The sequence below is a fragment of the Lissotriton vulgaris genome, chromosome 8 (assembly GCF_964263255.1).
Source record: "Lissotriton vulgaris chromosome 8, aLisVul1.2, whole genome shotgun sequence".
NCBI classification, from domain to species: Eukaryota; Metazoa; Chordata; class Amphibia; order Caudata; family Salamandridae; genus Lissotriton; species Lissotriton vulgaris.
This window is the reverse complement of record NC_141696.1, coordinates 1,292,530,720-1,292,674,898: the sequence shown is the minus strand read 5'-3', so window position 1 is coordinate 1,292,674,898 and position 144,179 is coordinate 1,292,530,720.

The following is a 144,179-nucleotide window of genomic DNA, read 5'->3' as shown; positions in this document are numbered from 1 at the left end:
TTACTCCAGCTAAAAATAGAAACTGAACCAGAATCAGGACAGCCCCCTCTCTTCTCCAACACTGTTTCCTGTTCTCTGAGTTGGATATACCATGGGGATTGTTGAAACATCTTAAACTCAACCCCACTCTCCTCCCCCAACTATATTTGCTAAGCCACGCCCCTGCAGGCACAAGGCACTACAGGAAATAACGTCAAAATACCTAATAAGGAAACTTCAGGTCTCTGCAGGACAAGGAAAACTGAGGAGCTCAGAAACCCTCTTTCTCTCAGTTCCAGCAACGAAGAAGTCTGAAACATTAAAACGAGGCTACTCAGGAAGCGCTTCGAGAATTTGAAACTCCATCTCTCAGCACGTTAACACCCTATTTAGGATTTGAAATTAAACTGAAATAAATATAATCCATCCGTCACTTCCGCCTCGAGTGCGCACACTAATCTTGTAACTTTAGCAACCCAGCAGCTAGTAACGAATTCAGAGTCACATTTCCCAATAAGTGTCCCAGAATCTGTAAACCTACACAGCCGAATCTGAAAGTATTATCCGGTGTAAGCTGTATAACCCTCACCATGGAATGGAAGATTCATGATCTCCAGCCCCCTTTTACATACTATAGTCTATTTTATGCATAATTGTTTTCTGATCAACCTATACAGGTTATTTTGTGGAAATAACACTTTTGTTTTCTAACTAAAGTATGCATGTGGAGAAGTGTGACTCACTGGTTAGAGGAGGCAGACCTGGAACCAGAGGTCAGCCCGGGACCAGGGTTCAATTCCCAGCTCGGTGGGGTCTTGAGTCCTAAAAATGTCCGTGGACTCGACAATTCTCGCTCCGGTGCCTACTCTATTCACGGGTTCACACTCTGCGACTCTGGGCAATAGCTTGCTTAATCTCCACAAAGGCCCCTCGTGGCAGGATGCATGGCTTTCACCTTGCGGATACCCTGCCGGGGTTATCTCACAGGGGAATACCAGGACGGGTTCCCTAAGCAAGCGCTTAGAAACCGCTCGGTGATTTGCGCTATATAAATTCCTGTACATTTACATTTACATTAATTCTTGGTACTGCATGATTCCTTGCAATCTATTGTTAACTTCACCTTCTAGGAGCTAAAGTTCTCACTCGCCCTCGAATCTTGCCGATGCTTTAAAAAGCTCTATTAAATAACATTTGCAAACTAAAAAAAACGTTCTGGAATACTATGTTTGCAAAAATAACTCCAAGCCATCTTGGATTTCAGAGGGATTTAAATAACTGGCTTATTCTGGGCACTTGATGATTTAAAGATGGTCTGGTCTACACATAAGAAAATATTGCTGCAACATGTTTGCAACACAACCTCCAACCTCACACACTACCCCAATGCTTGTTTTATAGGCCACTCCCACATTAGCGCCCTTCCAAGTAGCTTTGAAAATCGCTTCCCAGTTAGCCGATCTCCCTCAAAGCTCTTTTAAGCTTTGACCTGGGTATGTATGAAGCTCTACAAATATTGCAATAGACATAGGGGTGGTGTCGGGGGTGGGGTAAAATGTACAAAAATCATTTTAAGCAAAAAAATGTCAGCAGAAAATAATAAAGGAATGTGTATTTTTACAAAACCTAGACCTGGTTAATGTGCGCTAATGTACAAACTACACATGCCCAGGGTTAGGGACATATGTGTCAATAATCTGTCCTTAAGAAAAACTTACATATGCATAGTTTACGATTTTACTTTGATTTCTGTAAATATCCCAACAGTAGGAATTGCACATTGTTGAAGTGAATTATATCCTAATCATATTGAAGAAATTTAACGTGTTGTTTGAAAAAGCAGTGTTTGCTACATTGCCCCTCATTAGTTTGTGCCAATGTCATTTCCACATAACGTAACCCTGCACAGCCTAACTGGAACTTCAGCTGCAGGAGTTCGTACGGCCATTTATTTCTACGTACCAACCATCCAGCCAGGACAAACGACAGAAACTGCAAATAATGTCTTATTTATCAATACGATATGGACTCCTCAACGATTCAGTACATATGTATATCCAAGAAAATATATTACACTTGTGCTTCAGAATACTATGAACGAGCCATGAAGGAAGAATAATACTTCTTTGGGGAGAATCGGAAAGAACTATTTCAAGAACCTGAATGAGAGGCTACCATGGCAGTTTACATCTCAGCACCAGGCAATGTTCTCTTTTTTCTGATGGGATAGGCTGAACATTTGCATAGTAAAATTCTTACATTTATTCATTTCTGTCACTGAATCACTAACTATTGTACAGATAAATAAATGAAGCGAGTGCTTGCAGATAACAACAGAGAGGTTCCTGTGTTTAAATATTATTTTGATTTTTGATCATAATTAGACAAGACCATACAAAAAAGAGCATTGGAAAGAGGTACAAGTAATTTATAGCTTGATATTCATTGAATTATCTAATAGTTATAAAGCAGCTTAATAGTATGTAGGAAACCTTTAAGTACGAATAAATACAATTGAATACAATTGAATAATACACAAAAAAAGAGAGATAAATGGAACAAATGGTGGGAACCATAATATGAGCACTAAATAATCAATAGACTATGAATAGTTATAACTTTAAAGCTATGTAATAATCAATTGGTTTCCAAAATAAATGATGATTAGAAGCTTTATCGGTAACACCTGTAGGAGATAAATTGGCTCCTCCTTTGGAGAAAATTATCCATGCCCACCATGTATTTACTGACAGTAATGAAGCATTTTTTCAATAGCAGTAATACATTTCAATGCAGCTGAAATTAAAAATTCTAAAAGCTTGCCATTAAGATCAGTCAATTTGTTGTAATAGAAACTGATTTACAAATCAATATAGCATAAGACAAATTATCTGTGATATTCAACATTTTTGTTACAAGATTCCAAACATACTTCCAAAACGTACCAATAATAGGACAGTCAAAAAGCATGATTCTCCACTATCCTTCTTGTTGAGAACAATTCCAACATATACATCAATTCAATGATTTTGCTGTATATAATCTAAAAGGAGTCCACAAGCAATTGAATAAAATAAATGCATTAGTTTGATATAGTGAAACAGGTAACCATCCTGAGATGTTATTCAGCCAGTTTTTCCTCCAAAGATCTAGGGAAAATGAGATATCTAACTCTTTATTCCAAAAAGAAGTTAGAAAACTGATATTATCACCTGCACATCCATTCAATTTTTGATAAAAGAATGATACATCATGAGAGGAGGCCATGGTTTGGATGTACACTGCTGAGTCAGAGGTCACATTCTGAGGACAATTAAAAGGAAAAGAGTCAAGTATTGAATTACACAAAAGTTCATATTTAAAGCTATCTGCAGAATTCAACTCAAACAATTGTTGCAATTCATAAAAGGATAAAAAAGCATTCTCTTGATAGATATCTTTCAAATAAAAAATACCAGCTTTAATCCAGGAATCCCCAAATTTTTGGGTTCGATTTAGTCTAAGTCTAGGATTATACCATAATGATGAATGTAATGTAAGTGACATAGGAGACTGAAAAAATTGAATCAAAAGCATGCAATATTAATTTTGTAGATTTCACAATTACTGATTTCTGAAGCAAACTCATTGAATTAGACAAAGTGACTAATGCATGCAGCAAAAATGGGGCAACCAAATTTTGTTTAATATGGAGTGAGGCAGAAGTATTGTTAGATGTCGTAGAATGAAACCATAATATACTTTGCTTCAAAATGAACGCTTTATGATAATTTAAAAAGTCAGGTAAACCTAATCTGCCATTGTTCTTAATAAACTTCAATTTCTTATAGCTTACACGAGGAGGTTTGTTATTCCAAATAAATTGTGTAATGATTTTATCCATATTTTTATAGAATTTAAGAGCAATAACCATTTTAACAGCATATATCTTCCCCCACCAAGTTGAATGAAGTACAGAACATTTTTTTTAATTTTCTTTGAAATAATCTAAAATGCAATCAGAATTTAAGGAAATCGATTGTTTTATGTTATGTGAAAATAATATACAGAGGTATTTGATTTTATCCTTGGCCCAAATAATTTCTTTGTTTGGAACCATAACAGGTAAACAGGGAAGATTTAAAAGAAAAAATCCAGTTTTTTTTGTATTTAGTGATTAACCTGAAAATTGAGAATAAGTGTTCATTATACTTAATAATGGAGGAATGGGCGAGGCCGGATCACCAATATAGAGAAGTACGTCATCAGCATAAGCTGAGATTTTAAGAGGAACATTATTGATAGTAAGACCTTCAATGTCCATAGAATTTCTAATGGCAAGTAACATAGGTTCAATTGCAAGTAAAAAGAGTAAAGGCAATAAAGGGCACCCTTGTCTAGTACCTCTGTAAAGTAAAAATGCATTAGATATCTGACCATCAATAAAAAAGTAGAGCAGACGGACCGGATTATAAAGCTAAAATCATACGAATAAATGAGGAGCCCAAATTAAATGTAGTCAAGGTATGGAAAAGATATTGCCAATGCACTTTATCGAAAGCCTTTTCTGCCTCCAAAGCTAGGAGACCAGCTGGTTGAGTTAATGATGCACCACTTTCAATTGCATGAAATAATAATCTAACATTATTTACCGAATGTCTGTTTTCCATGAAACCAGATTGATCAATATGTACAATGGAGTGAAGTACAGAAGCCAATCTAGTTGCGTAAAGTTTACAATCCTGGTTAATCAAGGAGTTAGGATGATAATTTGAAACAATAGAGGGGACTTTATCTGGTTTTGGAAGGACTATAATCAAAGCTTCCAAAAAGGACCCTGACGTTGCCTCTGTAATACTAAAATTAGTAAATAATTGGAATATATGTGGTGACAAGAGAGGAGGAAATCCTTTATATAATTCTGCTGGGATACTATCCAGACCTGGAGATTTGCACAACTTAAGTGATTTAATAGCTGAATGTACTTAATCTATAGAAATTGGCATGTATAATTTTCTGCTAGTTGACTGTGAAATTTGAGGTAAACCACACTTTTCTAACAAATTATCAATAAGTAATAAATCATAAGAAGGAGGCTTATTATATAACCTTGAATAACAATTCATAAATTCATTCACTATTTCTGTATGGGATATAGCAGTTTGCCCATCAGATTTGCAGATAGCATTGATTTAAGTTTTATCTTTCTTAATACAAAGATAGTTGACTAAAAATCTTCCAGATCTATTAGTATTAAAACAAAATGTAGCTTTAGAATTAGAGATTTGTATGCTTGCTCTAGTGCTTAATTTAGAGTTCAATTTATAACGCAGTTTTTGTAGGTGTATTTTGTATTTTATGTGATTAGATGTAATGAAAAGATGTTCATACTTGGCAATTTGCTTGTCTATTTTTTTGAATTTGTGCATTAAATGTCTTATTATTATGATCCATAATCAAAATTGTGATCCCCATTATATACTCCTTAAAATCATTGTATTGGTTTACAATTGATGTAGAACACTCCTGATTAAAAGAAAAATACTCATAAATTGATGATAACATTTTAGGTTTGTTGTCGTTGTTAAGATCAAGATTTGTGTTCATGCGCCATCTTCCTCAAGACCGTTGACAAACAGTAGGATGTAAAATGCATGAGACTAGTGCATGATACAAAATATCAATATTTTGGATAGTAAGATCAGAAATAGAGGGAATTTAATGACGGGATATTAATACAAAATCTAATTGAATATGAATTGTGAGGATTAGAAAAAAAGTAAATTTTCTATCCTCCTCCACTAATTTAGTTGATCTAAAAAAGGATTTAAGAGCAAAATATGCTTTTGGAGGACGATATTTGATTTGAGAGCATCTATCCAATAAAGGATCACTTATAAGATTAAAATCATCTTCAATATTAAGTGGGACATTACACAATTTTAGAACTTCTGACTTAAAAAGAGACCAAAAATCAGGGTCATCCTTCATGGGCCCATATATATTACTCAAGTGTAGGGCCATGACATCAATTTTTATTTTAGTTATAAGAAAATGACCATTAGAGTCAGGATATTTGTGTAAAATTTGAAGATGTAGGTTTTTGCAAATAAAATAGCAACTCCATTTTTCATTATTGGGTTTTTAATTTACCAAGCAACCCCCCCCCCAAGTCAGACAAGTTCAACAGGGAATACTTCACATAAAAACACAGAGAAATTAGGAAATTTGGATTCATAACTCATACATTAATGGCTAAATAAGTTAATCAAACAGCCAAAACATGTCCCTTCTATTTGGGGAGATATAAGCAACATCTGAGTGATTATAGATTTCAAACAATTTACAACCATAACAAATTACAATTTAACAGTTTTTAAATCACGCTGGTTATGGCCTTATGTTACAGGGAATTACCTTGGGATTGGGACCACTCTATTAAGGAATTCCAGATTTTCAATCCCCTAGCCCTCCGTCTTCTACCTTTTCTTTTAAATATAGCCATTTCCAAGTTAAATATAGCTAACAGTCTAGAGAACCACTGTTGAAAAGATGGTGGGTTAGGGTCCTGCCAGGCGGAGGCGAAATAGATTCTTAAGACCGCCATGGCAATAAATACTAGTTCATGTCCAGGGGATAGTTCTGCAAGATTATTTGCCCCAAGCAAAATCATTTCATTGGAGAGGACTATTTCGGTTTTTAGGACATTAGTTAAAAACCGGTCAATGCTCAGTTTTAAGGAGGATAGGTTTGCACAGGAGGAAAATATGTGTACGCTATCTGCATTAGATAATGTACATCTAAAACAGCATGTACCCCTCCCACTCCCCAATTTAGCAATTCTATCAGGAGTATAGTACATAAAAAAGCAGGTTTTATAGAACTGTGTTTGCAGTTTGGTTGACATAAGGATAGTTTGGGATAGATCATAGGCATAATTAAATTCTTCTGTGGTGATTGCTAATTTTCCGTGCCACTTCTGTGCTGTTTTCTCAAGATTGTCCAGAAGGAGGGATAACAAGAGAGAGTATATCTCACCAATTGTGAATTTCTTGTTTTTTTTAAGGTTTCTGCTGTCAGTATTTTATCAACTGAGGTATTTTCCCTAATCCTTCGTGTTAAAAAGTCTCTGTTTGCAGATATTTTAAAAAATCCCTCCACTCCAATTGATATATTTCCCTCAAGGTTTCAAAAGAGTGTAACCCTTCATTTGAGAAAAGACATCCAAGATGTGTAATTCCTGCCGTAGTTCATCTATCAATACAGGCTCCTCCAAAGATTTCAGGGGGAACCGGATTGTTGCCTTGAGGAGAGTAGAGCAACAGTCGTCCTATGCCCAGTAATTTCCTCACAGCTTTCCACGCTTTAAACCCCCCCCAGTAAGGTATTTAGGCAGACCTTTTTGTGGTAGCTATCATAGAGAAATCGCCATAGATAGCCTTTGCTCTTATTGCCTAGTACCAGCTGATGAATTGATGGTTGGTCTTCCCCTGAGACTGCCTCTTTGTTATCTAATAGAAAAAAGAGTTCATGATTATATGAAAGCATACATGCCCAATAATATCACTTAAGGTTAGGGAGGGCTAAGCCTCCTTTTTCTTTGGGAAGAGTCAAGAGCTTGTAGGCTCTTCGGGGTTGTGAATAGGACCAAATAAAACCAGAAAAAGTGCGCTCCATCAGTTTGAACCAATATTTGGAAATTTCCAGATTAATTGCTCTGAACATATAGAGCAGTTTAGGGAAGTAAACCATTTTTAATGCATTTACACGACCAATCAAGGATAAGTGTAGGTTATTCATACAGCGAAGATCTTTCTGCATTTTATCTAGCAGGGGGCTCAGATTTAATTCGACCACTTTATCGAGTTTGGAGGAGATACATACCCTTAGGTAGGTCACTTTTGTTGTCACACAAGGATCTACTATAGTGCATTTATCGTTTAGGACCACTTGGGTTTTACTCTGGTTGAGAGCGTAGCCGGCCACATTACCAAAGTTTTTAGCCTCAGTTTCAATTATAGGTAAGGCTAATGCCGGATCTGTTGTTACTATGGCGATATCCTTGGCATAGGCAAGCGTTTTTGTCATATAGCCTTGGGTCAGTATAGGAATAATACCAGCATTAGATTCCAGACTGTGAATAAAGGGATCAATGTAGATAGCAAACAGCAATGGGCAGCATGGGCATCCCTGTCGAGTTCCCCTTGATATTATTAGTTCTTTGGAAAGATTGCCATTTACCATCACTACAGCTTTAGGGTCGGTGTATAGTTTTTGTACCGCCTGAATGAATCCTTGTTCAAAGCCCGGATGACCCATTGCCAGCCACAGAAATGACCAGGAGACCCGGTCAAAGGCCTTTTTGGCGTCTAGGAGAATAAGCCCCATTGGGTCTCCCGTCACCTCTGTACTGTCAAATAGGGTGATCACTATGTGAATGTGATCTGTGGTTCCTCTTCCAGGTACAAACCCGTGCTGGGAATTTGAAACAAATTTGTGGATTAATGGTGCCATACGATTCGCTATTAATTTGGAATATATTTTTGAATCTACGTTGATTAAGATGATGGGGCGATAGGAGCCCATCTGATCCGGAGGTTTATCTTTCTTCAGGAACACTACTATTTTGGCTTTTGACCATGACCTTGGTGGTTGTCCCCCGTTACATATGTGCACACATAAATCTAAGGAAATCTCTTTGATTTGATCTAAAAATGTGATATAAAACTCTAGAGGGATAGAGTCCAGGCCAGTTGCCTTTCCTCTAAGCAAAACCTTCACTGTCTCTAGAATTTCTTCCAGGACTGCTGTCTCCTCTAAATCATCTCGATCTTCTTCAGCAAGTCTACTGGGTGTTCCTTGATTTAGGTATTCTCTCATACTGTCTGTATCAGCCCCTCCTTCCTCTGAATATAAAGTGCTGTAGAAGTGCCAGAATGCCTCTCTAATTTTATTGCTTTCTGAGATTAAGCCTTCCACTGGGTCTGATATTTCCCGTATGAGGTTCTGAGATGTTTGTTGCCTCAGGCGTATAGCCAATTAATGGCCAACTAATTTGCTTACTTCGTAAATTTTCTCGCTATGAGCAGTGGCTTTTTTAACCGCTTTGGTGGTAAATGTATGCATCATAGCAGCCTTTTCAATTGCCCCCTGATATTGAATTTTGGTGAGCTCTTCTACCGTTAAAGAGTCATGAGTTGCCCTGATGAGTTCTTCTTCCGAACCCTGTAATTTTTCCGATAGCGATTCATACAGGTCTCTGGCCAATTTATTAACCCTCATTTAATATTGTGTGGTTTCCCCTCGGATTCCTGCTTTTAGAGTGTCCCACACTATCTCTATAGAGGTGTTCGATACATTATTTTCTAGGAAATTGGGAATCCATGCTCGCATGTGATTACAATAATCTTCTTCAAGGAGCAGGGATTTCTCGAAGGTCCAATTTCTTGGCTTCTGGCCCATTTGTGTTAGCTCTAGGGTGCATACTAAAGGGTTGTGGTCAGAGAGTACTCGGGGCAATTTTTCTATTTGTGTGATAGAGTTTAATGTCTGTGCTAGAAGAAAATAATCAAGCCTAGCATGAACCCTGTCTGGATTTGAAAAAAAGTGTAACCAGAATCCTCAGAATTAGAGATCTGCCACCCATCCAGAAGTCCGTGCATATGACATAGATGTTTTAAGGCCTTAAACACTTTAAGTTTCCTCCCATGATACACCCAATTATCATTCATTGACCAATCGGAGGGTAAATTAATATTGAGATCCCCACAGATGAGTACTGGTAGTGGCCAATGTGCAAGTTCACTAGAAACCTCGTTAATCAGGGTGGGATTGTCACAATTGCTCCCATAAATTGAGCAGATGGTAACTAACTGTGATTGTTCAAACTGGCCGAATTTATCTGATTTGCATCGGTTGCAGCTAAAACCTCCGCCTCTAGCTGAGATTGCCACCCCCCTAACACGAGCTCCCTGAGTGGTAGCGCAGATTAATTTGTACCCCAATGTTTTTAAAAGGTGTAGCTGAGAGCCCTCGATATGCGTCTCCTGCATACATACTATGTTGGGGCCTGAAGTTTGTAGACCCACCGCAACTGCTTGTCTCTTCTTAATATCCTTTAGGCCGCAGATATTAGGTGACATAATCTTCAGTGCCCCCATTTGTTTGTACTGTTCTTAGAGAGAAACTCTCCCATAGGTAAAGCGTTAGCTATAACTTTATAATTTCCTTTTTCTCTGTAGATTTTAAAGTTCCTGTCTGACCTTCCCCCTAGCCCCCCCCCACCCACCCAAGGATCTCACCCCCCCCACCCACCACCACCACTAGAGGTTACCTGGCCCTGGAGGAGCCAGGGACGTGACATCTGTCGAGACCGCTCCAGCAGCTCCGCCGAGCATCCGCCCGAAACCAACATAAAAATAAGAAAGTGTATAATTTAAATACCTAAGAAAAAAAATTCCCTAAACGCTATGTCATTAGTACAATCCATACATCTTAGAGAAGCCTCTCTATCAGCATGAAGTCTGAAAATATCCCTTACAGCATTGTCTTGTGAGAATTCTATAATTATGATCTTAAGCAGTCTTTCATGGAGCAGAAATAGAGCAGAGTAGGGAAAGGAAAACAATCTGGTAAATGGAAACAATATATTCTATCAACTTTACCCAACGATTTATAAGCCTACCTAAAGAAAGAGAAAGGAGCATAATAAAGAAAAATAGATAAAGAAGAGCGCAGCCATATGTTATCTCTCTATCCTATGCCTTATGCATTGGTCGTTCCAGTCTACATTCATAGGCTTTCTTTATGTCCTGAGATCTCGTCCAGATAGTTTTTAGCTTGAATCTCAGAGACAAAGCTACGAGTACGGCCTTGGTAGACAATCTTTAAACTTGCCGGATTCTGAAGAAACACTAAGGCTCCTAATTTTTGGAAGGGGTCAAACAGTTGCCTCAACCGCCATCTCCTCTCAACAGTTGCATGAGCAAAGTCTGGCCTAGTGAAAAAAGTTGCCCCTTCAAATGTTCTCTTGCTGGTGGGTCAGGCTAAGTCATAGAGAACTTGTCGAAGTAGGAAATTTCCAAAGAATAAAAGCATGGCTCTAGGATGTTGTTGAGGTGATGCTTTATGAGTTTTGATCATTAAGGGAAACCTATGAGCCCGTGGAACCTCTTTCTCCCAGTCTAAGGATTGAAATTCCGGAAAAGAGCTTTTGAGGAGGGCAATCATATATTTCCTTGCATCATCTTTTTCAACCCCTTCGGGTATACCAAGGAAGAGGAGATTGTTCCATCGTTGCCGATTTTCCTGCTCCTCGAGTTTCCACATAATATCCTTGACGGCCTCCTCATGTTCCTCAGATTTGGCCTGGAGTGATGTGACATTTTTCTCAAGCTGCTCCGTACTCCCCTCCACTGCCGCCATCCGATCTACAATCTCAGCACAAGTTCTGCCCACCTTCCTCACAGCCCCTTGAGGTTTCTTTGCTGCCATGCGGGATCTCCGGCTGTCTGCTTTGGCTTCAGCTTGAAAGCTTTTGATGGGCCCCAGGATATCTGCCAGGGCGGGCTCTCTATCCTGTTTCCCTTGCGCATCCTCTGTATCAATGTTGGCATCAATGATGGTCTGGTTCCCCCCAGACAGGTCCGCAGAATTTGAGTGCACCAACAGAGGTGGGGTTCCAGTATAATACCATTTTAATTCAGGGATGGCTTCTTTTTCAGAGGAGTCTGGTTCTTTGCTGTGGCGCATCCTTTCCCTTTTCTTCTTAAAAAGATTTTTATGGGATGCATGCTGTTCCTGCTGCTCTAAATTCGAGCTTTTATACCAGTTTCCACCCTCCTCTTCCTCTTCACTGGATAAGGAGATGCTCAGGTCTGACATGACAGAATCATCGGTAAGGCAGTAGTAAAGATCGGTATTGTCTGGTGTGTTCATCAACCCTCCTTACAGCTCTCCCCCCACCGCCTTGGATAGTTGCCGAGGGATAGCCCCTTCAGCTCTTGGGGATGTGTCTAGAGGAGGTATGGCTCTCTGGATGCTGGACGGCAAGGGCTTTGCCGGTATAGCTGGGCAGGAGGGTGCAGCAGTATTGACTCCCTGTGGGGTTGAAGTTGCCGTAATCTGTTTTGGTGTGTTAGTTACTGTCCCCTCGGTCAATTTGTCCTGTCTTGCTGCAGCCACCTCGCCACTCACCGCCTCGAAGCTGGCAGTGATTAGAGGCTGGCAGCCGATAGGTTTTTTCAGTAAGGGTACGATAGGGGCTGAGGAGCCTTCCACGGGGAATCTGGCTGCTGTAATATCCTTTTTTAGGATTTTATCTGTGCCTGCTCTGCCTTTGGTAATTGGAGCCTCTGGTTTTGAGACATCCTGCCGGAGTGGCGTGTGCAGAAAGCTGTAGTTAAATGTTACGGTGCAGGTAAGAGCCACAGACACCTTTGCCTTCCGTTGTGGTCCCCGCATGCCTTCCTAGGCTGTAATCGCTCCTCAGAGATGCGTTTTGAGCTGGTTTACCGGGTAAATGTTCATGAGTTTAAGGAATGCTCGGTGGAGCATCGCTGCCGTGCGACTAGCTGGACGCCATCTTCCTCCTTTATTAGTCCAGCAACTCCATTTTTCTTATTAAGAGCAGGTGAAGAGATAATATTACCAACCCATTTTTTGTTCATGTAGGATAGAAAAGTGTCATCAACATGAGTCTCCTGCAATAAGCAAATATCAGCCTTATGCCTAGCCAAATAATCTAAAACTTTAGTGTGTGTAACAGGACGCCGTAAGCCTTTGACATTGAAAGAAACAAGTTCAATACTATGAATATTAGACTCATTGTGAAAAACTGAGAAGAGAGAAGAACCAAGAATCAAAATAAATGACAGAATATGGGTAGCTCTGTTAAATGAAAGAAAATGAAAAGAAAGAAATGGACCAACATAGAAAAAGGACAACATTTAGACATAAATAAAATTCTTGAATCGCACACACGCATAACAAGAATAACCGATCCAACATGCCCATTAAAGAAGTACATCAATTTAGGCTAACTAAAAGAGAGTGACAAGCCTAGATCTCAAGTGACATTCTAATAGGTTTCCATGGCGAGCTGCGAGTGCTGATCTAAGTATAGACGAAGATCATCCAGATGTTGGAAAGACTTTGAGGACCCATCTTTCCATATTTGCATTGTAGACGGGTCAAACAGGCCGTATTTGAAGCCACATTGTCTCAATCTTGGACGAAGATCAGCAAATTCTTTGCAAATTGTTACAGTCTGCCTGGCAAAATCTAGATGTTAAAAATTGTATTTCTGTTGACCATTAAAGATGGAATTTCTCTTGATGCTTTCCGTATTAACACAAGATAGTGATGACGCAACACCTTAACCCCTTCCATGCTCATGACGAGCTCAGCTCGTCATGAGGCACACTGGAGCTGTGCTTATGACGAGCTGAGCTCGTCATGAGGCACACTGGAGCTGTGCTTATGACGAGCTGAGCTCGTCATGAAATGCTGCCTTTCGAGGTTTTTCTTTTTTGCGAAAAACAATGGTCCTTGACACAGGGATAGAAGGGTACAATAATTATAGGCCACAATGTGCGCTACAATAGCAAAAAAAGTTCAGCCGGACTTGCAAAATTTATTCAATAATTCATATAACCAGTTGAAAAGAAGCAATAAAACAGTGGGACACAGTCCTGTATCCACAAAGCTTACACAGACTTAAAGACAGTACAAACATATACAAATACATCAGGCATGTAAACGAAAAATGGAGCAAGAAGGGGACTCTGTGATATACTTGCTTCACATATGTGGGGAACAAAACATATTATGCACATAATAGTGAACTAGTATTTCGAGGTTTTTCAGCACAGGACGGGAAAAGCCATAGCAGCCAAGGTGTTAAATATCATTCGACGAACTTTAGTATGAAGAATTCTATGAGCCTTGTCAATGTTGAATTTTAAACGTAAAAGGTCAGGCAATAGGTTTTCTAAGTACATCCTGCAGTCTTTACCTTCCGCATCTTCTGGCAAATAAAAAATTCCTAAATTGTACCGCTGATTATGATTTTCCAAATTCAGCAATAATTTGTTCATTGGAACTTTTTTCGCTGTGACAGGAATAAGAGCATCTAATTTGGTTTTGTTGTCTTAAATTTTAATTACATTGCCCGAAATTTTCATTGAAATACTTAGAACGTTTAGCCTGCATTTCATCAAACAATTCAGCTAAGAAAAGTTTACTAGAGTCCCAATTTAGATTTGACTGGTAGAGGTGAAGTGGTATTTTTTACGCTTGCTGCGTACTAAAGGTGTATTTTTACTTTCCATAATTGAGAATTAAATATTTAAGATGATATTCAATTCAAGTTGTAATTTCCAATCACTTAGAACAGGAACAGTACAATTGACTACTGTGCAGCAGCTAAAATCAGCTGTGGGAGTGACCAGGCCACAGCCGCACCCTTTCCTGCCTGTGGTTCTACTCTCCTGACAGATAAAATCAGCAGTACCTGAATAGAAGCACTGCTGAAAGGTGCTTTCCAAAAACTCTGTCCCACTCGCAGGAAAGTCAGAAAAGAAACGCCCCACCACGGAAGTTGCTGCTTTCAGAAGTCACTGAATACCATTTGGAGGTAAATGCAGCCTAATTAGTGGAAGAATTGTCATTGATAATGGGCTGATTTCACGGTGCTCCTTCCATGACGTCCATCTTGATTTTCGTGCTCATGCGACTCCCACAGCAGAGAGGTTCTACACAACACATGTCAAACACTTAGCATAACATAAAGATAAAGATAAAGATGAACCAACCTTTTCAGGTTAGCCCAAGACAGAGATTGTTGTGTGATATGGTGGAAAGCCAAGACAGCAGGATTTGTGCTAACGGGGGTGAAGGACCCAAATTGCTACACATATTTTGCCACTCTGACGGAAAGCAGCTCCTCCAGTGTTTACTATGTGTATGCTTGTATAGTGCAGGTGCCTCATTCATTTAAAACCTAATCATATAACTTTATGTTTTTTTCTAACTTTCAAGTGACATTAATGCTTTTTGCATGAGGCATTTTTGGGATCTCTTTATGGTCCGTTAGGTAACCCCTCTTTTATATTCTCTTAATTAAGGTACTGGCTTGAGGCACTTTTCATTGTCCAGGAGCATGCAGTTAAAATTCATTTCTACCTAGCCAAGGGAAATTGTGTGGAGTTGTTACCAGGTGTCGCCCGATCTGTGTAGTGCGGTTTTACTCCAGTGGTACTACAAAGTCCATGTGAGCGAGAGATTCTAGACCCCTGATATGTTACTTTCACATGGGCCTCTGCCACATGCTATTTTTTTAGAAGAGCACAGGTTCTCACATATTTCTTGGTATTTCCATCTGGCATTCAAAGCACTGCTCACAAGTCCTCATATTGATACCATCCACCATCCAGATGTATGATCCGCAGCAACCACAGCATCGAAACTGCCCTCATCGCCGCCACCGATGACATCAGGACCCTGCTTGACAACGAAGAAACCGCGGCCCTCAACCTCCTGGACCAGTCTGCCGCCTTCGATACGGTCTGCCACCACACACTACGAGCACTACTCTACGATGCCAGAATCCAAGAGAAGGCCCTGGACTGGACCACCTCCTTCCTCTCCGGCAGAACACAAAGCGCCTGCCTCCCCCCTTCTGCTCCAAACCCACCAAGATCATCGGTGGCGAACCCCAAGGCTCATCCCTCAGCCCAACGTTATTCAACGTCTACATGGCACCACTCGTACGGGTCGCACAACAACATGACCATAACATCATCTCCTACGACGACGACACCCAGCTGATCCTCTCCCTCACCAAAGACCCCCTCACTGCCAAAACCAACCTCCACGAAGGAATGAAGACCGTCGCCGACTGGATGAGAAACAGCCGACTGAAGCTGAACTCGGACAAGATGGAGGTCCTCATCCTCGGATCCACCCCCTCGGCCTGGGACGACTCCTGGTGGCCCACTGCACTAGGAGCACCCCCTACACCCACCAACCACACTCGCAACCTAGGGGTCATCCTCGACTCCACTCTCTCCATGACGAAGCAGGTCAACGCCTTCTCCTCCTCCTACTTCAACACCCTCCGCTTGCTTCGCAGGATCTTCAAGTGGATCCCCACTGAAACAAGGACGGTCACCCTAGCCCTCGTCAGCAGTAGACTGGACTACGGAATCGCCCTCTAGGCTGGAGCCCCTGCCAAACTCCTGAAACGACTCCAACACAGCCAGAACGCCTCTGCACGCCTGATCCGCAACATCCCCGCCACAGCCATATCACACCCCACCTGAGAGACCTGCACTTGCTCCCCATCAACAAGAGGATAACCTTCAAAATCCTCACCCATGCACACAAGGCACTCCACAACACCGGTCCAGTGTACCTCAACAGTCGTCTCAGCCTCTACACCCCCAACCGCCAGCTCCGCTCTGCAGACCTCGCCCTCGCCAACGGCCCCTCGCATCCGAAGAGTGACCACCGGTGGCAGATCATTCTCCCACCTCGCCGCCAAGACATGGAACACCCTCCCCCTCCACCTGCTGCAGACCGAAGACCTCCTAACCTTCAAGAGACTTCTCAAGACCTGGCTCTTTGAACAGTAACAGCGCCCCCTACCTACCCCCAGAGCCTTGAGACCCTCATGGGTATGTAGCGTGCTCTATAAATGCTATGATTGATTGATTGATAGATGATCTCCATACATGTTCTGGACTGCTGGCTATGCACCCTTTATGGTAGACTGCATTTGCAATGCATTTTACAAACGTTTTATCATTCAGACTGAAAATGTTTTCTGACTTTCTCCAAATTTCTATCTATACTCACGCTGTGTAAAAATTGACTACGATTTTTAATCCACTCACGCTGTGTTGAAATTATTTAATAATTTTAAACCACTCACCCACCGTGTACCCACGCTCATTCCCGGAGCTGCCAGGGGCATTGGGGCTCATTTCCGAAGTCTGTGCTCGGTGTTTCAGCCTGTCCGCCCCGGTCCGACTCGGTATCCAATACCGTAGAGAGGAGGGCGGGACAGGTAAGAGCCAGACACGCCCAGACACTCCCAGACAGTCGAGCGGTTAGCGCTCTAGCCTTACAGCTCAAAGGGCTATTTAGGCTGCGAGGAGGCGTTGGCTGATTGCGGTAAGGAAACGACGGTGGCAGTGTCTCCCGACCCCGCTTGGCGCCAGTTAACATTTTCAGAGCGGAACACTCTGTATGGTATTGTGGATCTTGTTGCAAAACTTAAATGTTACTCATTTAAAATTGATTACTAATTTTAATTCACTCACGCTGTGTAAAAATTGACTACGATTTTTAAACCACTCACGCTGTGTTGAAATTGATTAATAATTTTAAACCACTCACCCACCGTGTACCCACGCTCATTCCCGGAGCTGTCAGGGGCATTGGGGCTCATTTCCGAAGTCTGTGCTCGGTGTTTCAGCCTGCCCACCCTGGTCCGACTCGGTATCCAATACCGTAGAGCGGAGGGCAGGACAGGTAAGAGCCAGACATGCCCAGACACTCCCAGACAGTCGAGCGGTTAGCGCTCTAGCCTTACAGCTCAAAGGGCTATTTAGGCTAAGAGGAGGCGTTGGCTGATTGCAGTAAGGGAACGACGGTGGCAGTGTCTCCCGACCCCGCTTGGCGCCAGTTAACATTTTCGGAGCTGAACACTCTGTATGGTATTGTGGATCTTGTTGTAAAACTTAAATGTTACTCTTTTAAAATTGATCACTAATTTTAATTCACTCACGCTGTGTAAAAATTTACTACGGTTTTTAATCCACTCACGCTGTGTTGAAATTGATTAATAATTTTAAACCACTCACCCACCGTGTACCCACGCTCATTCCCGGAGCTGCCAGGGGCATTGGGGCTCATTTCCGAAGTCTGTGCTTGGTGTTTCAGCCTGCCCGGCCCGGTCCGACTCGGTATCCAATACCGTAGAGCGGAGGGCAGGATAGGTAAGAGCCAGACACGCCCAGACACTCCCAGACAGTCGAGCGGTTAGCGCTCTAGCCTTACAGCTCAAAGGGCTATTTAGGGTGCGAGGAGGGGTTGGCTGATTGCGGTAAGGGAACGACGGTGGCAGTGTCTCCCGACCCCGCTTGGCGCCAGTTAACATTTTCAGAGCGGAACACTCTGTATGGTATTGTGGATCTTGTTGCAAAACTTAAATGTTAGTCTTTTAAAATTGATTACTAATTTTAATTCACTCACGCTGTGTAAAAATTGACTACGATTTTTAATCCACTCACGCTGTGTTGAAATTGATTAATAATTTTAAACCACTCACCCACCGTGTACCCACGCTCACTCCCGGAGCTGCCAGGGGCATTTCCGAAGTCTGTGCTCGGTGTTTCAGCCTGCCCGCCCCGGTCCGACTCGGTATCCAATACCGTAGAGCGGAGGGCGGGACAGGTAAGAGCCAGACACGCCCAGACAGTCAAGTGGTTAGCGCTCTAGCCTTACAGCTCAAAGGGCTATTTAGCCACTCGTCGGCACTAGCGCAGAGCGGTTGCGCGCAGTGGGGCGCCTAAGCTTGCGCCTAAGACGAGCCAAAGACCAGCCCGTCTGCGCCCGTCCGCGACTGGACGGGGCCAGGGGCTATAGGGGCTACATCTGCAAATCTGGGAGCTCACTCTACCAGTCGGATATCCTATTCCCCTCAGCTACTCACAAAATTATGGGAGAAACCGTTACAGGGAAGTATAGGCGGAAACATTTTTCTTCTAGAAGGGCCTTTTTCCTGCCGCCATTGCCAAACCCAGTTTAACACGCTTAAGGAGGAAGGTGGCCTTACTGGTCGCATTGATAGGTACCACCCTAACCCTATCAGTAATGAAAATGATAATGCTTCTTTAGAGAACAAGAATCTGCTCTGTAACGTTAGATCATTATCGAAACACACAGCTGAGGTATGGGATCTAATCTCTTCGAAAGAACCTGATTTGTGCTTCCTTACAGAAACATGGCTAAAACCCCACTCGGTTCCTGCCATAACCTTAGGAATCCCGACTGGGTATAAAATAGTTAGATTAGATCGCCCCACCAAGATAGGGGGAGAGATTGCGGTTGTTCACAAACAGGAAATTGATATTTCCATATTAGAGGAACTAAGCACACCAGAACTAGAATTGCTGATCTATAAAATTAGCTTCACACCCAAGGGAAGCCGAATGGGAGCTTTGGTGTACCGCCCTCCTGGACCGTGCACAAACCTCTCTAACATACTGGTTGAAACACTTGCCTCATATATGAATAATGACAGTGACTTTTTACTAGTAGGGGATTTTAATGTGCACAGTGAATTAGGAGATTGCAGTGAGGCACAATATTTACTGACGGACCTATCCCTACTGGGCTTAATACAAAGAAATTTCAGACCCACACATCAGGCAGGTCACACCCTGGATTTGATCCTATCCAATTCTCCTTTGGTCACTTGCCTTCCCCCAATGCAAGTAAATTGGACTGACCATTTTATCATTGAATTTCATACTCCCCACATTAAACCCACCCCCTCAGGCCCGGTCCCTTTGCCCAGCAAACGAAGACAGTGGCACAAAATTAATCAAGCTTCATTCAAAGAAAGGTTTGTAGAACCCACTATCACTCCTTTAGAGAATATCGAAACAGCTCTAAAGAAATTCGAAGGGGCAACTAAGGCAGCTATAAATGATATAGCCCCTCTGAAACTGTTCAAACCACGCCCAGCCCATAAACAAGAAGTCTGGTTTTCAAAGCATTTAAGGACACTGAAACAAGCCGCCAGAAAACTTGAAAAGAGGTGGAGAACATCCCATTTGGCGGATGACAAGAACCGCTACTGGGACTCCCTATCAATTTATCACAAAGCCATTCGCACAGCATGCAAAACACACATCGCGTCCCAAATCACAGCTGCAGGAAATTCTCCAAGGGTTTTGTACCAAGTCCTACAATCTTTTGTCAAACCTGTAGCGTGTGAAAGTTCTGAGTTGCCATCACAGCTGCTATGTGATGAAATTTCCCAGTTCTTCACTAATAAAATAGACACAATTTATGAGAAAATTGTTAATTCTAATATGGCATTTAGTACAGACAAATCACTCCCTCAGATTAAGGATGAACCTAATTCTATCACCCACACCCTTGACATGTTCCCCCCTATCACTGCAGAGGAGGTATTATCTTTAACCTCACAGATAAAGAGTGGAAGTCCGGATGACACGATTCCAGCTAGAATAATGCCCATGCTTGCTGAAGAATTATGCCCTGTGATCCAGAGGCTCGTGAATCTCTCACTAAGCTCAGGTGACGTCCCCAGGGAATAGAAACGGGCCTTGGTAAGACCGATCAGGAAAAATACCGCCATACCATGGACCGAATTATCCAATCTTAGGCCCATATCCCTGCTACCATTCTTAGGGAAACTGACAGAAACACATGTCAATCGTCATCTGTCAAACTACATTGAACATGCAGGGTGGTTGGACTATTCGCAATCAGGGTTCAGGCCGAAGCACAGCATGGAGTCAACCCTTCTGTCAGTCACAGACGACTTGCATATGTATCAGGACAAAGGCTACGCCGTGATCCTGGTACTATTAGATCTGTCGTCAGCGTTCAACACCGTGTCACATACAATCCTGACTGACCGGTTGGTGAACATTGGACTAAAGGACAAAGCCCTTGCCTGGCTAAGGGGTTTCTTATCCAATCGCACCCAGAGTGTCACCATGGGTGCATATCGCTTAGTGAAGATAGAGATTTCGAACGGGGTGCAACAGGGCTCTTGTTTGAGTCCAACCCTCTTTAACATCTACGTGGCACCCCTGGCAAGAGCAATGCACACGTATGGCTTCATCCCAGTGTCATATGCGGATGAAACGCAGCTCCTCTTTCCTTTCAAAACTCTCTCCACTGAAGTATAGAACTCCTTCTCATTAGGCATGAAGGCTGTAGCACAATGGATGTCCTCTAACTGCCTTCAGTGCAATGTCAGCAAAACAGAAGTCATGCTGTTCAGGGAGGCTAAAATGCTATGGACTCCTGATTGGTGGCCACACGACCTGGGAGCAGTTCCTGAACCAAAGCAGGTCGTTAAAAATCTGGGGATCCGTTTAGATCAAGAATTTTTGCCGAAACAGCACAGCAACTATGTCATAGGCTCATGTTTCCACACTATCAGCCTGTTGCGCAAAGTTTTTCCCCTGCTCCCAGATTCCTTCAGGAGAACTCTGGTACAGGCTCTTGTTCTAAGTCGGATCTACTACTGTAACGGCTTGCTACTCTCTGCAAACGAGGGAGTGCTGGCCAAGCTCCAAGTAATCCAGAACACGGCAGCCCGCCTGGTCCTGAATGTCCCTCCGAGAACTGCGTCCAAACCTCTTCTGGACCAATTACACTGGCTCTCAATCCGGCAGAGAACAAAGTTTAAAATATGCTGTTTAATACATAAAAGCTTAAACGGACAAGGGCCCGTCTACCTGGAAAACAAATTCATTCCATATGTCCCTACCCGATCTCTCAGATCCAGCAACCACCTTCTCTTGGTGGTGCCCCGTGCAAGAAAGGCCAGACACGGAGGCAAAGCTCTATCTGTAACTGGACCATCACTGTGGAACAAGCTCCCTCTGTCTCTCAGACAATGTTCAGAACATCTAAAATTCAGAAGGCAGCTCAAAACCCTGCTGTTTAGAAACCAGATCTAGATCCATCTGATGCTACTTTTGCTCTGTCTTTGTTTCCTTGCTCCCAGGCGCAGAGATACTCCTCCGGGAGTTTATTCAAGCACGTTACAAACCCGCAAATAAATAAATAAATAGCACATGGAACTAAGATTTCTTCTCTGTTATCTGTGCAGCAATGGATATCTTTGCCTGGATCCCTCCTACTCAACAATGTGAACATTTACACCTGTATGCCCCAGCACATTCCGGTGACAATACAATAGTAATTGTAAAGTCATCTCTTTCGCCTTTCATTCTCTGGCATGCTACTTTGATCACTTTTGAAACTACACTATTTTCTTTGTTTAAACCAAGTTAAGTCTAATTCCTCTACTGGTAAAAATCTGAATTCTCACTTTTAAGAATCCTATATAAAATTCTCAAAACACTGAGGTATCTAAAATCACAGTGGCTAATGGTTCTTGCTCTTATGCGCCTATCTTCCTGACTTTTTCAAAACTTATCACCAGGGTCTTATCTATCCACTGATCACAAATCAGAAACTACACTAACGTCTCCCTATCTTGCACCATTCGCGTTTACTCTTCAATCTTTCTCACGTGTATTGGGGTCAAAGGCTATTTCTTTTAAACCATTTGTACTCATACATGTAATTGTGATTTCTCTACAGCCTTGAAAAAGCCCTGGCGCAATTCGCCACAGGGGCTAAACACGTGTCGGCTGTTTATGCTTTTATCGAAATAAATAAAGAGCAACTTTTCTATAAAATAAGGATTTCTGACTCTGATTATACAAGCAAGGATTGAGCCTAAGGACATTAAGATTGGACACCAAACACACTCATTACCCTCTTCAAAACAGAAATAGTTGAATGTGCAGTTGGACTAGGTTTGATGCCTTATTTATGAGGCTGTCACAAGGGAAGCTCCTGTACATTCATCTGCATTACAGGTTCCGGTTAATGCGCTGCTTCTGTGTGCTACTGACGTCATGCTGCTGTCTCTTGCGAAGCATTTAGTGCGGGATCCGAATTGGTTGCATTATGGAAAGCCACTGAGCTCATTTTACCCGCTACTAACTGACCCCTTTCACCGCCGGCACACACCACAGTCAGTACCCTGGTAGTCACCGAGGGCTCTGCTAATATCTAGGTGCCGAACAAATGTGTTTTTCAGCATGAATTCTTTCACAAATATGCAAGTTGGCATATGCTGAAAGTGGCATGGAGGCGAATCTGGAAGGGTCCTCGCCTCCCCTTCAGGGTGTGCTGCACCAACCTTCTGTAGCCCTGCTGGGTCACACCTCGTCTATTGCACGTGCCAAACCCCATATCGAAGGGGTGCAGTTTGTTATGTAATGAGGTGTCTTCCGGAGGCGGTATATTAGTTTTTGTGCTGCTGTGTAAGATACTTCTGTTCAGGACCACACTGATCAGATTACAATAGCACGATTATATATGTGCAGATAAACACACACACATGCACGCACGCACACACACACACCACAGAGATTTCACATGTCTTTAAAAGACCATTCGCATGTTAAAGAGGCTTTGTTCACCTCTTAGCGCCCCTTGAACCCCACTCTGACTATAACAGGAATCGCCCGGTCCCCACAGAGCTGAAGTCTGAGTCACGCTGCCGCAGGGGTGTTTCCTGACACTCTTAAAAAAAAAAATGTAAAACACAGGTACAATTTCTGCAAGGTCCGAGGGCCACCAGGAAAGGCTTGCCGGGCCGCTGGCGGCCCGCGGACCGTACTATGAGTATCCCTGCTATAGACCCATATCGCTGATTGATTCAGCGGTTAAGATTCTTGGAAAAGTGGTCTTAGCTAAGATTTCAGACTGGATAAATGATAACAAGATTTTATCAAATCTGCAATATGGCTTCAGGCATGGAAAAGGTACTATGGACCAGTTCCTCAACTTACATCTATTAATTGGCAAGTATACTGTGGCCAAAGAGGGCACATTGAACATGGCTTTCATGGACTTATCCTCAGCCTTTGACCTGGTTAGCAGGCCTAGGCTGTAGAGTATACTGCTAGAAATTGGCCTGGAGCCGTGTCTAGTTCTCTTCCTAGCCGATCTTCATCGGGACCTGTACGCAGCAGTTAGGATTTCTCAGGACGGCAGATGTACCAGATCCTTTAAATCAGATTGGGGCGTTCGCCAAGGGTCTATATTGGCAGCATCGGATTGGGAAGGTGGGCAGTCGGGCATCGGCCGATGGGCCGGTGCATAGGGGTCATCTGTGTGCCGGTTTTTGTTAGGTCAATCAACCGGCCCACTGTGTCTTACTGCCTCTTCCCAGCCCAGCCACTGTAATATGGAGCAAGCATCAGAGGGGTAGGTTGCAGCAACGTCGCTCGGTCAGTATTCTCGCCCCTGCAGACTTTTGCTTGGCCCCCGTGGGGCCTGGACAGATGCTCACTTCCCTGCTGTGCAGGTTATGCGGCCGGGGGGGCCATTATCACCTCAGCTCCCTGGAGCAGCAGGAGCTTTGTACTTTACTTTACCCCTCCCTGCTATGTCATCACCCTGAGGCTATACTTGGCTGGGGAGGTTGAAGGATAAGTGAAGGGCACTACTGGGGGCCTATTGTTGGCACCTTAGTGCCAGAGTCTTTCAGGTCTTGGTAGACAGATGGGTGTATGTTTGGATAGGCCTCGCTTTGAGGCATATTTCAGCGAGAAAAATTAAGAGGATTTAATGTTAGGGTCAGCGCTGCTGAATTTGGAAATAGGTTCCAGTCCGAGCCCCACGCAACATTATGACTGGTGCTCATATAATCACTGCCCTCGGGCTAAGTTTATTCTAAAATTACAATAGGAAATAATCTTCTGTTTGCCAAGTTTTAAGAGTCTGCATCAGGAGTTCTGGGGTTTGTGCCACTTTATTTTACCTCACTCTACCAGCCAAAAGGTAGTGCTTCTAGCTTTCATCAATGTATTCGGCTCTATGAGCTTTAAAATATGTAAGTTATCAAACATTTCCTAAAAATGAGCCCAATGAGACTAGCCAAATGCTGTTTTGTAAAAGGGTGAAATCCGCGAATGTGGGCCACTTTTTTAAAGGGTACCCGGGCCGAATTGTGATCCCAATCCGACCCTGTATATTGGCACCTTTATTGTTCACTCTTTACATTAACGCTCTTGACAAATCCATGAGGGAGGCCAGTCTGGACATCCCGCATGTAGGAGAATATTTAATATCTGTTCTCCTGTACGCGGATGATGCCGTCCTTACAGCGCGCACTGCTTCGGGTCTCCAGAACCTTCTGGATGCTTTTGGGTCCTATATGCAGTCCTTAGATCTGGTTGTGAACATCAGGAAGTCGCACACAATGTCTATTGGTAAAAATACAAGGAAAATGAAGTCATTCTTTTGTAATGGTGAGGAAGTGTCCAGGCTTACTTCTTTTACTTATCTTGGAGTATTATTCATTGATAAAGGCTCATGGGTCCCCCAAGATAAAGTAAAGAGACTGGCTGTTAGAAGGTCAACAACAGCCTTATCAGGGTTTGTTCAGCGCTTGGGGGCCAAGCCATTTGCGGCAATTTTGAAAATCTATAGTTCAAAGTGCCTGGGTATTGCCGAATGCGGTTCCTCCAATTGGGGTTTTAAACAACAGATAGGGATCTAGACAGTCGAAAATAGATTCATTCGAACCTTCTGTCTGTTCCTCAATCAACACCCACTTACGCATTTCATCAGGAATTGTGGCAGGGCTATGTCTCGGATATTTTGAGCTTAGCTCCACTTCTGTGTTGGGCCAAAACATGGCTTAACCCAGAATTGATATTGAATCAGTTGATTCTTTGATATATTACCAATCTGGATAAAGCCAATAAAATTAAGTGGCTGACATACGTTAAAAATATGTTTCTTAAATTAGGCCGGCCAGAACTATTTGAATTTCCTGATAGGACTTGTATGGAGGATTTGAAGTGGGTCAAAATAATTTTTTTTTAAATGGTAATGATGGAAAGGGAAGAGCGGGAGTTACGGAAACCTTTAGCAAGGGCGCATTGTTTGACTAAAACCACCATGTCAATTGAACTTTACCTGATAACGGTATCTAAACCTTTTCACAGTTGGCTGCTGACAAGATTCCATTTCAATCTGATCCACTTAGTTTTGGGTGATTTCCAGGGGTGGTGTAAGCCAGAGGAGGATGAACCCTGTCATTGTGATTTTTCTATTCAGAATACATTAAATTTTATGATGCTCTGTGATTATTACAATGCTATTAGGAGGAGGTTCATAATGCCATTATCGATGGGTAAGGGTTTTGTACAAGTCAGACCGGCCTTACTCTATCTCCAAATGTTGAGCAACCCCGGGGATACCTTTAATGTTGCTTGTTTTCTTATTGCTGCTGTCCGTTTGAGGAAAAAGAGATATCCCGGTTCAAACAGTGTATAATTCGCAATGGTAACGTTTTATGGATTAACAACACGGATATTCGCCCTTTTTACATTTTTATAGATTTAGTGTACCTTGTGATGATTTTATTGTTTTTTAAAGGACGTGTTGTTGTCTTTGTATTTGTTTGTATGTACTTTGATGATTTTAACAAAAATTGATTGATTGATTGGTGTATGAAATTTTAGATAACATTGACATCTCGTACGACAAGGCAGCCAACACCAGCTTTAAACCCAGATCCACTTTCCTACCCAACATGCCACATAACCACATTGATACTTTTCAAGATAAGGTCAGCACACAGCTACTCAAATTCAGACAGAAGTATTGGTTTAAAAAGATGAGCAGGTTCAGACACAATCTCACACTCACCCAAAAGAATGCCATCAAAGATCTGGCTTGCGACAGTATCATCATTATTAGACCGACAGACAAGGGTGGCAACATCCTCAACAGAGCCATGTATATCAACAAAGCAATGTGCCAGCTCAATGACCTCTGTTCCTATATGATTACGCAAAGGTCGCATATAACAACAGCATCATTGACATATGGGCAGACTTGTTGATTGGTAAGATAGAGGCCTTTTAGAGTGGGAAGAATATTGCTTCCTCAAGAAAGACTGACACTTTCGGGTAATGTTCGCGCTATATAAAATCACATTAAATAAAATTAAAAAAAATATATACTTCCGATTCTATATCTCCTACCAAAGGTCCACAAGACCAATCCCTTGGGTCAACCCATTGTGTCTTCCAGAGGTAGTGCTCTCGAAAACATCTCCCGATATGTTGATCACTTCCTTAGGGATCACGTCGTGACCATACCCTCCTATGTCAGGGACACAAAAGATTTTCTCATGAAGATCAGCAACCTCAAATGGTGTGAAAATGACCTCCTTATAACCATGGATGTGAACTCCTTATACACAATCATTGAACATGAACCGGGGCTGACAGCATGTGTCAAGTATCTGTTCAGGAGACCCATCTGGCATATGGAGCATACACAGATGCTCTTAGACATGATCAAGTTTTGCCTACACAATAACTATTTTTTGTTCAATGACAACATATACAGACAGACCCTGAGCACCACCATGGGATCTTGTTTTGCACTGAGTTTTTCAAACCTGTTTCTGGGTGCCTGGGAGGAGGAAATCAGGACGGACAGTACCTATGTGAGTGACTTCGCAAAGGTAGTTCTTTGGCTCAGATACATTGACAACATGGTTGTTGTCTGGGAAGGCAAGGAACAGGACACCCATGATTTCCTGCAAAGACTCAATTCTAATTCACACAACCTGACACTGACCAGTATTTTGAGCAACAAGGAGGTGAAGTATTTGGACACCAAGATAGGAATCATTGCGAATGAAATCCACACCAGCCTCTTCAGGAAGAGCACCGCAGGTAACACACTGCTACCCGCCATGAGCATCATCCGGACAATCTGAAGTTAAGTATCCCCTACGGGGAATTCCTTAGCACAAACGCAACTGCAGCTCTGACACTGCCTTTGAGGAAGAACAAATGACGATGATTGCCAGATTTACATAAAGAGGGTACCCCAACTGGGTCTTGAAAAGAGCAGTAAGCAATGCGAGAGGGGTCAGAAAAAGGGAGATACTGGAGAACGACACCAAAGAGACAAAACCCGTTAGCAATGACAACGAAACCAGAATGATATTGACTTGCAATGGGAACTCCAACGATATCCGCAGAATCATATCCAAGAATTGGGGTATGCTTCCCAACGATCCCATTATAGGCAATATCATCGCAGACAGGCCTAGAATCACCTAGAGAAGGGACTACAATGTCCGGGACCTTCTAGTACACAGCGACATCACCACAACAGACAAGAGCAGAGGCATCAATCTGCAGGGCTTCTTTCCCTGCAGACACTGCGTAGCATGTGGCAGTAGCCGCTTGAAGAAAGAGTATCATAACACAAGCAGCGACACGATGGTTGTGATCAAACAAATCCTCACCTGTAGTACCACCTCTTTGGTATATGTTTTGGAATGCCCTGAAAACTCAGATATGTGGGCAGCACCACACACATGGCCAAGAAGAGAATTTTAGAGCACATGAAGGCCATCACAAACAAAGATCAGCATTACCCCATTGCAAGCCACTTCGAAACCCATAATTTCTCTGACAGCACCAAACTGAGCTAATATGCCATTGAACAAGTGTACACCAAGGCCAGAGGGTGCAACAGGGTACTCCAACTTAGGAAAAGGGAGTCTAGCCATATCATCAGCCTACGTACCTGATATCCAGAAGGTCACAGTATGGATGAGGAGATGGCAGTACACTTACAAGAGGAATAGGGCATGGGTGTCATCAATTTTCTCTTGACTTCTTGACTTCTCTGTTTCCTTTCTTTTAACCTTACCCTCTCCCTCCCTCTTTTCCCAACACCCCACCTCTTTTCCATTTTTTCCTCTCCTTGTCTTTCCATCTTTTTCTTCTCTTTCTTCCTTTTTCATTTTCTTTTCTTTTTCCTCTCTCATGTTTCCGACATGTAATTCCATTGCTGGATTCACTGATTTTTGCTCTGCATATGAGTACTGCAACAAGATAGTAATATCTCTGTCTTGTCTGTCTCCTGCAGGAGGAAAGGAAGGGATCCGAGACCGAAACAGGGGGCGGTAGTGGGTTCCCTACTCTTTTCTTTATGACATCCTCATGATGCATCATATATTTCAGATAAGACAATCTCACATTTTTATATTGTTATTACACTGTGAGCACTGTGTGTGGGTTTGTGGCGGGACAAGTATAGAGTAGTGCTGTCTCATAGTCTTATCAAATGTTTTCCTGCTGCTGATTTAGGTCTGGGGTAACATTGCAACCATCAGGCAGTTGCCGAGCACACCTTCATGCACCAGGTTGCTTTCAACGAGTTTTAAACATGTCCATTTAGTTTGAGACACTACAACACATGGGGCCACTTGATAATTGCACAGTTAGGTTTTAAATTCCCTTTTATATTGTGCATTCATACATTTTATATAAGTTAGCATTAGGTGGCTAAATAGACCCCATTTGTATTGATACTATGAAACCCACTGCATTATCCTTAGGGCATGCAGGCTTTAGTTGGCCTGTGTGCCATCATCTTGAAAATGCTCGACTACTAGAAGTCTATTTATGCAGCATTCACACTAGTCCTCATATGTTTTTATCTTGCTTCATCAAAACTGTAAAATTGTGCACCATTATTATTTCTCCTCTGCTCTCCAAGGTTGAAGTCTGATCTGCTAATAAATAGATGTTCTTTTCCTACATTCCTTTCTGTATGTGTAGTTCTGCTCCCACGTTAGGAGACGTTGAGGCCCAGCATCTTGGTCTTGGAGCATTGATAACGCACCCATCTGGCAGGTGTTAGTTCATCTCTCTGTACCTTCTTTGTTCATGCTCGGCTCATGCCGGTACTTTTCCATAGTAGGAGTGGCTCAGGTCTCGAGGAAGCTTTATCCTGTATTAGCGCGCCTTGGGGAGTCAGTCCCTCTCGGCAACCATCATATGGTGAAGGCCTGACCAGGGGCTCCTCTGCAGAGCATATTATCAATAAAGTAAGTTTGTATTCTCTACGTACTGACTGACTCTTCATTTGGGAAGACATAGCAGGTGGTTGTGGAAATAACCAGAGGGGCCCTTAGATGACCACTTCCTTCATTTGGCGCCCATGCAGGGACCCTGCGAAAGGGCCCCCTCACCCGTAACCGGGTTGCAGCGACCGGGGTGGGGTCTGGTCGGTCGGTCGGATCGGGCCCCTCACATTCAAGACCAAGCTTGGTTCTTGCAGCTGCTCCGCCCTCCCGGCTGGATGGATCCTCGGCTGGTGGCCCTTGGCCAGGGTCCTGAAGGCAAAACTCTGTGATTTACCGTTTGGTCCGGAGAGTAGGCAGTGGAGAATAGCTTGCTTGACCTGTGTGCACCAGGTGAGTGTTTTGATTCTTGGAAAAAGGCGCTTTGCTTGCATGACACAAGCCTACTGGCCATGCCTGGTACAGTCTGCGGACTGTCTTGTCTTGGACTTGGTGGGTCTGCGGACCCTTGAGGGACACAGAGCGCTTGCGAGCAGTCTACCGGGCCAACTGGTAATTGGCCTCTTTGTGAAAAGGTCCGGGACTGTTCACAAGTAATCTGCTAGACAACTGGTAATTGGCTTCGCTTTTGAAACGGTCTGGGGCTGAAGGCTTGTCCTCTTGTATTGGTACGGTCTTTGAGCTGTCTTGGGTGCAGTTTGCAGACTGCCTTGCTTGCACGACAACGGCCTGCGGGTGGTGCCTTGATACAGTCTATGGACTGTCTTGGAAGACACCAGCTGATGAGCTGTGTCTTGGCACGGTCTTTTGGGCCATCTTGGTTTGTACTTGATGGGTTTGTGGACCCATTGAAAAGGCACATAATTGTTCATAATTCATGAACAATTTCCATGGCCAACTAGTAATTCGGCACATAAAACAACAACCTAGGCACACATAATAGTATGTAAACAGTATGTAAGTAAGTACAAGAACTACAGTATAGTAGCCATATATGAGAGAAATATCTTGAGATATGTTGGATAATGTTCTTTTAATTTTTCTTTAGTTTAGAGCCAACGAACAGAAGAAAACCAGCCAACAGGTGTTTCGTCGTGTTTGGAAAATAATTCTGCGACATCCTCAGGGCTGGGAAGGATAAAAGGAATAGGGATGATGCATACATCATGGCTCAACATCAAATTATCTGCATAAAAGTAGCTTAATTTGTGGAAACCAACACCACCATACTGTGACAATACGTATAAAGGATGCAAAACTGAATGTATGCGGCAAGTGCTGATATCAGTGATATATACACAGTCTAAAGGAGTGACTTTTGACATGCCCTATGAATGAGAGTAAGACTAGCCAAGGGCCATGCATGAGAGGAAATGGAAAAGAGAGGAAAAAGGCAGTGAGGAAAATGCCCGGGGAGTAAACATAAAGATAGTAAAAGACGAAAGTATAAAGTAGGTCTATAACAGACCGGTGCTCGTGGAGACTGTGCATAAGAAAGAATGAGAGGGAAGAGAAAAGAAGGAGAGTGAAGCGAGATTATAGAAATTGTAGAGGGAAAATAACGATGAGCTTACCGCTCAGCCGGTGATAATTCCAACCCTGCTGGGCTAAATATTCAAGTAGACTTGGGTCGCTCTATAGGTAATGGTTAGAGGAAAAGAAAAGGGGTTTAAAAACCATATTGTGCCATCAGGTGTGACAAGCATCTAAGTGTTTCCGGTCATTCTGTAATTATCAAGAGTCTAAGAATGTAAAAGAAGAAGGAATTGCTCACCAGACGTGCCGTAAAAAGAAACATCTGGCACACTCTGACACAGATCTGGATCGGTGGACCACAGTTTATTAGTCACTAATGTGCAGAAATCAATAATAGACAAGCTGTAAATAGATTAATCAGAGGCCTGTCATCAGGGCATTGGGTCTCATTGCGGTGCATTATTAGGATATGATGACGGTAAAAAGTAGAAAATTTACCAGGGTATCTGTAGCCTGCGTAGCGGGCGCCGTGAGGGAGATTCTGTTAAGGAACTGATAATTCCAAAGACGTGGGAGATCTGAAAAGCAGATCAATTGCACCTCAGTTGGGTAACCATTATCAAGATTACAGATTAAGGGTGGACACCATTTGAAAAAGGGGCAAAGGCGCTGTAAGTCTTACCTTAGGCCAGTAAGCCAGGGAACACTCACTCATTTGACCGATGCCCGGTGGATCTACCTGATAACTGAAGAGGAGATGGACCGAGGATTCCCCTTTGGCAGTCACCTACCCAGGCGGACCTTGGACAAACTTTCCCTTCGTCTCTCCGCTGTACCTATACACTACCCCTTTTGCCCTCACCCCCTTTCCATTCCTCACCCTATTTTACTTTTCTTCTATTCTCCTAAAACGTTTTTTCTGGTATCTTTTGTAACTATTTTCCCCTCGTCTCTACGTCCTGTCTTCCTCCTACCCCTTTACCCTAACCCCTTACCCTTCCTGCTCCATTCACCTTGTTCCCCTATGTTCTTTAAATGCTTTTGTTGATACTTATGTAACTTTTAACTGATGTAATTTGCAACATTATTGTCCCTCAAGTAAAGCGCTCTGATTCCATTGGGTCTAGCCAGCACTATATAAAAACTCATTAATTAAATGTGTTCCCGTTTAGTACTCTTTCTCCCTTTGCCTACCTCCCTAGCTCCTATCCTGTCTCCCCTGAATCTCTTACCTTACCTTCTAGTCTGCCTAGCACCCTGTCCTTTGTGCCCTTTGACTAAGCACTCCTTCTCCCCTTGTTGGGGAAAGATCCAATATTTATACTCTGGAGTCTCAGCGTATACCCACTGAGAGAGTCCACTGCGCCAAGGGAGCCACTCACAGCTGAGGTATGGTATGGCACCCCTTGCCAAAGGACTCCTGCTCCCCTTTTTGGGGAAGGATCCATTATGTAGGCCTGGAGTCTCAGAGACCCCTCTGAGAGAGTTCACTGCATAAAGGGAGCCTCCCGAAACAGAGATAGGGAAGTGATACCACTTCCCCTGGGATCACAGCTTTACTGGACTTTGGACTTTGCTTTGATTCATCTACCGGTTTGTGTCCCGTCACCCTTCCCCTCCTCTTTCCTTGTGATGTCCTTCACCCTCCTCTCCTCTTTCCCACCTTTTTACCTATCTACTTCCCCAGCTCCTTCCCCCCTCCCCTGAACCTTTCCCTTTGCTTTCTTTTTCCCTTTCGTATTTGTGCTTATTGTTTATCTTGACCTTACAAGTAACTATGTTGCCATGCTCTAATAACTGCGTAACCTTTGTAACGATGTAACCTGTAACTATGATCTGATGCTCATGTAAAGCGCTCTGATACCTCCTGGTCTAGCCAGCACTATATAAAACCTTTAAAATAAATAAAAAATGAATAACTGTGTTCCAGGTTGTGGACACGTGATCTGTAGGCCGGAAGTAGAATATAAGCTTCCGACGGGCCACCACAATAAAACAAGCATTGGTGTAGCCAATAGGTCTCGCCTTTGGGATCGTATTAGTATTTAGCCATACAGCCAATTAGCCTGGGTGCTGCACACCTACTGTTACTTCACGTGCCACTTATGGACAATCACACACACTCAAGGATGAGATTCCTTCTGTGCTATTTAATGAAAAAGTGCATTTATTTAAAATAGAAGTTTGACACCAACAGGCACAGTACCCTAGAGCAACCGGAAATTATATATTTAGGGGCAAGAAAAGAAGTGAGAACCAGCCTTGGTCTCAAATGATCAGGCATTCAAACCCTAACAGTAGCAATTGGCAGGAAAATCCAGTAGCACCTTCAGCATCTCTCCAGATGCGCCATACCAGTTTAAAGCTCTTGCCCAAACACCAACAGAATACAGATACCCCCAGTTGCGCAACAATTCGCTTAGAGAGTACCAATGCAACATCAACAACCTCATCCTTGGTGGTCAACCCACCACTGTAAACACACCACACCAGAACATTAGCTCAAAACGTTCCACAATACCACCTCCCAGAAGACACTGCTGAATAAAGGGTGTTCAAGTGTAATAGCAGACCTATTTATTCACGCTGATATTGAAATAAACTTGTGAAACAACTTCCAAATACTCTACACAAAAATCAGGGTAGCATTAAGAGTGAATGAAGCAAATGTAAGGATGGAAACATTAAAGGCAATGTAAACAAACAGGCATAGTACGAGCGGTGGTCGTTATTGGTTGTTAAAAGCCATGTGTGCCTGTGTCTTTGTGAAAGCTTGCAAAGGAATTTATCACACAGGCTCACCTTAACAAAACCAAAGAAAGAGCCGCTTTACTAACAGGTTTGCACGCCTCCACCGAAATGCCAAGAATTCGAGTTACTTTGTACGGACAAAGAGGGAAACAATAAAACTGCAGAAATGGGGATAATGTGTGGCCTTGAAAGAGGGCATTCGCCTCTATAAGGCCAAGAAGACATCACCTAACAAAAGCACATGCTGTATTTCCAGTGAATTTTGATATCTACGGTGGAGAAGGGAGGGTGGCACATATTGTTCTTGTAGTGGCCTTGCACTGTTACCTCAGACCACTATCGTGATGTCATAGTCTGCTCTCGGGGCCTTCAGTGATGTCACAGACTAACATCTGCTGGTGTGATGTCACATTTGGAGGAGCCTCACGTTCCTGTAGTGATGTTACAGTCTGATGCCAGGTTACTGGTGTGATGCCACAGTATCTTGTCACTTTAGTGTAGTGATGCAGGGAAGGAATAAGCGTTATGTTCATTGAGCAACGTCACCATGTGACATCAGTTCTGTAAATTATGTCACTGTCTGATATCAAATTCTGAACCCTGGCAGGCTAAACCACAGTTTCATAAAAAATAAAAATAAACTACCCCCTAAAATACGCAAAGAAAAGTGAACTAGTGAAATACGCAGTTCCAAAATATCCAGGAAAGGAGAACTATCTAAGACGTGAATCGGGCCATTAATGTCGTCTAGGCTCGATCTGTTGACCCTCATGACAAAACGGGCACGCAAACTCCCTCCAAGCCGCAGTATAAGACCTCCTTTTAATGCCGGGGAGGCAAAAATAGCGCTATCTATACACCCGAGGATGATTTTTAGTACGGAGATGAACGACAGCGGAAAGAGCCAAAACTTTATTATTAGCAAATTAATACATCACCCCCACCCACCCGCTATTTACGTCTCCTGGAGAAACCATTACAACTCAGAAATGTAATTTTATTCATGCCTATTGGGTGACATAGACGGTCACCTGAGATAAAAGAATAACAACATGGCGGCCCCTACTCTCGCCTGAAGAGAGAGCTTAAAGAACCAGAATGTATAGTCAGTGAGGAGCTGTGGTGCAGAGAGGCTGTAAGAGGGCACACTCAGGCCATGGGCCGCATGGACACACACTTTGAGGAGCCGGGGGTACAGAGAGGGGATGGCATGTTCCCGCTCACCCTAGTACAGTCGCCTGTACTCGGGTGAGCAGGAGCATATTGAAAGGGGAAGACCTTACGAAAGAAGCAGGTGGCGGCGTGCCACTAAGGAGGGGAACATAATCGGTGGATCACGGAAAAACTGGGACTGTTTTGGCATCATTTGGAATAGGAGCTTGTGACAGCGGCCCATAATCTACTGCCCGATTTTTATGAAGTTGGAAGAAACAAACACAGGCGCCTTTTTGGATTGGTCGGAGTAACCTTCAGAATAAAGTATTGATTGAAGAAAAGGAAATTTACTACGGAGGTACCAAGGAGTAACATAAGGATTGAGCCCTGATGAAGCCGGTTGGTTTGTGTAAACATCGACGAAAGGGGATTGGAGTTTGAAAGAAAAACGACAAGAAAGAATTCTACAAGAGCCCAATTAACTGTCCTATGTTATTTTGCGAAATGAGTATTATTGTTGTGATAAGTGGTGTGCTGCGATCATTGTCGCACGGGCACACATGATGAGGAGCCTGGGGCACACTGAATGTGAAGAGCTGGGGAACAAGACCGTGAGGGCACATGACGGTGAAGTTTGAGATGCTCAGGGCACAATACAGCGAAAGCCTGTGATGAATTGGGGACAGTAAGATCGTGTGTGAGGGTGGAGTTATAGGAAGATTGCATGAGGCGACATGTAGGAAAGCACTGTGAGGTGCTGGAGTCACACATAGGCTCTAAATAAGTGTCGGAGGAGATAAGGACACTTAGCATGAGGAGGTCACAAGGACAGACAGAGATGAAGTGAAAAGTACAGACAAGGCGAGGAGCTGAAGGTCCCTGGACAGCCTTTGAAGGGATTAAATTAATGCCTGCTAGTGGTGCGTGTGCGTGCAGACAAACTCCCTGAACTGGTGTTTGGCAAAAATGGCTGAGTTAACTGAGTTCCTTTAATGTAAAGAGGTGAATGTATTAAGAGTATGGTGTAAAAATCTTTTTTAGGTGTACTGGGGAACTTGTTTTGTCTATGGCAGGACGAAAATCTTTAATACTTAAACGTAATTAGATGTAAAGAATGATGAATCCTTGTGGGCAAGAAAACAAGCATTGGCGGCCGCGAAATGAAATTTAACAAACAAAAACACGAGTGTGATGCAAGTGATGCGCACGCGCGTCACTGCAAGTGCTACCTTGCTGGCGATCAGCTTGCTATAATATGCATGTACGCGTGCGCTCTTGTGCGCGTTCTAGCAAGCTGATCGCCGGCAAAGTAGCATTTCCCAAAGCCCTACTAAATGTCTCGGCTGAGACCAGCACACGCGCTGGACCAGGCCGAGACCTAAATAGGGTTAGAACATAAACCCCATTTGTTACGCTAGTTAGGGTGGAAGTTTGGAAGAAAGACTAATCTCTGCCGTTGGGTTTGGTGTTGATGAAATAAAGTTTATCTAAATTGTGGTTTCAATATTTCAGCGTATACTCAGTAACGCTCATTATTTGATGTTGATGATCTGCAGTGTAGCCATATTGCGGTTTTAATATTTCATCCTATATGGGGACAAGAAAAGTCAAGGTGGTTGGTATGAGGAAATCAAAGTTTATGGAAAACCTTCATACCATAACACTGCCGGGGGGTCAGACGTGATATCTCAAGTTTAGGTGAAAGAGTAGTAAGGACTGTGAGGAGTAGAGTATAGTCACCACGTTGTACTGGAGTCATTGTGAACTAATCCATGCTCGAGTGATTTGCCAAAACATTATGTGCTGTTCGCATTGAAAGTACGTTCCAATGTGCGCCTGTTGATGAGAACACATCAGGCATCGAAAAACATATGTGGTACTGCCCCACAGTCAAAGATACGAAACAAAAGAATTGTTAACAATTAATACGTGATTGTTGGAATAAAAGACATGACAGAGTTGGAAACGAAGATAAGTCAGGGAACTAAAAAGACAATTACACAATCACAAGATCAACAGGTCCCATACAATTTTGTTGGTTCCAGTGATGGTGTACACGAATATAGACATAGTCCAACATAACAGTAGTGATGAAAAAGAATAGACAAAATACAATTATGCAATCATAGGGTCAGGTTAACCTTTGCCACCTCGTTAGTCTAAATGGAAATATACTGAACATATATGGATTTCTAAAGCAATAGATAAAAACACAATCATAAAGTTATCACTCTTAGGTTATAGCGTCAGTCTAAAAAGCAGTATACAGAGAAAAGACATATGCGAGAGGACATGGATAACCGTTACACTTGTGCTATTCGTTCGGGGCACGAGCTGTTGCATCATTAGTTCAGTGTATTGAAGTAGTGAAAAGATATCAAGATGTTAAAACACAGGAACATATCAAAATAGACCTAGACCTCTCTTACATTGGTGCTGAAATAGTTCCTCTCAAATATTGAGAAAAAGGAAACATCAAAGGTACATGTTGGAGCAATGCATGCAAATGAGAGCCAGTGGGTAAACTCGACTAGCTACGGTACCTATACTATTTACCTAGGAAATATTGCATCTCATGGTCACAGATAAGACCTAGTTCCACTGTAAGCAATCGCATGATCCACATAGCCTCAGTGTGTCTAAGTCTGAGTTCCCTATTTCCACCCGTACGTTAGGCTCCATCACATCAATTCCAAGGAAAAGAACATTCTTGTCTGCTCCCTGTGATGGAGATGCAGCTGCGTGTAACCCCACAGGGTATCTAGGGTCTTGTTTGTAAATGGCCCTGATGTGTTCAGTGATTCTATCCTTCAAGGGTCTGATGGTGCTACCAACATAGATTTTTCTACACATACATTCTATGATGTATATAACGAACCTTGTGTTGCAGTTGATGTTCACCTGAATGTCGTACCTTTTTCTGTCAAGGCTCGAGAATTTACTAATGCCATGCTTAGCCCACCTGCATACCCCACAACAGCCACACTTGTTGTTACCCAGGGTTTGTGGTCGAAGCCAGGTTGTTTCTGTGGTGCTACGGGGTATAGTTGGGCTCAATCTGTTCTTTAATGTCTTGCCCCTTCTGAATGTAATCTGAGGGTGATTCGTAATGTGGTCTTGAATTGATTTATCAGCTTGTAAAATACCCCATTGTCTCGTGAAGCTTCTCCTGATTGAGATCATTCAAATCCGTGATCATTCGCACTGGTTGTTTCAGATGTTGTGTGTGAGTATGGGTCCTTAGTGTGTCTTCCCTTTCTACATTAGCCATTTTATTCTCAGCCTTCCTTAGGGTTTTAGAAGAGTAGCCCTTTTTTAAAAACCTCTGTTTTATGTCAGTGAAACATGTCTGAAATTCAGTATCTTCTCTGCAATTCCTCCTGGCCCTCAAAAACTCCCCATAAGGCATTGCTTGGATCTGGTGTGGAGGGTGTGAAGTATCTGCATGCAGAACTGTATTGCATGCGGTTTTCTTTCGAAAGAGCTTGCTGTGAAGTTGGTCATACTTAACATACAGGTCAACATCTAGGAATTCTATTCTCGTAGTGCTTGATTTTATGGTAAATTGCATCTCCCATGTGTTGGTGTTCAGATGTGTGAAAAACTCTTTCAACTGGTCTTGTGTGCCTGACCACAGTAGGAGACAATCATTAATGTATCAACCCCAAAAGATAATGGAGTCGAACCATTGAGCCACTTTGGTTCCCCAAATCAAATCTGCTTCTAAAGTACCCATAAATAGATTCGCAAAGGATGGCGAAAACTTCAATCCCATGGCCACTCCCCTCGTGGAATCATGGAATCAAGCACTACGTACTGTACTAAAATCAATATCTGTAACAATAACTACTGGATGGGAAAAGATTAACCACATTAGTACCAGTTTAGAACTTAAATTCAACAATCAGCAACTCTACAGTGCCAAATTAAACTTTAGAGAGAACATGCCAGTGCCCCTCACCACGCTTTTTTTTGTTTGAGATACAATGTGTTGTAATCTAAGGTTATGCAGAACATTGCTGATTATGTGTCATGTTTGTGAAATACATAGTCCAGTCTAAAATCTTAAAGGCTTCAAGAGCATATAATTCCATAGTTACTTTTTTTCCACAGCCAGCATATTGCTCTTGTCTCCCCACCCCCCTATACCCATATAACCTATTTCCCATTTTCTGATTCTCCAGAGCCGCAAGGTCATATGAATAGAAAAAGCACTATGCAAATATCATCACTCCACTATATATAGAAAACAAAATTAAAAACCATTGTCAATTCTAACACCAAGAGCTTTAATTTTCAAAAATTGCGAGACCTATTGCATTGGAAATGCTTGTTATTTTTCAGCTCACATATGACTGGGTAGGTAACCTGGTGCTCTTTAAGTTCATCATCTACTATTTACTGTGCTTTGAAAGTTGATATCATTAAATATGTAATGAAAAATGTGCTTTAAAATGCACCATTTTGGTCTGTCTTTTTTCAAAAATTTTTGGGGGGAGAATGCCCCGAACCCCCCTAGTAGTAGTCGGGCTCGCTCGCTACTCTCGCTCGCTACTCTCGCTCGCGACACGCTGGACAGGGGTTGATCTGGGGAAATTTGCCAGGGCTGCTTTCAGTTCCCAGTCCGGCCCTGGATATGGGGAGGAAGGTGGTGTAGCCCCAGCCTGGTTTCTAAGAACCCTTATGAATATTAATTCATACAGTGTGATTCTATTGATGGAGTAATAGGACTCTATTGTTCAGGAGAAACCCTCCTTCTGCACCCAGGACTAGAACTAGGTAGAAGTTCAATCCTAAGAGGCTTCTTACAGCGTAGTATAGAGGAGGTAATGTAGGTGAAGTGGAACGATGTTACCCGGGCCTAAATTAGGGTACCTATATGAAACATAACACAGCTAAATAGATAGATATCCTCAATAAAATATACAAATGATAAAGTGATGTTATAGTTAGATTAAAATATCAGTTAAAATGTAAGATTTTAAACTAAAAAAAGACTCAAAATCACCAGTTGTAATTTATTGAACTAACTAGAACTTGTGCCCCCACCATGCTGAGTGTCGTCATCACTGATGTCACTGATGTCATCAATTATATAAATAATGGTGTGATTGAACATGCCATGAGAGATGCTGTCTGTGAGAGTTTAAGCAGGGCACACATTCTAGTTAACTCACTAAACTACACTGGTGAAATTCAGTGTTTTGGGGGGGTTTGTTTTAATTGACATTTTAAACTAACTTAGGGGCTCATTAGGATTGCGGATAATCCGCATCCTCCGGGCTGGCGGAAGCCACCGCCAGCCCGGAGGATGCGGATTATCCGCTGCAGACTGTAAAATGACCCCCTGCCAGATTAGGATGGCTGGGGGATCTATTTTCCGTCCGCCGCTTTTCCGCCGCGGTCGCCTTCCGACCGCAGCGGAAAAGCTCCAACATGGCTGGCGGTGTCTATCAGACACCGCCAGCCATATTACGATAGCTGCGGTCATATGCCTTTCCACAGCGGCATTTCTGCCGTGAAAAGGCATACGTGTTGTCTTCGGGGGCCCGTTGCGGGCCCCCAGGGGTGAAGGGGGTGTGGGGGGTGCACATGGGGGGTACCTATGGTACCCCCCTGCCTTTGCGTGCACGAAGCGGCAGGCACCACGCGGTGCCGGCAGCTTCGTGCACCCAAAGGTAAACATTTTTTTTTAACATTGCGGTGTGTGCTGCTTCAAGCAGCACCCGCTGCAATGTTAAAAATACGGGATGTGACCGCCAGGGTGGCGGTCACATCCTAATTAGCATGGAGGGACCGCCACTGCCCCTGCGGACGGTCCCTCCTCCTCTGGGGTGTCGGACAGACGCAGGTCCGTCCGCCATCTTAATAGGCCCCTAAAAGTCACTTTACCCTTTTTTGTGTGAATATTGCAGTTTTTTTATGTAAAGTAAAATGTTATTACCATACATAACTAAAATGTAACTTTAACCTTATTTCTATGTATTTCTAGTGTTTTTTAAACATAAAGTAAGATCTTATTGTCATAACCAACCCTGTGGGCATCCAAGCCTGCAACCATCCCCCCAGTCAACAGCTATTTTTGGACCCCTTGGGTTAGGCCCAGGTCCTGGTCTGCAGCCAGACCAAGTGCCAAACTTCCCCCTCCGGGAGAGCCAACCACCATGGACACCACCACACAAAGTTTGTCATCGCAATTCATTTTTTCGGTCCACTCAGGAGTCCCTCGGGACTCCGTCTGGACTTCCTTGCTCCCTTGGGACTTCCTCGAGAATCTCATGTGAGTTCCACAGGCTAGCAACACACCCTAAAAAGGTTTTTAGGGGTGGGGCTCCTATGGAGCCCTATGACAAAGGCCAGACCCCTGATATGGTATTTTTATAAACATTTTCAAGCGGAGAGACCTAGTCCCCGAGTCCTGTAATGGCTGCTACAATATTTCTGTTCATGTTTTGGCCAGTACTTTCGAGTGCTTCCTCCAAACAAAAACCCTCAGTCAATCAGAAGGCTTGAGTTTTTGAATTCCAGTTCAATTACCAATAAAGCTAAACATTTTAAACCTCAGTTTCTCCAAAACTGCTGAACAGATTTGCACCAAATCACAAAAAGCTGTTTCTGGTTAAAGATCTAGCCTCCTGCCAAATTTGGTGTAGTTCTGTTCAGCCCATTTGGCTGTAGCACTGTCTAAATGTTCACAAGTAAATTGCATAGGGAAATTTAATTTTGGTACCTCTCCCTTTTCTCTGCCCTTGCTTAATGCACCTCTCTGAAACTTTCCTGGAAAGAACTGGGGCGGGTGAACTTTTTTGGGCCATTTTGTGAGGTTCATCTAACAGCACCCAAGTTATTAGGCAAACAAAGAATGTTCTATGTATAAATATATAATAATGCATGGGAGGGCAGGGGGAACATTGGAGATATAAACCATCAATCTACCCCCTACAGGGGCAGAAAGACTGCTGGAGATCGTGTTGCATCTGGAGAGTAATTGCCCATGCCGGTGGGGCTGCTCCACCTATCTGCAATCTAACTGGTGGTCCAGTAGGTTCCCTGCCCAAGTGTAGAGCAGTGATGTTTACATTCTCCACGCTACAGAAGTAGAGTGAGGGATGTGAATGTCACATCCCATGCATTTAAAATGCTAAATTAGTCCTGCTTCTTCACAAGAACTTTAGCAGAACATATGAAGCCCAGTTTATAGTGTTCAAAAATGTGTACGAAAATAGTTCAAAGTCCCTTTCCTAATCACACACAACTCCATGATACGTCTCTGAGGGCCAAAACATCCATTCCCAAGTCTTAGATATCTAGAGACACTGACGCCAGAAAACATCCATTCGGTGAGGTCTGGCTGCACTGACATTGTACAAATTAACTAGCAGGTATACCAAGCACCACGAAGGACATTACACCTCAAATCAAAGATGACCATCCTCAATCTAGACGCACAAGAATCCACAGGCTTTAGGAAATATATTTCACAGCCTTGTGCAGTGGTTTCCAAAGTTTTAATCCTGTCAGTGATCCCACGATGTACTCACCGCAAGCCTTTCTGGAAGGCCCCAGCATGGAGGAACAGCAGTCACTCCTTTCAGTCACATAAACCTAATATAACGGTTACCAGGAATCCAGCCCTGCATCCTGACGGAGGTACTTAAAAGAGAGTTCACCACTTTACATCTAAGTACCTGAATTCTACACTACCGCAGTACAGTCACAGGCCATTGGCAACCTTACAGTCTGTCCTTGTGTACATTATGGCTTATTTTGTGCATTACTTCAGAAGGTCAGGGCATCCTCCTGATGTCAGCAACAAAGATTAAGCATCAAAAGCTCTCGTGCACACCCTTAGTTTACCTTTAGTATAGATAAAATACACCCTTAGTTTACCTTTAGTATAGATAAAAGAAAGGGTCCATCAGCCTGAGAGGCAAGTTGATGAAATGCAAAGATTGTTATCCAACTCCAGTGACAGATTACATAGTGCATCTCTGTGGGATTCCATGGGGTTTCGTCCTGTTTGTGTGAAGACAACTTTTCTTGTAAGAACATGTTTTGAACTGTGATTGTAAACACTTTGGGCCAAATGTGCAAAGCATTTTTGTTTCTCTGTTTGCAAGATCAGAAATGCTTTGTGCAATGTACAAAACACATTTTGCGATTTGGTAAACTATTACTAAATTGAGAAATGGCTAAAGAAAGGCATAACAAAACTTTATTTGAAATAAATGTGTTTGGGGCACGCCTTAAAAACCCCCCAATTCATTCTGGTACGAATCAATCGGACACCCTTCTCCCTCGCATACTCCGAAGCAGATCTGGCGATCATGCCTTTTCCTTCCTTTCTCCTGAAGCCTGGAACAGCCTCCCGTGTGCATCAGAGCCAGGGCCGGACTGGCCATAGCGAGAACCGGGTGTTTCGCCGGTAGGCCGCTAGGTTGGGACCTATTTTGGGCCCCTGGGGGCCGTTTTTGTTACCTGGTCAGCAATATCGGCCCCCTGTAACAAAATCGTCCGAAACCGGCACTCACAAACTGCTCAGCTGTATTCCCCCTCACCCCAGGGGGGGAGTGGGGGTCAGCTGAGCAGTTTTCCAGGGCCGGTTTCTGTTCCCAGTCCGGCCCTGATCAGAACTGTCTCCTCAGTTCTTGTATTCCACATAAAACTGAAGACTGTGGTCTTCACCTAGCCAGGCCCTGGCTCAGCCCATTTAGATCCTTCTTCAGTGCCAAGATACCCTCCTGGGTGAGTCGTGTGCCATACAAATACACATAACGTAGCATACCATTAATGTTTTGCAACCAAAATCCGATCACAAAACATAGAAATTTTACAGACTTCCATCAGGGCTTGACTGAGAAGACAAACCAGTCCTGGCAATTCCACTCGACCGGCCCGGAGAGGGATGGGAGGGTTGTAGCAATGAGAAGCTCTAGCTTTTATTTCATTACAAGGGGCCGATATTGCAACACTGCCAATCTTCCCTGAGTGACAAAACTGGCCCCCACTGCCGCAAAACTGGCCCCCACCCCTCCGGCCCACCAGGGAAACGCCTGGTGCCCGCTACAGCCAGTCCAGCCCTGACTCCCATCTTTGGATGGTAAGCCATTTGCAAAAGTAAAGGTGCTCCTTTGGGAAAGTAAAAATAAGTTTGTTGGGAGAAGTCAGTGGTGCAGGGGACCGCTGCCTACTCTCAAACAAACCATTAAAAAGAATTAAACTTTTTTAAAAACTCAGCACAGTTTCCTTTAAGCAAAACGGGATGCTTTTAGAAAAAAAATAGGCCACCAGGAGGCCACCATGCCTGTGATGGCCACCGATTGAAGTGAGTCGTAATTGTAACGTACCTCATAAAAATATTGATAAGCATGTCAATTTGTGACCCATTACGATTTTGAATTTTTTGAACTGACCTATTTGTTAATAAATCATTTTGTGTAATTCCACATTGGTTGCAAACAAAACTGATCGCAATTTGCAGACAGTATATTGCAAATTTGTCCACTGACAGTCCTGCCTATCACAAAGCCATTGTGCAAGGAGTACGGAAGAAATCCTCACACTTAAAAAATCCAGGGCCTTATTTATGAGGCCTTGCGTCACTTTTACACCACTGGTGCATCACTTTTTGTGACACACCAGCAGGGTAAAAAAATGTGCCATGTTGCGTCATATCTACAAAGTGACGCATCTAGGTAGATGCACCACTTTGTAAACCCCTGCTCTACATTATACCTGCATCAAGTATAATGTATGCAGAGGGGGGTGTTCTGACGCAAGGAAGCCTCGTAGAAGTGACGCAGTGAAATCTCCTAGATTTCACTGGGTCACTTCTAGGATGCAAATGCATCAATATCATACGCCTGCCTCACAGCAGGCGTAAGACTGCCGCAGGCACATTTAACATGGGACTTGCCAGAAATGACCTATTGATGGAGTTGCGTCACTTTCGTGACACACTCCCGCAATGCGTCATTATTGCGCCTACAGATACATCAGAAATACTGATGTATCTGTAACTCTATGCGACATGATGCGTCATACTGTAAATATGACACATCCATCATGTCGCAAGGAGGGCGCAATGAAAAGTGACGCATTGCTGTTTTCACGCAGCAATGCGTCACTTTTCATAAATGAGGTCCCCAGTATTACATTAGGCATTAATGCAATTGCTGCTTTACAATAGGGCAGGCATATACTTTGGGGTATGCCAGTCAGCATCTACCGTCACCTCTTTCAGTGACCCAAAAAAACTAGTCACAATCAGCTATCATTCCGATGGTATTTTAATTACAAAGACTGACCCTTCGCCAGCATTCATCCTTAGCACTGTCGACATGCCATTTCATTGTAAAGATGATTGAACACCGGAGAGGAACGAGTGAGGGTGCTATAGCGTGCAACATTCTGACTGACATCTATCTACCTGTTTCCATGACATACAGTGCGAAGAATCTGCCCAGTAGCTGCTTGATGTGCCTCGTGATGTGTTGTTTACGGGGGTCCTAGTGAGTGAAGGCCACTAACAAGAGATGGGTTTGCCAGTGTTTTTCTGTCAGGGGACAACAGACCGTGTCGCTATGGAGAACGTGTTAAAGGCTTTCACTCAAACATGGCCGCTCGTGCACGATAAGATGCCAACATGGTGACGGCAATGACAGAAATAAGAGGTGGGCCATCTACAAGCTCTGTCCAACTTGAATAACAAAGGACCCGGCACCAGCACTGCCTGCTCACAGGTAAGACAGACCTTGATATGCAGAAACCGTTTACAAAGCTTCCTGAAATCTAAAGTATAATATATGCACTAAATCACGCACTTTTTAAAAATCAGAATGCAGCAACATTCAGTCTCAAACGTGCCTGTTTCTGGTTGCTTTATTCGGCAAAACAAGGTGTGATGATCTAATAGTCAAAAGGCGCACTTGTCCCTTAAATAAAAGTGTCTTAGTCTATGTAAGAACAGCCTAATTCACAATACTTGGAATGCAACTGCAATAAGTCAGGGCCTTCTATAGAGACTGGCAGATGGGATGGTCTGTATCAAACAAGGGGGGTAAAACAAAGTAAAACATCTGCCAAACCCTAAGTCAGGTTCCCAATTAGTTTGGAGCGTTATTGCAGAGGCAGCTAAATCTTTGCCTTTGAGCAGCCTGCACAGGAAGGGATAATTGCGTTTTCCCCATAATGTACTATTTGAAGTGGGACCTCAACATAGAAGCGTTGAGTTTATACAGAAGAGGCTAGGATTGGATCCATCTAATTACCATCTGCTCTCTGTGACCAGTCCTCCGGATACATTTTTTGAGAGGATATTAATGTAGAATTTAACTGTTGGCATTGACCTTTTTCTCCTACACAATTCAATGGCTTTGCACTGCTAGCCAATTCGAATCTTGACTGAAAACACCTAATTACTAAATTGAATTAGTTAAAAGATTTTGAAATGCCCTAATTAGAAATAAATACATATTTAATTTTTTTCACGTATAAAGAGGTTAAGCAAAACTAGATTCACAGTTTTATAGATATATTCTCTTTTCCTGCTATTCCTGCCACATTTCTCGATGCAGAGCCAACACGATTTTGGCACCCTGATGGTGCACAGGCTTGGGACTTGTCCAAGACTGCAATGGTAATTTAATGATTCATTGGTTAGTTTGAACCATTTTGCTTTTAATAACAAAAGTGTGAGTGAAAGTGGCATACATTGTGCTTACATCTAAAATGTATATTTAAGTGTGGTGTGAGGGGCACATTGAAAGTGACAAGATCAAAAGGTGGAATAGTTGGTGGTGTGCGTGTGTTGTTAATTATCTAAAGTGATTAATACAGTTTAAATGGTAATGTCTTGTGAATTTAGTGAGCAAGATAATAGGAAGTGGCATCTTGGACAGAGGGGAGAAAAATGTCAAATACCTATGTCGAGATAATTAACTGAGTAGCGGTAGTCTTGCTGGATCCCAGAGAGCAATATATATTGAATATAGTCTGTGGAAAGTAAAAATGACGTGTCCCAAGTATTAGTCTATAGATATGTGAAATTCGTGGAATTTGCTTTCGCGTAATGTCGAGAAAATACTGTAAAATCACATGAAACTACATGTAGTTACTCAAAATGCAATTATGTCATGTCACATTATATTTAAGCAAAGGATGGAGAACAGCAGCTGCTCTTGTTGAAAGGTTATACAGAGGGGGCTTTCCTTACCCACAGACTGGCATTGAAATTAAAAGTGCACCTTCAGAACTTCTCATGAGAACACTCCTAGACCTGTGGAATATTCAGAAGAAGGACTGCTCTGCTGTCTGAAAAAGGAAGAGTGAACAGGCCTTTTTTTACCTGAGTCTATGAAGTGATGCATTCTCACCCTTGCCTCTAATATTCCGCTACTGTGCCGTTAACTTAACCTTAGCCTGCATTGGACTACATGTAGCACTGACAGCACACATAGTTGTGTGTGCATGTCTGTGAATTGGTGCAGTACTTGAGAGTCAGCGCGATGCGGTAATATGTGTGTGCACGGAGAATGTGAATGGCACAATACATGGATTTGTGGATTGCTGTATTACTGACAGCTGGGTGGAACACACATTGAAGAAAGGAACAGCCAGGCTCTTTAGTACATTTCAAAAGGGGCTCTTTGATTCTAAAAGAGAGCAGTGGTCAAAGGAGCTTCAACACATCTCAGAAAGGATATGGGGCTGATAGGGGAATCATATAGAGTTTAGCTGTGAGCCTTTTGTAACTATTTTTTTTATTGTCTTTATTAGATTTCCAGATTAACAACAAGCAAGAGACAGTTGCATATCATCAAAAAGAAAGGAGGGAGAAGAGCACATCACCAAAGCATATTAAATAAACATAATTACAGCATTGGCTAGTCATCACAGTTATACAGCGATTACCATGATCTGAAAATTCGGGAGCAGAGGCTGACATGGATCTAAACATAAAAGAGCTACCAGCATGATGGGAAGGGGCGTCAGTCGGTGTCATCTTGTTCAAGACAGTGAAGATATGTGCGGAAAGGCAGCCAAATGTCTTTAGGACATGAAGTGAGGGGCTGGAGGTGGGCATAATCATGGCAGAAATGTGCTCAAACCCTGCTGTCCAGTATGTGGTCACCACTGGGCAAGTCCAGGTTAGGTGCGCAAAGTCTGCCCCTGGGTTCTGACACTTCACACATCGGTCAGATCTGGTGCAGTCAAATGTGGCAATATCAAGTAGCGAGAGGTAGCATCCATGTATGTATTTAAAATGTAAACGTTTGTGGAGATTCATTGGATTTGTGTGCAACCTGTGCCGTAGTGTCTGGTTTCAGGGCAAAACAAGCTCAGTACAATTGATAGGTCATACGGTCTCCAACTCAACAAGATAATGACGGCAGACTATAGATGCCGCACCTCGCTCTTCCGTTTCCTTATTGTAGTTTACAGAATACAGTGCACAAGCACTCCTGCACCAGCCGTCGTTGGGTGCAATTGCTGATGCAGAACAGCAAATTAGAATCAATAGAGTAGTACACTACCGACAATGTACAAAATTCGCAATTGTCCAAATATCAATTCCAGTCAAGAGTCCATCAAATTATTCAGACTTTATTTTGGTGAACAGAGCATCATCCAGCCAATGTGTTTCGTTCATCGGTTGATTGAACTTCTTCAGGGCAAACTTTTTTCAAAATCGTCCGAAAGTTAGATATGGCATCAAAGATTTCACATATCCTGAAATCCTGTGAGGTATAAATATCGCCAGAGAAGCAGTGGTGGTACGACACCCATCTGGCACATAATAATGTCCATGGTAACAGCACCATGCAAAAACCTGTCCAGGTACGGAGGTATCGGAACACATACAACATTCAGAGCAGTTGCAACAATATTTGCCTGTGAACTGCGAGTCATATTAATAAATACACAAGAGGGAGTCTATACTCCGAGCTCTGATCAAATAGGAGGACCCCCATCCCCAAAGTATTTCACAAAGAGTGGTCCTGATGAAGGTGGTAGCAATATACATCCACCGAAACATAGGTTGACCAGATTATGGGAAACCTCTTAAAGACAACACAACAGTGGAAAACGTTGAGACTTAGTCAGTCCACCTGATCATTTTGAGTGTATGCCATACAAATGGATAGAAGATTCTCCAGGATTTTTTGTCTGTGTGTGAGTGTGTTGATTGTGAGAGAATGGTTTGGTTGATGAGATCAACTGTTTGATCTTTTGCTTTGGGGTCACATGTATTAATTAATTGAATGTGTTCACATGTCTTTCCGTGTATTTTACCTGTAAATAATATGTTTTGCATATGTTAACAATGAAATGTTTTCTATGAACTTGATTATCTTTACACACATTGAGACTTGAACATAGAATTGTGCATGTTTTCACTCATTGAGATTTTGAATTTAAAAAAAACAAAACTGTTTTTCTTTGAAGAAGAAAAAATATGAGCAAATGATGAGTATACAAAAAATTAAGAAAAAAGATTAATAAAAATTAACGATTTTTGGATAACTCTGAATGGAAAGACTGATTTTTGTGGAACAGCCCGGGTGTTGAGCCTCTAGTAGGCTACTAGTAAAATTATATTGGTCTGACAGGAGCATCTGTTTGAGTATTTTTACGCTCTCCCCGTGGCAATCGCTCCAGCATCCATTTGGAGTTCAACTACATAATTGAACAACTTTCTTGGGCACAGTAAGCATGCAAGGATGCAGCCTGATGGCTCCCCCATCTCCATAGTGGGGGGTCTATGTGTGTTTGCCCATAAATGCAATCTCCGTATCCATGTGTTCCCAAAATTCTGCCAGTAAAAACGATTGCCAATGCAACCGGTCATCTCTGACCGCCATTGCTGCACTCTCCAAGTCCCACAGATCACCCTCTGATCCGCTGTAGATGGGTACGGATGTCAAAAAGGATATCCGTATGTTTGGAGATGCACACCCCTCGGATATACGCCTTGAAGGCCTCCCACAGAGTGGCCTGCGTAGAGACCGTCCCTGTATTTAATGTGAAGTATTCAATAATGGAGTCTTGTAGTTCGCTACAAAACACTTGGTCATGAAGATCATCACTGTGAAACCACCAGCTACGTTCAAAGCTATAGCTATATGGAAACTGTAGTTTCAATAAGACAGGACTATGGTCCAAGAGTGTCTGAGGGAAGACAGCAACCTCAGAGGTCCATGAGTGGACAATGACTGGGAGAAACCAGTAGTCTAGCCGCGTCCAAGTGGAGTGAGGAGCTGAGTAGAACATAAAGCCTGTAGTGGAGCAGTGAATATGTGTGAGTGATGTAGCAAAATATTTCATGAGCACTTTGTTTATCGGTAGGCTGACTGCTAGTGGAGCCAGTTGCAAACAGTGTAGTATGTTAAGGTCTCCACCCAGTATTAAGTGGTCCACCTCGAAGCCTTCCATACAAGAATATAAGTCAACCAAGAAGTTAGAGTCATCTACGTTTGGGGCATATATGTTCACTAGTAGTACATCTTTGTCTGCAAGGGTGCCATGTAAGAGTGGATACGTTCGAGTCCGAGTGACATGAATGACAGAGAAATGGGACATCTCTGCGCATAAGGATACAAGTGCCATTTGAATACGAGCGATATCACATAAAATAACAGTGCTGGCCCCAACTTTTGGCGAAAATATGGTCAGTGCGCGTGGGAGGTGAGTCTCTTGGAGGAAAGCAAGGCAAGCTTGATTGAATGCCTATTTAGGTAGGACAATACCTGCTTTCTTTTCCGCAGGTTGTTAATATTGCGTATGTTCCACAAGATGACGGATAGGTCAACTACATTAGACATAGTGAGGTAATAGAAATTTTCTGGTAGCTAATGTGTCCCCCACTCGCACCCTATCCATGCACCCATGTTCCTTGTATGTCGTGTAACTTCTGTTCCGTACATGCTAGAAAGACGCAAACACATTTGCGTCCATCCTTAACATGTCAGCTGTCTAGTCATGCAAAGAAATCCCGTTAATTAAGCTTCTATGCCTATGGTGCCAACGTCTTTACATGGTGCACTTCTGAATCTCGCACACGTTTTCTCCATGTTTCCTGGCCCAGTCGAGCTAGGCCCTTAAACGAGGCCCCTTTGTCTCTTCTCTCCTGTCTCCGAAAGCTGTATGCATCCCTGACCCCTGCCTTACTTCCTGCCAGCGAAGCGGTGCCCGGCTCGGCCTGCTTGCCTGCCAAAAGTGTATTTTGCCTACAGTTATCTGTTCAGCCTCCTCGAAAACACATTCCAGTCTAGTGAAATAGGTAAACATATTCCCTGCTGCAGAGCAAAGGGCCCGGCCTTCCTGTCCTCCTTGCAAGTGATTTACCGAACCCGTTACCATGGTAGGCCCATGGCTCCGCGCATTGCACCAAGACACGTAAGCATGCACTAGCATCCAGTATTGAATGGCCTATGCCCGAGAGACCTTTTACTTCAGACACTACATCCTCCAAACATGAGATACCAGATGTGTTATAGTTACAGGTTGCCCTGACATCCCAGACACCAGTCTCCTCCACTAGTGCTAAAGTCAAAGCCCCCAGTTCTCCCCAGCTACACGTCATGCTAGTTGCGCGCGCATTCAGGTCATAGGTTTCTGCTGATCCTGCAAACTTTCTCTATGCATCCACCCACCTGTGACGTTTCTTGTGACGTTTTTCTGACAGTGCACGTCCATGTGTACGCCTTTTTACACGCCTCCTGTTACGCACATGTGTTCTTATATCTCTCTTTTTACCTGTTACGCCTACTGTATTGGTTTCAATTGTACCATTTTACTATATATAATGTGTAATGCTAATAAAACGTTGAATGTCCCTTCCTGAACCTTAGAGGTGATGGAACATGATATCCAATCCTCAAGGATTTTCCATTAAAGCCCGTATGACTCAGATTCCACGGACTCTGCCTCTCATTTAAATGAGCTGTCTTTTATTAATAATTATATGGAAAAATGATACGGTAAAATTAATTTACCACATAATTTGGCGCCCGAACAGGGAACCCCCTTCCCCACTCGCCGGTGAAGTCACGCAGGCTTTGACCCCTTCTACAGCCGCGACGGAAACCGTGCACGTTTGCGGGTTTTCCTGCTATCTTCCCTCGGGCCCACGGGGGAGACGGAGACTGCGGTCCGGCGTCCAGACGAGGCGGTGAGGAATGCGGAGGATCCCGACCAGAGCCTAGTCGAGAGAGCAAGGTCCGAGGAGTCCGGAGGCCCACCTGTTCCGAAGCGCATGCGTGGTAGCGTGATGCGTAACAGCCAGATGTCATAGCAGTCTAGTCCAGTCCAGTCCAGTTTCCGAGGCCTTCAGTTTCTTGCTTCCCGGTGAGTACCGTTGTTGGGAACGCATCTAGACGGGTTCAATAATTTGTCCCCGGTCAAGACAGGTCTGGGTACACAGATCTGGTCCAGACGTGTTCACTTAGGTGGATACGGTCCGACGTGTCTCTTTATGAGACCGGTATTGTCTGTACTGTTTCAGCAGTGCATCTAGTTATTCAGTATTATCTCGAGATTTTCAGAATATGTGTTTTCTGTGTACTAGGTAATTCAGTCTGAAATGTTTTAATGTGTTTTTAATGTCGTGGGGTGAATGATTGTTTACTGTTTATAACTGTGTTTATTGTGTTCACGTCCGAATCACTCCAATCATGCCACTATTCTCGAAATTACGTCAGATAGGAACTAGGAAAGGGATACTCGAAGAAGCAGTTCCTGTCCCACCTAGGGACACTCCAGGATATTTTATGTACCACAAGCATGGCTTAGATGCCGTGCTGTATTTAGATTTATGGGTGGACTACACTAAGGATCTGGAAGAGAAGCATAGATGGCCTGTCTCAGGGACATGGGATGCTCAATGCATCATGAGAGTAGAAGAAGCATTGTGGAAAAAGAAAGCTAGACAATCCCAGAAAGATGCCATAGAATTATGGCGTAAAGAATCGCATAGAAGAACAGAAAAAGCAATCAGAAAAGCAGAGAGAAGTAGAGAAGAATCCGAAAAAGCCAGAGAAAAGGAGTTACTAGAAGAAGGAGAACAAGTAAGATTAGAACAATTAGACCGTCAAAGAAATGCACTCATTACAGGCAAGTATCCAGTTCTGGCCGAGGGCCTGCCCAAGGCGACCCCGGAAGTACCCCGTAACTTGCCACCACCATTGGTTCCGACTAAACTCCGTCACAAACAGATCGCAGCAGACATTTTCCTTTCTTCCTATTTAGATGACGTAGCTCCAGCATATACTAATGTACCCGTACCACCCGTTAATAATGTACCGCAGCCTGCTCCGACTGTTCAAGCCACGACCCCTCCACGTCTCCAAGACTCGCTTCCCGCGCCTGTTGTCACTTCCCCTACTGCTGCTGCTACTGTTACTGGTCCCTCTACTATCGGTCCTCTCAATCCTTTTTCGACAGCTGCAACCCAGAGTCCACCCTCATTACATATACCTCTTATACCCGCCATGACCTCAACAGCTACAACCCAGTCAGTTCATGCTCTCACTTCCGTCTCAGGAGGTGCCGTAGGAGGCCACCTCCGCACCCCGCCACAAGTGAAACGAATGACAATCAGAGAATTAGCAATGCAACGTACGCCGAAAGCGATCACATATGAAAACCTTAGACAGTATATTACCGATTGTAGATATGACCCAGTACCTGGCAAGGAAGGAGACATGATGTTAGCCTCGTTACGTCTACAACGTGTTACAGATTATTTGATGTTATTACCAGAAATGACAAACCATCTAGACAATACATATAATTTTATTAGAACGGGGGAGAGACCAGAATGTATTCGCGAGGCCATGGCATATCAGAAAGCTTAGACACAAGGTTTAATATTACGATTCTTGATAAATTGTTTAATAAGGGAACGAGATCGGCCAGGTGTTGTCAAAGAAGAGATGGATGCACTGACAAAATGGAGTCAAAATATTGCAGATTGTAAACATGATAAACAGAATTGTATAGATGCCATGTCCAGAAAGATCCGTAAAGAAATAGTAACAATGCATGAAAGACAGAAGGCTGAAAGGGAAACCGAGTCAGACAAGAATGAATCCTCAGAGGAGGAAGAAATAGATAATCAAGTAGGAAATAAAGGTACAATAGCGTACGTAGGTAGAGTGAAACTCCCTAAACAGTATTCTTCTGACAGACCTTTTGACAGACCCATTCGTCTAGAAAACAAGAAACGTTTCCTTTCTCCGATACCAGAACAATGTTCTCTTGAACATGTATTCCAAGACACTGATAAAATACTGAAAGAAAGAATAGGTTATCATGAACTTAGTACCATGCGTGATCAGGAACTAGCACGGTCAGCAGTCCAATGGGCTGGAAATGACAGTATATATAAAGATGATTCAGTAGCGCAAACGTTTTTGAGCCTTACTCCAGAAGAACAGCGACTAGCTGGTATATACATGATCCAACATCTCATTACACTATATGAAAATCAGCAATCCGATCCAGGTCCATTGTATAATATATTGCAAGACTTACTCCTGAGAAGATGGAGAGGCCTAGGTACCGATTTAATTAATACCATTCTAGAACAACGTCACAAATACAGAACTTTCCTGACTCCACATTTTGTTTCTGTTCCACCTCCAGTAAGACAGCCTTTTCACCTAGACAGACAGAATCCCTTACGAGAAGTTCATCCAGTCCAGACTACAGGGGGTACGCTTCAACGCGTATTCGTATACACTCCTTTGACCAAAATGGAATTATTGGAAATGAAGAAAATAGTACCTTGTCACGATAAAGATCCTGCAGGGTTCCACCGTGAATTAAAAGACATGTTACTCATGGGAGATTACACGTATTCCGACATCCTTAAAATGTTAAAAGTATTGTTGCCAGCAGGAATTTACGAGAAACTGAAAGAGAAGGAATGGGAGGTAGGAGATAAAAAGATTATCTGGACTGAATTAGAGGACGAGGAAAAGACACGTACCCCAGGTTTGGGTCTTGGGGACAAAACTAAAGCATTACCAGGATTATTAGTACAAGTCTCGCCTAGATTATTGACAGTTAAAAAGGAAGACTGGGATGCAATCTCAGCCTGCAAACAGAAACAAGACGAAGACACTAGTGATTTTTATTCCAGATTCGAGAAATGTTTTATTATTAATAGTGGTCTGAAAACCAGTAGCGAGTCATACCCACATCTTTTTGTAACCAAATTAGTCGAGAATTCCTTACCACAGGTTAAAAACAGAGTATTGAAAGTCGAAAGCACATGGCAAGCAAATACGCCTTCCCAAATGTTACAGATGTTACAGTACCACCAGAACAGAATTAGAGAGGAACACGATCATGAACAGAGACGTATGAAAGACACGAAAATGAAAGTACTAGCTGCCCAGTCCGTTCCAGCAGATGGTCAGAAGAGGGGTAACACGCAGAACACACAGACTAGCCATTCTGCAGCTCCTGTTAAAGGGAATTGCAATTATTGCAAACAGCCAGGTCACTTCATAAATGAATGTGCCGTTCTCAGACACAATATTGCTACAGGCAAAACAAAAGAAAGACCACGTCCGCCTAGACCAGAACACGTTCCACAGAATGTTCCGCAGAATATTCCACAGAATACGCAATCTCCACAGAATGCACAGAAACAGACAGTAGCTGTACCCCAACCCCAACCCATTGCCGCAACGCAACATGTCACACAGCAAATGTACCACTATGCACAGTCAGATTATCCTGATTATCAGCAGTATACATGAAACAGCCTAGAGAGGGAGGTTGGCTTGCCCCTTATCGAGGTTCCTGTAGATCAAGATGGTCCCTATGTACATAGTCAGGTATTAGGGAAAGACAGAAAATTTTTGATTGACACAGGGGCGAGTAGAACTACCATTAGTCATGACGAGGTTCCAGGGGCACCCCTCTCGGGCTCACAGAATGTTTCCCTTGGATTTTCAGGAAAGCCTATTGTTAACGAAGTATCAAAGCCAGTTCCCCTTGCAGTTGGTCCATTGTCCCGTACTACAGACTTGTTACTTACGAAATCATGTCCCGAAAACTTGCTTGGTATTAAAACGCTGAAAGCTCTAGGAGCTGTTATATGTTGTTCTCCGGAAGGAGTGAGATTATTTTTACGTGACTTTAAGGGTCATTATGTGTTGAGAGATTTTGATGCAAGATTGAAAAATGTTCCACAGCATTTATGGGCGCAAGGTCCAACTGATGTAGGTTGTATGCATATTACTCCCTATCGTGTCACACTCAAGCAAGGTGTTGTACTGCCCCGAATCCGACAATACAAATTGCCCCCTGAGGCTGTAGCAGCCTTACTGAAAATTATTGACGAACTCATTGCCCAAGGAGTAGTTGTAGAAACTGACTCCAATGTATGTAATTCTCCAATCATTCCGATTCTTAAGCGAACTGACCCAAATGCACCTCCCGTCTACAGACTGGTGATCGATCTTCGCGAACTCAATAAATGTATAGTACCACAGTACCCGGTAGTCCCAGATATTTCGTCACTATTGACTGCTATTGATTCCGAAGCTGCGTTCTTTACTGTAATTGATCTTAAGAACGCCGTCTTTAGCGTCCCCATTCATCCCGATAGCCAATACCTTTTCGGATTCTGTTTCAATGGCCGAAGCTTCAAATTTGCACGTGCACCTCAAGGGTTCACGGAAAGTCCTAGTATTTACAGTCAAGCACTGAAAAGACAACTAGACAGTATTCATATGCCTACTGACATTGCTCTACTGCAGTATGTTGATGATCTATTGATCACAGCACGGACCGAACGTGATTGCGAGCGCGCGTCACTGACAGTCTTGTATTTTCTGGCCGAAAAGGGGCATAAAGTGTCCCCTTCGAAGCTCCAATTCTGTGCCCAGCAAGTGGTATACCTTGGACACTTGCTGTCCAAGAGGGGTAGACAGTTGACACCAGATCGTATCCAGTTAATTGCACATCTGCCACAACCCAAGACTCAAAAGGAAGTACGGGCCTTTATTGGCCTCACTTCGTACTGCAGACAATGGATTCCACAGTATGCATTTCTAGCCAAACCACTCATACAGTTGACAACCCAGGAGGCAGCGACTTCGACAGTCCTCCCTTGGACTCAGGAACATACGCAAGCTTTTAATGACTTGAAGAAAGCTTTATGTCAAGCACCAGTTTTAGCGACACCATGTTACAGTAAACCTTTTACACTTTTTGTCACAGAACGCGATGGCACAGCATTGTCTGTTCTCACACAAGATCAAGCAGGACATCATAAGCCTTGTGCTTATTTTTCTATTACATTGGATCCAGTAGCCCAGGCTCTGCCTGCGTGCTTAAAATCAGTTGCAGCAACAGCTCTAGCTATCAGACAAAGCGATTCAATAGTGTTAGGACATCCCTTGACAGTACAAGTTCCACACTCCGTGGAAGTTCTTCTAAATCGTACCCAGACTCAGCACTTGACCATAGCACGACTGACAGGTTATGAATTGACACTGTTCCAGCCACACATAGAAATCAGACGCTGCAACATACTCAACCCTGCCACATTGTTACCCTCGAGTACAATTGATCCAGCACCACATGACTGTGTAGAAGTCATCAATACAGTGACAAAGCCCCGACAAGACTTGACAGACATTGCATTGACCGACCCAGACCTGACACTTTACGTGGATGGTTCATGTATGAGAACAAGCACAGGAGAGTTAGTGGCTGCATATGCAGTGACCACTGAAACTGAAATCATTGAAACACATCGTATTGACACACTATCTGCTCAAGCTGCAGAGCTCATTGCTCTGACCCAAGCCTGTATACTAGCCAAGAACAAGAAAGTAAACATATACACAGATTCACAGTATGCATTCGGAGTCGTACACGACTTCGGTGTTCTTTGGGAAGAGAGAGGTTTTTTAACTTCCCACGGTACCAAGATCCAGCATGGTCCCCTCATTCAAGCTCTGTTAGAAGCAATACACTTGCCTACAGCCATAGCCATTATGAAGTGCAAAGCACATACTAAAGTCATCGACAATATTTCCCAGGGTAACGACCTGGCAGATCGAACAGCCAAACTCACAGCTCAGACAGACATTCCGGCTGACATGACAAAGACTGATGTACCTACATTGACACATTGCCTGACAGTTAAGGATCCCACTCTAGACGTACTCGACATACAGACACATGCCACCCCAGACGAAATCAAGAAATGGACTGAACAAGGAGGGATCCAAACAGATCAGGGATGGATGACGAAGGGAAGAGCCACATGGTTCCTCCCCGACTCTATGGTTCAAGTTATCATTAACACAGCACACAGTCCAGCACACTTGGGAGAGAAAGCCATGTTAGACAGTCTACAGAATCTCTGGTTCAACAAACATTTACGAGCAGCAGCGAAACAGAAAGTGCGTACCTGCATGATCTGTTGTCAGTTCAATCCAGGCAAAGGTGTTCCCGTGGAACAAGGTGGATTTCATCCTCCTGACCATCCTTTTGAAGTCCTCCAGATGGATTATATCCAGATGGACGGATGCCGAGGATTCAAGTATGTCCTCGTAGTCGTATGTGCTCTTTCCCGATGGACAGAAGCATATCCAGTCCCCGATTACACTGCTGTAACCACTGCCAAACAGTTGGTACGTGAGTTTTTCCCACGATATGGTTTGCCCCGTGTCGTGTACTCTGATAATGGACAGCCATTCTCGTCCGAGCTTATGAAACAGGTATCACTCCTGTTAGGTTACCAGTGGAAGTTCCACTGCGTCCGACATCCCGAAGCCGCAGGTCTCATAGAGAGACATAATCAGACCCTGAAAACACGCCTAGCAAAAGTCTGTGCAGAGAAAGGTGTAGATTGGATAGTAGCCCTGCCAGTTGCACTCTTTTACATGCGAATGGTAGCCCATTCTAGGACAGGATTGTCTCCGTACGAAATAGTTTTTGGTCGTCCCCCGAACATGTGGGGTACGCCTATGCCCAGACGCATAACTGATGTTGATAGTACTATGCTGACAGATTACTTGGCTTCCTTGATGTCTGCACTACAATCTTGTCGTTCACAGGTCGCGGCTGCCTTTCCAGACAACACCCAAGTGAAACCGCATGAAGTCATCCCTGGTGACTATGTCTTCGTGAGGAACTTTGACAGGAAAAGTCCGCTGGAACCCAGATGGAAGCAGCCCAAGCTGGTGTTGATGTCAACGAGGACTGCAGTCAAGCTGGAAGGAAGAAAAGGGTGGCTGCACTCGAGCCACGTTAAAAAATCTCACGGACTGTGTCCAGAAATTCTGATTAAGGACTGCCCACTTCTAGAGACTGACTCTAAACTCCCCCTGCTAGAGAAATCTCCCCAAGAGGAGTACCGTTCCAAGTTGAGGTCTAGTAAGTCAGACAGCGTTTAATTGTTTAAGTCCCCCTCGGGTGAAGCGGTTAGACAGGTTTCTGACATGAATAAGATAGACCCAAGTAGTCAGAGAGATAGGCGTAGCGAAAAGAGAAAACGATATTGTAAAGTTTTGCACAGCAGATGCATTATCGCATTAATTTCCATGTTTCTTCTGAGTCTTACGATTATATGCATAAGTTTAATGTTACATGTCTTTTTCCCTCTTGATTCTCATGTACATGCTTCCTCTAATGACACTGTGGAGCACACTTTTAGTGACCTGCCCCCCATGAATTATCCTATCGTTTAGCCATGCGCAACAATACATTCATCCGTATGTTACATCATTCTCACCAGACCAGCAATGCCACCAATTGCTGGGTATGTGGCCGACTCCCTCCCTATCAGAAGTACAAGGGAGCTCTGCCCCTCTTTCCTTATCCGTTCACACATAATGGTTCGTGTGGTGCATGGTTTACTTTAATGTCTTCCCTAGATAGTACGTCCAAGGTGTCCCAAGGCAATTGGATATGGGGGAACCTGAATACAGTCATGAATAAAATATGTTTCCCAGACCAGGAAGGTCTTCCCCAAAGGACAGGGACCGATCTATAAAATGAAGTGTATGGATTAGGTAATTTTACACTTAACCTCATGATCCTGAATGTGCAGTCTGAGACTAATTCGGACTTGCCGTCTATTACAGTTTTGCCCGTGAAAGGTGAATTATGCGTCAGAAAGAATGGTTCAGTACATCTAGGACACAGTGATTGTAATACTGTTGTCGAATTTAGTGATAAAGGAAAGTCTACTTTCAAAGCTTCCCGCCATTCCTATTTCATATGTGGTCAGACAGCCTATGTACATCTGCCATTGGATTGGGATGGGACGTGTTATATTGCATTCCTATTGCCACCTGTTTTCCTAGCCCCGCCTGATTATCACAGAAATCCACGTCTTGTACATGTAAGACATAGAAGGGAGATCAAGACCCCGATTGTCGACCAGACTGAAACAACATGGGAGCAATATACTGATTTCAACAAAGGATTCTTTTTCTTTGTAGGTCCTGTCCAGAATAGTAAATTGATACGCTAATTAACTAGAACTTTAGAAGCAGTAGTGAACGAGACTACCTCTGCCTTAGGTAACCTGACCGAGGAACAGTCTGCTATGAGACTTGTTGTTCTTCAAAATCGCCTTGTCCTTGACGTCATCCTGGCCGATAGCGGCGGGGCTTGTAGAGTCATGGGATCCAGTTGTTGCGTGTTTATTCCTAATAACGCGCCATCCGTGTATAAGGCCATTACTCGGCTTCATGAAATAGCTCACCTGATACACCAGAATCCAGGCTCCTGGACTTGGTCCGGTTGGCTCTGGAGTGTAATTTCCGCCTGGGGATGGAAATTGTTATCATTCCTAGGAATAATATTGGTCATAGTATTCAGTTGTTGTCTCTGTCTGCAATGTGGGCCAGCGATTTGCGGCTTGTGCGCCACAGCTTGTATTCCCCGTCCAAGTACACGTTCCCGTTCCCGAATAAAGAAAGAAGAACAAATGATGCTTTATGAACAGATAGATGGTCTCATGAATATAGATATATCCTAAAGGGTGTAGTAGGGTCCAAGGAGGGAATGAGGTAATAGAAATTTTCAGGTAGCTAATGTGTCCCCCACTCGCACCCTATCCATGCACCCATGTTCCTTGTATGTCGTGTAACTTCTGTTCCGTACATGCTAGAAAGACGCAAACACATTTGCGTCCATCCTTAACATGTCAGCTATCTAGTCATGCAAAGAAATCCCGTTAATTAAGCTTCTATGCCTATGGTGCCAACATGGTGCACTTCTGAATCTCGCACACGTTTTCTCCATGTTTCCTGGCCCAGTCGAGCTAGGCCCTTAAACGAGGCCCCTTTGTCTCTTCTCTCATGTCTCCGAAAGCTGTATGCATCCCTGACCCCTGCCTTACTTCCTGCCAGCGAAGCGGTGCCCGGCTCGGCCTGCTTGCCTGCCAAAAGTGTATTTTGCCTACAGTTATCTGTTCAGCCTCCCCGAAAACACATTCCAGTCTAGTGAAATAGGTAAACATATTCCCTGCTGCAGAGTAAAGGGCCCGGCCTTCCTGTCCTCCTTGCAAGTGATTTACCGAACCCGTTACCATGGTAGGCCCATGGCTCCGCGCATTGCACCAAGACACGTAAGCATGCACTAGCATCCAGTATTGAATGGCCTATGCCCGAGAGACCTTTTACTTCAGACACTACATCCTCCAAACATGAGATACCAGATGTGTTATAGGTACAGGTTGCCCTGACATCCCAGACACCAGTCTCCTCCACTAGTGCTAAAGTCAAAGCCCCCAGTTCTCCCCAGCTACACGTCATGCTAGTTGCGCGCGCATTCAGGTCATAGGTTTCTGCTGATCCTGCAAACTTTCTCTATGCATCCACCCACCTGTGACGTTTCTTGTGACGTTTTTCTGACATGTACAGTGCACGCCCATGTGTACGCCTTTTTACACGCCTCCTGTTACGCACATGTGTTCTTATCTCTCTCTTTTTACCTGTTACGCCTACTGTATTGGTTTCAATTGTACCATTTTACTATATATAATGTGTAATGCTAATAAAACGTTGAATGTCCCTTCCTGAACCTTAGAGGTGATGGAACATGATATCCAATCCTCGAGGATTTTCCATTAAAGCCCGTATGACTCAGATTCCACGGACTCTGCCTCTCATTTAAATGAGCTGTCTTTTATTAATAATTATATGGAAAAATGATACGGTAAAATTAATTTACCACAATAGGGAAGACTGCTGTTATATTGAGGAGTTGTATTACGAGAAATACCAGCTATAGGTGGTAGCGTGCACAAGGTGAAGTGTGGTGTAGCATGCAACATCTAGAAACATTCTAATTACAACTCAAAACAACCCCGTGCCTACCCCACCCACACCAGATTAGAAGACATCAAGTGAATACCAGGTAAAAAAATATGAAAAGAACAATTATGAGGAACTGGTAAGAAGTAACAGCTATTGTAAAACAGTAACAGAGACTGAATGTGATACTGTGAGGGCCCAGTCACACCAACGCAGGGGCCTCCAGCATCGAAGCAGGCCTCTTCAGTTGGAGTGTCATGGGGAATTGAGGGCGACCGCCCTGATCCCTCTGGCCCGTGGTGAGCAGGCGAGGGACGTCGAGATGTGAAGGATCCCGCATGGATGCTTTTACAGAAGGCTTCCATGCCCAAGATCTTAGCGTGTCTGTAGTTTTCCACCTGCAGGCAAGATGGATAAAGAATGACATAGTGAATTCCCAGCTTATGGAGGGTATTTTTTAACATCTTTGAATTTCCTCCTAGCCTCTTGCACCGTTGGAATAAAATCTGAAAACATTGAGATAATTGTGTCTTGATGCTGCAGGGGGCCCTTCTCGTGGGCCAGGTGAAGAATGACATCTCTGCCCCTATAGTTGGGGAGGTGGGCTATGAGATATCAAGGTGGAGCTCCTTCCAGAGGACGCAGACCTAGAGAATGATGTGCTGGCAAAGAAGCTGGAGCGATACCAGAAATGCAAATGTTGTTCCCGCTGGACTGGGCCTCTAGGTTCTCATTTTTAATAGCCACCTGCTTTAATATGCACTCCAGTTTGTCCAGGTGCTTCTACATTGTGATAGTGGTGTCTTCTAGGCCAAAGGTCCTTTCCTCAGTACCCTCAATCCTAGTCCTGTGCCGATCGAGCCGTTCCCCAGTTTGTCTATGCGCCGGCAAGGGTGTTGAAATGTGTATCCATAGCTTCAAAGCCCTATTTAAGTTCAGGTATTATGGTTGAAATATTACATGAAGTAGCCTTCTCAGGGTCATGGCCTGCAGGTTCCTCTGTATCTGAGTGGGAGCCGCGACCCCCCTGTAGGCCTGGCAGTCGAACATGAGCCAGCGTTGTTTGGGGTCAGTGCTGCCCATGTCGCGGTTGCGGTGGATCGTAGGCGCAGCAGTAGAGGTTACAGTGTCCAATCTTGTGGTGCAGCGGGGCACTATCCTGCTTGGGAAGAGTAGGACCAGTCGGCCCTCCACGGTCTCAAAGTCCAGCAGACAAGAGGTGTATCGTAGTTGGTATGGCAGATCCGCCGGCCAGTGCACAAGGATTCGTAATCGTAGACCCCAGGGGAAGCGGGAAGTGATGCACAGTTGTAGTAGGTACAGGCCTTATAAGGCATGGCACCACATGGCAGTACAGTGGTGGAGGAGTCTCTGAGAGGCATTTACCGGCATTCCAGCAGATTTGTCATGCAGCTGCAACAGCCCCCAAATGATAAGGAGGCTGTGCAGATGTCCCCATGCCCTCCTCAAGGGATGTGCCTCACAGCAGGTGGCACGGGGCTGGTATCTATGTAGAACAGATGCCCGGCACCAGGTCCCTGGGAAGGGACACGTGCAGGGTCAGCATTCATGGAGAAGTGTGGCTCACTGGTTAGAGGAGGCAGACCCTGAAGCAGAGGTCAAAACAGAGGACAAAACAGAGCTAATGTTCCTGGGGAACACAGCAGTACCAAGACCCACTATCGATTGGCCGATCTGCATGGGTACCCCACCAGAGCCAAAAGCCCGGATCAAAAGCCTAGGCATATGGCTAGACAACACCTTAAGTTTTAACCAACAAGCCACAATACTCTCCGCCACATGCTTCGGGTTGTTGAGGATGCTGAGGAAAGTCCTGCCTCTCCTCCCTTTTCACGCCCGCAGAATAATGGTCCAGGCTATTGTTTTGTCCCGTCTTGATTATGGGAATGGCCTTTATTTAGGCGCACGGACCAGCACGATTAAAAGACTCCAAGTATCCCAGAACGCGGCAGCACGCCTTCTTCTTGGACTGTCCCGAAGACACTCGGGCGCCACCGCCTTGAGGAAACTACACTGGCTGCCTATCCAGGCCAGGGTAAAGCTCAAGGCAATGTGCATAATGCATAAGGCCATGTGGAATAAAGCCCCCACAATGATTTGTTCCCTAGCTACTCCATACCATCCACAGAGATCACTACGTTCAAGCACAGCTTTCTTGGTCTTAACTAAAAAAAAAAACGGGCTAGGTGGGGCGGGCGCTTCTTCTCATGGATCGCTGCCTCTTTCTCGAACTCCCTGCCGCCCACACTGCGCAGCGAACCCGACCTACAAAAATTTAGGAAAAGTCTGAAAACACTTCTCTTCCATTAAGAGTCAGATAGCGGCCTCCCCGACCTTACCGTCCCACAGCGCTACGAGGCCTCCGGGTAGCAATGCGCTTTACAAAACCCAATTTCATTTAATTTAAGCAGCACCACTACGGCGTTCTGCGGGAAAACATACCGGCATTTTGGTTAACTCTAAGGCAGCAGCAAAGGGGGTCACGACTCGGCGGTGAACCACGCACCCCCCATCCAGGAACAGTGCTACTTCTCGCATTTCCCACTTCGCGGGAAACGCTCGCCCATCCAAATTTTGCATCACTCAGAGAGGAGAAGACTACAAAGCCCACAACGCATCGGGGCACTGACACCTCCTCCTGCAACGTCCTACCCAGGTGCATTTAAGCAGCACCACTACGGCATTCTGCGGGAAAACATACCGGCATTTTGGTGAACTCTAAGGCAGCAGCAAAGGGGTCACGACTCGGCGGTGAACCACGCACCCCCCATCCAGGAACAGTGCTACTTCTCAGGTTTCCCGCTTAGCGGGAAACGCTCACCCATCCAAATTTTGCTGCACTCAGGGAGGAGAGGACTACAAAGCCCACAAGGCATCGGGGCACTGACACCTCCTCCTGCAACGCCCTGCCCAGGTGCATTTAAGCAGCACCACTTACGCGCATCGCGGGACGCGCACGGGACATGCCGGGCAAAGCCCGGCCAACGGGCGGGCCGTCTGTGGCCGTCTGGGACTGGTCAAGGCTGGGCTGGGCCACCCCACTAACATTTCCTACGGTTTACCAAAAGTAAGAAGACTTTAAGTTTACAATTTTTCGAGTATTGTTTGTATCTGTAATTTTATATATGTATACCATCTGAAAAGTGTAGTTATCACTGTTACTAAGCTGTGCTTTCTTTATAATAATCTGTAACCCCTTATTTACTCTTTGCTCCTGATCTACTGTACAATCAGTAGAACAAACTGAGGGAGCATGAGTTTACATACCAGCTTAGGAAGGACATCGTTGGTGGGTGGCTCGGTTAGGGGGACATTAGACGGATTTATCACCAGGGCGACTTCCGGATAAGAAAAGGAAATAATACTGATGGAAAAACTTACTTCCCTAGAACTTGCAAATAAAAAGAGTTTGTCGCTGGGTTCCATCAGGTTCGCAGCCACACCCCGAGGCATAAGTCAGTAAACGATCAATCTCCTGGGTCTGGGGATTCTTTACAGCTACAACAAATCCAATTACCACCACCCAAGGCAAATATAAACAATTTAACTTTAGAAACATCATTGGACATTGCATCTGAGGAAGAACTATTGGTAATTTCTGTTAGGTCCCCTGTGAAAGATAAACCGGGTAGCAAAAATAGAGATCTTGGTCCTTCCACTCAAAAAAGGAAGTGTGGGAGGGGCAGCAAGGGTGGTAGAAATGCAAAAATATTAAAAGCATCTAAAAGCCCTGTTGGGAATATATGTCCAATTACAAGCAAGACTGTGCCCGACCATTACCTCCCGCCTACTCTTACCATCTAAGAATTAATGGGGAATTTGGAGCATTTGTGTAAATCGTTGATATTACCATTGGTGGAAAGAGTAAAAAGAATGGGTGAACAACTAGAGCGCATTGAAAAGGAAATGGTAACGTATTCAAAACTGATTGGCGATTTCGGCCCCCCCGACAAACAAAATTCAATCATAATACAATAGCTGGGCAGATATCAGACCCCGAGCCACAGAACAAGGACCCTTTCCCTGTACTAGACCAGAATATTTTGGTTGTTCATCATACAGAAAAAGGCCCTGTCTCTATCAGGGGGGAGAGAAACAAAGATAAGGCAAATTTGCAAGGCACCCAACAAAAAACTGTTACAGGGCCCCCACTCACTAAGCTTCATAGAGAAAATCAGGAAAAGATAGATCTGCCGCCTGAGGCCGCACCCTACGTTGTGGTTTTAACCAGGGTTCTGGAATTAGTCGAAGATAAAACTGAGGACTACAAACAGCTAAAAAATAAGGTGATCTATTGGCTGAGTAAAAATAGGCCGTTACCTTTAAATATCAATAGTGAAATCCTTAACGTGAGGAGATTGGGTTGGGTGGGTAATAGACCAAAGGATATTAGGGGTGACATTATTATCGTCAATTTTAGAGATCAAAGAGCAGTTAGATTTATTGCTGATTGGTATATCGTGGGAGGCAGGGAGGAGATCTCCACACACGATTTAAGGTATTTTTATCCACGATCACTGCTGGCACATTCCCCAAGATCCCGTGCCCCATACGGGCTTCGTACAGCCCACTCTGGTTTCAGTCTCCCCACCTTCAATCGTTTCTCTATGCTGTATGGGTTAGAAGGAGTTGATTGACTCCTTAATCAGGGTGAGGGGGATACCTTGAATGATAAACAGCCCCCTAAACAAGAATTTCCGTTGGCTGGTAAACTAGGTAATCAACCAAATCCAACACGGGGCAATACTTCGTTGCTGGAGTCAAATCGTATTGTAACGGAGATAGGTAATGGCGTAACCGGAGGTAAAGATTCTACTTTGGGCACTGCTTCATCCACCACTGTTCTAAGAAAGACGGTGGAACCTGGCATGACCAATGATCTACAGACATCTCGGTCTACCACGCCATCAGATATTATCACAGGCACAGATTTCCAGTTGGTAAAGCTTCTTTCTTGGAACGTAGCTGGTTTGCGTCCCAAGGTAGAAGATGGTCTTGGTTTGAAGTTTCTTGAGAAACATAATATAATATGCCTCCAGGAGACTTGGTCTACCACCGAAATCCACCTGGTGGGTTATAAAACCTACTTTTCTCCCGTAATTACTGTAGCATCAGGCAGGGCCAAAGGCGGCCTAAGCATATTCATAAGAAATATAATAATCACCATTAGAATTGGAAGCAAACTACCAATTACTTAGTCTTTGCTTTAATAACAAGGACACTGTCCTCCTCGTTAACTTCTATAATAATCTATCAGAAGGAGAACTGCTGAAGGTTCTGCGCAAATTGCACCTCAAACTATCCTCCTTGTCGAGGGGTGTTGCGGGTGTAAATGGGGTAACCATTATTTGGGGGGGGGGATTTTAATCATCACCCATGCCAGTGTAGTAAAAATCTGTGTGGGATAGTGGACGAAAACGAAGAACCTATAGTCCACTTCCTCCACTCGAGCACCGGAAATTACTTAAATGAAACCCTCGCAGACCTGGATCTGATAATCGTTAATAAAAATAACGATGTTGGTCAGCATTTGGACCCAACATTTCTTGGGAGGGGGAGTCAGATCACGATAGATTGCACTCTGATATCAAATACTTAGGCAAACCGTGTTACTAGCTTTGCGGTATTGATCAATACATTAAGTGATCATTGCGCCCTCAGTTTAGAATTCCGTTCATTCAGCGAGCATAACATTCAAACTATAGCTAGTGCTTTGAGACAAAACACTTTGCATTTGGACAGAACAAATGGATTCAGTATAAAATGGCAGAAAGTTGACCCCTCAGATATAACAAGGAAAGTTTTACAAGCAGCCAGTTCCTCAATTGCCAAATGTTTAGATCTGTCTGCAACAAATGAGGAGGTCTTAAGTAACTTCAATGTGGTCCTAAAAATAATAAATGAATCCCTTTTGGTAAAGTCAAAAAACAGTCACTCAAAGAAAACAGGGTGGTTTAATCATAAATTCACAAAAGCACACTCTAAATTAAAGATAGCTCTACAAAAACCAGGCAGAATGGCGCAGGAAATAACAAGAGATATCAATATAGGACTAGCTATGTTGTGTTAGAGGAGACTCAGAAGGTATATCTGTAGGCAAACCCTTAGGTTTGGACATGAAGCCCTCACACACCAACCTAGTTGGTGTCATGCTTCATCATCGGGCCCACCACAGTGACACCGAATGTGTCCCGGGTGTGCTGCGACTCCAGATTACTGAGGAGCAGGTATTCTTACTGAGTGTGCAGTGCTGGTGAGAATGGAGGTGAAAGGTTTAAAAGCTATCCAGGAGGTCCCAGTTCCCGAGGGTAAAGGTAAATTTAATACCTGGGCCCCTGTTAGCAAGATAAAAAGGCTGTGGACGTTGTGGAGTATATTAGGGGCTCCTACGTCCTTGTGGTCTACATGTTTCAGCCAGGCCTTTTGATTAAAACTGGCTTTCCTCAGGACCAAATGAGTATGTGTGAGTGAAAATAAACTATATTAAGTGAAAGTGTATGGTAAAAAAGTGTTGCACTCGCTAAGGTGCCGTACGTGTAAGAGGGGGATTCCCTCTGCTTTACTGTACATAAAACACAAAACAGTACAGACATACAAAGAGAGTCATTGAGAATGGTATTAACCAAAACACAACAATTGCCGGCTTCTGGTGTGCGTGAGCGACCTAGAGCGGCAAAGAACTTAGCCATGAGTGTGCCATGGCTATAGTGAACTATGGCGGTAAATTATTAAACGCAGTGGCAGTGGTGGGCTACACAGCGAAACAGGCATAGCGTGAGGTACAGGTAAGTGTAGAACATAATTCCTCACACTTGCTACTTGCTGTTAAAGCCTCATGGGTCACTTGGCAGGGAGGGAAAGGAGACCCTAAACATTTGTAGAGGATTACAGTTAGGATATCACCTGTGGAGAGAAATTGTTGCTTACCCAGAGCGTTGTGCAGAGATCAAGCTTACTCACGGTATTTCCGATCAGCGGTTCCTGCGACCTATCGTCCTGCTCCAGTGTCCCGAGTGAGCTTTGCCAGAGTCAGGTAAGGGCTTAAATAGCCGGTTTGATTGTTATCACCTGGAGAGGGGAGAGGGCGCGGTCGCGTTTTCTGTTTAGGGCGCAGGCGCTGGGAGCTAGCGGTTTTTACCTAGCGCATGCGCAATGTGAGGGTTCCAGCGCATGCGCGGTAAAGGTGAATGCGAGCGCTATGCAGTCGCGCATGCGCCATGGTACTGGGTTGGCAATGGTAGTGGCAAGTGCGCGCGGGTCCGTGCGCAACTGAAGGAAAAAGAAAGGAATAAAGTAAAAGGCCCAAGTGGGTCCCTTATTATTTAAAAAGCAACAACAGGTATATATAGGTCAAGGAGGCAATTACAGAATAGGGACAGACCACGAGTCTGAGCGCAGACAGGGATACTGACCAATATCTTACATATGTGTTTTTTATCTCGCCAGAGCATTCCACGGGATGGAATCATTGAGCCCCTCTATATGGGTAGAGAGGCGATAAATCCAGCGTTGCTCTTTGGTGAGCAGGGTCTTCTCATCACAACTTGAAAGTGCGAATTGTTCGATCACCGTCCAGGTGAAATCATTCGGGGTGTGATTTTGCACGATGAAATGCTGGGTCAGTTTGCTGATGTTTTTACCACAGCGCATGGTGCTTCTGTGTTCAGTCATCCTAGTTCTGACCTTCCTAGTCGTCATGCCTACGTATCTCAAGCCACAGCGACAGGTGATTAGGTATACTAGGTTAGATGAATTACAGTTTGTGAATTGTCGTTGTGTCCAGGTTTTCCCAACTTCCAACGACAATGTCTTTGAAGGGGTAGTCAGGTGGCAGACGCTACAGTTGTAACACGGTTGGTGGCCTATTAGTTCTGGTAGGCCCCAGGTGTTTAAAATTGTCTGGCTGGTTTGGTGTGTTTTTCTGGGTCTCGTAGTGACCAGCTGATCCTTCAAATTTTGTGCCCTTTTGTATGCGAAGCGTGGGAGGTCCCAGTTCCTCGTGCCTGAATTGATGATTTTCCAATTTTTGCGAATTATACTGGAGACCTGATTGGAGGCGGTGTTATAGGTGGTCACACACGTCATGGTTGGTGTTTCTGGTGGTCTGACCACGGCCTCCAGAAGGGCCTCCCTATTCTGATTGCGTGCTCGTTTACAGGATTTTGTGATGATTCTGGACGGGTAGCCACGATCTTCCAACTTGTGGACCAAGGCTTTGGACTGGTGTTTGAAGTCATGGAGGTTGCTGCAGTTCCGGCGAATACGGAGGAACTGGCCAAATGGCAGATTCTCCCTCAAAGGTCTGGGGTGGAAACTGTCAAAACGCAACAACGAGTTCCTGGAAGTTGGTTTGTAATGAGTCGTTGTGGTCAGACCCCCCTGATCAGCTTTTATGTTGAGGTCCAGGAACGCCAGTTCAGTAGAACTGCTAGTGCAGGTGAACTTCAGAAAGGGATCAAGGCTATTGATCCAGGTGAGAAAATCTCTCAATGTCTCCTCATTGCCTTCCCAGATAATGAGGATATCGTCAATGTATCGACGCCAGATTGTTATATTTGCTGAGTAGGGGTTCGTGGGGGCTTCGATGTTTGTCTGCTCAAAGTGGTGGACGTATAGCCCCGCCACGCTCGGCGCAAAGACACTGCCCATCGAGGTACCATTCGTTTGTAAGAAGAATGTGTCCTCGTATTGGAAATAATTCTCTTTTAATGCCAACGTGGCGCAATCCAAGATGAAATGACGGGGTGTGCGATGTTGCCAGTCAATCTCCATCAAGACATCATGGAGTACCTTCAGTGTGGCATCCTGAGGGAGGCTCGTATATAAGCTCTCCACGTCTAATCCCACCAGGAGGTGCTTGTCACTATCGAAACTGACATCCTTAATGATGTTAAGGAGGTGCTTCGTGTCTTTGACGTAGGATGGAGTTTTTTGAACCAATGGGTTGAGGTAGTGATCACAGAACCGCGATAGCGGTTCTAGGAGGGACTTTATCCCAGACACTATGGGTCTGCCCGGTGGTGGGGTGACCCCTTTGTGCACCTTGGGCATGATGTAAAAGTAAGGTACTTTTGCATCACGTGTGTTAAGATATTCAGCTTCTTGTTTTGAGATGTATTCCGCGTCAGAAGCCTCCTGTACTAGTTCTGTGATCTTTTTCTGTAGATCTTTGGATGGGTCTCTCAGTAATTTCCTATAGTTACGAGTGTCACTTAATAGCCTGCGGCATTCGGTGTCGTAGTCGATCTTGTTCATGATGACTATCCCTCCACCTTTATCTGCTGGTTTGATGATGCGGGTAGGGTCATTTTGGAGTTTTTTGATGATTTCCCTATCCTGAAATGACAGATTGTTGAAATGGTTTTGGGGTTGTAATTTCTCAACTTCTGAGTATACTGCCAATTCGAAAGTACTGATCTCTACTGGCACGGTAGCCGGTGGTGGAGTGAAGTTGGATTTAAGTTTCAGCCCTGTTTCATTGGTGTTTTCTGAGTCAAGGGGTTTCTCCTTGTTTTCGAAAAACGCTTTTAGCTTGAGTTTTCTAAAAAACTCGGCCAGCTCGACATGGAGTTTGAAAGTATCTAGTCTGATGGTCGGGACAAATGACAGTCCTTTATTCAGGACATTGGTTTCTTCATTGGTGAGGGGTACGTCGGCGAGGTTGAATACCAGGGTGCCGGTATTGGTTGGTTCAGCTACTTGCTGGGGCCCGCTTGCTCTTTGGCTTTGTTCCTGGTGTTGGCACTGACCGGGTCCTCTTCTGTGGACCACTGTGCTGGTTGAGGCGCCCACTGTACTTGCTGTGGTGGATTCCTTCTCTTGCCGCGGGGTCTGTGGCCTTGGCCTAAAAAAGGATACCGCTGATTTGGGTTGTTCTGGTAGTATGGTACCTGGCCAGGCGGAAATAAAGGTGGGTATCCATAATATGGAGGCATTGGGCCGAATGGCGGAGGCCCGAAGTTTTGGAATTGCGGGGGGCCTTGCCATAGTTGTGCTTGTTGTTTTCCTCCACGGCCTCTCCCTCTGGCTTTGTAGGATCCATTACTGGAGCCGCTAGAGATTGAACTAGTATCACCTGAGCTGTCCGTGTTCTGGCCTCTTGTGGGTGCAGTATACGTGTCGTCAGCATAGGGATAGGTTTTTAGATAGCTAAAGTTTTTTAGATCCTTTTCGAATTTCTTTATCTTGGTTTGGGTTAGGTATTCTTTATAATCGTTCATCTCCCGATTTTGATCTTCCAATTTCTTCTTGTATCCTGTCAGAGTGGTTTTGAAATGGGTCTCAGTCGCCTGGATCTCTATCATCACTGCGTCTGAAAGGCGTTTGGCAGTTTTTATTATCAAGATGAGCCAGTCCCTGGTGCAATGCCAGGCTATCTGAGCCCAGTCTTTCCTGAAGGTGACATCGTCAAGGAATATTCTAGGAGCGTTAGTGACCAGTAAGCCTTTAGGCGCTGTGTTGGTCCTCAGGTATTGTGCGAGGATAACGCCATGCAAAATAGTGCGTATCCTGTTACGCTTTTTCTCAGTGAGAGTGTCCCAATCTGTAGTTTGCGCTACTGTTGTTGCTGTGTTAAAATCTGCCAAGAGTGTGGGGTCATCGAGGATCTCAGTGACGTCATCCTCGGTGAATGTTAGGCCTGTGTTTTGTGCCATCTTGCATCAGTTAGGTATCTCTCGCAGCTGCGCGCTGCCAATTATCAGCAAATCAAAAAGGAGAGAGAGGACTAGGTAAGCCAGTCCGGGTCCCCTGGTTATATGTAGAGATATCAATATAGGACTAGCTATGTTGTGTTAGAGGAGACTCAGAAGGTATATCTGTAGGCAAACCCTTAGGTTTGGACATGAAGCCCTCACACACCAACCTAGTTGGTGTCATGCTTCATCATCGGGCCCACCACAGTGACACCGAATGTGTCCCGGGTGTGCTGCGACTCCAGATTACTGAGGAGCAGGTATTCTTACTGAGTGTGCAGTGCTGGTGAGAATGGAGGTGAAAGGTTTAAAAGCTATCCAGGAGGTCCCAGTTCCCGAGGGTAAAGGTAAATTTAATACCTGGGCCCCTGTTAGCAAGATAAAAAGGCTGTGGACGTTGTGGAGTATATTAGGGGCTCCTACGTCCTTGTGGTCTACATGTTTCAGCCAGGCCTTTTGATTAAAACTGGCTTTCCTCAGGACCAAATGAGTATGTGTGAGTGAAAATAAACTATATTAAGTGAAAGTGTATGGTAAAAAAGTGTTGCACTCGCTAAGGTGCCGTACGTGTAAGAGGGGGATTCCCTCTGCTTTACTGTACATAAAACACAAAACAGTACAGACATACAAAGAGAGTCATTGAGAATGGTATTAACCAAAACACAACAATTGCCGGCTTCTGGTGTGCGTGAGCGACCTAGAGCGGCAAAGAACTTAGCCATGAGTGTGCCATGGCTATAGTGAACTATGGCGGTAAATTATTAAACGCAGTGGCAGTGGTGGGCTACACAGCGAAACAGGCATAGCGTGAGGTACAGGTAAGTGTAGAACATAATTCCTCACACTTGCTACTTGCTGTTAAAGCCTCATGGGTCACTTGGCAGGGAGGGAAAGGAGACCCTAAACATTTGTAGAGGATTACAGTTAGGATATCACCTGTGGAGAGAAATTGTTGCTTACCCAGAGCGTTGTGCAGAGATCAAGCTTACTCACGGTATTTCCGATCAGCGGTTCCTGCGACCTATCGTCCTGCTCCAGTGTCCCGAGTGAGCTTTGCCAGAGTCAGGTAAGGGCTTAAATAGCCGGTTTGATTGTTATCACCTGGAGAGGGGAGAGGGCGCGGTCGCGTTTTCTGTTTAGGGCGCAGGCGCTGGGAGCTAGCGGTTTTTACCTAGCGCATGCGCAATGTGAGGGTTCCAGCGCATGCGCGGTAAAGGTGAATGCGAGCGCTATGCAGTCGCGCATGCGCCATGGTACTGGGTTGGCAATGGTAGTGGCAAGTGCGCGCGGGTCCGTGCGCAACTGAAGGAAAAAGAAAGGAATAAAGTAAAAGGCCCAAGTGGGTCCCTTATTATTTAAAAAGCAACAACAGGTATATATAGGTCAAGGAGGCAATTACAGAATAGGGACAGACCACGAGTCTGAGCGCAGACAGGGATACTGACCAATATCTTACATATGTGTTTTTTATCTCGCCAGAGCATTCCACGGGATGGAATCATTGAGCCCCTCTATATGGGTAGAGAGGCGATAAATCCAGCGTTGCTCTTTGGTGAGCAGGGTCTTCTCATCACAACTTGAAAGTGCGAATTGTTCGATCACCGTCCAGGTGAAATCATTCGGGGTGTGATTTTGCACGATGAAATGCTGGGTCAGTTTGCTGATGTTTTTACCACAGCGCATGGTGCTTCTGTGTTCAGTCATCCTAGTTCTGACCTTCCTAGTCGTCATGCCTACGTATCTCAAGCCACAGCGACAGGTGATTAGGTATACTAGGTTAGATGAATTACAGTTTGTGAATTGTCGTTGTGTCCAGGTTTTCCCAACTTCCAACGACAATGTCTTTGAAGGGGTAGTCAGGTGGCAGACGCTACAGTTGTAACACGGTTGGTGGCCTATTAGTTCTGGTAGGCCCCAGGTGTTTAAAATTGTCTGGCTGGTTTGGTGTGTTTTTCTGGGTCTCGTAGTGACCAGCTGATCCTTCAAATTTTGTGCCCTTTTGTATGCGAAGCGTGGGAGGTCCCAGTTCCTCGTGCCTGAATTGATGATTTTCCAATTTTTGCGAATTATACTGGAGACCTGATTGGAGGCGGTGTTATAGGTGGTCACACACGTCATGGTTGGTGTTTCTGGTGGTCTGACCACGGCCTCCAGAAGGGCCTCCCTATTCTGATTGCGTGCTCGTTTACAGGATTTTGTGATGATTCTGGACGGGTAGCCACGATCTTCCAACTTGTGGACCAAGGCTTTGGACTGGTGTTTGAAGTCATGGAGGTTGCTGCAGTTCCGGCGAATACGGAGGAACTGGCCAAATGGCAGATTCTCCCTCAAAGGTCTGGGGTGGAAACTGTCAAAACGCAACAACGAGTTCCTGGAAGTTGGTTTGTAATGAGTCGTTGTGGTCAGACCCCCCTGATCAGCTTTTATGTTGAGGTCCAGGAACGCCAGTTCAGTAGAACTGCTAGTGCAGGTGAACTTCAGAAAGGGATCAAGGCTATTGATCCAGGTGAGAAAATCTCTCAATGTCTCCTCATTGCCTTCCCAGATAATGAGGATATCGTCAATGTATCGACGCCAGATTGTTATATTTGCTGAGTAGGGGTTCGTGGGGGCTTCGATGTTTGTCTGCTCAAAGTGGTGGACGTATAGCCCCGCCACGCTCGGCGCAAAGACACTGCCCATCGAGGTACCATTCGTTTGTAAGAAGAATGTGTCCTCGTATTGGAAATAATTCTCTTTTAATGCCAACGTGGCGCAATCCAAGATGAAATGACGGGGTGTGCGATGTTGCCAGTCAATCTCCATCAAGACATCATGGAGTACCTTCAGTGTGGCATCCTGAGGGAGGCTCGTATATAAGCTCTCCACGTCTAATCCCACCAGGAGGTGCTTGTCACTATCGAAACTGACATCCTTAATGATGTTAAGGAGGTGCTTCGTGTCTTTGACGTAGGATGTGGTAAAAACATCAGCAAACTGACCCAGCATTTCATCGTGCAAAATCACACCCCGAATGATTTCACCTGGACGGTGATCGAACAATTCGCACTTTCAAGTTGTGATGAGAAGACCCTGCTCACCAAAGAGCAACGCTGGATTTATCGCCTCTCTACCCATATAGAGGGGCTCAATGATTCCATCCCGTGGAATGCTCTGGCGAGATAAAAAACACATATGTAAGATATTGGTCAGTATCCCTGTCTGCGCTCAGACTCGTGGTCTGTCCCTATTCTGTAATTGCCTCCTTGACCTATATATACCTGTTGTTGCTTTTTAAATAATAAGGGACCCACTTGGGCCTTTTACTTTATTCCTTTCTTTTTCCTTCAGTTGCGCACGGACCCGCGCGCACTTGCCACTACCATTGCCAACCCAGTACCATGGCGCATGCGCGACTGCATAGCGCTCGCATTCACCTTTACCGCGCATGCGCTGGAACCCTCACATTGCGCATGCGCTAGGTAAAAACCGCTAGCTCCCAGCGCCTGCGCCCTAAACAGAAAACGCGACCGCGCCCTCTCCCCTCTCCAGGTGATAACAATCAAACCGGCTATTTAAGCCCTTACCTGACTCTGGCAAAGCTCACTCGGGACACTGGAGCAGGACGATAGGTCGCAGGAACCGCTGATCGGAAATACCGTGAGTAAGCTTGATCTCTGCACAACGCTCTGGGTAAGCAACAATTTCTCTCCACAGGTGATATCCTAACTGTAATCCTCTACAAATGTTTAGGGTCTCCTTTCCCTCCCTGCCAAGTGACCCATGAGGCTTTAACAGCAAGTAGCAAGTGTGAGGAATTATGTTCTACACTTACCTGTACCTCACGCTATGCCTGTTTCGCTGTGTAGCCCACCACTGCCACTGCGTTTAATAATTTACCGCCATAGTTCACTATAGCCATGGCACACTCATGGCTAAGTTCTTTGCCGCTCTAGGTCGCTCACGCACACCAGAAGCCGGCAATTGTTGTGTTTTGGTTAATACCATTCTCAATGACTCTCTTTGTATGTCTGTACTGTTTTGTGTTTTATGTACAGTAAAGCAGAGGGAATCCCCCTCTTACACGTACGGCACCTTAGCGAGTGCAACACTTTTTTACCATACACTTTCACTTAATATAGTTTATTTTCACTCACACATACTCATTTGGTCCTGAGGAAAGCCAGTTTTAATCAAAAGGCCTGGCTGAAACATGTAGACCACAAGGACGTAGGAGCCCCTAATATACTCCACAACGTCCACAGCCTTTTTATCTTGCTAACAGGGGCCCAGGTATTAAATTTACCTTTACCCTCGGGAACTGGGACCTCCTGGATAGCTTTTAAACCTTTCACCTCCATTCTCACCAGCACTGCACACTCAGTAAGAATACCTGCTCCTCAGTAATCTGGAGTCGCAGCACACCCGGGACACATTCGGTGTCACTGTGGTGGGCCCGATGATGAAGCATGACACCAACTAGGTTGGTGTGTGAGGGCTTCATGTCCAAACCTAAGGGTTTGCCTACAGATATACCTTCTGAGTCTCCTCTAACACAACATAGCTAGTCCTATATTGATATCTCTACATATAACCAGGGGACCCGGACTGGCTTACCTAGTCCTCTCTCTCCTTTTTGATTTGCTGATAATTGGCAGCGCGCAGCTGCGAGAGATACCTAACTGATGCAAGATGGCACAAAACACAGGCCTAACATTCACCGAGGATGACGTCACTGAGATCCTCGATGACCCCACACTCTTGGCAGATTTTAACACAGCAACAACAGTAGCGCAAACTACAGATTGGGACACTCTCACTGAGAAAAAGCGTAACAGGATACGCACTATTTTGCATGGCGTTATCCTCGCACAATACCTGAGGACCAACACAGCGCCTAAAGGCTTACTGGTCACTAACGCTCCTAGAATATTCCTTGACGATGTCACCTTCAGGAAAGACTGGGCTCAGATAGCCTGGCATTGCACCAGGGACTGGCTCATCTTGATAATAAAAACTGCCAAACGCCTTTCAGACGCAGTGATGATAGAGATCCAGGCGACTGAGACCCATTTCAAAACCACTCTGACAGGATACAAGAAGAAATTGGAAGATCAAAATCGGGAGATGAACGATTATAAAGAATACCTAACCCAAACCAAGATAAAGAAATTCGAAAAGGATCTAAAAAACTTTAGCTATCTAAAAACCTATCCCTATGCTGACGACACGTATACTGCACCCACAAGAGGCCAGAACACGGACAGCTCAGGTGATACTAGTTCAATCTCTAGCGGCTCCAGTAATGGATCCTACAAAGCCAGAGGGAGAGGCCGTGGAGGAAAACAACAAGCACAACTATGGCAAGGCCCCCCGCAATTCCAAAACTTCGGGCCTCCGCCATTCGGCCCAATGCCTCCATATTATGGATACCCACCTTTATTTCCGCCTGGCCAGGTACCATACTACCAGAACAACCCAAATCAGCGGTATCCTTTTTTAGGCCAAGGCCACAGACCCCGCGGCAAGAGAAGGAATCCACCACAGCAAGTACAGTGGGCGCCTCAACCAGCACAGTGGTCCACAGAAGAGGACCCGGTCAGTGCCAACACCAGGAACAAAGCCAAAGAGCAAGCGGGCCCCAGCAAGTAGCTGAACCAACCAATACCGGCACCCTGGTATTCAACCTCGCCGACGTACCCCTCACCAATGAAGAAACCAATGTCCTGAATAAAGGACTGTCATTTGTCCCGACCATCAGACTAGATACTTTCAAACTCCATGTCGAGCTGGCCGAGTTTTTTAGAAAACTCAAGCTAAAAGCGTTTTTCGAAAACAAGGAGAAACCCCTTGACTCAGAAAACACCAATGAAACAGGGCTGAAACTTAAATCCAACTTCACTCCACCACCGGCTACCGTGCCAGTAGAGATCAGTACTTTCGAATTGGCAGTATACTCAGAAGTTGAGAAATTACAACCCCAAAACCATTTCAACAATCTGTCATTTCAGGATAGGGAAATCATCAAAAAACTCCAAAATGACCCTACCCGCATCATCAAACCAGCAGATAAAGGTGGAGGGATAGTCATCATGAACAAGATCGACTACGACACCGAATGCCGCAGGCTATTAAGTGACACTCGTAACTATAGGAAATTACTGAGAGACCCATCCAAAGATCTACAGAAAAAGATCACAGAACTAGTACAGGAGGCTTCTGACGCGGAATACATCTCAAAACAAGAAGCTGAATATCTTAACACACGTGATGCAAAAGTACCTTACTTTTACATCATGCCCAAGGTGCACAAAGGGGTCACCCCACCACCGGGCAGACCCATAGTGTCTGGGATAAAGTCCCTCCTAGAACCGCTATCGCGGTTCTGTGATCACTACCTCAACCCATTGGTTCAAAAAACTCCATCCTACGTCAAAGACACGAAGCACCTCCTTAACATCATTAAGGATGTCAGTTTCGATAGTGACAAGCACCTCCTGGTGGGATTAGACGTGGAGAGCTTATATACGAGCCTCCCTCAGGATGCCACACTGAAGGTACTCCATGATGTCTTGATGGAGATTGACTGGCAACATCGCACACCCCGTCATTTCATCTTGGATTGCGCCACGTTGGCATTAAAAGAGAATTATTTCCAATACGAGGACACATTCTTCTTACAAACGAATGGTACCTCGATGGGCAGTGTCTTTGCGCCGAGCGTGGCGGGGCTATACGTCCACCACTTTGAGCAGACAAACATCGAAGCCCCCACGAACCCCTACTCAGCAAATATAACAATCTGGCGTCGATACATTGACGATATCCTCATTATCTGGGAAGGCAATGAGGAGACATTGAGAGATTTTCTCACCTGGATCAATAGCCTTGATCCCTTTCTGAAGTTCACCTGCACTAGCAGTTCTACTGAACTGGCGTTCCTGGACCTCAACATAAAAGCTGATCAGGGGGGTCTGACCACAACGACTCATTACAAACCAACTTCCAGGAACTCGTTGTTGCGTTTTGACAGTTTCCACCCCAGACCTTTGAGGGAGAATCTGCCATTTGGCCAGTTCCTCCGTATTCGCCGGAACTGCAGCAACCTCCATGACTTCAAACACCAGTCCAAAGCCTTGGTCCACAAGTTGGAAGATCGTGGCTACCCGTCCAGAATCATCACAAAATCCTGTAAACGAGCACGCAATCAGAATAGGGAGGCCCTTCTGGAGGCCGTGGTCAGACCACCAGAAACACCAACCATGACGTGTGTGACCACCTATAACACCGCCTCCAATCAGGTCTCCAGTATAATTCGCAAAAATTGGAAAATCATCAATTCAGGCACGAGGAACTGGGACCTCCCACGCTTCGCATACAAAAGGGCACAAAATTTGAAGGATCAGCTGGTCACTACGAGACCCAGAAAAACACACCAAACCAGCCAGACAATTTTAAACACCTGGGGCCTACCAGAACTAATAGGCCACCAACCGTGTTACAACTGTAGCGTCTGCCACCTGACTACCCCTTCAAAGACATTGTCGTTGGAAGTTGGGAAAACCTGGACACAACGACAATTCACAAACTGTAATTCATCTAACCTAGTATACCTAATCACCTGTCGCTGTGGCTTGAGATACGTAGGCATGACGACTAGGAAGGTCAGAACTAGGATGACTGAACACAGAAGCACCATGCGCTGTGGTAAAAACATCAGCAAACTGACCCAGCATTTCATCGTGCAAAATCACACCCCGAATGATTTCACCTGGACGGTGATCGAACAATTCGCACTTTCAAGTTGTGATGAGAAGACCCTGCTCACCAAAGAGCAACGCTGGATTTATCGCCTCTCTACCCATATAGAGGGGCTCAATGATTCCATCCCGTGGAATGCTCTGGCGAGATAAAAAACACATATGTAAGATATTGGTCAGTATCCCTGTCTGCGCTCAGACTCGTGGTCTGTCCCTATTCTGTAATTGCCTCCTTGACCTATATATACCTGTTGTTGCTTTTTAAATAATAAGGGACCCACTTGGGCCTTTTACTTTATTCCTTTCTTTTTCCTTCAGTTGCGCACGGACCCGCGCGCACTTGCCACTACCATTGCCAACCCAGTACCATGGCGCATGCGCGACTGCATAGCGCTCGCATTCACCTTTACCGCGCATGCGCTGGAACCCTCACATTGCGCATGCGCTAGGTAAAAACCGCTAGCTCCCAGCGCCTGCGCCCTAAACAGAAAACGCGACCGCGCCCTCTCCCCTCTCCAGGTGATAACAATCAAACCGGCTATTTAAGCCCTTACCTGACTCTGGCAAAGCTCACTCGGGACACTGGAGCAGGACGATAGGTCGCAGGAACCGCTGATCGGAAATACCGTGAGTAAGCTTGATCTCTGCACAACGCTCTGGGTAAGCAACAATTTCTCTCCACAGGTGATATCCTAACTGTAATCCTCTACAAATGTTTAGGGTCTCCTTTCCCTCCCTGCCAAGTGACCCATGAGGCTTTAACAGCAAGTAGCAAGTGTGAGGAATTATGTTCTACACTTACCTGTACCTCACGCTATGCCTGTTTCGCTGTGTAGCCCACCACTGCCACTGCGTTTAATAATTTACCGCCATAGTTCACTATAGCCATGGCACACTCATGGCTAAGTTCTTTGCCGCTCTAGGTCGCTCACGCACACCAGAAGCCGGCAATTGTTGTGTTTTGGTTAATACCATTCTCAATGACTCTCTTTGTATGTCTGTACTGTTTTGTGTTTTATGTACAGTAAAGCAGAGGGAATCCCCCTCTTACACGTACGGCACCTTAGCGAGTGCAACACTTTTTTACCATACACTTTCACTTAATATAGTTTATTTTCACTCACACATACTCATTTGGTCCTGAGGAAAGCCAGTTTTAATCAAAAGGCCTGGCTGAAACATGTAGACCACAAGGACGTAGGAGCCCCTAATATACTCCACAACGTCCACAGCCTTTTTATCTTGCTAACAGGGGCCCAGGTATTAAATTTACCTTTACCCTCGGGAACTGGGACCTCCTGGATAGCTTTTAAACCTTTCACCTCCATTCTCACCAGCACTGCACACTCAGTAAGAATACCTGCTCCTCAGTAATCTGGAGTCGCAGCACACCCGGGACACATTCGGTGTCACTGTGGTGGGCCCGATGATGAAGCATGACACCAACTAGGTTGGTGTGTGAGGGCTTCATGTCCAAACCTAAGGGTTTGCCTACAGATATACCTTCTGAGTCTCCTCTAACACAACATAGCTAGTCCTATATTGATATCTCTACATATAACCAGGGGACCCGGACTGGCTTACCTAGTCCTCTCTCTCCTTTTTGATTTGCTGCAGGAAATAACAAACCTCAGGAGGGAGTATAACATCGCAATAAAAGAGAGAACGTCCGAATTAAAACAGGCTTTATGGGACCAACTGCATAAAAGTTCCATTGATAAAAATAGTGCAGTATTCTGGACAGTGATTAAATCCACTTTTTTGACTGGGGGAGAGAAAGCCAAACTTGGGGGTGTTGCTGAGCCCTCACCTTGACCTAGCAGGACTGCCGCTGCAGTTAGCTGCTTGCCATCACACACCCTGCCGGACGAGCGCCGCCACCTCACTGAGGAAGGCAGAGCCCGTGGGACAGGACTCCATTGCCCAGGATCCTCAGCGGCCGGAAGCCGCGCACTTTGACATCGCGCCAGGAGGCGCATAAAGAACAGCGCTTCCCCCCCACGTCGCGGGAGCACGCGGGAGAAGCCCGGGACAAGGGCGGGACAGTCTATGACAGTCATAGACAGGAAGAGGCAGGGCAGGGCCATATTCCCTGGCCTATTTCGTACCGGATCTTTGGGAGTTGAAAGTCAAGCACATCCGGTAAAGTGTCTCCCTGATATATTGTCTAGTACTAAGTTGTATTACAGATGAGGCCTTATTCTCACCCTAGTAGTTTAAACTAGATATTAAGGTAAATCATGCCAAGTGGTTCAAAGGAAAAATTTACATCGGGGTCAGGCCTAATCGATAATTACCTGGTGAAGATGGTAAATAAAATCAACAACGATAGGAGGGCCTCTCTGGGAAGGGATAGTCCTCCCAACAGTACTCAAGTCTCCCTGATTCCTGTGGAGAGCCCCCCCGAGCTTGCTACCCCTGAACCGGTTCCCACAGTGGTCTCCACGGTCATAGCCCAGGTTCACACTGAGCCCACAGGAGCAGACATACATATAGTAACTGAGGGCAACGATGATGAAGCACTGCCTGTTGCTAGACCAGTTAGAAACTGCAGGAAACAACAAAACAAAAGGGGGTGAAGCATTCCAAAAAAAGGGTTGACATCCCCTTACATGTACAGACCAACATAGATGAGCACGCTAAAGAACAGGATGATAGTACTGTTGTTAATAACATTTTAAGCCCAGACCAATTTTCCCAATTACTTAGCTCTCTGGAAGCCAAGTTCGAAGCCAAACTAGAACAGTTTGTTCAACCCCTAGTGCGGAAACTCGACAGTGTTACTGCCGAAGTTAAGAGGTTAGGAGGGTTACTATCAAAACACTTATCAACGGTTGACAGTAACACACAGGTGGAGAGGGGCATAGGTGGGCCAGAGCAGGTAGCTAGAGTGGAAAACCTGCAGCAAGCTACCCAGCAGTCAAATAACATTAACCCAGCTATAATAGCCCCCACCACTTTAGTGAGTGAAGCTACTCGAATAACAACAGGGTCTGATTGTTCATCTAACAATAATTTGGTAAGGAGGAGTAGATCCATAAACCTACCCCCAGAGTGTACCCCCTATGTCGTTGTTTTAACAAATGTTCCGCCCCAAGACATGCATATAGCCCAGACACATGAGGAATCGCATGACTCCCTTAAAAACAAAACTGTGTCATGGTAAATAGGAATTGTGGTTTCCCCACAAAATTTGCCCCTGATATCATAACCACTAGAAGGGCAAATTGGATTGGGTCTTCTAAAAAGACCTGTAAAGGGGACTGTATCATTGTTAACTTTAGATACCCACAACATGTGGCCACAGTCCTGTTAAGGGCAGCTTCATTGACGCATGATGTTAACAGCATTTCGGTGCGTCCTCTTGGTTTTTTTTTATAACCATCTTACTAGAGTGCCCCCACACAGTGCGAGATTGAGACCTCATACTCCCGCTATAGCTCAGACGCCGCTTTCATTTCAGGGTTCCGGTAGAGAGAACTATTTTAATTTTGGGCCTAACATTCCCACACATAACAGATTCGATGTACTTTCTACTTTGGAGATGTGTAATTGACGAGAGGCTAATAAGGGAATTGGGGAAGAGTCTCACCTTGGCTTGGTCCCCCTGGTACCGGATCATTCCACCTTGACTTCTCTCGCTACCCACTCTAACCCTGGAACTCGGAGTAATACTAAGGGGGCGACGGTTAAGATGATAAGTTGGAACGTCGCTGGTCTGCGTTCCAAGAGAGAAGATACCAACTGGCTAAATTTTGTGAAACTACATGACATTATGGCTTTCCAAGAAACTTGGGACATAGACTGTGACTTTTGTATGGATGGTTTCACCTCATACTTTGTCCCTGCCTTAAAATCGGCGGCTGGGAGAGATAGAGGGGGACTCATGGTTTTGGTTTCTGTAAATATAAGAGGGACAGTTAGTAGGGCAGATTGTGCTTCTAATAATTTTCTCATCCTGGAATTTAAACTTGTGAATAACACCAAATTAGTTCTTGTGAATTGCTATAATTCACAGCAAGGGGACTCCCCAAATTTAAACTTGGTGTGGTTGTCTAATTTTTTAAACACTTATACCTTAAAGCAAACCACTTTCTGCCAATATATTTTGTTGGGTGATTTTAATGTGCACTTATGTAGTCATAATTGTTTACTAATTGATAATGATGGGCCAGACTTCACATCCCCACAACACTTTGAGCACACTAGTAAGGGGGAAGCACTGGAGAAACTCTTATCTAATAATGACTTGTTTGAAGCAGGATTTTTTGACAAAAGTTCCTGTGTTCCTACATTTATAGGCAGGGATTGCGAAACAATAATTGACTACATATTTCTTTCTTCTGGACTTTTATAATATGTAGTTTCCTACAATGCTATACCTTCCTTTTTTTAGTGACCATAATCCAGTGGTAATCGAACTGGTAAATGGTTTTTATCTTTTAAATAAATCCACTCCGTCCACGACGGTAGCTGAAGTCAAAGCAAAAGATCAGGGGAGGAGGCTAAATTGGAGTAAGGTCATGCCAGAGGAGTTTTTTAATACTATTACTGCAAAGGCTGCTCAGGATTTAGAAATCTGTGGAGATCCCCTTTCTACTGGGGAGCAAGTAATATCCTCCTATGAAGCTATCTGCTCCCAAGTAGCAAAAGAACTTACTACTAAAAGCCGACCAGCTACAAATGATTTGGTTATGGGCTGGTTCGACCACAAATGCACTAAATACCATAATCTCCTCAAAAAAGCCCTCCAGGAGCGACCAAGGAATAAAGCTTTGGTTGCACAGCTTAGAAGTGAGTACAAAAAAGTAGTACAGGAAAGGAAAAACGAAATTAAACACAACGCTTGGGTTGAGCTTATGGATAAAACAACCTTAAAAGATAGTGCCAAATTCTGGTCTATTATTAACACGCCTCTATTCTCCAACAGCAAAAACAAAGTTTTAGAAGTAAATATTGCAGAGGAGGACTGGTTGAGCCACTTTGAACATATTTACGGTAGCCATCTAGAGTTAGAAATCTTTGTGGCCCCAGCCTCAGAACCTCCCATCATGCCAGTTAGATTTCATCTGGGGGAAGTTGTCAAAGCAATTGAAGACTCTGCAGGGCGAAAGGCACCAGGACCAGACGGGGTCCCCTCAGACATGTACAAGGCTAACCCATTGTACCGGGCTAACATCCTGACCAATGTTTTTAATACCTCGGCCTGTGTGGGTTTCCCTAAATCCTGGTCCAGGTCAACAATAATCCCGGTGTTTAAGAAGGGCCAAAGGGCTGACCCTAGATGTTATAGGCCCATATCCCTGCTGGATTCCTCTATAAAAATTCTGGGGAAGGTTATTCTAGCAAGGATAACAGGGTTGGTCTCTGACAATAACATACTGTCAGATGCCCAATATGGCTTTAGAGCAGGGAGGAGCACGGAGGACCAATGTTTGAACCTACACTTAATAATAGCTAAATACACCAGGGCTGCCAGGGGCTCCATCTATTTGGGCTTTATGGACTTGTCCACAGCTTTTGATCTAGTCAATAGGTCAAAGCTGTGGACAATGCTCCTGGAGCTGGGACTTGATCGGCCCCTTGTGTATTTTCTGGCCGAGTTGCATAAGGACTTGAACGCCTCAATCAGGATGACGAACGAGGGGAAGTGCACGTCCAGTTTTAAGTCCGGTAGAGGGGTGCGCCAGGGATGTATCGTGGCCCCTATGCTGTTTACGTTATATATAAATTCGCTAGAGGTAAACCTGTTAACAGCGACTTTGGACATTCCGCGTATGGGAGGAACACCGGTCCCGGTGATCCTATACGCGGACGATGCTGTCCTGTTGGCAAGGACCCCTATGGCCCTGCAAAGATTGCTGGACTCGTTTGGGGATTTTATGAAAAATCTGGACCTGGTAGTAAATAACGGCAAACCACATGCTATGTCACTGGGGGCCTCAAAAAATAAAGTTAAGACCTTCTTCTGTGGTAGTGAAGAAATCACCAGAGTGAAGGTATTTACCTACTTGGGAGTAGTCTTTGATGATAAGGGTTCATGGTCCCCTCAGATTTCAATAAAGGTAAACTCGGTGAGAAATTCTTCAGCCGCAGTGCTAGGCTTTGCTAAAAGGTTGGGGGGAAACCCTTTGAGGCGATCTTAACAATCTACAAAGCCAAGACCATTTCTTTCATAAGGTACTGGCCTCAATATGGGAATTTACTAATCCCGACGCTATTCAAACGGAAGAAAACAAATTCCTACGGTCCCTCCTAGGCCTTCCGCAATCTTCTGCTACCCACTCTGTCCACCTTGAACTGGGGATTGGTTACATAGCAGATATAATTAAAATAGCCCCAATGCTGCTATGGATTAAACTTTGGCTAAACCCAAACCTCTCCCTAAATCATAAGATCATAATGGACTGTACCATGCTCGACAATATGAACAAAATCCAGTGGTTGTCGAACATAAAAACGTTAGCTTTATATATGGGGCGTCCAGAGATCTTTTTCAACCCAGAATCTCTCTGTAAGGCTGACCTAGAGTGGGTAAAAACTAATTTCATCAAGTTAAGGGAGGCAGAGCGGGAAGGAGCAGAACTACGTAAACCATCGGTTAGGGGCCATGTTTTGGTTACCCAGTCAATAGCAATGTCACCATATTTGACCATAGTGACAAACTCTTTTCATAGATGGCTATTGACTAAATTTCGGTTTAACCAAATACACACAGTTCTCTGGGATCTGGAGGGTTGGAGTAGACCTGAAGATGCTGCTCCGTGCAAATGCGATGATTTTACCCAGCAAGACATTATGCACTTTATGTTCTTTTGCCCATTGTACCAAGATGCCAGGAAAAGGTTTATTCTCCCATTATTGAAAAAGATGAATTTTATTCAGTGTAAACCTGCTCTATTGTTTTTACAACTGTTAAAATCCCCGGTAACTATGTTTTGCGTCACCAGCTTTCTTGCCGCGTCTGTTAGAAACAAGAGGGACAGACAGAAAGTTGTAGAAGAAATTGAAATTGAATCCTCTTAATATATAGACAATGTATCCCTATCAATTGTTTAAATGTGGGTTGGACTGATTATGTATTTAAATTGATCATGAACTGTGTTTTTCTTTTGTATAATATATTTTTAACAAATATTTTTAATGTTTCTATATATGTATAGCATACTTTTATGATTTTAATTAATCGAATAAAGTGGTTTTGACTTGACTTGAGTATCCCCCCCAACAGTTTATCCCCCTAGTTGTATACAGCTTTATTTTCTAGGAAGACCCCCAAAGTGACAGGATATTGGACTATTAACTGCATGAATACAAATGTGCTCCAAGATAAATTCCAGTAAATGTATTCTATGAGAGCGATCTTTGCTACACTATGTCACTGTAACTGCAAAATGTCAATAAAAACAAGTTTCAAGTTCAAGTTTCAAGACTGATCATAAAAATCTACCGACTTAGATGTGGCTATTGATGAATCAGTGTGGATGTCGCATTTCTCAAAGATCTTTGAGATGGGTTCGGCCGACACAGGAGGAGTTCCAGGCGCCACTATTGTGCTCCCGGTAACCGAGCTACCCAATTATACTAGACATTACTATCAACGAGGTACCCCAGGCCCTAAAAGCCAGCAAAAACGGTAAGGCCCCTGGACCAGATGGGGTTCCCATAGATCTATTCAAGTTGAATTTGGATCTGTGGGCCCCAATTCTGATTAGAGTTATTAAGGCAGCGACTGAGGTGGGCCTATTGGACTCCTGGAAAAAGTCAATCATGGTTCCCATCTTTAAGAAGGGTGACCGCCAGGAGGCATCCTGCTATCAACCGATCTCACTGCTGGACTCTCTAGGCAAAGTGGCAGGTAGAGTTGTTCTTGAGCGTCTCCAGCAGTGGGCAAACGATGGTGGGGTCCTCTCGGACCTCCAATTTGGGTTCCGCGATGGTTTTGGAACAAAGAACAGGCCCTAAATTTGACTCTGCTACTGGACAAATACGCACGTGCGAAGGCGGGCAGACTGTATATGGTATACGTCCATCTGTCTGCAGCTTTCGACTGCGTTTCCCATGCCAAACTCTGGTCGGTATTAATAGAAATGGGGGTTGATCCACCTTTGGTGGACTTTCTGCGAGAACTATATTCCAACGCCTCTGCTAGGGTGATGTTTGGGGTAAAGGGAGAGCTGTCAGCGCCGATTAGGGTAGAGCGTAGAGTGTTTCCACTTTTTCCACTTTTCCACTTTTTCATGCCACAAGGAATTGGGGATTCCCCATCTGTCAGATCTAGTGAGAATTCAGCCACTCCTTCTCTGGCATCGAATCTGGTCGTCAGAGAAGAATGTGTTCACACAGCAAATAATTGTAGACAGCATGTCTGTGGATCATTCACATAAAATTGAATGGCTGTCCTACATTAAAAAATTTTTACATGATCTAGATTTAGGTAAATATTATATAGTACCATGCTCGATTCGGGAAATACCCAGAAAGAAATTAAAAGAGATGTGTCTTATACACCTGGAGGAATTACGAATGTCCAAAGAAGTTACTAAAACCTCTGTCCTACTTTCTATGGCAGTTCAAGTCACTTTCTCAATTCAGCCATATTTGACTCATAATTTTACTATCTTTGAGAGATTTTTATTGACGAGGTTCAGGTTAAATCTTTTACATTGGCTGGCTGCCTTTCCAACAAGAAACAATTGGGATCCAATACTACCACCTTGTCCTTGTGACGAGATCTCCACTCAGGCAACCATTCACATGTTTTTTTTCTGTAAACACTATAACGGGCATAGAAAGATTTGGTTGATACCTGTACTTAAACTTATGGGCATTAGAACTTGTCGTCCAGCCATGTTATCTTTACAGTTTTTAGAGCAGGAATGGATTTCGAAATACATAGTTAAATTCCTGAAATGGATTTTTAGACATCGATTTAATCTGTAAAAATCAATTTGTATAACCAGTGGTAATGATAAATTGAATTTTTATGTACACTGTATTGGTGAGGAGCCAGTAGTGTTGTATTTTAGACAATGAAATTGTAATCTAAATTACGAAATTATTTTTATTTGTGATATTGCTTTTATGGTTTTTATATATGACAAAAGCCAAATAAAGAATTACTGCTATAACTGTCCGTTTATGTTTGTCTGCTTGCCTGTGTGCTTGCCTATGATTGTTTTTGTGTGGGACAACAACAAGAGAAAGGTTGGGGGAGAATAGAAACACTCTAGGAAGTTATATTAAATGAAATGTGTGCAATGCTTTGTATGTGCATGTCTGCTTGTTTCTTTCTGTGTCACTCGAGAATATATAGAATTGTGCCAAACAACAGCAATTAACAGTATTGATGTTGCATATATTACAAAACAAGAAAAAGTGAAAAAATATCGCCACGTTTGGCTTTCGTTGTGTGTAATGAGTAAACAAAACTCTTTTCTTTATTGAAAGAAATTTCGCCTGTGTTTTGGTATGTGCTGCAAGTAGTATTGAAGTCAAAAAGTATTGGCATGCCCCACCCCAAGCCCCGCCCTCTCGCCATATTTAAATAAGTACCTGCACTATTTTCCCCCCATTTAAAGCACTGAGCACACCACTTCCTTCTGTGTGAGCTTCAGGGAACACGAACACATCACAGTGCTGGAGGAGAGGGGGGGCGGGTGGAAGATACACTGGTGAGGGCACAATAGCCCTTCTGCTCAGGCTGTTGCTACTTGCAACAAGAGGAACGCATGTCCAACAACAAAGTATGGAGGTACATGAGCCCTTATTGCAGTTCTTATGCTCACTGAGGTGCAGGCAAAAAGGCCTGTCCCTCATGACTTGTAATCAGCTAGCTCCTTCTGATTGAGTACCACTTTAATTATTTTATTTTTTGCAGCTTTACATTGCAAGACCTCGACCCGTCGCCGAGACGAGGGCCTAGTGAGAATTATTATGGAGTAGATGTCACTGGAGCCAATGATGGAAGTGGGTGGAGCCCATGGGGGATGTGGGTGGGGCCAGGAAAGTGGGTAGTGGCCTCCTAAGAAAACATTTGAGCACCTGCACTTCTTACAGGGGTGGCTCTAGGTTCATGGAGGCCCTGGGCAGGGAACGTAGGTAGGGGGCCCCGGAAGAGGGGGGTCCGGGCGGGGCGGAGCACGGAGGCCAGGGAAGGGGGGGGTCAGAATGTTTGGAAGTGGAACAGAGCCGGAGGCCGCCAAATCCCTGACAGGGGCCGCCACGCCAATATGTATCATCGTCAGAGGATTAATATATTAAGGATATATATTGGCGTGGCGGCCCCTGGGGTTTGGCGGCCCTGTGCAGGTGCACAGCTTGCATATGCCTAAGGCCGCCCCTGCTTCTTATTTTACAAATTAAGCACTGCAGACGCAATCGCTACTTGGAAAGGTCTCCCTAAACACTCCCCTTCCAGGGGGCAATTCCTAACGGTTTCTTATACCCAGTTAGCGATTCGGAAACATTACCGGATCGAATCGCTGATTGGGGTTAGTACATTCGAAAAAAAACGATTTCCTTTTTTTGTTTTTGTGAAACCTGCGATTTACCGAATGGCAGGGTTTGCGACCTGAAAATGAGTTTGTGCACCTGGCCCCATTGGAGAAATGTTCTGACTTTTTCATGGGAACCACTAATAGCTCTGGAAGTACTCTTAAAAAACTATAGCAGTTGTAATTTTCAGGACCCAGTCTGTCAAATACGGAAAAACACTATTTCAGAATTTCCAACAGGTGCAAAATTATGCAATGGGTAAACTGATGCAAGAGGGTAATTGTATAATTCACTTCCTGATATTTCTTCAGAGAAAAAATATTTGCGGGAAAACCAGCCTTTTCCACCTTCATATTTCATTACAGCTTTCTCATTTCCTCACAGCAAACTCACCTTCCTTCTTTTGACAACATACATTTTCGTTTAGTTCCTAAGTGGGAAACTACCTGCAAGAGGCACGTGAAAGGACGCAAATAACCCTATTGTCCGCACCTACGTCTGGCAAAATGCTCTGAGAACGAGGACCAACATGCCATCTATAAATTAGTCAAACTGAAACCCAGCCCAAGTTAAGCAATGTTTGCTTCCTCTATAGCATGTTCAGCCACAAGGTTGGGTATGCCAGACAGGCAGCAACATTTAAAAGCCGCTAATTCACCAAACAGAAACGAATTTTAATTAAGAACACATTGAAAAGCTGTTTCAGTTTGGAAGTCAGTCTGCAATACTGGCCATGCTCTTGATCCTATGATATGTATGATGCTGTTACTACACAAAGAAACGTATGTGCCAGCACAGATAAAACAAAGAGTAAATAACTAAGTCAATCTTTCCATGAAAGTATTTTAAGCTTAGCACTTAATCAGTGTTGACAATAAGTTACATGTTAGAGCTTAAAATGCCGACAACGGAAGCCCAGATATATGGGGGCAGATTTGCAAGGCCCTTGCGCCAATGTTGCGTCACTTTTAACATGGAAAAAGTGACGCAAAAGTGGCGCAATGGCCTTGTAAATCTGCCCCATGGCGTGGACAGGTCGTAAAGTTATGTTACCACAGCGCCTGCACTGCGCCCAAGACGGGTCTTTACACCTTGCTAACAATCCAGCACAGTGCAAAGCGGTGTGTGAGGAATCAAAAGAAATTCAGCCCAACATTTGCAAACCAGCATTTTAGTCAGGGCGTAGCTTCCATTGGCGCAGCAGGTGCAGTTGCACCCTGGCCCAGTGGCCTTTAGAGGCCCACTGAACACTGATTATTGCTGTATTTCACAGGTCAACGAGCAGCAAGGGGTGGGCATTCCTCCCTTGCACTATTGCCCATAGCACACTGAAAATGGCACTGATTTGATGTGCGCTCCCTTGTGGACGGCTACAACTACAGGGATTAATTTGTGCTTAATTTGTGAATGAATAAGTACTGATGGTCACAGGTTGGCTCAGTAGCCCTTACCTGGCCCTATTGAATGTTGGTTGTGCCGGATACCAAGGCTGTGTTGACTTGATTCCACCTCATTTCTCTTTCATCCGCCATCAGACCCTCCCTAGGCCTTTTTTTCATCACGACTTTTTTTTTTACATTGTTTTCTATCTTTCTCTTCCACTTTCTTTCTCCCTTATTTGTTTTTCTCTCTTGCTCCGGGTCAGAGTCTGATGAGGAAAATAAGTGGCAGTTAATGGGTGCCCATTATGGGACCCACCTGCAGCCACTGGCTCAAATTAAGCACTGCAAGGAAGCCAGCAGTGAACAATAGCCCTTCAGCCCAGCATTTGATTTCACAGTGGCTGGTTGCCTGCCTCGACAGAACATTTCAATTGGGTTACGATCCACTGTCTCTTTCGCCTAATGCTGTACACTGTCTCTCACACCTTGAAATCTGTTTTCCCTGAACAACTGGCAACAGTTCCATGAAATGCAACCGCTATTAATACATTTCCTTACAAGTGACAGGGAGGTGTAATGCTACTTTATCACCCTTTTCCTTTGCAACTCAAAGGGAATTGCAATGTCGATATTTTGATTTAAAAAAACACTTGGAAATTGCAATCCAGTTTTTCTACATGGCTATTTGGGGATTTTCATGTGTAAATACTGACACTTTTTGCAGTTCATGAGTTCATAGCACAAACAAGCATTTGCACTGCAATATGTCTCACATACACGCGAGTTTGAGCTATTGGCATTGTGAATGACAATGCCTTTTATTTGTGCTTTGGGTTTTGAAATATAAATAAAAGGCATTGGCATAGATACATCAAGGTAAAATCCACTCGCAAAGGGGCAGATTCTCAGAATCTGCCCCTTTGCGACCGGTATTTTTGTATTTGGGATGCATCATCCCAAATGCAAAAATCGCAAATTAAGAAATCGCAAAATTGGGATTACTTGCACTTAAGGAATCTCAAATTGAGATTCCTTAAATGCAATGCATTAAAGTTTAAAATATAGCGATTTTGCTAATAGGGCTCGCAAATTACCATGAAGTTGAACTTCATGGTAATTTGCAAAAACTTTGAAAAATGCACTAAAGTGCATTTTTCAAAGTTTCATGTTGCGCACACACATGCCCAAAGGGCATGTGTGTGCGCAACATATGTGGGCAGATCAATTTCAGGGGTGCAACAGGGTGTCCTTTGGACACCCCTGCACCCTTGAAATCGCATTCTCAATTTGTGATTCGCTAATTGCGATTCGCAAATTGAGAATGTCTTCCCATTCATTCCTATGGGCCTCTAGGCCCATAGGAATGAATGGGGAGGTATTCCTTAATTGCGACTCGCAATTTGCGAGTCGCAATTAAGGAATTTTAAGAAATCGCTATTTTTTAGTGATTTCTTCATGCATTGCATTTTGCTATTCCTTAATAGCGAATCATTATTTTTCGCTATTAAGGAATAGCAAAATGGATTCTTGATGCATCTGGGGGATTGTCAATTACAATACTAATAGCTTAAACTCTCGCAAGATCCTTATTGGATTTGTTGTTGGTCTATTTGTACCCATCAAATGTTTTTCTGTATTAAAAAATTGGTTGTGGAATGTTTTTTTTACTTTTTCTGCTGTGCTTGCACTGCGTAATTACTATATTATACATTGCCTTTGATTTAAGCCTGACTACTTTGTGTCACAGTCCCAGGTACAGAACACAGGTTTATTTTGTTTAATATGTGTGACATCTGGCAAGCAGTGGCCTTATACTTTGAGTTGAACACTTGTCAATCGCAAATAATAATTCACTTTACTACAACCATCATGCAAACTACCTAGCATATACAAATGACACACACTCATTTTCGGCCTAGCAAAAAACTAAATACCATCACTACCACCAGCTTGTGGGTGGAACACATTCTCCAATACATGAAGGAAAGCTTCCTCTGCATGGAAACTACTAAGACAGATCGTCGTAATGGGAGGAAGTGACACTATGTCATTAACTGGCAGCTCCTATATTTTGGGATCCCTTGTTCCAGCACAGAGTTCTAGATGTGTTCATTCCACAAGTCAGTCAATGCGGTGATAAAACACTCCAATTACTCAAAGCAGTAACCAGGAAGAACGGAGTATAACGCTTGTCATGTCCCACCGAGACTACTGCAAAATCCACAATGACTTCCCCAAATTCTCATTACAAGGCCACAAAACCAAGCAGTCAGAGTGCATCTTAATCCATGTAAACAGGGCAGGGTTTAGTCAGCTCTGAAGTACTGTACTGGCTACCAGTCGATCCCTACCAGGATCTAATTGAAGTTTCTTTGCACTGTCCACTAAGGGGCAGATTTACATTTCCTGGCACATCCCCGCAAATCAGAAGGGATGCGCCAGGAAAGATGCGTGAACGAAGTTTTCCCTTGCGCCACCACAAATACGCCGCATTTGTCATGACGCATGGATAAACAGATGTGTGTCGCATCTGCAGGCGTAAGGTTGGAGCAGTGCTGGAGTTGTGGTGAGGGCGTGACGCAACTTAAGCACTGTTCCAGCCTGGCCTATCCACAACACTGTGCATCACTCCTTACGCCTGCTTAAAGCAGGCGCAAGGTTTTGACGCAACATGGTTGTAAAAGTGACTCAGTTCATTGCATCACGTTTACGTGGTGTTCCGGCGCCGGAACGCCCACCCTGCGCCGGAACGCCCACATAAAACCTGACGCAGGTTCCATGTGGCGTAGGGCTTTACAACGTGACGCATCTCACTAGATGCGTCACGTTGTAAATAAGGCGCAACGTGGTGCATGGTTTACGCCACCACTGTGTCACAAAAGTGACTTAGGGCGTAGTAAAAGTTTTGCAAGGGGCTTGTAAATCTGCCCCTAGGTTTTCTTGAAATTAGCTCCACGCTACACCTCAGTGTCGATCTTGGCTGTCAAGGTCCTTGACATCTGATCATGGTCGCATGCATTTTAGGAAACCCCTGAAGGCTGGCTTATTCAACCACCATACTTGCTAGAAAACCGTTCAATATTGCTTTTTTTATTGAAATTGATTATTCACTATTCCTTCGCCCGGAGGTAACTAATGTATTAGAGGGAACACAATATAAACGCCTAAATAAATGGGGAGCCGAGTTCGAGAGGAGGTTTTATGTTTCCAGAGAACTTCATACCATCAAACCGGCAGTGTGTGAAATCAAGACTACAAAAAAACATATTTAGCAAACACATATTCCAAAACCCATTCACGTATGCCGCAAAATAATGGAGAAGATTCAATCTACATCAAATGCCACTATTAAAAACTACCCTGCAACTAAACTTGAACTTTGGACTTCATTTGCCACAGATCGAGCAGGGCTTTGAAGAGAGGGACTGTGGCAAGCGGGCCCAGGCCTCACGCGTTTCAGCACCAGCCTGTGAGAGCAAGAGCTATACTTTGATGCTTTCATTCCAGTGCATCACCTTGATGGGAGGCTCAGCTCTTCACTTTGGGAAGAAGAGAGGGGAGGTGTGCAGCTGACCTGCTTCAAAGACGAATTATATTGCCACCCGCTGCTGGAGGACTTTAAGAGTGGGCTCATTCACACAATACCGTGAGCAGCAGATAAGCGTGACAGAAATGTGCCTACTAAGAATAGCGCACTCACCTCTTTATTTCACACACCTGGCTCTCCTCCAGTCTAGTACAAAAGGAGCTTATGTCGCAGCATCACGTATGTGTGGAATGCGCCCTCATACGGTACCGTGTAACATTCGAAGTAAAGGGGCCAGTAGGCATGGGAGTGGATACAGATGACGACATGGCCATAATAAGGAGGAACTAACACGCCTCATAATCAATTAGAAGACAGCATTTAGAAGGACAAACACACAAGCCAATGAAAAATAAGGGCGGGGTAGTGGGCGGGGCTTCTCTCCCATACTGAACTACCCCAGAGCAGCGCTTGCACGCTGGCTCCTGGCTCGACCTAAACAAACTTTTTTGCATATAGCCTGTAATGCCTTTCTATGAGGGTCTGGCATCACAAGTGCAGAGCACAATAAAATGCAAAAAAAGTGTTAATATGTACATGGGACTCAAATACGTTTTTTTCATAATTGTATTGTTATTTATTACCTTTTATGAATAACAATATGCTGAATCCTTATTTAAAAATGGAGATAAATATCAGCAATTATGAGTTTTGCTCTGAAAATGGAGCATAACATGCAGATTTTGGTGCTTACTGCACCGAAATCCCCATGACCCATTACTTTTGGGGATGTTTCACCTGGACATTTTGTCTGGGGCGACCTTCCAAATTTACATGATATAAAAGCTGACTGTCGATTTTTTCCCAACATACTCATATGTCTGGCATTCGTGCAAACAGGGTTTGTATGTGTGTCAGAAGTTTACAAGGCACTTACAGTGGAGGCCATAGTCACTCTGAAGGCACAGTGTTTTTAGTTGGATGTTGACAGTTGCCAATTTAAAAAACTCTTTGATACATTTGGAAGCAAAATGTTACCAAAGTAGGATTTGAAGATTCTGAGCACTTAGGCTCTTATAAAATGCAGAGAGAGACTCCAGTCCCTACACAAGCTAGAGTTTGTGTATGGATTGAAATTCAGAATTTGGACTAAACACACATTAGAAAAACTCCTATATACAGAATTTGGGCTAAGCTGTTTTGGGTGCAAATCCTGTGGTTCATAAAGTGTGTGTTTACGACTATAAATGGGCTTTTTAAAATATACAAACCAGCAAACTTCTTTCCAGCTTATAAAAGTTTTTTTTTTTGCAATCCTCATTGAATTGCAAGAAGGAGGGGTGTGAAAAGGATGTCCCCTCCTAAAGGAACATATAAATAGTTTGTTATCACAATTGCAGTTGCAAACTATTTCTCAGTTACTGACCCCAAAGTTGGATGGTAACTGAGTTACAAAGGGAAATCTGATTATAGGGGAGCACTTTGCCTTAGAGAATCCTGGCGAGTAGCATCAGGGCAGCAGGCAGTTGAATGGAGGATAAGTGTCTTCTACCCCAAAGGGTACCTAAATGGGATTTTTTTTAAGTAGCACCTGGTCCTTTACAGAGTACTTAAAAAAATGTTTAGCGTTTAGGAAAACAAATGCAGGGATGTAGGTCTGTTGTCTCTTGCAGTCCTCCCTCCCGAGATTCACAGCTAACTGCTGGAAGTCGTACATTGTGATCTGTCTAATTTTAGTTTTTTACTCCATTCAATTAGAACATTTTCAATGTGACCTACAAGTACATAGGTTGCATCACATATTTGCATTCCAATTCTCGAACTAGTCAAGTGGGTACATTGCAGATTCCTAGTTTGAACTTGGAATTGATAATTGATACTTCTGGCCCTAAGTGCAGTAACCACCAATACTGGATGTAATTCCCCGGCTTCTAAGTGAACATGTGGAAATGAGGTATCTACGGGACACAGTAAATAGCAAAAAACTGTATCACATGGTATCAGTAATTACTTGGTGTGTAAAAAACCTCTTCATTAACAGGTTCAATTATAAACTGGGTTATACAACAGATGTGCTTCAGTCTCCAACACAAGCAGCATATGCATGCACCAGTTGAAGTCACCACTGAGCAGTGTCAGAGGATGCAGACTGGATGTGAACAGGGGCTGGCTAGTGAATGAGTGATCACTCAAGTAATATGATAAAGTGTGTGAAAAATATTGTGTTTGAAAGCTGGCTGTAGATCTTCACCTCGGGACCGAAAGCCAGAGTATAAGGGATTTAAATTACACTGTGCTCTGCTTTCTATCATGTCTTCTCTGCCAATGTTGTCAACACAGGCTCCAAACAATATTATGGTGCCAGAAGAATTATTGCAACAGATTAGCAAAGCCACCAACTGATACAGCTATACTGAGAAATAGCTAACAGATGTGGTTTTATTATGTGCATGTATGCTATGATGTGATGCTAATAATGCAGCAATATAAGACAGAAGAGTTAATCTAACCTGTGGAAACACACAACCTAGATGGGACGCTACAATATTCTTCTAGTTTAGTTGGATCTGCCCATTTGGACACATCTTCCGAGGAGCAGAAGATTAAAATATTTGTAATGCTTAAATACATTGACCATTTAAAAAGCACAATTTGCTCCTGCACTCATGAGATTAAAAAATTGGAAAAAAGTGAAAAAAATTCTGGTTCAATTTTCACTGTGTGTCCTCAACTTGCACATGTGCAAACTGAATGGAGCCATACAAATTTATTTTAAAAGGGTCATCGTCTGCGGCTGTGGTACTGGTTCCTAGGTTAGCTGCAACCAGCCTGCAGTCTGCAATGATCTGCTCCAAATTAGGGGACTTAGTCGGAGATGCCCGAGACGTAGTCACCACTCCTGCCCCGTCTCCGGCCATGAAGCCTTGGAGGACCTGATGCGGATTCGGTGCCAACAAATGCCCACTCCCATTAGGGTCCGTGAAAGAGGCGGTGGTGCCATCAGATATTATCTTGAGGCGAGCTGGAAACAACAAAGAATATTGTTCTCCCATTTGACGGAGATGCCTTTTGACTCCCAGGAAGGAGGAGCGCTGGCGTTGGACCTCTCAGGTATAATCAGGAAATAACATGCTGGTTTTGTCCTCTACCTGGAGTGGACCCTCCTGGCTACAGGGAGAATAGCATTGCAGTATCTAAAGTGCAAGGGTTTAGCCCGCATGGGGAGGGAAAGGGTCCCCTGCTGGCAGGCACCAATGCGCGATGGGCTGTCGCTAGGGAGAAGAAAGGGGTGAGATCTGATAACGAGGTGAAAGATTTGAAGCAAGTCTCTGGCTATGCAATGGGGTCACTATCCTCAATAACCTCTGGGAGCCCAGGCTGTCAACAGCTGGAGTTTTCTCACAGTCAGAGACTTTGTGTAAAAGCTTGCAGTGATCATTGCGCAGGAAGCTTAACTTCACAGATAACCGGGTCTCCATGGAGACTCGGAAGTGCTCTGAGCTGCCACCACCCTATCCAGCTTGTACAAGGTAGAAAGAGATGGTGGTACATCCATCAGCTGAGTGTCTGGGATTGTGGAGGGTAGGTGTGCTGGAGATGGCAGTGGGGCAGTAGTGATGGAGTGCGGCCTGCCCATGGTTGGTGTCGCCACTTGGCTGGTGATAGCAGTGTGAGGCGAGGTTCAGAGTGGTCATAGGCGTAGAGCAGGATGACCTAGCAGTGTTAAAGCAAGTGGAGGAGAGGAAAAGATGTTGGTATTGGGGTCACTGGCAGTGTAGGGGAGGCACCCCGCCATACTGAGTGGATCCTGATTGCAGGGGCAGACAGAACTCAAGAGTGTCCCAAGTCTCACTGTGAAGTTGGTAAATTGTGCGCGCCTTGATTATTGTGCCAATGAATAAGGGGTGAAGTTTGAGAGGGAAAGAAGCCTTGTGACATCTCACACCATTCCAAAGATAGGTCCCCAGGGCCAGCCAGTATAGAGGAGAAAAAGATAGGGGCCCAATGGCACTCTGATGCCAGAGGGGACCTGTTAGACCTGTCTGGCTTTTTGGCGAAGTCCCTCCCAATTTTTATTTATTTTGTCCCCTTTTTGCCCCTCATACCCTTGTTAATTTTTGTGTCTACTGACTTTTTGTAGGTGTTGGTCAGGGGGATAGGTGTTTTCTTCCCCCCTCATAATATTTTACCTCAGGCCCAGAGGCCTGTTCTGACAGGGAAGTTGGCACCACCTAAAATGGTGGCCACCAACTGCCCCAACTGTCACCAACAGAACTTGGCCATAGCCTAACATAGGGCATTCCAGAACCTTCTGGTCCATTCTGGACCACTGAAGGGCAGCCTATATAAGGCGGAATGCGGGGCAGCCATTTTGTCTACCTGTGGAAGTCAGCTGGAGGACAGGTGGTAGCTGAGGGTGGGAAGAGGTTGGACTCAGGGTTGACCTCCTGGACTGGGAAACTGCCTTATTGGTCCAACCCACTACTCCCCTGTTGGTTACTTGTCTTGGCCCCGCTGTGGGAAGTTACTGGAGACCCTGGGCGCCTGGCTTGCCCCCTTTTCTAAATAATAGGGGAAGTCCATAGGAGAAGGAGACTGCAGCGCTGCGGAGCGCAGTCCTCTGCCCAGTTGGAGAGACTGGTAATTGTGCTAGACTGTCCCCTTTGTCCCTGATTCCCTGGAGCGTCCCCTCTCACCTGCTGTGGTGGAGCGCCACTGAGGAGAGCAGAGCCCAGGAGAAAACGGGCTGTTCCACCCTTCTTCAACCCCAAGCTGATACTGGGCGAGCGGCGCCGTTGTGGAGCCGAATTTGTGTGCCCTGTGGTGAGGAGTGGGCTGAGGGAAGTCCTTGTTGATTGCCAAGTTGGAGAGCAGCGTCAGATCAACAGCGCGGTCCCAGGCGGTGAGACACTGCTCCCTCGCGCATGCCCGGTGGTGCTGTCAGGCTCCGTGAGGCGGAGCCGGATCTTTGAAGGCGGGAGCAAGGAGAGCGTCGCGCATGCCCCAGGGAACAGCGCGACCCCTTCCAGAGTGAGGAGGAGCCCTCACGCATGACCGGAGGATCAGCGCGACACCTGGTAGTGTGAGGAAAGGCGCCGGGAGTCCCTCGGCAGAAGCCAGGCAGAAGAGCTTCTCTTCCCCCTGCTCAAGCGCCCTCTGGTGAGGCGAGCGCGAGCGGGTAGGGAGAGCCTAGAAGCCCAAGAGCGGCTGAAGTATTCTGAGGCCTTCTGCCTCTTTGAGTGTTGGTGATACGCGGAGGAGAGCTGAGGGGCCCCAGAGATTAATATACCTCACCCGCACGAGTCTCCCCCTTGTCTTAACCACTGCCCCTCCCTCATCCTCTAATACAACAAGAACATCACCGCCTGACAAGCAAGTAAGGAGGTATTATTGGAAGGGGAGAGAAACGCTATAACCTAAGCAAGAAATAACTCATTCAATGAGCATTGTTCCACAGTGGTATAATCTTCAGTGGGGGGGGGGAACTTGAGAAATCCCTCAATGACTATGAACTATCAGAAGGAGGTTACTGGTACTGTGTAAATCAAGCATAGTGTACTCCATAGAATTCCATTCGACTACCTGTAGGGGCATAATTAAATGCTGGTTTAAGTGGGCTTAACCCAATGGCCTTCAATTGAGTAATAAGGATATCTAAATGTCTCCTATGTAGATGGGAGTGTTGCTCTGCTTGGATTTAGAAGTTGTTTGTGCCAAAACTTAAAGTAATGCTGTGTTTGGAAATAATATAAAGTAAGCTGGGTACAGACATTACTTGATTGAATTATAAAAGAGTAAGAATTATTTGCCAAATGTCCAGGTGATTTATCTGTTTTACAAATGTTGGTCGTTCTTATGGTTTAGAATTGAAAAAGTATTCCTGCTATAATCCAACCAACCTGTATGATAATTTAACTGTGAATCTTGAAAGTGAAAAGAGCTAAGAAATATATACATATTATTTTTATATAAAGCAGTACGTATTTTCATATAATTTTGGTGTAGTGTTTTTCTTTTTGAGTGCTATTGCGTGAAGTTACTTTTGGGTAGTCTGCAACCTTTACACTGTGCCTCTAAATGTTAGTCTTGCCCTAGGCCAGGCTACCTAATTCCAACATATTGGTGCCTAGCGGTGGGATTGCGGACTTGGTTGCAGCTACTTACTAGTAATTTGGCGTAATACACCCAACCTACACCAGGAGTTTTCTCCTTGCGGCCCTCCCAATTAGTCTTTTTGTTTTTTCTAAATTTATTCCTGGTGGTGGGTGGAGTTGGTTTTAGGTTACCCTCACCCTTCTGAAATTTCTGGTGTGTATCCAGGTTTGCCAGATTCACCATGGAGTTTGCGGTGGAAAACCTGGAAGCCTATTCCGTGCCCCAATTGAGAATGTTCTGCCAGCAAATGGGGGTCTTTTTCAAACATGGTGCTAGGAAGGGGGAGCTTCAGACTAGCCTTAGGGCCTGGGTGGAGGCACACCAAGAGACAAAGGAGGAGGTTGAAGAGGTTGACCAGGGCACAGAAGGGGGGGTGGAGGAGTTATTCCACCATGAGGGGGAAAACTTGCTCACCGGACCAGTGTCCTATTCCAGAAAGGGCAGTAGCATTTCTGGGAGAAGCCTAACAGAAGCTGAGCTCACCGACAGGAGGGAGAAAAGACAGCTAAAGTGGGAGCTGGCTAAATTGGAACAGGAGAAAGAGGAGAGGAGGATGGTCCACGAGTTTAGGCTGAAGGAACTGGAGCTCCAAAGTCTACAACGGGGGTCCTCTCCTGTTAGGAATGGTGGCAGCGAACTGAAAGAGTCAGCCAGGGAGACCAAACCCTATATCCCAAAGGACCTGATAGCGAGCTTCAGTCAGGGGGATGATGTTGCTAAGTGGCTGGCCGCTTATGAGGTTTCTTTGAAGGTTCATGGAGTGCAGGAGAAGCACTGGGGGGGTAGTTTGTACAAGTACATGCCTCCTGCTGGTCGGGACACTTTGTTGGCCCTGGAGCCAGAGGAACAGACAAACTACCCCACCATGAAGCTGGCGTTATTGAGGAAGTTCGGGCTCACCCCAGAGAGGTACCGACAGAAGTTTAGGGGGAGCCACAAGATGGGAACTCAGAACTGGGTGGACTTCCTTGATTATGCCAGAAAGGCTTTAGAGGGTTGGGTCAAGGGCAGTGAGGTAAAAGATTATGAGGGGCTGTATGATCTGTTTTTGAGAGAACACCTCCTCGAGAAATGTTTTCCCGAGCTGCGCCAACACCTGGTAGACAGCAAGCTGACCAATCCCCGGAAGCTTGCAGAGGAGGCGGACATCTGGACAAGTACCCGGGTGTCCACCAAGGGGACTGGAGGGGAATCTCAAAAAGCCGGACAGGGCGCCCCCCAGAAGAAGGAGGGGGGGGAGAAAAAGAAAGAGTTCTCTAAAGGTCCCCAAAATAACTTCCAAGGGAAGGGAGCAGGTTTCACCCCTAGGGCAAACCCGCCCCGGAACCCTCATCCTGGCCAGAGCCAGCAGCCCAGGGTTCCCCACTGTTTTGAATGCGGTGGCGTTGGACATTATAAGGGAGATGTCAGATGCCCAAAGAGACCACCCCCTCCCACCGGAGGAAAGTCACCGGGAGTAGCTAGTGTAGCGCTCGGGGAGGAGTTGCCCTTAGATAAGGGGGGTGAGTGGGCGGGTGTCACCTTAGTGTCCCTGGGAGAACGGGAGATGGTGCCAAAGATCCAGGTGCCCCCAAATACTACAAAGTATGGGCAATGGGTTACCATCAATGGCCAGAGAGGGGAGGCTCTGAGGGATACAGGAGCCAGCATGACTATGGTGAGAAGTCAGCTGGTGTCCCCAGAGCAGGTTGTTCCTAATGTACTCCACCCCGCCGCGATGGCTGACGGCAGAATGGGCCACTATCCAGTGGCTGAGGTTCCCTTTGAGTGGGAGGGGGTTGCAGGTTCACTTCGAGTTGCCGTAAGCCCTGCCGTGCCAGTCGATTGTCTGTTGGGGAATGACATGGAACACAATACTTGGAGAGAGGTGGAATACCGGACGCATTCTGCGATGCTGGGTACACCTGACTGGGCCTGTGTCAGCACACGGTCTGCGACTGCCCGGAGAGGGAGTTCGCCTGGGTTGGAGCCTGGAACAATGGCCCAACCCGCTGCTAAGAAGGGACAGACCCGGAGACAGAGAAAGCCTGCTCCGGCTTCCACACCCCATGAGACAGATCGGCCACCTGCGGTGGTGGACCAGGAGTCCCTGGAGGGGGAAGTAGACTCTCTGGAGGATTTGCCCATCCCTGCGGAGTGGCATGTGGAGGGAGGTCCTACCAGAGAGGAATTCTGTAAGGGGCAGAGGGAGTGCCCCACCCTTGAGGGACTGAGGCGACAGGCTGAAGCCCAAGCAGCAGGTGATGTTACGGGACATTACCATATTTACTGGGAGGATGGACTCCTCTACAGTGAACCCAAGGTACCCTCGCCTGGTTCATCGAGGGCCTTGGTAGTCCCGCAACAGTACAGAGCCTTTCTTTTGGAACTGGCTCATGCCATACCCCTGGCAGGACACTTAGGCCAGGACAAGACCTTTGCACGGCTTGTTCTCCACTTTTACTGGCCTCAGATGAAAGCGGCGTCCAACACATACTGTAGGACTTGTGTAACCTGCCAGGCCAGTGGGAAAACAGGGGTGAAGCTAAAAGCTCCCCTGGAACCACTTCCAGTCGTTAGCACCCCCTTTGAGAGGGTGGGCATCGACATTGTAGGGCCTTTGGATCCACCAACAGCAGCTGGTCACAGGTTTATCCTGGTACTGGTGGATCATGCCACACGGTACCCAGAGGCCATACCTCTGAGGACAGTCACTGCACCTGTAGTGGCAAGAGCCCTAATGGGAATCTTTACCCGAGTGGGATTTCCCAAGGAAGTTGTGTCCGACAGGGGGACCAACTTCCTGTCAGCTTACATGCGGGCAATGTGGAAGGAGTGTGGAGTGACCTACCGGTTCACCACTCCTTATCACCCCCAGTCAAATGGACTGGTTGAGAGGTTCAATAAGACCTTGAAGGGCATGATCAGAAGTCTGCCCGAGAGCCTGCGGAGGAAATGGGATGTCCTCCTACCCTGTTTACTTTTTTCCTACAGGGAAGTGCCCCAGAAGGGAGTGGGCTTCAGCCCCTTTGAGCTTCTGTATGGGCACCCTGTACGCGGTCCTCTCAGCCTGGTGAAGGATGGTTGGGAGAAATCTCTCAGGAAACCCCCCCAGGATGTGGTGAGCTACATGCTGGCCTTCAGGAGCCAAATGGCGAAGTTGTGGAAGCAAGCTTCTGACAACTTGGAGGCCAGCCAGGCAGTCATGAAGGAGTGGTACGACCACAACGCTCACCCGGTGGAACTGGAGCCTGGACAGAAAGTGTGGGTGATGGAACCTGGAGAGCTTAGCGCCCTCCAGGATCGCTGGACAGGCCCCTTTGAGGTGTTGGAAAAGAAGGGTAAGGCCACATACCTGGTGGACCTTAAGACCCCTCGACAGCCCCTACGGGTGCTACACGCCAACAGACTCAAGCCCCACCATGAGAGGCCCGAAGTCATGCTGATGATGGTGACTGACGGGGGAGAGGAAGCGGAAAGTGAACCTCTCCCAGATCTCTTTTCATCCCAAGAGAAGGATGGGTCAGTGGAGGGAGTGAATCTCTCTCCTACTCTCACTCCTGAGCAACGGGAGGACTGCCGCCAGATACTGGAGCAGTACTCTTCGTTGTTCTCCCTTGTCCCGGGAAGGACCCACCTGTGTACCCATGATGTGGACACAGGAGACAGCCCACCAGTGAAGTCCAAGACCTACCGGCTGTCTGACAAGGTGAAGGCTAGCATACATGGAGAAGTTGCCAAGATGCTAGAGCTGGGAGTAATTGAACCTTCCAACAGCCCTTGGTCCAGTCCGGTGGTGCTCGTGCCAAAAGCCGCACCACCAGGCACCACACCTGAACTGAGGTTCTGTGTGGATTACCGAGGACTGAATTCAGTGACAAGGACTGATGCTCATCCGATCCCTAGGGCGGATGAATTGATTGACCGGCTAGGAGCTGCCCAATATCTAAGTACCTTTGACCTCACTTCAGGGTACTGGCAGATCTCCTTGACAGATGGAGCAAGGGAAAGGTCAGCCTTCTCCACGCCTGAGGGACACTACCAGTTCTGTGTGATGCCCTTTGGGCTCAAGAACGCCCCTGCCACATTTCAGCGGCTGGTGAACCAGGTCCTCTCTGGATTGGAGAGTTTCTCTGCTGCCTACTTGGATGACATTGCTGTCTTCAGTAGCAGCTGGGAGGACCATCTGCAGCATTTGCAGGCCGTTCTCCAGGCCCTGAGACAAGCTGGATTGACCATCAAAGCCAGCAAATGCCAGATTGGGCAGGGGTCGGTTGTGTACCTTGGACACTTGGTGGGTAGGGGGACTGTGCAGCCCCTGCAGGCGAAGATTGAGGCAATCATGGCCTGGGAACCCCCCAAGACACAGACTGAGGTCCGAGCTTTCCTGGGCCTCACAGGTTACTACCGTCGCTTTGTGAAGGGGTATGGCACTATTGTAGCGCCCCTCACAGAGCTCACCTCCAAGAAACAACCTCGACGGGTAGTTTGGACAAAGGCTTGTCAGCAAGCCTTTGAAAAGTTGAAACAGGCAATGTGTGCGGCACCGGTCCTGAGGGCCCCAGACTTCTCCAAGGAGTTCATTGTCCAAACGGATGCATCGGAGCATGGCATTGGGGCAGTGCTATCGCAACTCAATGAAGAGGGCCTGGATCAACCTGTAGTCTTCTTATCCAGGAGGCTGCTTCCCCGGGAACAGAAGTGGAGTGCCATTGAGAGGGAAGCTTTTGCGGTGGTGTGGGCTCTGAAGAAGCTGCGGCCATACCTCTTTGGCTCGCACTTCCTGGTTCAGACTGACCACCGACCCCTTCGTTGGCTGATGCAGATGAAGTGGGAAAATCCCAAGTTGTTGAGGTGGTCCATCTCCCTACAGGGAATGGACTTCCGGGTGGAACATCGGCCTGGAGTGGACCACGCCAATGCAGACGGTCTCTCCAGGTATTTCCGCCTTAGTGATGAGGACTCCCAAGGGGTTGGGTAGTTCTCCCCACTTTCAGCTGGGGGGGACGCGTGTTAGACCTGTCTGGCTTTTTGGCGAAGTCCCTCCCAATTTTTATTTATTTTGTCCCCTTTTTGCCCCTCATACCCTTGTTAATTTTTGTGTCTACTGACTTTTTGTAGGTGTTGGTCAGGGGGATAGGTGTTTTCTTCCCCCCTCATAATATTTTACCTCAGGCCCAGAGGCCTGTTCTGACAGGGAAGTTGGCACCACCTAAAATGGTGGCCACCAACTGCCCCAACTGTCACCAACAGAACTTGGCCATAGCCTAACATAGGGCATTCCAGAACCTTCTGGTCCATTCTGGACCACTGAAGGGCAGCCTATATAAGGCGGAATGCGGGGCAGCCATTTTGTCTACCTGTGGAAGTCAGCTGGAGGACAGGTGGTAGCTGAGGGTGGAAAGAGGTTGGACTCAGGGTTGACCTCCTGGACTGGGAAACTGCCTTATTGGTCCAACCCACTACTCCCCTGTTGGTTACTTGTCTTGGCCCCGCTGTGGGAAGTTACTGGAGACCCTGGGCGCCTGGCTTGCCCCCTTTTCTAAATAATAGGGGAAGTCCATAGGAGAAGGAGACTGCAGCGCTGCGGAGCGCAGTCCTCTGCCCAGTTGGAGAGACTGGTAATTGTGCTAGACTGTCCCCTTTGTCCCTGATTCCCTGGAGCGTCCCCTCTCACCTGCTGTGGTGGAGCGCCACTGAGGAGAGCAGAGCCCAGGAGAAAACGGGCTGTTCCACCCTTCTTCAACCCCAAGCTGATACTGGGCGAGCGGCGCCGTTGTGGAGCCGAATTTGTGTGCCCTGTGGTGAGGAGTGGGCTGAGGGAAGTCCTTGTTGATTGCCAAGTTGGAGAGCAGCGTCAGATCAACAGCGCGGTCCCAGGCGGTGAGACACTGCTCCCTCGCGCATGCCCGGTGGTGCTGTCAGGCTCCGTGAGGCGGAGCCGGATCTTTGAAGGCGGGAGCAAGGAGAGCGTCGCGCATGCCCCAGGGAACAGCGCGACCCCTTCCAGAGTGAGGAGGAGCCCTCACGCATGACCGGAGGATCAGCGCGACACCTGGTAGTGTGAGGAAAGGCGCCGGGAGTCCCTCGGCAGAAGCCAGGCAGAAGAGCTTCTCTTCCCCCTGCTCAAGCGCCCTCTGGTGAGGCGAGCGCGAGCGGGTAGGGAGAGCCTAGAAGCCCAAGAGCGGCTGAAGTATTCTGAGGCCTTCTGCCTCTTTGAGTGTTGGTGATACGCGGAGGAGAGCTGAGGGGCCCCAGAGATTAATATACCTCACCCGCACGAGTCTCCCCCTTGTCTTAACCACTGCCCCTCCCTCATCCTCTAATACAACAAGAACATCACCGCCTGACAAGCAAGTAAGGAGGTATTATTGGAAGGGGAGAGAAACGCTATAACCTAAGCAAGAAATAACTCATTCAATGAGCATTGTTCCACAGTGGTATAATCTTCAGTGGGGGGGGGGGAACTTGAGAAATCCCTCAATGACTATGAACTATCAGAAGGAGGTTACTGGTACTGTGTATATCAAGCATAGTGTACTCCATAGAATTCCATTCGACTACCTGTAGGGGCATAATTAAATGCTGGTTTAAGTGGGCTTAACCCAATGGCCTTCAATTGAGTAATAAGGATATCTAAATGTCTCCTATGTAGATGGGAGTGTTGCTCTGCTTGGATTTAGAAGTTGTTTGTGCCAAAACTTAAAGTAATGCTGTGTTTGGAAATAATATAAAGTAAGCTGGGTACAGACATTACTTGATTGAATTATAAAAGAGTAAGAATTATTTGCCAAATGTCCAGGTGATTTATCTGTTTTACAAATGTTGGTCGTTCTTATGGTTTAGAATTGAAAAAGTATTCCTGCTATAATCCAACCAACCTGTATGATAATTTAACTGTGAATCTTGAAAGTGAAAAGAGCTAAGAAATATATACATATTATTTTTATATAAAGCAGTACGTATTTTCATATAATTTTGGTGTAGTGTTTTTCTTTTTGAGTGCTATTGCGTGAAGTTACTTTTGGGTAGTCTGCAACCTTTACACTGTGCCTCTAAATGTTAGTCTTGCCCTAGGCCAGGCTACCTAATTCCAACAGGACCCATCAAAACGCAGGAGCTGACACAGCCCCATTCCCTGGGCTTGGGGAAAGGGAGCGGCCAGTGTTTTGTGACTAAGAAGAAGGCCAAAGATCCAGGTCGAGGATCGCTGAGGTGAGGGGGGGGTGGGGCCCACCCTCTCTTTGGGGCCTCCGATGTAGCGTGGTGGTAAAGGTGCACTGAGGGATGTAGGGCTACTGCACAGTAGGGTCCAAAGGGAAGTTAACCCCGCGGGCCCCGATCATAACACAGATGCGGGGCAGCTGGATGAAGGTGTGATGTATAGTTTAAAGGGGCTCTGTGGGGGTTTGTCAAGCTTCCCCTGGGACCCAGTCATCTCAGGTTCTGCTCACCTCATCATTGCGGGCACCAGCCAAGCCGCCCAAAGGACCGCCACACCAGAACTAGGCCCAGGATGAGGCCTCACCCGGGCTCCTCGATCGGGGTGGCGAAGAAGGGGATCTAAATGTGGAGGTAGCAGGTGGCATGGTGGGGCCCTGCGCAGACCCTCAGGGCGACTACCGGGGCCGGCACCCCCAAAGACTGCCCACTTTAGCAATGTGGGGCCTCTCAGGACCACCCGGGGCCCAGTGCAGCATAAGGGCCAGCTGAGTCACCCAGTCACGGCCCCCAATGTGGGTAAAACTCAAACACCCAGGCACACATAAGAAAGAATCAAGTACATGTGAACACTGATGTACATAGAAAACAGAGAGGTGTGTTTCCAGATGGAAGGAACAGTCTTGAAGTAAAAGTTGGTTGAAAGGTCAATCTTTTAATTCCTTGTCAAAAGCAGTGCACGTTGAATAAGCCAGCAGACACATGTTTCGTCGCATTAAGGAGAATTGCTCCGCGACTTCTTCAGGGCTGTGAAGCACAAATTTGGTGCGGGGAATTGCTCAGCCGGTGATAATTCCAACCCGGCGGGATGACGCTAGTAAAGTATGATGTTCCGGATTACCAGTATTTCAAACAGTTTCAGATAGCGAACTTGTAAAGGTCAATCGTGCTGTGTAACAGCGCTCTTTCAAATGTTGTTGAAAAGCTCTAAGTCGTGGGGGAATCCTCACATGAGGCCAATTGTTTCAGTTAAGTAAATGTAAAAATATCCAGTCTTAGTTAAGAATACATAGCACATCCCCCACGACAAGTCACTCGGTTCCAGGTAGTTTTTTATGTACCATCTGGAAACACACCTCTGTTTTTTATGTACATCAGTGTTCACATGTACTTGATTCTTTCTTATGTGTGCCTAGGTGTTTGAGTTTTGCTTGTTCTGTGTGGGTGCTTCCCACACATATTTGAGGGGTTATAGGGCTCATCCCCTTGCCTAGATTGCATCATATATCCTATGTTTGTGAATTTGTACTTTTTTGCGTGTATCAGCTGAGCGCCTGGAATAATCCCTGACCTAAAAACCCTTGCGTTAAGTACATTTCCCAATTTGGGTAAGCAAGTCCAGGGGACAGGCTAAGGGGGGGGGGGGCAGATCCGATACCCCACAGGTGCCGGTTGCTACTATGACTTGCAGTGTGGAGGGGCTTGCATGGGCTCGTCGAGTGTCCTCTGTGGCAGGCCTTCCTAGTGGCAGCCATCCTCAATATTGTGGGCCTCCGTCAAATCTCTCAGGAGGCCCACTGCAACAAGATGTTCAACGGGGCCAAACCGAAGACTAATAGTGAAGTCTTCCCCCGTATGCCTCCGTTACGGCGATAAAGCGGGGAGCCGAGGTTAGATACAGCAGATGACAAAGTGGGCCCCCATGCAGACCCACTGGGCAGCGCAAAAGCCAGCGGTCCCAGTGGCCACCCAGCTCAATGGTTTGGGATCTCCTCAAGTCCCACTGGGGACCCTGCTGCCGTATAGGGTCCTTGAGCAACAAAAAGAGATGCCAATCCAGATACCTTATTCCAACTAACAATTTCTCAAAAATACATAGACCACAAGACAATGCATCTGAATGCTCATTAATAGCTGTTTATTTCAAAATTACTTATTTATAAATCCTCAGAAATGTAATCCTATTTATATCAAAATTCTGTACAAACAATGGGGATGGACACAAGGGATAGTGAAAAAATTCACACATATACATTCATTCTCACAAACTCACCCATTTCACAATGCCACTTGACACATTCAACCTACACGGTGCTAAATCAAATGGGGATTCAATGCACCACTTGAATAGCACTAGGTCTGCCAACACGTAATATTTCGACCATTGGTTATTCTTAAATACACCCTATCCAATTCCGTTTAGCATGTACAATTATTCAAAATGAATCACAACGATTAGGTGTAATGCTACCACAAAAAAATGCAAACAATTAACAAAGGAACAAATTGGCAGATCTGATGGTCTACGCGTTTCGAATCCCTTTTATTCTTGGGATTCTCCTCAGGACCAACAACAATCAGTACACAGAAACGGGAAATCTTTCTTTTCAACCTCTTTTTTCAAAAAACTCTGCAACACCTATTTATGTCTCACAGTGTCCTTCATGTGCTGCTTTCTTTCTTAGATGAACCCACTAACCACCGGTGTGGGTAGCAGCAGCCTCCGTCCTAACGCCAGCCGGCGCAGAGAAGGCTGTGTCACTTTCTTCTATTTAAAATCAATAGCCTTAATTGCCAAGCGATTGAAACGTATCACGGACGCAAACGAGCCTCGATCTCAGGAGAGTGTCGCAGTATATAGGGCGTCGCAGTATAGGGCCCAGCATGGTCACGCTGCTGCAGTCCTGATTTGGGCAAATAAGGTCAGGTCCAAGGAAACGGGCCAGAGGGGCAGGTCCGTCACCCCCGCGGAGGCCTCTGCTTCAGGGCAGCTGGTACAGCCCTCTGCTGATGGGTACCATGTGGCCAAAATTCTCAGCCCACTCAGGTGTCCCAAAAACGAGACTGTGGTCTCAGAAGGGAGCAAAGTGGGTTCGAGGGGGCATCTGCACACGCCAGGGCCAGCAAATTCGATTGCAAACAATGTGGCGCACCGATGGTCGGAGCATTTAAGAATTGGATCCACCATCTTGGCTGGCATGGCCACGCCTCTTTGTAATACATTTCTTACTTTTATCTCTATTATGTTTTAGGGGTGGTTGTGCTCCTTAAAGTTAATTGCTATCTCATTTCTCTTTGTAGCCCTCTCATAACAAGCATTAACATAAAATTTAGTACATTTCTAATGCATATTTTGTGTCATTCAATAAATCGATCAAGTGGCTTGTAAAGCGCGACTACTCACCCGTAAGGGTCTCAAGGCGCTGGGGGATGGGGATAGCTGCAGATCGGTTGCAAGGCACTGTGGTTCAGTCGTAGAGCAAGGTCTTGAGGTCCTTCCTGAATTGGGGCAGTGAACTTGATTGCATTAGGGGGAGAGGCAGGGTGATCCAGGTCTTAGATGTGAGGTAGTAGAAGGATCTTCCCCCAGGCCGCGGTCTTGCGGATAGATGGGATGGCGGCTAGTTGCTCTTCTGGATGTATGGATATCCCATGTGTCATTACAATTTCATTCCTAGCTGGGAGGTGATGTGCATGGATATTTCTGCCATTGTGTCTGGAAATGTTTTTGCTCAAAGGTTTATGTGATTTTTCTGCTCCTTTTTATAGTGTTTGCTTAACTAGTTTAAGATTTCTACTGATGGCTTTGTTTTTCTTTAAATTGTACTGGTTATTTTGTTTTTAGTTTAAATTGTTTCGCAGTTTGTTACTTATTGGGTGGTCGCTAACTAAGGTTTATGTTTAAGTTTAAAATGTATCTATTCTATATTGTAAGGGTATTTTTAACATTCGCATGAATTGAGTTAATATTTTGTATGTATATATATATGTATATAAATGTATAATGTCAGTATATTTCCATTGTTTTTATATGGTAAATCACTTAAAATCATTTTACATTCATTTAAGCTGTTTATCTATTATTTGTGGCATTTGATATTATTTGCAGTATCTTACATTGTGTTTATTTGGTCTTTTTAATATTTTAAAATTGTTTTGTCGTGTTTGGTAAATGTATGGGCTTTAATAGTAATTATTACTTGCAAAATTAGTGTATTTGTTTCTATTGGTTTCAATTAAATTTTAGTAGTCATTATTGTTGTATTCAAATTTTTGTTTGGCATGTTCTATATTTTTTGTGGTTTAACAATATTTAGTTATACCATATTTTAGTGCTTGGTATTGTGGTAGTTCAGATATATTTACCAGGCATATTTTTGTTATCAATATTGTTGTATTTCTTGTGTATTGGGTAATGGTATTTGGTAAACTATATTTGGTGAATCCGTACTTTGGTGCTGAATATTTTGTCATATAATCTTCTCTACTGTAGAGTAACCATAAATTTAGTGAGGAGATAATGCATGCCCAGGTACGATGATAGGCAGCAGGCAAGCATTGAACTTTGCAGAGAGGTTCTGCCTGACGATAAAATATGCCCACTTGTGGATGTAGTAGAACCTTTTAATATCTCCTACAATTACACTTTTTGAAATATCTCCAACTAGGCACTTTGTTCAGGGAATGTAGTTGAGGATGACAATTCATTGCTGATTTCTTGTGTTGAATAGGAGTTTGAGGGGTTCATATCTGAGTGCTAGACTATATTGAATGAAATAGGACTCATGCACAATGCGAATTTTTTTTTTTTGGCTTAAGAAGGCATGAATGCAGTCAAGAAAAACCCTGAGTGTCCAAGATGGAAACAAGGGTGCCTAAATTTACCATTAAATGGAAGCAGGTGTGTTTAGAGGGGTGGGTTTTTCCTTTGATCCTAAAATAGAATGACTTGGGAAAGAGTTTGGAAAGAGAGGGAGAATAATCTCAGTCTAGCTGTTTTGGATTCCATAGACAAAGAACAGAGACACATTTTGCCATAGAAGTCTAGATTCAATCTGAATTTCTGGACTTGAAAATCTTCTCTGAGGGCTTGGAATAATATCCATTCGCCTGTTTGCTGTGAAACTTTCCTGAGACAGTGAAAGTGTCGAAGATCACAATGGCTGAAACAGGGGTATCTGCCTTCAAGAAAACCAAGGGCAGTGGTGAATGTCTGCTTGCCTGCAGATCAGACTGTAACTAAGGCAAGACCTCTTCCTACTTGTACTGTTAGGCTGGTGTCCAGGGATCCTTTCTGAAACGTTGAGGACTTGAATAGCACCCGGGAAAAAGTAACAGTTTCAGACTTGGAAATTGTTCATGAGTTACTTGTAAACCAGAAAATTGTCTACCTGTTTTTAAAGGATGGTATCTTCCCAAAAACATTTTCATTTAAATATTGGGGAGGGGCATTGCTTTGTTTCAGTGTCAAAAATGTACAGCCTGTCATCCAGTGGCGGTTTTGGCATCCCAGTTTGTTTTTATAATAAATCGCGGTCTCTTTCAGATTTACTTCATTTGTGTAGTATTCTGATAAAATAAAGTGTGCTTTTTTAATTACATGTTTTTGGGAATGTTATTTGGCTTTAGTCTTAACTATGAAGATGTTTTGCAGTTGCTTCTCCGTTTGTACCTATTGCAATTTTCTCCTACAACGCCTTACAGTTTGTGGAAGCTCTCATGGGTAAGTTATGGACCCTCACGCAAGCGGGGTTGCTCATTCGAAATTAGATTTTTTTGACTTTATGAGGGCTGAACAACATCTGTGCTCAAAAGTGAGACATTTCGTCCCCATAATTTAATGCTCCATTTCTTACAACATCAGCAGTATGGATAGGGACGTGTTTGATCCAGAGCCTACCATATAATCTTACAAGTAAACATTTAAAAGGCCCATCGCAGATTTTGAAATAAACGTTCTTTAAGGTTTATTGGCATTTGTTCATTTTTTTTTACTTTTAATGCAGATAACTTTAGATTTTTTAGGGCATCATTAAGGTTCATCTAGTAGTCCTGTCAACCCTGTAAACAAGAGCCCTGAAAGCGTTTTGCTGTGAAAGCAATGAAGCTTGAACTGGGCGAGGCCCTTGGACCCATGGACTGAAGCACAGCTGGTTCATGTCACTCCAGAAGAGGAGGAACATCAGGAACAAGAGTACACAGATCGACAAGGAATGTGATATTACAACAGGGTACTTATGATCTGGCTTAGAGCAAATATTTCCTTGGAGGAAAGGAAAGCAGTATAAGACATCGAGGAATGGAAGGCTGAGCTGGGTCATGAGCACATCATATGAAAGATAGATCTTGAGGCATATAAGATTATCACACCCATCCTTTGTGGTGATAGTAAGAGTTCAGTGACTGAAAAACAGCAGTGGAGAACTTAAAGCAACCCTTACCAAAAGAAATTGTGCCTATGTGATTGGCAATTAAGGTGAGAATGGCTAGAATAGAAAAAGCTAGGATGTTCTGGACACTAAGCAGAATTAGCATTTGTCATTTTGAGGAAGTTGCTTTTAGCTTGGACAGATGATCATTCAGTAGTGGGGGGGATTATGGGTAACGCAGTTTTTAACTTCTACATAGTAAGTATGGGAAGTCGGTGATTGGATCAATCCAAGAGGCGGGATGACGTCACATGGTATAAAATAGAGGGCGGGTAATGATGAGTTTTCGCAACAGTCATAGATGGAGTAAACTCTTCTGAGTGATCTATGCAGAAAGATGTAGCGAAGGTATGAAGTGACGGGAAAAGATCTGGGTTGCTGAGAGGGGGTATCATAAAAAAGTTTTTGTGAAAACATAGAGAGTTATGAAACCGGAATGGGGAAAGCATAGATTATAAAGCGGAGATAGGAGTGAGCTTCAGGCAAATATAGGAGTAGCATTTTAGAGGGAAAGCGTTGTTTGAAAGGGTAATTGGATAATATGTTTTGGATCTGCTAACTAGAAATGTTTAAGTGAACTAGAGGGTTTATAACCGTATGCTATTTGAGATTTCTTTTTAATTTAGTTAACCCCTGAAGAAGGGCTTTTTAAATAGCCCGAAATGCATTGGGTACAAGATCAATTAGCTACTGAGGATGTTTTTCTGTGTGTTTTGGCGTGTCTGGAAAAAGGCCCGGATGGGCATATCCAAGACATGAGAAGCTGTAAAACCTATGACCATCACCTGTGTGAAAAAAAGCAAAGAAAAATAAATTACGTTTGATAAGAAGTTGGACGTCTTTGGCTAATTATTGATAACACTTAAGAAAGTTATACAGTGGGTTTCAACCCTTCTCAAAGCTGTGCACCGGGCTTGGAGTGAGAACACTCCATACCCGGTGTTCTTTGATGTTTAATTAATGGCGTGATACGAGGGTAGATCACGCGGCCCAGGCAGCACGCAAAATGGACAATTCTCAAAAAAAAAGATAATGGATCAATATGTAATAAGCGGGAAATGAAGGTGTGCACTGCAACTCTTGTGATGTTTCTTAGTCGAAGGCCTTGTGCTATTAGCCCATGTGATATCACTTCCTGTGAGGTCATCTGATTTATTGAAGACTTCTCAGTCTAAGGCCCTTCCTGTGAGGCCTTGTGATTGATTGAAAGATGAGTTCTTAGTCAAAGGCCATGTGATGTCACTCCTTTAGAGGCCTTCTGAATGCAATATTGGACGATTGGTCCTTGCTTTAAGGTCCTGTGATGTCACTTACTATGCGTTACATTATGCATACATTAGCATTGAAAGCTTACATTATATGACTTGTCCTATCTCCATGAATTTGATGAAAATATAGCATCAGGGTGTTCACGCCTTACATCTCTGCCTCCCTGCTTCCACATAGTTGCACGTTGGCCTTGTGCAGCATCTTCCCCCTCCATTCTATCATGGTGCCCGCCACTACCACCTGTTCAGTGCATGGCTGGATGCAGCTGTGTGGTGTGTAGGTCTGCGATCGAACTGCAACAGAGGACCAGCATTTACCTGTCTTACTCCCAGCTCACACACACTTTCCTTTATAAAAAGACAGACCTGTTGGCTTTGTCAATGCATGTGTGTTCTGAACGCTATCTGGTAAGTGTTGATCTTTTTACTGTACATCTCGACTTATCGGTTTCTTCTTCTACTTCCAAGTAAAATGCCCTCTGTACCATCTAATGTAAGACCTGTGCAGAATTCCTGTTTGAGATGTATAATGAAAATACAGATGATGCAAACAAACAATACATGTCCAATAGTGTCTTATAAATTCCAGTACGGACCCTGAGAGTTATTCTTTTTCAATTTGCATTTTCTTTGCATTTACATATGGGTTTGCGTGAGTCTTTCAAAATGTTATCGCATTGTTTCATTCCTTAAAATAAAGTTGCTGCAGACACATTTCGGCAGTGAGATGTTGATAATTTTCCTGTTCATGGATTATTCTCACTGCATGCTGATAATTAGAATGTGTGACAATGCTGGTGTGAGGGACAAAAATACAACATCCTGTTAGAAGGCATTTGATGGTGTATTTAAAAGAATACCAAAGCATTTTGTCTTTCTAGTTTTCTAGTGATCCTCATATCAGAGTTTATTATTTTGAAAGAATAGAGTGACATTTGCGTTTAAACTGTTAATTCTAAAAAAAGAAAATATTTCTGGTGTTATAGGCTCATATTACGAAATGAGGTGTCACTGGTTACAATGTGACATTTCATTACGGATGGGACAATATAAAATAAAATAAAAAATTAAAAGAGCCTACACAGCTTTCAATCACTTTCCCTCTTTGTCTCATAATAAGTCAAACAACCTCCAATCCAGACTCAGACCTGGGTGTGGTATAGAGACTGCTCTCACACCGGTATTCCATGCGGTGCTAAGCCTGCTTGACTCAGGAAACTCTAGCCTAATGTGCTTATTTCAGCATTCAGCTACCTTCAATACGGCCAATCTTAGCGCTCTAATTATTATTTTGGAGGAAAGAAAATGGGCAATGATGGTGCAGAGTCAGACTGGATCTCCTATTTGTGAAACCGACCACAAATGGTTAAAATTATGAATGATATACCCAGCAATCTCAGCCTGCAACATGCGGTCCCTCAACGCTCCATCCTGTTCCCAACCCTGTTTAATCTGTATTTGGAGGCACTCAGTAATATCCTCAATAATTTAGAGTTACTATATCATCAATACGCTGATTATATCCAGATCTATCTCAAGATCTCATTCCCAGAGGATATCTAGTTACTTTTCAACACAATGGGAAGTGTCCAAAGATGGATGTCCAATCACGGTCTTGAATTCCACCCTCCAAAAATGGACGTCCCGCCCCAAAGACATTTGGTCCCCCTAGGAGTTATAGCTAGGAACGCAAGCTCGAGAGGGGTAGACTGTGGCTGTTACAAACTTAGCGGTGGCTGATCCCCAGAAGATTCCTCCCTCTGTGAGTCCAGCTTCCTAAGGGCCTAGGTGGGTTTGATATACAAGGAGAATGCTGGCACGCATCGGTGGAGATCTTTTTTAGGAGATGTACACCTGCTTTCCTTTGGCTGAATGGCTCTTCCTTTCCTCCTTCCTCCACCCCTTCCCTAGTTGTGTAAGAGAACAGTACAACTAATTGAGATGTAGGTTTGAGCTTTTATATTGATCTATTGGTAACTATATTGAACTGTACGTGTTCTCTTTTGTTTTTGTCTGCAAAAACTTCAATAAACAGAATGAAAAAATCTATATATATAACGACCACACTGTGTGTGTGTGTGTGTGTGTGTGTGTGTGTGTGTGTGTATATATATATATATATATATATATATATATATATATATATATATATATATATATATATATATATATATATATATATATATATATATATGCAAAGAACTCCTCCACGCCACTTTCAATCCAGCGGGATCGACGAGGCGTTACACAGGAGACGGACCACAGGATCGGTTACAGGTATTCTTTATTTGGCAGATACAGCTGGAAAAAAGTGTATATATATATATATATATATATTTCTCACTTCTTCGCTGTCATGCGAAAAAAACGGGCGCATTCCCTCTGAATTCCACAATTGATTTATTATAATCTTGTCAGTATGAAAACAACAAACGATCTACGCGTTTCAGTGCTCCAGGCACCTTGCTCACGATCACTTTACCATGTTTTGAAAAACGCATTTAAAGGAAACAACATTACATCATGTTGCATCACATCCTGTTTCTCACTGCTGGGCATTGTGGTATATGTAGTTTTATCTTTATATTTATTTACAAGAATAAAAAGAGTCTTTGGGTCGAGTTTGTAATGTTCATATCACAAAGTGAATGATATTTCTCATTTCCTTTGGAACTCTTTTCAGATTTTGGTGACAATTAATTTGTTTTTTGAGTTTTTCATTGTCTCTGGTCAGTTGGGCTTTCCATGTCATTTTAAATCCCTCCAGTGGGAATTGTCATCCGTTCTTAATAATAGTGGGGTTACTTTCCATTTTATAAGATTTCATTTTTTAGGGCTTCACACTCTCTCCCCTTCTCATGTACATTCTTTATGTTTCAGAGATGGATGTATAACTCCTCCGATTGATTGAGGCCGTGCGGACTTAAAGTTCTGAAATTTAGGATGTGGCGTTTCAAAACATGGTAAAGTGATCGTGAGCAAGGTGCCTGGAGCACTGAAACGCGTAGATCGTTTGTTGTTTTCATGCTGACAAGATTATAATAAAACCAATTGTGGAATTCAGAGGGAGTGCGCCCGTTTTTTTCGCATGACAGCAAAGAAGTGAGAAATATAAAACGGCGAGGTTCTGCCGTAGGGACACGCACCCACAGAGAGCGCTCAATGGCCGGGTATCCTGGAACCGGTGTGTGAAGATATATATATATATATATATACAGGCTCGGTAATCAGTTTCGATTCTTGAAAAAGATTAAAGCACTCCAGGTAGGTGGCAAAGTTTTTATTTCACCAGCAGCAACAGTGCAGACAACGCGTTTCAGACAAAGTCCTTCTTTAGTGTCAACATAATGCTGCGTGCGGCTCTTTTTGTGTGCGCCTTCACTATCGTAAAGTGAAAACGGACTATACTCTAAAAAATTCACATTGCGTTAAGGAGCGCTGGTAAAACGTGGCGGCCGTTGTCTAATGTTACATAATACATAGGAGCGATAATGTAGTTTGGGATCAATCCCTATCAAACATACAAATGTAAATGTAAATGTAAATGTAGGTATACTTATATAGCGCGACCTGTCACCACAAAGGGCATCCTGGCGCTTGCCTAGGGAACCCGTCCTGGTATTCCCCTGTGAGAGGCCCCGGCAGGGTATCCACAAGGTGAAAGCCAGGCATCCCGCCGCGAGGGGCCGTTGTGGAGATTAAGCAAGCTATTGCCCAGAGTCGCAGAGCGTGAACCCGTGAGTCGAGAAGGCACCGGAGCGAGAATTATCGAGACCGTGGAAATTTTAGCCCAAGACCCGCCGAGGCGGGGAATTGAACCCTGGTCCAGGGCCGATCTCAGCTTCCGGGTCTGCCGCCTCTAACCCCTGAGCCACACTTCTCCACAAGAATCACAATAGGCCAACTCCACTGCCAGTCAAAACTATAATCTTGCCGTGTATCGGCATAAGACTGGTGTAATTACCAAACTTGCGCTCTTAGTATCTGATGTCTCCTGTGAGACATGTTTACCTATGTACTCAACTGACTAAGGGACAAGCTAATTGACGAAGGTTGGATACCGAAACGCGTCTGTTGTTGGAGTTGTGCTATTCTTCTGTGAATAAATAACAGAAATGATCCCCAGAGTGCTTTCCTTCTTTCATGAAATGAGGATATGAAGGAGACTGGAGTGTAATAGATTGTGCGGGTGCACCCCCACATCTAGAAAGCGCCCGTCGGCGAGTGCTTCATGCTGGTGTGTTTGTGGCGAGTATTATATATATATATATATATATATATATATATATATATATATATATATATATATATATATATATATATATATATATACTGATGACATCTCAAATGACATCACTGTTGACATTATACAGTGACTGTGTGTTTCTATAAAGTTTAAATACATTTAATATATATAGGGAAAGGCATACTGAAGAATGAGTGGATGTATAAGTGTCTGAATGGATGTTTTACTAGGTGTGTGACTGACTCTATAAGTAAGTGGTTAAACATATGTTACTGAATGCATGGTTTAGTGACTAAACTGTGTGAATCTCTGTATCTGTCTGTACATGTGTAAGTAACTACATATATGAAAGGCAGTAATATATGTGTGTTAGAATATATAAATTGCTATAAGGGAGAGTGCGTGATTGTGAGAGTGGCTGCATAGATGAGTTTGCTTGTATCAGTGATTGTATAAGAACGTAATAATGTGCTAGTATTTGTATGACTAAGTGAGCTGGTGTGTGTATAACTGTATAGGTGAGTAAATGGTAGTGTGAATAATTATTTGCATGACTGACTAGGTGTGTGAGTACCTCTATGGATGAGTGGCAGTGTGTGAGTGTCTATATAGGTGTACAAGTGCATATGATAGTCATGTACTGAGTGATCATAAGTATGAGTGACTGTATGGGTGAGTGAGTGGATGTGTGTGTAGACCTAAGAATCAGTGAGTGGGTATGTAGTTATTGGTGTTGGAGTGTCTATGGTTTTGAGAATGGCAGTCTGTAATTTAGAGTGGGTGTATGTAAAGTTATGTTAGGGTGTGAGAAGATGCATGAAATTATCACATGGATGATGTCATCAGTGATGTCACTGACCATGTCATGAGTGATGTAATATGTGACGTCATCAGCAGTGCATTGCGGGGGCGCAAGATATAGTTAGCTGAACTTACTATAACAGGGGAATTTCTATGGTTTTATACGAGTGAAATGTTCTGCTAACGATAACGTCCCTGAAACCTGTGTTTTTTTCAGTGAATTTCTAAAGTTTTTAAATGCTAATTTCTAACTATAACCTGCCTGAAACCTATGTTTTTTTCAGTGAATTTCAAAGGTTTTTTAAATGCTAATTTCTAACTATCACGTGCCTGAAACCTAAGGTTTTTTAAGGGAATTTCAAAGGTTTTTTAAATACTAGTTTCTAACTATGCCTACAGAGGTTGGACATGATAGGAAAGGAGATAAAACGCACCAAAAGAAGCAAAATAAATCCAGGCAGAGGCAACAGAAGTCCTCAAAGACAAAGAAAAGTGCAGGAAGAAGCAAGACATGTACAGAAAGAACCGACAGAGAAGCAGAAAGAGGCCTTGTTGCAAAATCATCCTGTGCCCACAACTTTTTCAGACGGGTACTGGTGGAAACTGACTCTGACTAACCAGGCCTAGAACCAGTGTTATGCTAAAAGACACTTATAATACAGTGAAAACACTTACATACATTAGGGAACACTATGCGTTGGGGTACCCCTGTGATTAGCATGACATCCTCTGTAAGTTCCTAGTACATAATAGGGCAGGGGGATTAAAACTGCCTCTTAAAACGTGCCACAGGTGCATTTGCGCAGTGGTGAAGGGACGGGGAGTCCTGAGGTAACGTGTGCAAACACGCCCTGTGGCCTTTTTAAGTTGGGAAATTAAGTCCCCTTGAATCCTGAGGGTCCCTGGGGTCCAACTAGCCCACTAAGTACCTCCAGTTCTTTACTTTTGCAGCAGTATCCGCGGATCCTCTGCGCATCCCGTGATTTTTAAAAAAAGGGTTATTTTTGGGCCCTGGGGGTCCTTGTGGGACCCCCTGAGCAGGCCTAGGGGGTCAGGGTGTTTCTACCCTGCCCCCTTTTCTTGTTTTGTGCCTTAGTTTTTCTGTTTTCCTGTGCCTCGGTTCTACCGAGGCACAAGATGGCTGCCAACACTTCCTGGTTTGGAGTGTTGACGACCGATTAGCATTAAGCTCGTGATCGGGAGGGTGCGCGGATCCTCCGCGCCTCTATATATCGATATTTATTTAATTTAGATCTCATCAGCAACTACTGAATGAATTTACACCATTTAACACAAAGAGTTCTTTCCGAAAAAAAGGATACATTTTTGCCAAATTTGGTGTAATTCCGTTCAGCAGTTCGGGCTGTAGCCATGTCTAAAGTTTCCTATAGAAAATAACATGGAGAAAATACGTTTTGGGAACCCCCCTTTTTTCTCAGCCCCCGTTTCCTGAATCACCCCGAAACTTTCAAGATAGGAGCTGACCGGAGCGCCCCACGAGTTTTGAACATTTTGTGAAGATTCGTCAATCTGCGCCAAAGTTATTGGGAATAGAATGTTGCAATTTTTCTATGCTAACTAGGTCCTAACCTAATTATAAGTACCTACTTGCGACCGCCAGTAGGTAATATATATATATATATATATATATATATATATATATATATATATATATATATATATATATATATATATATATCTATATATATATATATATATATATATATATATATATATATAGAGAGAGAGAGAGAGAGAGAGAGAGAGAGAGAGAGAGATAGATAGATAGATAGAATCGCTGATATTAAAGGCTGAAAAGAGATCCAGTATCAACCAAGGAGGTAGCTTGCCTAGTAGATTCCAATCTGGTATAAATCAAGAATGCCATTAGTTGAGGGGGAGGAGCCAAGCTGGCGACCAAGATGGTTGCTTAGGCTCCCGGCTCCGTAGACCTCCCTATCCTGCCACAAGATCCTGTTACTTATCCAGCGCCTATGCAACACCCTTGTACAGATGAATCGTAACGACGCCTGATCGAGTGATCCCGAGCGACCCACCAGCTTCTAGGACGGAGAAACGTCGCCTTGAAGTTTGCAGCCTACATCAGCATTTGAGCCGGGGCCTCGAGTATGGGAGCAGCCGGCCACTAGTTGAACAACATCGGCCATGAATGTCCGGGAGGGACCGGTCCACTGGCATGGAGGTGGAGTTTTGCCCGATTCCAGCGGCAAACATATGAACTGATTAGTGGCGCAAGTGTAGCGAGAAAATAGCACGGCGGAAATACTTGGATCGCCCTAATTCACGCAGCCCGGGGTATGACCGACTCAGGCATTATTTGGGACTCGGCCCGTTGGATACGGGCGCAATACTGAACATTACCCTGAAATGTCTCAACAAATCGATGGGTCAACATCTGGACTGTGACTTTACAGCAGAGCGGGGTCTATACCTATAGACGCGGGGCTCAAATCACGATCGAGAAGAAGGAAATGCACTAATCATAAATCAGACTCGCTCCTCCAAAGTGACCGAGAAAGATCGAACATACCACTTGGGTCGATATATCCTGTTCAAGGATGGTAAGAATGTCGATGATAGGGGAGAAGAAATTGCACTGGCCGGGGCTGGACCGACGATTGGAGCTGTTATGGCGGCTATCAGTGACTTAAACTCTTCCCTGGGCCAGAGAGCCCGAACCTTGGAAAAAAAATTGGTCGCGATAACATCTGAACTGGGGCTAATGAGAACGACTATTATCACACCGATTGACAAACCGAGAGCCGTGATACCCACAGCTGCCACACTAACCAACGACGTACACCCCAGAAAACGGGAGATGCAGGAGTTTCTGGACTACACATCTACTAATTTCCGAGCACTGGAGGTCCCGGATGAAGCCTGGCATTCAATAGCTGCTCTGGTGGTGTAAATTCAGGGATGTTATTGATTTGTCCCTCAAACGGGAAAGTTAATTGTCCTGTGGTATGCCAGGGAAAGTCATATATTCAAGGGGTTCTTTAAAGCCTAGGAGTGAGATACGTCTCTCACTATATGTCCCAATGGTTTAGTTGGATCATATGGCATATGTTCCTCCTGGCAACAATGATGAGCCTACGCGTTTCGACCTTAAAGAAAATCTTGACAGGAAGGAAACTTTGTGAAGGTCTTCATCGGGGCTCTTAGTAGGTGATGAGGAGCGTCATGTTGCACCTACAGAAAAAGTTATGGGGGCATGTTTTAGTTGTAGGGTGTAGGATGTATAGGACTATATACAGTGCTTATAAACAAGGTTTGCAAATAGTGACTTTTCTCACCCTTGGGTACGTGATTCATGTAAAATTGAGCCAATCACTATTTGCAAACCTTGTTTATAAGCACTGTATATAGTCCTATACATCCTACACCCTACAACTAAAGCATGCCCCCATAACTTTTTCTGTAGGTGCAACATGACGCTCCTCATCACCTACTAAGAGCCCTGATGAAGACCTTCACAAAGTTTCCTTCCTGTCAAGATTTTCTTTAAGGTCGAAACGCGTAGGCTCATCATTGTTGCCAGGAGGAACATATGCCATATGATCCAACTAAACCATTGGGACATATAGTGAGAGACGTATCTCACTCCTAGGCTTTAAAGAACCCCTTGAATATATGACTTTCCCTGGCATACCACAGGACAATTAACTTTCCCGTTTGAGGGACAAATCAATAACATCCCCCCGGGATAGCAACACAATCTCCTTGAGATTTACAGTAGGACCTAAACATAGCATTTGTAAATAAGATACTGTAGATATATGAATTCACTTTTTCATTTTATGTGTGGATTGTCTATATTTGAATTTATTAAGTGTTTCCACTTATTTTTGTGTTTGTCTCACGTTGATCAAATCTAATAGCCAGCAAGCTATTTTTTGTCGTTATTGAATGTATTTTCTGATGTAAGGAGATAATCAAAATTGAGCTGTTCACACCCAATGTGTACTCATTCGAACCTTTAAATAATGTGCTAAAAAACAAGAGCATTCACTGTCAATAAATAGGACGTGAATAGAAAATAACTTGTGTGATCCATGGTGTCAGAGGCTTTGTGCATTTAACTATATTTACTTTGATTCCTGCCTCTGATTCCCTAAATAGAATCAACCCCCTGGTACTTTGCAATGTTTAGTAAAGGCGTCACAATTGCCTGTTTCAGAGAGTAGGTACTATGCTTGTTGAGAGGGAGCACTTACACATGATCAGATATTCTTTAGTTAAGATGCTAATGAAAATCTTCATTCAGTAAATGGGCCAGTGTCTTCAAGAGAGACGGACCAACACATGTGCTTTACAGCCTCACTAAGAGAACCAGGGGATACCAGAGTAAACTGACACAGGAAACCCTTTACGTTGTTGGTTGCATTATCTAGCTCTGGAGATTTGGTTTGTCAATAGAATACAGGTTGGTTTGACTTCCAATTTTTACACTGGAGAAGAAATCAAGATGATTGCATAGTTCTTTTAAAGGATTGCTGTGGTTTGACACCTATAGGGTGCTGTAGTTCACTAATTATTCTGAATATTCTTACCTGAAGTGTGACGTTGGTGCGAAAAATACTTATTTTTCACCATTTTAATTCATTCTTTATAACTTTTAGGTTGGTTCAGTTATTTGTGCTTAAGAAGGACATTGCAGTTTTTCTGTAATGTTCGTTCATGTTTGCTGGTTAGCAGTTTTAGTCAGCTTAATTCCGGAGAGAGCCAGGGAGTTTGTCTAAGAGAAGTCATTGACTTCGCTTTAGTTAAAGGGATTATGAGATCTAATATCTTGATTAAGGTATTATGAAGGCAGGTCAGCAGGTTATAGGGTTCTACGCTTCATAGCTGATTACCATTAGGTTTAAAACCTGCGGGGCTTCAGACTCAAAGGAACATTTGTCCCATTTCCTTGTTAGAAGGACATCTGAGTTCATCTGAGGTCTGGTGTATGTAGCACTGATCGTAGAAATTGTGACCAGTGTGGTAATTTACAAACTGACCTATGTACTAATAGGTCAATTTGCAAACTACCTTTTCTTAGTGGTTCGTAATCGCAATGCATTAGGATTCACAGCCACTACATGGATGGTGGCCTGCTAAGGTCAGCAGACCACCATGTCTGTGATTGCAACAAAAAAAAAAAACATTTTTTTATGTAACTTATTTTGCTTAAAGGAACACACATGGGTCTGTTAATAGATTTTTTTGTCAACATCCACAAAGAGAAAAGAGTCTGTTGGATTAATGTAATTCCACAGGAATTTGGTTGCAAAACAGTAATACATACCAATGTGAATCTATATTTGGAAGGGATGCCCTAAACTTGCTCCTTTAAAATTTGATTCACACTTTGTTTGAAAACCCAAATTGCAATTCAGTGACATGTTACTGAATTGTAATTTGTGGTTGATATATACAAAAAAAGATTTTGAAGGACTATTCTGCAGACCTTTTGTGACCAAAAAAAAAGCTACGTGCATCTTGCCCCTAATTCTGTCTGGCAATACAATAGTGATTATGAAAGGAACAGCAAAGTAGCCACTTCAAGCGCGTTCAGTAGAGATGCCGACTTTTAAGGTGACTTCTTTTATGAGATGGGGCTGCACATCAACTGATTCTGAATCCCTCCAAAACTGAATTCCTCCTCCTCTCCTCCTCACTTTCTCCTCCCCGGTTCAATCATGGATGGGCCAGATGAATCTACTGAACAATAAACCCATCATTGTCGACAGCGCAAAATCCCTTGGTGTCATACTCGACGCAAAACTCAATCTACTCTCCCACATTAATTCAATTGCAAAGTCTGCTCGATACCAACTGCGCCTTCTCTGGGGGATTCGTCGCTCCTTCCCGGAGCATGATCTTAAAACCCTGGTCCAATCGCTGTTCCTCACCAGACTGGACTACTGCAATTCTCTTCTTACTGGCCTCCCCAAATCCCACCTGTCCCCTCTTAAGTCTGTTCTCCATTCAGCAGCTCGTTTCATTTATGGGGCCAAAAGAAGCGACCACATCACACCCATGTTATCCACCCTCCGCTGGCTTCCCATGGAGGCAAGATCTATCTACAAGACTGCCTGCATCACCCACAAAGCCTTGCACTCCTCCTCTCCTCGCTATCTGGCGAATAAACTGAAACTCTCTGGAGGCTCTAGACCATCACGAAATGCGGAAAATCTACTGCTTGAACCTCCCACGTTCAAGAAGGAAAGATCGATGGCCCAATCCTTTTCAGGCAACGCAGTGAGAATCTGGAACTCACTTCCGCCTCAGCTCCGGACCACCACCTCCTCCCAGGCCTTCAAAACAGACCTCAAAGTTCTCCTCCTTCAAAGACACTTCCAAAGTTAATTCATGCCCTCACTATTATCTGAAGGAAGACCCTTTAGTATAGAAAATTTCTATTCTCCATGACTATGGAAGAGCCTTTCCAGTGTGTTCGTGTGGTTTGAGAGACTGCCATTTATTGCAGTAATACCCTTTTACCTGTGTTTGGTACTCTTTAGTAACATACACACATCACTGTTTTCTTGTAACACACTGTTTGCTACCTCTTATATTTTGTTTGCTCTAGATACTTGCACACGTGCCACCATTGCCTACGTAACGTTTGTTCTTGTGTTTGAGTGTCCTCCATTTATTGCAGTATTATACCTCTTTTTGTAACCTGCACACGTCACTTTTTCCTCCTGTAATGCACCGTTTGCTACCTCTTGTATTTTGTTTGCTCACGATTGTCACTTTTGCCTCATGTATTGTAACTTTTGCTTTTGTAATTTGTTCACTTGTAATGTTCTCATGTTTCAGTTCTGTTCCTATTGTGAAGCGTTCTGACACCTTCCGGTAAAGTCCGCGCTATATAAAAACGCATAAATAAATAAATAAATTCATAAAATGCGGGTTAAGTAATACCAAATTTAATTTAAACTGCAAAGCTAATCCATTAGGTTGTTCTAGCAACAGGTTATAATGACATAATGGTTTACATTTTTCCTTTACATAAGAGCCAATATTATCAGTTAATTTACAGAGATTGGTTGAAATGAGATTTGGTGGACAGCATAACAGGATAAAGTTTTGTACCATCGTGTTTATTTTACAGGAAACACCAGTAATATGATTCAGGGTCAGAGCGGAAAGGGTCAAATAAAATCAACAGAGGGGCCCAGCTAGTAATCACCACTCCTCCACCCTGTTCATTTAATCGATGAGCTCTATAGATTTTATAATTTCTTTAAACAAGTTCACCAATCACAGGAATGTGATGGCCAGGGTTCCATAATACAGAGCATGGTATAGTGGTTCAAAGAGATTGGCAATTAAATGGCAATGGGCAACTGCTGAACTCACATTACATGACAAAATATTTGGATGTATTTGTTTCTTAACGTGAGGGTGAGCATGTTTAGAGACAGAGGCTAGGGTTGTTGGCAAACATATCTTCTCCTTGTCGAGCTGTCTGCGACTGCAATGTAGAGGAATTTCATTGGAAAATAAAGATGGGAGGATTCTGGGTGGTGGTACATCTCAACCTTCCTTCCTAAATAGTAGCTTAGTGTAGAAAGCAACTCCAGTTAGACAGCATAACTGGCTGGTTGGCGCAGATAGGCACAGGCAGATTCAGCTGCGCATGCCTTTGGCGTGCCTTATGTCGACGCTAGTGCAGATGCGCAACCATGTCGTTTTTAGCAGTCATAGTAGGTGGGTCAATGAAAGACTAGACCGTCAACTTATACATGTGCAAAGTAGCTACAAAATGGGCACCAAAAGGAAATAGTAGCGAGACTATAGGATGAGGGAAGAGTCAGAGGCGACGAGTTAAGATTAAGTGTGTTATTATTATTACATAAAATGCAAAAAAAATTATTGCTCTTTGAAAGAGAATGAGGAAGGCATATCTGTGATTCAAAAGCATAGACCATTTGGCTTCAAACTGCGACGAAAATGAAAATAATTCTTAAATCTCGGAACCAGAGCTAGTTTTTGGAACAGATAAGGGCCCTGGAGTGCATGAAAGGGTGAACATTGAAAACATGTCCTGAAGCACAGGAGGCAAAGCCATACACACACTTACAATTTAAATGCACCTGATGATTATAATCGAGTACAGAGAAGAGTCTCTCTGGAAGATGCTTTTATATGTGTTGACCTTTAGCAAAAAACATGCTGTGGATTTGTTATCAGACTGGAGCATGGGACAGTGCTAGGTCTCCAAGGAAAGTGTTGAGATGATCTAATTGGTTTTGATTACAGAGCCTCAAGTGTGGCTCACTTATCAGGATGCTCAAGCAGTGCCCCACTGGTATTTTCCGTCTGCTGTTCCTATTATCTGAAGCTACAGATCTGGAGAGCTGCAGGTAACATACACACAAAGAATGTATCAGATGGGCCAGACCTCCATGTACCAACTGGTCAAGGCTCTGTTGGGAGTCTTGGCTGTAAAACTGCAACTCATTGCTCTTCAGCAGAATATTGTATGTCAGCATTCAAACACTAAAGACATGTCTTGCAACAAACGTACTGTGTGGTTGACTGCTCAAGGCCTCTAATCAGGTCCTTTGCTTTCAAACACAATGTTGAGTGTAAACACAAGGCCTGCCAGACTTGGAGTACAGCATTCAAGAGTGAGACAGGGGGTAATGCTATCTGAAGAGCACAGTGCAAAATCAGCCAGAGCAGTCCCGGGTACTATTAAAAAAAAGTCTTGAGAGTGTGAGAGTGTGAGAGTGTGAGAGTGTGAGTGTGAGTGTGAGTGTGTGTGCGTGTGTGTGTGTGTGTGGGTGCGCGTGTGGGCGTGATATGTGAGATATGTGCCCATTGCTAAGCTCTGGTATATTGTTTAGCCTGGCATAACTAGGATAGTTCATGTCCTATTGTAGGACCTACATCATGATGGTGCTTTTGGATATTGGAATATTTCCTCTGTACCCATTCAGATTTGATAGCTTTTTTTTTTTTGCAAAAGTATATGACAATAGTGCACATCAATGCCTTAATTGTCCTCGTTTGAGGGAGAACTCCTATAATTTTGCCAGCGAAATTCAGGGTCATGCCCAGAACTAGTGCAATTTAGTCTCACCACTTTCAAAAATCATAAGACACTGCTGCAGTCTTATGTTAGAACTCAGACCCTTTCGCGTGACCAAGGTGGGAGCTAGAAAGAGAGTCAAAATTCAAAGTCTCTTCTGTGTTTATATGCTTATGAGTTTAAACTTTAAAGTACCTTCGATTATGGAAACCGGGATCATTTGTATTTACTCGCCCACGTCATTTAGAAGTAATATGCATTTTCTAAAGCAGGACGTTTATGGGGCTTAAATCCACTCAGTGGCTCTTGTTACTGGTTCATATTTATGTAGGAGAACGCCTTGGACTCAACAAGTTCCCTGTGCAAACAGTGATGTTTTAAATAGAAACAGATGGAGTAGATTTTGATTTGGTATCACATTTATCATCAATTCCAAAAGCAAAATAACAGAAAGTAACGATAACATAGATGACTTCACTGACCCACTTGAGTTAATATTTTTCTTCAATACATGTGTTTCTGGTTATATGAGTGTCCCGCACAAAGTCGGTCGTTATCTTCATGGTTTTTCTAGAAGGTTTGGTTATAAAACAACCAGGTGATATGCTATGCATACCAGTGCTGAAAACCTGCAATAACTGATGTTTTATCAGTATTCATATCTGATATTAAAGTCTATGACACTAAAGACCTGGTTTAGGGTTTGGCTTTCAGAAATGTTGTTTAAGACATTGTAGAGGTGGAAAAACCACATATTTGAGAGTTCTACGCTAATACAACTTAGAGGAGGTAAATCCTCCAGTGGCTCATCTGCCAAAAGGACTTACAGCTCTAGCAGATGTGGCCTCTGCCTTTATTGGCAGATCTGACTTTGCTTATTTGTGGTTACAGTGGTTGAGGTCACACAGTGGAATTTCCATCAATTGCTGCAGTGCTAGAACCTAGACTTTGCGGAGAGTAGTAACTGGAAGAGCACAAAATTAGAGTGGATGCAGTAATTCTATATACTGATTCAATAAACGGAACATCCCAGCAACCAACCAACCAATGTTGCCAACGATAAATAGGCATAAATATGCCAAAAATGGTGGGGGGAGTATAATCTGCCATATTTCGAGTGGGAAATACTCCACTATAATTACAGATAAATGTCAGGAAAGTTCCACTGCGAAAAGATGGTGATAACAAAAATGCCCACTATCATACAGTCAACCCACCAAACCATGTCCATAGATCGAGGTCATGATTTAGCGCAGCTTCAAGCTCAACTTGCATCTGCTGGTAGAATGTGCCCTTGACGGTTTTCTCTGCATAGTTTGCTGTAGATTAGCACTGGCTAGTGGGGGTGTTGATGTGTTTGCCTTTTAACCTCGCCGTCATGAGTCTGTTGTTGACGGATTTCCACTCAAATAGGCATTTCTGTGTCGCCTTGCTTAGGGTAATGGCTTTTTCCTTTCTGACGTTGGTCATTATCCCTTCCTGAGTACAGTACCTTCTCTCTTGTGGTCGTTTTCATTCTACCACATCCGGACCACCTAATTTTGCGGACCCCCAGGATGAATAGGTTGTAGCACCTCATCTCAGATGTTACTTGACCCATCTTTCCTGTGTCATACATAGTCTGTACATTGCGGAATCTGACTCTGTTCCTGCACTTGGCACAATGTCTGTCATCCTGCCAGTAGTTACTTTGCAGCTTCTGTCAACTATGCAGAGACACTGGAAGAACCTCTTGCACAAAAGATTTAGTTGTTCTCGCTGCTGTTTCCGTAACAAACGCTTTGTTATGGGAAAAGGTTGTTAGTCTTGTGCCCAACCTGGAGGACCAGTAGATCACGCTTTTTCTGGCCTCAACTCATAGGCCTGTCAGGCATTGGCGACCATGACAGGAGACTAAGCTTTCACCGGCAGAGTTCTCCAGGTCACTAAGACATGTAAGCCCCTCAACAACCTCAAGGTGGTGATCTTTCGGTGGCTGGATTGATGAAATGATACCATAACCTCTCATGAGTGGTACATTTGAAGTGTCATCAAATGTAAGTTGGATTTCCACCAGCACCATTGGCATTAATAGCTGAAAAATCCATTGGTTGATTTGCTCATTGACTCTAAACTCCACTTGCAAAATCTATAATTTTTTTGCCTCAACATCCGGGAAAACTACAGGGAAAAAGATGTTTGGGAGAGCTAGTAAATCTGCCAACAGTGAATTTTGTTTTCTTTCACTGGCTGTATTTATTCATTTATCTGCAGTTTTACATAGTGTGAACTAAATACGAACAGGTATCAGAGCACTATACAATAGAACAGTTGCACACATTAGTATTTCTGGGTGGTACCGTTACAATTTACTGTGGCTATTTTAACAATCACGTAACAAAAACAGTTCACCCTTAAAGATTCTTCAGCCAATGAGAAGCAAAAAAGCTGTCTAATGTGGCATTCAGGAATATAGTTTAGAAAAATTTGCCTTTTCTGCATGGTCACTCTAGATTATTTTCTTTATGCTGTACCCTATTTTTGCTTGATTAAGGACCTTTAGACTATTCAGTGCCATAGTGTGTGTGCCATCTAAAATGGCATTGATAAAATGTGTTTCACCCAATTGTTCTATTTAGCTTTCATGTAATGCCATAATAGATGGAGAACAAAATTCATTGATTTCATGGTAGTTAAATGTCATATGTGTGCTGCACTGTGTATTTACACCACCCACATAAATGACAAAAATATATGGCTGCTCAGAGCATCACTGTGCTGTGGCTGTGCCGCACTTTAAGGCACCCCAGTAACACATGAGTAAGGAAAAGTGCATTTGGCTTTTAGGAAAACCTATTATTAAGTCAACCCTAAAGTGTGCCTTGTACCCTCATAAGGTAGAGTGCCATATATATTCATAAAATTGTGGTACACTTAGGGGCAGATTTACAATTACTGGCACATCCCTGCATATCGGCCACCCTTGATGCGCCGCATTTACAATGCGGCGCACCATGGGGCAAGAACGGCACAGATGCGTCACGCATCTGTGCCGTAAAAGCGGCGCATTGCTGGAGTTGCGTCGCAAGCGCGACGCAGCTCCAGCAATGATCAGGGGGGCCCTATGTGCACAATGCTGCATCAATCCTTACGCCTGCTTCAAGCAGGCACAGGGTTTTGACGCAGCATGGGCCCAAAAGTGACTGAGTGAAATCTTGTAGATTTCACTCAGCCACTTTTGGGAGGCGTTCCTGCGCCGGAACGCCTCCCCCTGCGATGGTACGCCTCTCCTGGCGCAGGTCTTTACAACGTGACGCATCTGGGAGATGCATCACATTGCAAATACCCCGCACCATGGCGCATCTTTTGCGCCGCTGCTGCGTCACAAAAGTGGCGCAATGGCACCGTGAAAGCGGCGCAAGGGGCTTGTAAATCTGCCCCTTTGCATTTAATAAGTGTAACTTCATAATGACTGAAATCCTAAAAGCTATTTCACCTCTGTAGGTTCTGGTATATTTCTCATAGAACGGATTTAGCTTTTATTAAAATATTTATTTTTAATCTTCAATCAACCTTCCATGCAATTTTCAACATCTGACCGAATTTGAACCATGAAAAGTAACTTTATAGACATACACTTTGTGCCTGAATTTGCTTAAAAAGAGTTCTCCTACTTATCATACCACCAGAGCTGAAATACACATTTTTGACTAGAAGAGTTAACAATTATGTCTCCGAAGACAATAGCCTCCCTCTGAGCCCAGGAAGAAAAGCGTGGTGTTAACTACTGGACACTTAGAAGGGATTAGCCATCTGAGGTGGGGGCAGGGCAGCTAACAGAACATGGGGCAGCCTTATCATTTATTCTTTTGACTTGCTGATCCCAGATGGAGCTAAGAGGATCTGCTTCCATTCATTTCATCCCTTTGGCTTCAACCTCACCCAGAGGGAGAACCAGTTCTGACCCTGGTCAGATGGGAGGAGTGGTCACCTACATATGGAAAGAGTTAGGGAGCTGAAGAAAGGCCTGATCTGTGGCAAAAGGGGTTTGCAATCTTGAAGCAGGGATCCTAGATAATTTCTACTAAGGTGAAGAGGAAGTGCTGCAAAAGGTGATGGGCATAAGGTGAGAAAGTAGCCAGGAATCAGTAAGGAGAATTCACCATTCACTGGCTACTGCACAGGATAAGGCAGGTATCTCACCACACTTCCTCAGAACTGTCCTGGAATGGGACGACAACACATGAACATGAGGGCCCTCCTGGTAGAAAGAAGACTCCTGAGTCCTGCTGAAAGAAGAGGACTCAACAACTCAATGACTCTTGAATATTACTGGCATCCAGGGACTGCAACAGCTCTCCGAGCATCAAAAGGCTGGCCTCTGTTTTCTGTTCCACAGGCACAGAAAGGAAAAGGATTCCTGATTCCAAGAGAACCTACATGACCAGAGTGGACTGTATCTGGCATTGGCTTGTGAGACTTCTTGGGGCATATTTACAAAGCCCCTGCGCCACCAGAGTGTAACATTTATTTACACTCCGGTGGCGCACAATGCTGAGCCATATTTACAAGGCCACGCAATGCCACCCTGCATGGCTTTCCATGGCCCTGTAAATAGGGCCTCCTTTCACACAATACTCTGCATGAAAGGGGCCTTCCATGGGTGGTGCTGTGGGTGTTCCCATGCAATAACCATGGTTTCTGACGCAATCCCAGATTTACAAGGTTTCGTAAACCTGGGAATGCATCAGACTCTAAAGCCTCCCCTGGAGAGGCGTTAAAGTGGCACAACAAGGAGAAATACCTCTATTTCTCCTCATGTTTGCTCTTCCTATGCGTGCTACATTTTGCAGCACACATAGGATGAGGAAAACACCATCAATTATTGTTTTTGTGCAGGAAGGTGTGCCTTCCCGCACAAAAACAATTATCCCTACAACGCAGGCAGCCTTGCACCATTGTGCAAGAGTGCTTGCATTGGCACTAGGCAGTCAATTGTGCACCAGCACAGAGAAAAGCACAGAATGCATCATATTGCTGTAAATACGACACATCCCTGCACTTTCCTAATGATGCAGCTACGTGCAACAAGATAACTTGCAGTGCCGCACTGCATCATTCTCTAGTAAATATGCCCCTAGTGCCTAGAAACCTGTCATGAGGACCCTGACGGCAGAGAACCTGACCAGAAATAACTTTCTCTGCAGCTGGAGAAAAGTTTGATTTTTGCACCACCTGAGTACCAGAATAAGGGCCTAAGGCTTGCCCATGGAGGTCACGCTCAAGTTGAGCAAGAAATCCAGCTTGGTCCCTGGAGAAGCTTTTTGCTGTGTATGAAGCAGGTTCTGTCCCTACTTGGGATTAAAGTATCTGGCCTCAAGGATCCCTGCCCAGCTATAGTTTCCAGCCCTGCCCCACTGGAGGATTTTGGGAACCAAAAAACTCTGCAGGTAAAACCTTGGATCGGGGTGAGGCAGTAAACCAATCTGACTGCTGAAGTGACCTCAGCAGCTAAGAAAACCAGACTTGTTCCTCGAATGGCTTTAGGCACCAAAACTCTGGCTTCATCAAGAAAAAGATGACAAAAAATCCAACTATGAGGGGCCCTTGCTGGCCACATCATTGGGCCTTATCTGTTTGATGTTTCTGACCTCTGTACCATCACGGCCGACCTCAAGTTGCGCCTAGGTCGAAGTCAAAGGCATATTGTTGTTTTTCAATGGCACTGTACTTTCTTTAGGTGCTTTTCACCCTCATAGTGTAAACACTCATATTTAGAATAATTTGGGTGTCATTTTGCTTAGCAATGTTTATTTTTTGTTCTAAAATGGGCTGGGAATTTTATCCTCTTGTGTTCTTTACCTTAAAATTGTTGGCATAGCTTCAATTTAATACACATTTCTGTGGGATTGACCACGACTTGTGCTATTGCTCCAAGGGGAGACTCTCAACGAGCTGTCTTTCGGACTAACCATATTGTGTTTATTGAGTTGATGGGAGTCACCCATTCTCAAATTAATAACCCAAATTCTGACATATGTTCTTCCCCTTCACTACATAGAGCTACCTGACGCCTTGGAGCTGTCATCAGTCTAGTCAAGCTTCATCTGCCATCAGTGCTTTCACGGACAAGGAATCCATTGTAGGGATCCAGAAGAGTCACATTCCACCACAACAACAGTTCCAGGCTGATTCCTGGCATAAAATATTTTAGTGATAGTTCAAGTTTAGCATTTGTATAGCGCACTACTCACCCAGAGGGTCTCAAGGCGCTTGAGGGAGGGGGGTACTTTACTTATCGAATATCCAAGTTTTTAGTTGTTTTCTGAAGGAGAGGTGGTTCTGTGTATGGCGGAGGTGGGTGGGGAGAGAATTCCAGGTCTTGGCCGCTAAGTAGGAGAAGGATCTTCCCCCATGGTGGATCTATGGATGCGTGGAATTGCGGCGAGGGCTTGATTGGACGATCGTAGTTGGCGGGTGGGGGTGTAAAAGGACAGGCACGTGTTGAGGCATTCGGGTCCTAGGTCGTAGAGGGCTTTGTGTGCGTGGGTGAGGAGACGGAACGTTATTCTCTTGTTGACGGGGAGCCAGTGGAGGTCTTTCAGGAGACCGGAAATGTGAGCTTGGCGGGGGATGTCTAGTATGATTCTGGCTGAGGTGTTTTGGATGCGTTGGAGTTTTTTCTGTAGTTTGGCTGTGGTTCCGGCGTAAAGGGTGTTTCCGTAGTCAAATCGGCTTGTGACAAGTGCGTGGGTGACCGTCTTTCTTGTTTCGGTGGGGATCCAACGGAAGATTTTTTTGAGCATACGAAGGATGTTGAAGCATGATGATGAGACGGCGTTGACTTGTCTGGTCATCGAGAGGGAGGAGTCCAGGATGAAGCCCTGGTTACGTGCGTTGTCAGTAGTTATGGGTGCGTTTCCCAGGGCTGGTGGCCACCATGATTCGTCCCAGGCGGAGGGGGATGATCCTAAGATGAGGAATTCCGTTTTGTCCGAGTTCAGTTTTAAACGGCTGTTCTTCATCCACTCGGCTACTTCTTTCATCCCTTCGTGTAGGTTGGTTTTGGCGGTGTTTGGGTCTTTGGTGAGGGAGAGGATCAGCTGGGTGTCGTCTGCGTAGGATATGATGTTGAGGTTGTGTTGGCGCGCGATGGATGCGAGGGGACTCATGTATACGTTGAAGAGGGTGGGACTGAGTGATGATCCTTGTGGTACGCCGCAGATGACTTCGGTGGCCTCTGATCTAAAAGGGGGGAGGCGGACTCTCTGGGTTCTTCCGGCGAGGAACGAGATGATCCAGTCCAATGCTTTTCCTTGTATTCCGACGTTGTTGAGGCGTTGTATAAGGGTACTATGACAGACTGTGTCGAAGGCTGCAGAGAGGTCAAGTAGGATGAGGGCAGCTGTTTCTCCGTTGTCCAGTAGTGTTCGAATGTCGTCTGTTGCTGCGATGAGGGCGGTCTCGGTGCTGTGTTTGGCTCGGAAGTCGGACTGTGAAGGGTCGAGGGATTTGTTGGATTCGAGGAAGGCGGCGAGCTGACTGTTGACGGCTTTCTCAATGACTTTGGCAGGGAATGGGAGGGGCGAGATGGGGCGGTAGTTCTTAAGTTCAGTGGGGTCTGCTGTGGGTTTCTTTAGGAGGGCGCTGAGTTCGGCATGTTTCCAGCTTTCCGGGAAGGTAGCGGAGTTGAGGGAGCAGTTGATGACGTCTCGGAGATGGGGTGCGATAATGGAGTCTGCTTTGTTGAAAATGTGGTGGGGACATGGGTCGGTTGGCGATCCTGAGTGGACGGAGTTCATCAGGCGGATGGTGTCTTCAGTGGTGATTGGGTTCCAGGCGCAAAGGTTGTTGGAGGGGGGTTTTAGTTCGGAGGAGGGTGGGGTGGACTGGTCTCCGGACTGGTTTTCAAAGCTGTTATGTATGTCAGCAATTTTGTTGTGGAAGAATGAGGCTAGGGAGTCGCAGAGGTCTTGGGAGGGAGTGATGTAGTTGGTGCCGGCGGTGGGGTTGGTAAATTCTTTGACGATGTTGAATAGTTCCTTCCTGTTGTGGGAGTTGTTGTCGAGTCGATCCTTGAATGCTGATTTCTTGGTGGATCGGATCAGTTGGTGGAGTGGGAGGGGTAAGGAAGATCAGCAAATAGGATGGAGTCATCTGAGAAAAATGATGATCAGCAGTGAAGATCGAGCATTAGTTCAAGGAGCAGAGCTCAACTCAATTGATCTTCTTATTTTGGCTAATGCTATTTTTTTTCCAATATGGCTGTCGCATTTCCATCATGCTTTTCTATGCAAGGCCTCGATCATAGGTTAGCAGTCTAAGGCTTGTAGGGGATTCACCCTAGAGCATGGCAGCCTCCATTGAATGCACATATTTTGGTCGTCCGCCAGAATTGGTGACAAGTTCTCCATCTGTGGGTGCCTCCTTCAGCCTCCAACATGATTTCCAAGGCTCAAATAGACGACCATCTCTCATACTGTCTCTTTCCGCTCACACTGCTCCTCAACTTCGGATCTCCATTTTGTCGCAGCCAGTGTGAATTGTGCCAGTGTAGACTCCCAGGAGTTTCCAAATGCTGGGGAGCATTACCATGGTGGTTACATCTAAATTGACAGTGTTTACATTACAGGGAAAATTACTGCATTCTCCATGTTTTCGTTGTATTGTTTCTATGTTTCTATGGTGAGCGCCAGGCAGTACATCAAACTCAGGACACAGGTTAGTCATGCAATGCTTCTTTATTGGTTTCTCTTGGAGCTGGTTACATACACGTCCGTCCCCATGCCCGTCCTGGTCAGTCTGCCCTCCTTCCTGTCCCTAACCGGATGTGGTGTCCGGTGACCTGGTCTCCTCCCTCATGACCCACAGGGTCCTAGTGTCCTACTGTCCTGTCGCCCTATCTGTCGGGTCACGACATCTCCCCCTTTGTTGCAAACAAAAGTTCATGGTACGGTTCTACTGATCATTTTTGCCCCCTCACCCCTTTGACTGATTGTCATGGTGAGAGAGAGAGAGAGAGAGTCCCTAGGTCTGGTCGACCCGTCTCCCCAGTCTATGACTCCTACGTTTCATCACTTAGTCTCTTTGTCCCCTTGCATTCCTCCCTTGGTCGCTGTTCTCTGCCATCAGCTTTTGCGTCTGTTTGTCGATTGTCCTCCTTCTGTTCTCCTCTTGCCAGCCTTTCTTTGTCTGCTTCTAGCTCCTTGCCATGTGCCCTGTGGTGCGGGCCGGCTGGCGCCATCTCCGTAAGCTCCTCTCTTTCTACTGCCACCCTTCGTTGTGTTTGTTCCCTCAGTGATTCTTTTTCGTTCTCTTCCTCTTTCTCTGGTCCCTGCGTCTTCTCTTTGCTTACGCTCAGTGTGTCTTTTGTTCTTTTCGTGTCATATGTCATAGTTATGAGACCCATGGTTTGGGCGGTGCTGTTGCTCAGCAGGCATGGTCCTGGGACATCGCCTTTCAGCACATGGATGTCCTCTTTGTTTTTTTTGTCTTTATACCTCAGTTCCTCTGTGAACTTTCCCAGGTTTGTTACCGGTTTCTTTGAACCCCAGGTGAAAACCTCAGCCTTGGATGCTCTCAGTGTTGGCTTGACTTCCATCTTCTCGTACTCTGATGCACACATGACATTGCATGTTGCACCACTGTCCAGTACAAATTCCGCTTCATGTGCTCCTACTCCTATTGTTGCAGAGTCCGTCTTTTCCCGTGTGTTTCTGTCTGTTGTGTGCGTTGTTTCTCCTTTTTCGTCTCCCCCACTCAGTTCTGTGTGGGCCTCCGACATGTGATATAGCCTTTCCACTTTCTCTTCTTCCTCTTCTTCGCCTGACCCTCGTGATGAACTTCTCCTTTCTTTGTCGACATATCTGACGTGTCTTGTCGTCGACTCTTGTTGTCTTCCTGTTCTTCCTCTGACATCTCTGAATTGTACGCCTTGGCACACACTGGCGTAGTGGTTTCTTCCATTACATCTTTTGCACATCTGGCCAAACGCTGGGCACGGGCCTCTGTGTGGAAATTCCATTCCGCACCTGTAGCATGTTCCTTCAGGTTGTCTCAATTCTAATGTGAAAACGTTCCTGCGGTGGCCTACTAATTCAATCAGGTGACAAAAGATAGAAAAATACTGAATTTATTCAAAACGTGTAAAAATTTATTTTTCTCTTTTTATCTTTCAATTCATATGAGTTCTGTTATCAATCAGAATTCACAAGACATACATTTTTCAATTCATATCAAAAATTTCAGGACAAGTACAGTTAAATCATGAATATCTACAACAAAAAAATTATGTACAACATACAAAATTATTTAATAATAACCCTTGGTAACACCCATATCTCTCAACACACTCACGTGCTAACAATCATACCACACTCAAACTCCAAACTAGGATGGTGAAAGGAACTGAATTGCTATTTTAGCAAGATGACAACGCTAAAAAGAGTTGGGCCAAGATGTCACTTAAGGCTCCCGTCGCAGGTCTACGCGCGTTTCGGCAGCTTAAACCGCCTTCATCAGGACCATTTTCATCATGACTGTGCAGAAACCAAGGGATCAATCACATCACACAGCAATAGAATCACCAAAAAACGTCTTCAGTGCGTTTCAGGGGACAGGACGTCCTATGCCGCCAGTAAGTAGCTTTCTTTTAAAGTTTGAGGAACTTATTAACTTTTTGTGAAGATTTACGGCTTATTCACAGAAGGTTGTAGTTAGGGGGAGGCTTAGGGCTTCAACGATCAGCTGGCATGTTTTACACCATAGTTTCAATGTACGTGAGGGGTCCTTTATATATGTTGAGGTTGTTCCACAGTCAGCCCCCTTATACAGACCGCAGTTTGGGGCCGTATATCCACACCGCACGAAGCCTCCTCCTTCTTACATGTTCCTTCAGGTTGTCTCTTCTCTGTTTGTTCCCTCCAGTCATTCCTCCACCGGCCTGTGCAATATTTGTGTGTCACGTGGTGTGCGTTTTCAATTTCAACGTTCTTCCCTCTTTCCATTTCCTTGGCATGTGCCGTTGCTCTCGCCTCTGCTCTTGCCAGTGACAGGATGTTCTCCAATGAGGTCGGTTCTTTTAGGATCCTTGCCCTGAATCGTGTGTCATGACAGCCTTCAATGATCCGTAGCCTTATTGCTTGTTCGTTATCGAATTTGTCGAACTCACAATGTGTCACCAGTTTCCTCAGCCTTGTCGCGAAGTCATCTAGCGTTTCGCCCACTTGTTGACACGCAATAGTAAATGTATATCGTTCGAAGTCAACATTCCTTTGTGGGTCAAATATGGCCGTAAGGCATTTCTTTAGTTTCTCATATGTCTTTGTTTCTTCGGTAGGCGGTGTCACCAGAAGTTCTTCGACGTCATCCCCTGCTAAGTTCAGCAGTAACCCTAATCTCTTTCCGTCTGTTACATCTGTCGCTTCCATATATCTTTCAAACCGTCTGATCCACTTCTCCCACCTGATTCCTATTTGTGGCTCCGATAAGTTGAACGGCAGTGGCCTTCTGTATTGTGCGCTGGGCTTTGGGTCTGCCATTCTTGCCTTCTTGCCTTTATGTGCTCTTTTGTCTTTTTGTTCTTTCGCTTCTTTGTGTGTTGTTCTATGTTTCCTTTGTTCTTTGTCTTTTTCTTCTTTATTCTTTTATTGTCTCTTTTCTCTCTTTTCTGCTTCTGTTTGTCTTTTATCTTCTTTTCTCTTTATTTTGTTCTTTGCTCTGTTACTTGTTATTATTATTATTTTTTTCTTTCCTTTTCACTTCGTTTTGCTTTTGATGCTTTTTCTTTTCTTTGATTGTCTCTTTTTTTGTTAATTTGATCCTTTTCTTCTCTCGCCTGGTCTTGTGATGGCCGCCCTGCTCTTCCTCATGCTTTTTTTTTATTGTCCCACTTAAAATGGCCGCCGGTAATCACGCGAGGTTTCGCGATCGAAATCTCACATTTCCTGCCCTTAAAATGGCCGCCTTGGTGTTTCTGTGCTGCTATTGGCCCTAGCTGCCTGATTCCTTAATGGCCGCCGAGATTTGAGATCTCCCGAGACCTTGCACTTTGATTTTCAAGCGCGGAGACCTCGCGCTTTGATTTTCAGTCACTCGCGCTGTTGTGCTGACGCTCTTCTTACCGCGATCAGCTGCACTTTGTTGGATTCTGTCGTGGGTGGGCTCCCGTGTTGCTCCTTGCGTCTTCCTCCTCACTGCTGCTGTCCTGGTGGCCCCGCCTCTCTCGGTGCCAGCTTTCCACTGCCCCTTGGTGGATGACGACGCAACGCTGGAGACCCATCTACTCAGCCCTAATTCCCATGGCAGCTCCAGCAAGACGCCCCCGTCCACTCCACGGTTTCAGAGCCGGTTCATCGTTCTTGGCTGCCGCGACGTGTTGGGGATCCCTCTCTCCGACTGCAGTGGTGGCATGTGCATGACCTCTCTATTCCCGCTTCGCCACGTCCTACCTTATGTGCTGCCTTGCTGATACCTCTATTATGCGAATGGGCTGTGGCCTCCGCTCTTTTGCTTCCGGGCCCCACACTGTTGTACTCTATATCGTTCCCTGAAGCTGCCTTGTAGTTTTTGGACAAACCCCTGGAGCACGGTCACTATTTGATTACTGCCCATTGTCATTTCACCTTGTTTGCAACCCAGCTGGTCTGTGTGTGGGAGTGCGTATCTCCCTGCCCCCACGCGTTTGTTCGTCACCTTCGTCGCCAGTTGTGTTTCTATGGTGAGCGCCAGGCAGTACATCAAACTCAGGACACAGCTTAATCATGCAATGCTTCTTTATTGGTTTCTCTTGGAGCTGGTTACATACACGTCCGTCCCCATGCCCGTCCTGGTCAGTCTGCCCTCCTTCCTGTCCCTAACCAGATGTGGTGTCCGGTGACCTGGTCACCTCCCTCATGACCCACAGGGTCTTAGTGTCCTACTGTCCTGTCGTCCTATCTGTCGGGTCACGACATCCGTAAGATGTATTTTTACCACACTTCTCTAGATTGAGCTTGAATTCACTACTTTCACGTCTCAACATAGTCCTGTTAGAAATGGGAGTCTCTAGTTGGTAAGGGCTTGCACCTTTGTCCAAGTAGGGACTCTTCTTCCTAGTCAGAATAAGGTAGTTACACTCCTAAAA